At 38.2% G+C, this 121,896-nt stretch overlaps 2 protein-coding genes and 1 pseudogene across 9 annotated transcripts; 2 read left to right on the top strand and 1 right to left on the bottom strand.

The window, feature by feature from the left end:
* Positions 1 to 1,264: 1,264 nt before the first annotated feature.
* Positions 1,265 to 1,977, top strand: LOC119803266 (annotated as a pseudogene).
* Positions 1,978 to 21,938: 19,961 nt separating this feature from the next.
* Ccdc59 (coiled-coil domain containing 59) lies at positions 21,939 to 28,064 on the bottom strand. The gene is made up of 4 exons (XM_038314477.1): positions 27,518 to 28,064; positions 26,399 to 26,723; positions 23,718 to 23,817; positions 21,939 to 22,328 (listed from the first exon to the last, which is right to left on the bottom strand). The coding sequence occupies exons 1-4, from the start codon at positions 27,756 to 27,758 to the stop codon at positions 22,167 to 22,169; spliced, it is 828 nt and encodes a 275-aa protein (XP_038170405.1). The 5' UTR covers positions 27,759 to 28,064; the 3' UTR covers positions 21,939 to 22,166.
* Positions 27,808 to 100,075, top strand: Mettl25 (methyltransferase like 25). Of its 8 annotated transcripts, XM_038314475.1 has the most exons (14): positions 27,987 to 28,094; positions 33,170 to 33,263; positions 33,784 to 33,979; positions 36,368 to 36,532; positions 39,233 to 39,339; positions 45,394 to 45,984; positions 49,015 to 49,162; positions 63,271 to 63,365; positions 65,996 to 66,025; positions 69,350 to 69,423; positions 82,135 to 82,228; positions 97,566 to 97,640; positions 98,209 to 98,280; positions 99,843 to 100,075. In XM_038314475.1, the coding sequence occupies exons 5-14, from the start codon at positions 39,259 to 39,261 to the stop codon at positions 99,933 to 99,935; spliced, it is 1,353 nt and encodes a 450-aa protein (XP_038170403.1). In that variant the 5' UTR covers positions 27,987 to 28,094; positions 33,170 to 33,263; positions 33,784 to 33,979; positions 36,368 to 36,532; positions 39,233 to 39,258; the 3' UTR covers positions 99,936 to 100,075. The 8 variants fall into 8 exon arrangements, 7 of the variants coding, with proteins under 7 accessions (XP_038170398.1, XP_038170399.1, XP_038170401.1 ...); XM_038314476.1 differs by lacking the exon at positions 33,784 to 33,979; XM_038314470.2 differs by lacking the exons at positions 33,170 to 33,263; positions 33,784 to 33,979 and having other exon boundaries at positions 27,808 to 28,094.
* The last annotated feature ends 21,821 nt before the right edge of the window (positions 100,076 to 121,896 follow it).

The raw sequence follows: 121,896 nt of genomic DNA, 5'->3' as shown, positions 1-121,896 counted from the left end.
TGTAAAGGGTTGCTGAATTCCTAGAGGTATCGTCTTTTGAATGAACTTCAAAATGGAAGTGCTCACATTAGTGCTAAAATGCCTAATACTGGTTAATGTCCACAGCAGAACAGAACAATTAGGAAACTGTTTTCATGTAAGCTTCTAGGACTAAAGGGAATATTTGCATAGCAAGCTATTTATTGTTTAAGTATACAGATGACTATTAATAAATATAGTTTGTAAAGAATAATGTGTTGTATGTTATGCTGCAGGGAGATCTCTTAAATGTGTATCACTCATATTATAAATTGCTTACAACAATGTTCAGTCATCAAACATAAAATATTAAAAGGGAAACCATTAACTAATTTTTAAAGTCTACTTCTTAGCTCTACCACCTTGCCAGATTTTTCTAACAGATATAGCCAACAACCTTGAAGAATATACTGAATATTCTTCTATGCTTTTCTTTGCATATGGTCAATGAGGTTTAAGAAAAAAGGGTCAAAAGCACAGGAATTTCTGGGACACATATATTCACAATTGCCCCAAATGCTTCCATGAAGTTGGTTCTGATGCGGGCCCAGATCCCATCTGCAGCCCACTATGCTCAGAGTAAACAGCCAAAGTTCTCTGTCAAGTTAGTGCAGAGGGGAGATGGACTATCTTCAGGGTCACTATAAGCCCCTCCACAACCGTGTGCAAGCACCTGTCCCTGCACTTACAACTACAGGTCCAAGGCTTAAATACAAGCTCTCCAGTGGAAGGAAGGGGAGGGAAGGGGGAGGAGAAGGGGAGGAGATGGAAATTTTTAATAGAAAGTGAGGAAAAAATAAACTCACGCTGTAGCTTTAAAAAAAGACAAGAAAGGAAATCATAAAGAAGAGAAGGAAAGAGAAAGAGAACACTAAAGGGTGTGAACTGTTAAATTAATTAGGAGAAAAGAAAGTGGAGGAATGAGAAAATGGATTATAGTGGTGTCAAGGGAAAAGAGTCAAAGATGATCTCACAGCAGCAAATCCCAAAGAAGGGGAAAACACATACAATAACATCACCAAAAACAAAAACTAAAATAGCAGAAACTAGCAATCACTGGTCATTAATATCCCTTACTATAAATGGATACGACTCACCTATAAAAAGACACAGGCTAACAGATTGGACATGAAAACAGAATCCGGCCAGCGCAGCTGTGCCAGAGTTGCAAGGACACCGGCCTACCGACTTCCCCTCTTGGCTGGGCTGTCGGGTCCTGGGATTTGTTCCAACAATCTGTTAAAGCATGGTGGATTACTACGAAGTTCTGGGCATGCAGAGACATGCTCACCTGAGGACATTAAAAAGGCGTGTCAGAAACAGGCACTTAAATGACATCCAAACAAAAATTCTGAAAATAAAGAAGCAGCAGAGCAGAAATTCAGGCAAGTAGCTGAGGCATATAAAGTTTTATCGGATGCAAAAAAGCAGGACATCTATGACAAATACGGCAAAGGATTAAATGGTGGTGGAGGAGGAGGAGGTGGAAGTCATTTTGACAGTCGGTTGGAATTTGGCTTCACATTCCAGAATCCAGATGATGTCTTCAGGGAATTTTTTGGTGGAAGGGACATATTTTCATTTGACTTCTTTGAAGATCCATTTGATGACTTTTTGGGAGCCAAAGGGCCTCCCAAGGAAATAGAAGCCAAGGTGCAGGCTCTTTTTCTTTGCCTTCAGTAGATTTCCTTCTTTTGCTGGTGGATTTCCTGCTTTCAATACAGAATTCAGTTCGTTCGGGTCACTAGGACACGGAGGTCTCACCTCATTCTCTTCAGCACCATTTGGTGGCAGAAGGATGGGCAACTTCAAATAAATATCAGCTTCTACTAAGATAGTGAATGGCAAAAATAAATCACTAAAAAGAGAATTGTGGAGAATGGTCAAGAAAGAGTAGAAGTTGAAGAAGACAGACAGTTAAAGTCCTTGACGATAAATGGTAAGGAGCACCTTGGATAACAAGTAATTCAAAGCATGCATTTAACAGAAATGTTAAACAAGCACCATTTGAGGAATAACAGTTTTTTTGAAGATTTCAAACAAACTCAAGTTTCTGTTTAACTGTACCTAATCTACAGTATTTATAAAACAGCTCATTGGAGCCCCTAATTGTCAGACTTTTGAGTTTGTTGCTGGGACCACACAATAGAACCATTTTTTGTCTTTAAAATTGTTGTAATCTCTGTATGTACTTTGCTTTAAACAAAACAAAAGAAACCATAATCCGAGGTGAGCCCTGTGTCTCTTGAATAGTGCTAAGTCAAGATTGTTCTTGGACACCAGCATGGATCTTTTTCCCATTGTGTTGAACTGTGAGTGAGTGGTGGCAGTCTGCTGTGAAGTTAGCATTGCCAGATGAAGCTTCTACAGAAATATTTCAATTTTATTTTCAGTATTTAGTAATGACGGCTATTACTGCATCAATGGTAATATGTTTCTGGTTTAGTGCAAATTAAGGATGTTTTCTAGTTGTGCATGGATGTTGGCAAATTTGTCAGTTTTGAAAATTGTTTAAATATGTAATGTTAAGCTTAGGTTTTTTTAAAAAGATGGTAAGCTGAGTCTTTGTTATTTGCTTAAAAAGGGGAAAATAAATGTGAATGTGTTTGGTGCATTCTTTCATGAAGAAAGAAAGAAAGAGAGAGAGAGAGAGAGAGAGAGAGAGAGAGAGAATCCATTCTTCTGCTGCATACAAGAAACACACCTCAACCTCAAAGACAGACATCACCTCAGAGTAACAGGTTGAGAAAAAAATTCCAGTCAAATAGACCTATGAAAAAAGCTGTTGTAGCTATCCTAATATCAAACAAAATAGATTTCAAACTAAAATCAATCAAAATAAATAAAGGACATGTCATATTAGTCACAAGAAAAATCCATCAAGAGGAAATCTCAATAATGAACATCTATGCCCCAAATACAAGGACACCCTCATATGTAAAAGAAATACTTCTAAGGCTTAAATCTCACATTAAACCCCACACACTAATAGTGGGAGACTTTACCCCTCCACTCTCACCACTGGACAGGTCTGTCAGACAAAAAATTAACAGAGAAATAAGGGAACTAGCAGATGTTATGACTCAAATGGACTTAACAGACATATATAGAACACTCCATACAAACATAAAAGAATATACCTTCTTCTCAGCACCTCATGGAACCTTCTCAAAAACCTTCTCAAAAACTGACCACATACCTGGTCACAAAGCAAATCTCAACAAATACCAAAAATTGGAATAACCACGTGTATCTTATTGGATCATCATGGCTTAAAATTAGAATTCAACAGCAACACTAATTACAGAAAACCCACAAACACATGGAAATCAAACAATGCTCACCTGAATCATCAACGGGTCAAGGAAGAAATAAAGAAAATTAAAGACTTCCTAAAATTCAATTAAAATGACCACACAACATACCTAACTTTATGCGACACAATGAAAGCTGTGTTAAGAGGCAAGTTCATAGCACTAAATTCCTACATAAAGAAGCTGGAAAAATCCCACACTAATGAGTTAACAGAACACCTGAAAACTCTAGAACTAGAAGAAGCAAACTCACCCAGGAGGACTAGACAGCAGGAATAATCAAACTGAGAGCTGAGATCAACAAAATAGAGACAAAGAAAACAATACAAAGAATCAATGAGACAAAGAGTTGGTTCTTTGAGAAAACCAACAAAATAGACAAACCTTTATCCAAACTAACCAAAATGCAGAGAGAATATGCAAATTAACAAAATCAGAAATGAAAAGGGGGACATAACAATAGACATGGAAGAAATCCAAAGAATTATTAGGCCATATTTTAAAAATGTGTACTCCACAAAATTGGAAATTTTAAAGGAAATGAACAGTATTCTGGATAATTATCACTTACCAATATTAAATCGACACCAGATAAGCAAATTAAATAGAACTATAACTGCTAAAGAAATAGAAACAGTAATCAAAAGTCTCCCAACCAAAATAAAAGCCCAGGACCAGATGGTTTCAGTGCAGAATTCTAGAAGATTTTCAAAAAAGAACTAATACCAATACTCCTCAAATTGTTCCACATAATAGAAAAAGAAGGAACACTGTCCAACTGTTTTTATGTGGCTACAATTACGCTGATACCCAATAACATTACTACAAAGAAATAATTACAGACCAATCTCCCACATGAACATTGATGCAAAAATACTCAATAAAATACTGGCAAACCGAATCCAAGAACACATCAGAAAAATCATCCACCATGATCAAGTCAGCTTCATCCCAGAGATTCAGGCATGGTTCAACACACGAAAGTCTGTCAATGTTATTCACCATATAAACAAACTGGAAAAAAAAAAAAAGAAACCACATGATCATCTCATTAGATACTGAAAATGCCTTCAAGAAAATACAACATCCCTTCATGACAAAGGTCTTGGAGAGAGCAAAGATACAAGGAACATACATAAAAATAATAAAGGCTGCAAGCCAACAGCCAACGTAAAACTAAATGGAGAGAAATTTTAGATCCACAGTAAATTTCTAAATCACTTTGAATATATTATTGTCCCCTATTTAATTTTATTTATATTGTCATTTGTAAAGTATATTCACACATCACAATACTATATATTGAAATATGTGTACCTAATTATACAGCAGATCTATATCTTGACACCCAACAGAACCAAATATAGGACAAAAATGAGACAGATTCAGCAAATTCAGAGTAATGCAGTTGGCCTGGTAGAGCATTAACTTAACACTAGGCTTCCTGACTTAAAAACATTGACATAACAAAACCAGGTCTATCTGTGTTGTCACATAAACAAATGGCCCTCGGGGCTTTTGTCACCTTTGCTTGATTGAATTACTGTCCCTGAGCGGTTCAGTGGAGCATTTCCTATTGTGTAGCAGTCTCCACCATTCTAATATTTATAAACAGCAAAAGCAGCAGGCCACAAACAAAAAAACAACGTCGGAATAACAATGGTTTTCAAAATATCCAACAGCCCATTTATAAATTCTCATTCAATTAACCCCATTTTAGCTTGTTGTGTTCACAGTGTTGCCAAATTTCCTACAATGGACGTAAAAGAACAAGTACTTTAAGCTTATGTATAGCTGTTATCTACAAGAGACTGTTTAATATGCCTGTTCTCACATGAGAACACCATTCATCTTATGAAATGTATGGTAGAAATATGTAATTATAATTCTACAATCATTTGAATTTTTTTCCTAGCTTTGATCCTTAAAAAAAATAAGTAGGAGTCACATTTAATATACTCCATATTATTTCAATTCCATTTTACTTCTGTTGTATACATAAACTAAATTTATGCCCCAAATTCTTCTTCCCTTTCAAAAGATCTAGATTCATCCCTGAATTCAGCAATATATGGGAAAACATAAAATATTTAGGTTTTGGTTGTGTATGAGTAACTTTGATCAGTAAAAATACCTAAAGGAGTAAGTATTTTTAATTCTTTAAATGTGTTTCATAGATCAGTAAGATAATACATTTAAAAATTATTCTCAATTTCTCACCAGCAAAACAGTTTCTTGTCCACCCTCTGCTGGCTTGATGAGGGTAGTTCAGCTTGACAAAGAGTTATGTATTTGGACAGTAGTTTAGCATGGAAAATGAGAAACACTTGCAAACACTTTAAGTGTTACACAATTACTTAAACTACAATTAAAATCCAAGTTAAAATTCATACGTTTTTCATGCTTAAATCACATTTTAGAGTCATGGTATCTGGAAACTGAAAGGATATCAATATGAAATTAAACTATTTTGAAATGTTTAAGCAGGCAGAGGGGAAGAAGAAAAGATCCCAAAGAAGAGCGCATCCTTTAGTAATTGCAAATAATATGAACTAAACCAAAGAGTGAAACGCTTGTTAATAATTCATGATGATTTAATTGTTCATATCTGTAGAAGAAACCGGAGACCTCATCTCTACATCCACACAAAACTAAAATTTAGGTGGAAGTTTAAAACTTTCAATATAAAAAACTAAATCAATATAAAGACTAGGAACCGTTTGAAGAATTGCATATCTTTAAATAGGAACTGTCAAAAATAAGACACCTAGAAAGTCACAGAAGAAATGACAGTCACATTTAACTGCAAATGCAGTTTACACGAGGAACCTCAGTAAAGGCAGAGGCATAATTGGTGTCAAAAACTGCAAGAGATGTAATGCATAAAGGCACAACACCCTAGTGTGCACAGAGAGCAGCTATAAATTGGAGAGAGAATAAAAATAACTTAACGAAAAAGTAAAAATTTATCTTTACAAGAATCCTAAAAGAAATCTAAGCTCAGCGTGGGGATATTCATCAGTAACACCAATGCTCTAGAGGCTGGAGTGGGAGCATCACAACCTCAAGGCTAGCCTGAGCTAATCAGGCCCGCCTTTCTCTAGAGGAAGCAGAAATGCGGCAGGGGAAGAGAAGAGATAGAAAGAAAATTCTGAATGGTCAATAAGTGTGGAAAAGTTTTCTCAGCTTCATTAGTAATCAAGGAAAATGAAAATAAAATGTAATGAATAGTAAGGTTATAAATCACTGATAGTCCAGTTCACTCAAGCCTGTGCTGAGCAAAAATTAAATCAATAACAATATGCAAGTTGCCACAAATGTTATATTTTGGCACTAACTATAAATCAAACACACACACACAACCTTCGGTGAAGTAATTCTCCTTAGAATTTATCCAACAAAAATTTCAAACTGTCAATTCCAAAGAATATGCATATAGCAGCACATAACTTGATATGTTTTGGAGTAGCAAAAATTAGAGAAATTCAAATACCAAAGGAAAAAATAGGAATTGAATTTTGGTAGCGTCATTCTTTTACACATTTATTTAGAAGAAGGACCTAACTGGATACTTACACACTTATTATAAATAACTATATTTTTATCATGATGAGTCATTCAGATGACTCATAATAAATCACTAAGGAAAGCATAAATAATATGCCATTTATATTTGATTTCTGGTGTGTGTGTGTGTGTATGAGAAGTGACAGGAAATGACTAGGACTTCTATTTCGACTAACAAGGAGATACTCATGGGTAGCGTGGAAGTAAGTTTCAACTATATTATTTATAAATCATTAATGCTTTGTAACGTTTTAATCTTTCCAGTTAAAAATGTACTAATACATGAATAACATAATATCTTAATGAAGGAAACAGAGTCAATAGGAAGTACTCCCATATTACATCTTTCTTAGTTTGGATTTCTATTGCTGCAACAAAACACTGTGACCAAAAAGCAAGCTGGGAAGGAAAAGGTTTATTTGACTCACATTTTCACATTGCTGTCCATCACCAAAGGAAGTCAGAACAGGAACTCAAACAGGGCAGGAACCTAAACCTGGAGGCAAGAGCCAGGTGCAGAGGTCGTAGTGATATTTCATTTTAATAAATACAGCTTGCCTGAAGTCAAACAGTCACACTGGCCAGCCTTACAGACCAGGCAGTGGTTACACACAACTTTAATCCCAATAGCCACACTAGTTTGCCACAGAAACAGGGCAGTGCACGCCTTTAATCCCAGCACTAGAGAGGATTATAAAACGGGAGGAGACAGCGTTCATGCAGTCTCATTCTGAGATTCCTGAGGAAGGATCACCATTTTGGGCTGAGGAAGGAGGTAGGAGACAGTAGATGTTATGTTTTTCTGACATCCAGGTCGAACCCCAATTTCTGTCTGGGCTGGGCCCTCCCGCTTTGATCACTAATTTAGAAAATGCCTTACATTTGGATCTCATGGAGGCATTTCCTCAACGGAGACTCACTCCTTCCTCTCTGATGACTCTAGCTGACCCACAAAACCAGCCAGTACAACAACTTTCAAGATACATTTGCTTGGACGGTTTTCTTAATTCCTCTTTTTATCTCCAAAGGAAATAAAATTAATCACCCAGCAATGTGTATCCATCAACTCCAGGGAGGGAAGAATGACAACCGAGCCTCCGGGCACACCCTTATGTGGGAGAACTCCATTTTAAATTCTGCCTTTTAGCCTAGCCCCTACATTTTATATATATTTTTATCAATTCTGACCCTTTAGAGAACCAAGGTTTAGAATTATTCATATACTATATCACTTCCTAAATCTCGACACATGCATTTGTAATCCGTCCCAGTACCTAAGTGATGGGACTCTACCCAGCTCTAGCACAGAAAGCATGGCTCTCGCAGGCTTTGCCCTCCTCCTCCATCCCCTCTGCCTTGCTCAAAACCGTTAGATTACATCCCGAAAGCTAGCCAGACCTCTTCGTTTTCTCTTCTTAAAAATTACACCTGCAAGGTCATTCTGCCTGAGTCAGAAAGCAACCACTTGAACTTTTCTTCCCTGCTTAATAAAGGATCAGTCTGTGAGAACAGGTGTTTGTGTGTGGTAGGCAACTGATCCTTAGTACAGGAGGGTACCCCCTTCTGTGCTGGGTTCTCCTTCACCAAGCCAGTCTGAAACAGTCACACATTTTTTTTACTGTCTATGGTTTTCACTTTTCTAAACCATGATACATCTCTTGCTTCCTGCTCCCTCTAGTTAGCTCAATATATTTCAGAGCTATCAATTCTGTTGTATATAACTGTGGCTTTCTTATTGTTGCTAAGCAGTATGCCACCTTTTCCTTTCTCTCAGTCAACAATCGTTTGAACTTTTTGCAGTCAGGGAGATGGTATTGACACCAGTTCTGTAAGAATGCACATGCAAATCTATAGGCGAGTATTCCCTTCAATACTTCATAAATTAGAAGTAGATTTATATAACTGTATCAAAAGTATAAGCTAAACTTAATAAGATACTGTCAAAATTTCCCAAGCAGCTATTACATTTTCCAGTCTCTCCGGTGGTATGGATGGGTGCTAGGAGCCTGTTCTAACTTTATTATTTCTTTATTGTCTTTATTATTTTTGCAGATTTTACAAGCAGCAGATTCAACTGCTCTTTTGTTTCAAGCTATCGTTGTTCATGTTGCGCAATAAATGTTCTTGGAAAGCAGATTTGGTTACTGCATAGCTTAATGACTCTCTCTCTCTTCCCCTCCCTTCCTCTCTCCCTCCCTCCTTCTCTCCCTCCCTTCTTCTCTCCCTCCCTCCCTGAGGTAAGGGCAGGCATATTTTCTTCACGTCCATTTAAAAGGATTCAGATTCAGGCTGAAAGTGACACTCAGTGGTAGGGATCACGTGTGGCGTGTGGAAGGACCTGGGTTCAATGCTCCTGCACCCGAGCACAGACTCTAGGACTCTGCAGCCTGGAAGGTTGCTTCATATACTACACCCAGGGAGCTCTTGGTGCAGCTGTCACCCCTGGGAATCAGAGCTCAGAGAACTGGTGTAGAATGTTAATAGTCTGACCACTGTCAGTATCTGAAGAAATACCCTTTGTGTTACAGTAAAGAATCACCACATGGCTTCTGTCAATATCCATGAAAGTAAAAAAGTGAACTCACCCTCAATAAATAAACACTGATGCTTTACCATCCTTAACAGAGGATTCTGTCTTCACATCTTTAGCAACGTTGATAGAATACAGTTTGGATTTTCTTTGTTGGAAGAAGTGTGAGCTTTAATTCGCATTTTCAGAATGATGAGTGATAATGGACGAGTTCTTGTTACCAATCTGGGGGCCTTTGCATCTACCCCAGATAGCATTCCTGGGTAGGCAAGAAGATGCTCTCCAAATTCTGGCTAGCAGCTAGATTCACAGACCAGAGATTTGCCGTTCCAGACCTGGAGAGCCAGAATCTATCACTCCGGATTGTAGACGGCAGAGAGTTACAGCTGTAGGCACTCAAGTTGTAAGCTTACTGCTCTATATTTAATCAGGATCACATTTTGGTAGCCTTTTTAAGTAACCTTTTCCTAAATTCAAATAATGAAGAATCTCATATGTTTTCTTCCAGAAGTTTATGAATGCTTCATGTTTTATACAAAGCAAAATTATTATTTTATGTGCTGCTTAATTTTTGAATGCCCCACTAAATAAATAACCACGATGAAACAATAATGATTTTCACATTGAATATCTTTGTCAAAATAGGAAAATTGATCAATATTTATGAATGGATCTTATTTATGGACTTAATAATGTTCCATTTATCTTTAGATCTATTCTGTGCCTATAGCACAACTTGTTGGATTACCATCACTTAGTGGGAAGTTTCAAAATCAAACTGCTAAATTCTCTAAAATGTTTTGTTCTTTCTCAAAATTGTTTTGCCTTCTCCAAACATTTTGGTATTGAAACAGTTACACAATAAATTAATAAATGTATTTTTAAAAATTGAAACAAAGAAATGTCATTTCTTAGAAGGCAGCGTTCTGGATTCTTGTCATGATTTTGATGAGAGAACAATTTGTTCAGATTTAAAGAGACTACCAAGAAATCTTATAAAAAGAGATTTTTGTCTTTGCTTTTCTAAACTTGACACCGTCTATTGTGGCATGTCAGTATGTATCTGCAGTTTCAACAAAGGATCCCTTGCGCTCCGGACAAGACTGGCAACATAGCAAGATGAGATAGAAAGGGAGTGGGAAGTCCCTACCCAACACAGCATCAGAGTTTCATACTTAAAGTCAAATAAATTTTAGTATAATATATATTGTTAGTAAAAAGGCAAGACGAGATGACGTTGGAGTAACAGAAGGGACATCATGACAAAGCCCCTTCATGATAGGACTCCTATGTTGTAAAAACAAAGGTTAATTTCCCTTTATTTTACAGCAAAAGATAAAACAGTGGTATCACATAAATTTATGTCGTTTCTGTAGTCTTGTTTTGGCAATGAATGCTCATCTTCAGAAGATGTATTAATGCAATAAAAACCCAAAGTTGTGACGTTTAATATGTAGCAATCCAGTTAAAATACCACAAAGAAAATCAGGAGAAAGTAGTTATAAACATGGAACTGCAATTTAAGCAGCCTCATGGTGTGACTTGAGAGAATGCAAATTTTATGTTTTTCGCTCATTTTAGAAACCAAAAGTGTGCTGTGTTAAATCTCAATCTAGCTGGTGACCTAGGAATTATACACTTGAACACAATTTAGGGATTTTTTTGATTCCTTTTAAATATTATGTATCCATATTTAATTTGTCTATTTAGAAATTATTAGTTCTTTAAGATTTTTGTACATTTTAATCATTGTCATTTCTTCACCAACTCCTCCAGACCTACTGCCCATCCCTGCACCCTCAAATTTATGTCCTTGTTTTTGTTTTTTAACCCGTCAAAACTAATTTGTGCTGCCCAAATGTTCTTCAATAGATGGTCTTTTATTGGTGTGTGGTTGACTTGCCCAGTGTTACATTTCAAGAGAGAACTCTCCTTCCAGCAGCTAAAGACAGCCAATAGCTGTTCCATGGGATTCCATGCACATTTCCCATCTCCATGCTGGGATTTAATCTACATTTTCCTGGTCTTGTGCATGCTGTCACAGCTACTGTAAATTCCTATGTGCGGCTCCCTTGCTGTGTCTAGAAGACACTGACCCCTTCTGGTCATCCATCTCCTCTGGCTCATACACTGTTTCTGCCCCCTCCACAATGACCAACAATGATCACTTAGCCTTGAAAAGAAGGGGCACCTAATATGTATTCTATTAGGGCTTAGCATTATGTAACCTCTTAATCTCTGCACCTTGGCTAATTGTGGGTCCCTACTCATCACCATGTACTGCAGATAGAAGCTTCTTTGATGAGAGTTGAAAGATGCGTTGATATATGGGTATAATAAGTCACTGGAAGTCAGTTCAATACTATGTCCATTTAACAAAGAAGAGTAAAGTAGAGCTGGTAACCTGTCCAGACATTATCTGCCAGATAATGGTGCCGGGTATAGATTTTATCTTGTAGAGAAGGACTTACCCAGTCAGAAGATGAGTGATTACTCTCAGAAGGAATGTGAGGCCAACAAAGTACAGGCGAAACTGTATTTAAAATAAATAAATAAATAAATAAATAAATAAAAGGAAAGAAACAAAGGAAAAGAAGATATACCTGTTAGCTACCTTCCAGAATTTCCTCATAGCCTCCTTTTTCTTCTCCCTCCCTTTGTTATTTCTTTTTTCTATACTGGGAATGGGGCCCAGGGATACACGCTGATAACCAGTGATTTTTTGAAAAGTTATCAAATGCTACATTGGGAAGATTGCAGTGATGTATTCAAATTTCATTCTGACACCCAAATCATTTTTGTACTTCATGGAAAAGGACAGAACTTGAGATCTCCCCATTAAGCAAAATAATCTAGACACATAATTCAATTCACCACATCTGTGTTTTTTCCTTCCTTTTTTTCTTCCTTCCTTCCTTCCTTCCTTCCTTCCTTCCTTCCTTCCTTCCTCCCTCCATCCCTTTCTTCCTCTTTTATGCCTTTGCTATTTGTGATATTTAGGTTTTTCCCTCAGGACACAAGTTTTGTCTGTAATCCAGGCAAATTCATCCAAGACATATTTGTCATATAATAGCTAATGTTTGCTATGTCCTTTTAATCAAAATGTTTAAAACAAGAATAACATCCCAAAGACTAAAATGGGATTCACAATGTTATAATAATATTGGATAACATATAAGACATATAAGTTATAGAAATCTTATATAACCCATTTTCTCATTTAAGTTGTTCTGTGATGCTCATGTTATTCCAGATCTAGAGTCACCACCCAACAGTTTTGAAAGCCCCTCTTGGTATCCTTATTTTCCCACACGGACAGAAATCTAATCTGAATTGATTGACACCACCATCTCCAACTACTATAATAATGTATTCTTAAGCAAGAAGAGTTTGAAGTCACTTTCTAAATCACAAATGTTCTGAATTCTGAATGTCCCCCCACTTACCCAAAAGATTTAGAAGTAAGTTATGAACCATTTTCTTCTTCATGTCATCAGTAAATAAATGGGTAGAGATAAAGTGTGAAATTACACAAAATCACACAGCTTGTAAGCAGTTGAAACATGAATCGTTTCCATTACTCCAGTAAATATTTACTGTGAATCTAAACGTTCCTCCCATCCTCTCTCTTTCTCCATGACTCTAATATCTTGAGTGTGGGATGCTAGAATACGCTCATTGAACCATCGTTTAAAATGTAAGACTAGATAAAAATTACTGTTCCTCATGCTGCTAGGTAAGAAATAATCGCATCTTCCAGATAGGAGGTCACACTAGTTACCCCGACGACTCAATGCAGAACTATGGACTTATTTAAGTGCGTGTCTTGTTTGTTCTATTAGGGTGCAAATGCTGTGCCAGCATGGACAGTTGCAAAACCTGCTGTGAATTACTGTATAATAGTCAGCCTAAGATATGGAATTACAGAGCAAGCAAAGCTTTTCAAGGGCTTAAATATATCTGTCTTGATTGATTGTAATTTCACAGATGCAGTTTCTAGAGATATCACCCAGCAGCTTGGGATAGATGTTAGGAAACCGAGTTTCTGTTTCTAACTCAGAAACTAAAACATCGTGTGACCTTGAATGAGTAACTAGGGATTTTTCCATCCCATATTTTCACTCTTAAAAATCAAAATCTTATTTAAAAAAATCTGTTTTCACGAATCATAAATGGAATAAGTGGACATGCGTGCAGTTAATTGGGCCATTTTAAGGAAGGCCCACAAGTAGCATTGATTATTTCAGTGTCTAATCCTGAAAATGCTGTGCCCTACTTTCGCAGCAGTATTTGTCATCTGCAGGATGCCCCCAAGATAGAACACTTAAATTCCTTCTCAGAGACCTTAATAGCTCTTAAAGTGGTAAGTGGGTAATTTCATAATCACATTCTAAAATCAGATGCCATATGTAGTCAGATTGTGAATGTGCAAGGTAATACTCACCCGTGTGCTTACATCCCCATCACACTCCATAGAAACAATCAAGTAATTGTTGGGATAGCACAATGCTACAAACAGATAAATAATTTCAGTCAACAACAAAGATCAGTTGTCACCTTTTAAACTGGATTGACAGCTTCTGATTTCTAGAATGGACGATATTCTATGCCGCCAAAAGTTCTGTGTACTCAGAAGGATTTGCACACCACTCATGTGGAGGCTCCACTTATTTGACCACCAAAACAAAGCCAATCTTATAAAAACAAAGAATTTAGATAATTACTTTTAGTTATAGGAATAATATACATACACTCTATAGAGAGTACATTAATGTCAATCATAATTATTTGTATCACACAATATTTTTAAATGACAAGCCATCTATTGTTCTAAAAAGTCAAGATACTGATTTTCAAGTTTATTTTTATATTATGCTATTAATAAAACAAGCAAAAATATAAATTTTCCTGTAAACATAGTTAGGAGTGAAATGTAATAGATCAGCAGTAGTTTATATCTTTCTATTTCAAACAGCTTTTGTGAATGTTTATAACTTAAGATGCTCCATTAACACTAAATTGTAACCTGATCTGCACTGAAGAAATTCAAAACACAGTTCTCAACATGTAATCAAAAAATATAAGGTACAATAAATGCTAATGTTTCATATTTCAGTCTACAACTGAGAGCATGAAAAATCACCTCAAAACCTAACCACAGTAACTATACTTTACACAGAATTTCTGAGACCTGTTTCTAAGAACGGAAAGAGGGAATAGATGACATCAAAGACATATACTTGACTTTCCTCCACTGCTTTGAAGCCCTATTTAGATATAAATACCCCACAAACTCAAGCTGTTTAACCCAAGCACAGTCTCTATTAGTTTCTCTACATCTGATGTTGTAATAATCAACACACTGTGCTTACATAATAAAAACATCAATATTGGAGACTCACATAAAAAGTTAGGAGGAGAGATGTAGAGGATCCTGTTTATGAACCATCTGCTTCACATTAGAAAAGCAAGAGCTGGCTTGTTATCCACAGTACCCATCTAGATTTATGGGTTACCATACCATAAAGCCAGAAGGAATATTTACGTGGTTCCCATTTTAGGATCAGAACATCCATATTCCTTGGTTTGCAGATTCAAGTTCTGCAACTTTAATCATGACTTCAGGCTAACTGCTTTGAAGGTGATGCATCCAAGAGGTTAAATCTTAACCAGTTTCTCCCAGCAGCTTTTCTTTTAGTGGAAAAGAACACATTCACCCCTTGGGAATGTAGTCAACTCTAGCACAGACTCACTTCTTAAAGGGACAGCGTAAAACTAGATAGCAGTTTTCTAATTCTGAAATTGTACTATGTTATTGTAAACAAAATCATAACTCAAAGTTTTTCTTTAACAAAATAATCTTCTAGCCAAAGGTGACATCTTTTGATACGTGGGTTATTGAATACCTTTTATATTGGGTCCTAGCCAATCTTCAAGGTTGACATAAAGAATGCTTACAACAATAACAACAACCAAAAAAAAAAACCCACCTAGGTCAAATTATTCATTAGGTGACTTCCAGTACATACAAGATCCACAAACCTGAGACAGGAAGAAGGAACTATTACAAAAATCAATTCATAAGAAATTTGTACTAGAGACCCTTTGTGTGATTTATATCATTTTTATATTATTAACCATATTGGTGTCTGAAAGCCATGCTGCCAATAGGACCAGCCAGGCTAATCTGAGTGGCCTGTGCTGACACTTGGGCTCATGGTGACAACCAAGCGCTATGTTTGAGTCTGTGGCCATACCAAAGCCAGGGTCTGTGTTGATCTCCGTGACTTCAGTTTCCACTGAAGGCCATGCAGATGCCTGGGGTCTGAACTGCCACCTCAGGCCAGCTTGGTATCTGAGAGTCAGACTGTGCCATACAGATCTGAATGACCTACTCTGCCACCCAGAACCATGGTGATGTCTGGTCCCAAGTTGCAGTCAGTGGTTCTGGTCCTGTAATTGATTGAATTATAAAGATGTATCTCTGCCTAAGGTGCCTTCTGATTGATTTAATAAAGAGCTAAATGTCCAATATCTAGGCAGGAAGAATAAAGAGCTAAATGTTCAAGAGCTAGGCGGGAAGAGCTGCCGGGATTTCTGGGCAGAGAGAGGGAGAACTCTGGGAAGAAGAAAGGTGTATTTTGAGTACAGACTAGAAACAAATAAATTAAAAATATATGAGTTAATTAAGTTATCAGAGCTATTTGGGAAAAAGCCTAAGCTAAGGCCATGCTATCATAATTATTAAATAAGTCTTTTTTTTTTGTTTGTTTGTTTTTTTTTTTTGTTTTTCGAGACATTATTCCAGGCTGGTAGTCCAAAGATATTCTGACAAGAAAGCTAGGGTCTGTGCTGATGTCTGTCTGTGGCCCCTGTTACTATGGAGGGCCATACAGATGCCCAGGGTCTGATCAGTCTCCTGAGACCATGCTGGTATTTGAGGGCCATGCTGCTGCTGGGATCGCAGTGATGTCCAGGCCTGAGTTGCTGCTGAGGGCCATGTCTAGGTCTGCGGTCCTGCTGTAGCTAGGGTTTGTGTTGATTTCTGTGGCCCAAGTTACCACAGGGAGCCATAGGGACCACGTGTTGAAATCCAAGGACTGTGCTGAGCTGCCACCACCTATTGCTGGCCTTGCGAGAGCTGGTCCTGCCTCTCGCTGGCCACTGTAGCAGAGGTGCTGGCCTCACCCTTCACCACTGGTGTGGGAGAGTTGACATAAAAGCAGGCAGTATGGGCTCAAGAGAAGGGAAAGTTTCTTTGCAAGTAGTGGCTCTCAAATTTGATGAACTTAAGTTGTATACCACCATAGTACACCTGAGCTTAATCATACACATGCTCAACTATGCATAGGCTTAAAATGGTATTAGGGATTATCCCTAAAAATTCACATGAAGGACATGGTCCACCTTAGGGCATTTGTACCCAACACTAGTTCTGGCCAAATTGGCCTATTTGCCATGATTTTTTAATGTGTTCCCTAACATGTTTAGGGGTGATTTGAATGAGAATGTTCTGCGGAGGCTTATACATTGCATGCTTATCCCCCAGTTGATGAGTTGTCAAGGAACGATTAAAAGGTGTGGCCTTGTTGGTACGGGTGTGGCCCCATTGGAGGAGGTATGTTAGTAGACTAAAGGACTTGTTAGGTTTATAAGCTACCAATGTTTATGTAAGAAACACGCCACAGTTGTTGTTCTGGTCCTGTGAAGGACATGTGGGAATCAAGTAGAGATAGTTAAGGTAAAATAGACACCAAGTACATCCATGAAGAATGAGGAGGTCTGCTCTGAAAGCAGACATAATACCCAGAACACAGTGGGGCTACTACTGAACTCTTGGAAAGGCCTCATTGCTTCTAATTTGACTTTATAGTCTCCTTTGCCATCTCAGCAAGAAGACGTTCTTACAGCATCTGGTCATTTCACAGATGTCGAAGTTTCCAAAACATTAAACATTCTCCTACCCTATGACTCAACCCTTCAGCACCTTCAAATTTACCAATGGAAAATTAAAGCACTGACCCACACATACGACTTAGACACAAATGTTTAAAAAGTAGCTTTCTTGTCATGGTCTTAGACTGAGAGTAGCTCACATGATGGTCAACAGATGAATGTATAAAGTATCCATCCAGTAAAATGTTCCTGTTTGAGCAGAAACAAGCTATTTCCAAAACCACACTAGCATGTATGAATTGCCAAGTAATTGTGCTGACTAGAAAACTGCTAAATAGAGCATAGTACAGGACCCTCGTTTTTGTTTTTCGAGACAGGGTTTCTCTGTAGCTTTGGAAGCTGTCCTGGAACTAGCTCTTGTAGACCAGGCTGGCCTCGAACTCACAGAGATCCGCCTACCTCTGCCTCCTGAGTTCTGGGATTAAAGGCGTGTGCCACCACAGCCTGGCAGGACCCTCGTTATGTCTTTTTTAAATGCAGACTGTATTGTAACAAAAAGCTAACCAGGTATGTCTGTGGATCAGTGTGCAGGCTACTGGGAGGGCCAATTACATAGGGCCAAGGAGAGATTTTGGAAGGTGATGCTAATGCTGGGGGCCTGGAGAGAGGCTTCACGTACATGTATGTGTCAAATTCATCAAGTTTTACATTTACATATTTGATGCCATGCCTCAGTGACACTGGCAGCTCTAGGCATGATTTAATAGTGTTCTTAATAGAAGTTATTGAAATATAATTCCCAGGAAAAAAATGAAAGGAAAATATTCATGCTTTCTTTTCAGTTATGTTTTCCCTAATCAGGCTCCTGGAATAAAACAAAGTTTTCTTATGAAACCATCATATAGGTTAAAGTTCAAAACATGGGGAAAAAATATCAAACCCTAAATTCACACCTTCTTACTGTTAAAAGTTGAAAAAATAAAAAGTTTGAAGTGCTCCCCAGTTTCCCGTCTCATTCACATTACATACAGCCAACAGCGTGCCTGATCTTGGGCGGAGCTTTCAGCGAGTGGAGCCAGGTTGTCTGTTTTAAGAATGAACATGAGTCCCTGAGCTCTTCAAAAGTTAAATTAATTAGACATTAAGTATAGAGTGTCACTCGATTTTCAAAAGACCTGACAAATTAATAAAGCACCAAAGATAATCACACTTGTCCCGTACTCACATTTAGAAGGCAGTGATCCTGCATGTAATTTAACTCCCAGAACCCCGTAGTTGTCATTGCCAAATACAGGATGTACCAGAACCTCTGAGGTAGAAAGTCATGGATGTACAGAAAGCGGCAAGAGAGCCGATGAAGTCTTTATGCTCTTTGCCAGCGTGCTAGTCCCATGCTGCACACTTAGTAAACTGGAAGGCATCTGTCAACAAGGAGTTAAATTTATCGCTGTGCCTTCAGCGTGGCAAACCACTTCTCTTCCCTCATCCAGAACGTATTTGAGACGCTGGTACCACCTTGAAAAGAGAAGCGTTTGCATTGCTGGGTTCTTTTAATTGCTTTTGCTATCTCCTACTTACGATGGTCAGGTTCTTGCTATGTAAACACAATTCCGTGACTGGTACAAACAAGCTAGACCCGGAAATTTTATAGAGCTCTGTAACTGCAAGTAGGCATCTGTCCTGAAGTTATAAAAGCAGCAAACACTGATTAATCAATAATGTCTAGCAGATCCAATTATCATCTTTTTCTGTCATTAAATCCTTGTGTAAATAGGATTGTTGTCTAGTTTTGGAAACCGCTGATGAGCCCCTGCTGCTCCGATGTGCATATTTCATTTAAGTCAAGGTCAAACCACAGCAGTCTGCGTAGGCCAAGTACTCCACTGGCACCTTTCTTGATGTTAGCACACTTGCCAAGCCTTACTTTGGCTGCCATCTGCTGTAGCCATTCAGCACACCAGCTTTGAATGAGAAACACTCCCAAGCTTAATTCCATACAGGACAATTCGCCTTTTAAGTTTGGGGAGAACAAGGAGACCGAGACTCTGTGTTTTAAAGCGCTGTGTCCAGAACCTTCATGTCACATTTCACACCTTTTCTAAGGCCTCCCAATCCTGTTTTCAAGACCCAGTATTAATCCCTCTCTGCAGAATCACTACCGGTAGACAGCGCTGCTCTAAATTCAGGTCAAACCCCCATCATTGTATATTAAGAATGCACAAAGCCGTGGTTGGTGGCGCACACCTTTAATCCCAGCCCCTGGAAGGCGGAGGTAAGCAGATCTCTGTGAGTTCAAGGCTAGCCTGGTCTACACAGTGAGTTCCTGGTCAGCCAAAGGCTACGTAGAAACCTTGTCTCAAAGAAACAAGATTAATAAAATACAAAATGCAACAATTAAAAGCCTACTGCACTTCTACAAATTAAAACTATGACCCAACATAAACTTGAACAAACTGCCAAGATCAGATTTTCTGTGTATAAGCTTAAAGCCTGAGACCATCCCTGATCACCTAAAGCTTCTCTGTGTATGTGTACATGGTTATGCTTTCATGTGTACATGGTCATCACGTGTACATGGTGATCACGTATACATGGTGATCACGTATACATGGTTATCCTTTTGTGTGCACACGCCCAGTCTTTTTCATTTTTGTCTTAGCAAATTGGACATATGTGGCGTACTTTTTGTTTTGCTGCATTAGGACTTTAACCCAGGACCAAGCATTCTATCACTAAACTGTAACCTCAGCCTACAGAACAAATTCTCAGATAGTTCATTGCTCAGAACACAGGCCTTTCCTTTGCTGTGTTTATGGCCTTCTTATCCTTTCTCAATAGAACTTGTTTTTATAATTTATGAGAATGGCAATCAACAGTATGTGCATCCTGGTCTAGTATGCCAGCATGTACCTATAGCACTAGCTCCTTGGGATACTGAAGATCAAAAGTTCAGGAACTGAGGCTGGCTTAGGCAAAACAGCATGAGGACCCATCTCAAGAGAAGACGGTTCAGGCAGTAAAATAACTGCTGTACTGGCCAAGCATATGGACCTGAGTTGGATTCCCCAGACGCCAGAATGCTTGTTGTTCCTGTAAGCCCAGTGCTGGGGAGGCAGAGACAGAAGACCCTAGGGTAGTGAGAACCTCTAAGTCAATGAGATTGAGTTATTGGAAGACCTCAACTGCTGACCTCAGACATATGCCCACATGTGTACATGTACATATAAACATATATACAAGTAGAGTGGGGTGGGAGATTAGGGAAATTACATATACACTAAACTGGCCTATATGTTTTCAAACTTAAAACAGTTACCATACTGCCCCAAGGTAAAACAAGTCAGCCAACAAGGAGACATTTTCCCTGTATGGGAGGAACCATTAGAAATTGAGGGAAAACACTATCCCACTGCTAGTAACTATTTTTATATACTTTACTATATCTCAAACCTTTGTCCCTTGTAATTTTCCTCCTGCTCCACTTGCCTTTAGCTTTAGATCCCAGATCCCACCACCTTTTCACATTAAATCTCCCCGCTTGAGGCTTTGGTAAGTGTGGCAGAAGAACCAACAGCCACTACTGAGCCAATCTCTAATACTCAAGCCTGACTGAGGGCAGAGCTTGCAGATGAACTGTATGGTTTTTGCATCACACTTGTAGTCTGAACCTTTTGTTTTGAAGGAGATGCTAAGTGCCTTCTGCCCTAAAACGTCCTTGGATGCAAACAAACAGAAATGAGGCCCTCAACGCAGACCTCGTGAGGAATCTAAAATACAGATTGAGTAAAGGAAAGCAGTGAAACTGTTTACTGTGCACGCTTCCTTAATCAGATCATGGCTCTGCCCTCCAACAGCAATAGCATATATCACAAGCGTCTAAGCATCAGTCTACGTAGGCAAAGAGTAAGTGTAGTATCTCCTAAGTACCTGTCCCTGCACTTTTAAACCAGGATGGAGGCTGCAGCATGAAAAGCTTCTCTAAAACCTTAACACAACTTCAGAATGTATTTGCCACCGTGGAGTTTTACAACCATTATTGTGCAATCTCTTTTGCTTACAATGTCAAGGCCTTCTTGTTTTGCTGCAACTGAAGGCAGAAAGGTTCTCAGCTCACAGAGGTACCAACAATATTATATGATGACAATACTCTAATTCTAGAAGGCTTCTGTGAAACAATTCATAAATCATATTTAGTAGACATATCTTATTATGGTGTTGCAACCAATTTAATGCCTAGATATCCTACTTTCGGGGAGCCTAGAAAGTCTACTTTCCTGTACCATATGCTAAAAATTAATAAATAAAAACTCCAAGGAAAGCCATTCCTTCATCATTAAAATGAATTTAAACACTATACAGTCTATCAGGCATGGTGGTGCAGGCCTGAAATCCTAGCCCTCCTGGCAGCGTTTAGAGGATCACAGGTTTAAGACCAGAAATGTAAGCAGCTCAAAAACCCTATCTGAAAACTCCCAGGGGATACAATGTACTTTAGTGGTAGTAAAACTGCCAAACAAGTGCAAAGACCTAATTCCCAGTAACCAACACCCAAATACTATGGCTGATGGCTACACTAAAACATGTTCACATCACTGAAATGCTCACTGTCAGTCTCCTATTTCAAAACACTTTATTTCAAATTCCATTGAGGGTTTTTAAAGTTCTTCAGGATAAAGTCATTCTTTGTGGAAAAAATATATTTTTTCTATAAGAAAAACAAAAATGCAATTCACCAATCCATTGATGTCAACAAATTTAGTTCACTGTTAGGTGTTCCCAATACACATACAAAAGGCTGCAACCGTCAGTCAAAATGAATCCTTAAAGACAGTCTGTCTAATCTATCTGTTTTCTTGTATCTTCTGAAGAAGGTACTCCATTTGTAAATTCAGGTTTGGCTGGCCCTTTTTAGTCTTTTTGCTCAGTACTTTGAAAGCTTCCATTTTTTTCTTTTTGTAAAGTCGTTGAGCTTCTTCTCTTTCTTGCTTCCTCATTTCAAATTCCTGCAATTATAAACATACAAAATGTTCATTAGTCACAAACAGAAAATGCAGGTCAGAATTGTTCTGAAATTGCTATAATAATGCAAACCCTATGATATAAGGAACACCAAGAGAAACAGTCATGACAGCATCTCATGCATTGATATGTAAGTAAAAAAGTCAAATATTTATTTAGCAATTTCACTGTTTAAATCCATTAAAGAATTAGAGGGACCTTCACAAAAGGTAAGACGTCTAATATTCCATTTAACACTAAAAAGTTCATTTCCAGAAAACTGTATCTTGTATTTACTTATTTATTGTTTTTTTGTCATTTAGCTAATTTACAAAATGGAGGCTACCTATTTACTCTGAGTGCAAAACACTCCGTTGGACATCATGAGTTTCACCATGTAAGGACGATCATGGTTGTTTGGTCCTATGACAAAAACTCAAATCGAAATATAGAAGACTATAATTCCTAATAATAAATCATTATCAAACAAGCACTGTGACATTCTCCCTAATTTAAACATAACAGCTGAAGAGAAGTTGTAGGTGGTGTGCTCTTCATCTTCAGTGCAGGGAGCCTCAAAATGATATACAAGATTAAAGGCATGTACCACTGCCCGCTACTTAGCCAATTCAACAATTCTGATCTCATGGGTAGTGTCACTAGCTTTTGTATTAACATTAGAGATCATTTCTTCATGTCATCAGTTGAAGAATAGCCAGAAGCATTTTATATATTAAACTATGAATTTAAAATATGAACTACTCATATTCTAATGTATATAAATGTGATCAGTATCAGTACTGTCTATGGGAATATTTTGATGAAACACTGGTACATTACTTAAACTTTAGTAAAAAACCAACAAAAACCTAAAAGCCCAAACTTTCAGACTAACCATTACTACCTCACACAGATGTAGTTTTTAAGGTCATAGATCAAGGGCAAAGGGAGATCTTGAGGAAATGTTTAAGCATGGAAGACAACTTCACTTCTGTGAATTTTATTCCAATACTTCCTCTCCGGCTTTTACCGCAGTGTAAAGTTAAGAAAATCATCAATATTTCTTTTAGGTCTTGTGTCCTCAAACATCAGACTATTTCAAGGAACTTATTAAAGATCTAAGGTCCTAGACTGAGGAACATTATCACAGATGCCAGATGCTCATATTATTAACTGACAAGCAACTTTTTTTTTAATCAAATATTATCACTGACCTACTAGCATTGTCTGAGCCAATCAAAGACTTAGAACATTATACAATTCTACAAGTCTGCTGGATAATCTAAATGTAAGCATTGAAGTAGACAATATTATGTGCCCAATACAAGACACACAGCTTGTACATGTTAAAGATAAGGAAAAATAAACCTAAATAACTAAAAAGTAGAACTTACAAATTTCTTAGCAGCACGCTTTGCTTGTACCCGCTCATACTCTTCCTGTGCCTTTTGGTTTGAAGTCTTCTTTTTCTTTCTCTTTGGACTAGTAACAGAACTTACAAAAGAAATTAAGACATGCAAGTTAAATCATAAATGATTTAGAGAAAATTATGCAACAGTGTCAAATACAGTATTTATGTACAAAAACGTCACTAATACAAACTGAGGGAAGCATGAAGAGAAAGAACGACAAAAAATAGGAAAATGCCCATATAAGATATTAAAACCATAGTTATAACTACAGATTAAAATATGGTAAATGGATATTTTTGGAGAAATATATATTAACCAGGGAAAGCACAGTAGGTTTTGTTGGATATTAAAATGATAAAAAACAGATGGAAAAGGAATTGACCAATGTAACAAGTTGTGCTGTAAATAACTTTAATCTGAGTTCTTTGATCACCTTTTCTCTGTCAACCTCTTACCACTAACCATCAGTCCTCAGACAGGGTCTTCATTTACAGGTCTCCTACCCTGAAGCATTCTGAGATCTTTGAGAGGTAACACTTACGATGCTGCTTATTATCTGACTTAATAACCTTCCTGTCCTCTAGGCCTCAACTTTCATGTCATAGCTACAATGCATTTCAGCAGCACCCTAGTTAAAAACACATTTATTGTCCATTACCAAAATCTATGTGCTCTTCAGCTAGCCTTGTTTAACTTTCTCTATCAAATTTCTACACAAAGAATAAACTAGTCATCCACTTCCCATTCATTCCTTAACTCTCAGACATGATTTCTGCTCCACCACTCTAACCTGTTGCTACAAAGACAGTACTGATATCCTAGCCCAACTATTATAGGTTTTTCTCTTTCTTCTATTCTCTACTTCTGAAAATTTCAGTCAGAATTGGGAGTGTCTGCATGCATGTGAGTATTCTTGCGGGTTTGGACATGCGTGTACAGACATGTGTGGAGACTAGGGGATTGCTCACTACCTTACTTGAGACAAGATCTCTCAATGAACTACAGGGCTGGCCAACGAGTTCCAAGGATCAACTGTCTCATCTACTAAAAGCCCACTGAAACAAAACACAACAAACCCCCAAGACTCTTACTGTCTTTAACCCCAAATATATACTTTGTTGTTATTTACAACACAAATAATGCTCAATTTTATTACTTTTTTTAAAATTGAGAATTTTATATCCTCATATAATGTATTTTTGACCAAATCCACCCAATATTTTTTCTTCCCCAATTCCTTCCTTATCCTCTACACGTTTCCTTCCTAACTTTACATGCTTCTCTTGTATTTTTATTAAACTCACTGAGTCCACTTATTGCTGCCAGTAGGTGCACTCATTGGTATGGGGTCATCTACTGGAGTATGGGTACCTCTCAGACTTGCATCCCAAAGACTGACCCCCCTCAATCCCCCACCAGTCATCAGTTGCTGAAATCTCCTAAGCTAGGTATAGGACTTTGTGATGCCCTCCCCAGTCCATGCTGGAATTTTGTCTGGTTTGATCTTGCATATGTCTTATGCATGCAATCATTGTCCCAGCTTTGAAAGACAAAATTTTAATAAAAAAAAAAAAGGTACTATCCAAAGTGACGCCTGGCTTTTTTGCTAGTTAATGTATTTTTGACTAAATTATATGAAGACAAATTTTCCCAAGCTAGATAGCTCTTTTAAAATCAAAGCGATAGAGAGGGCTTTGTTCTAAGACAGGATCTTATACAGTAGTGTAAGCTGGCCTGAAACTATTCAGGCCAGCTTAGCATCAAACTGTAGCAAATTGTGGTTAGGCCTCCTTAGTACAGAGAATAACAGGGACGAGACCACACAGCCACAAAAACATCAATGTGTTCAGCACATCTCAACATTTTTGTGGTTTTATGAGACAGAATCTCACTATGTAGTCCAGGCTAGCGTTGAATTAATAACAATCTTCCTGCTTCAGCCTTCTGTGAGGATTACAGACATGTAGAACTACGCCTTGCTTGATTTTTGTTAACTACAACCTATTTCCTGTACCCTTTACAGAAAATACAGATAATAGCAGTAAGCACTCATAAACACCAAATATCCCACGTTTTAAAAGCCTGATATAAATTCAATCATCAAAATGTCATTAAACCAAGATGACGATCCACTTTGAGGCTGTGCAACATGGTACACATGGTGGCTCAAGTACTTTGACTCTATCCTTCCCCTTGCAGAGGACACTGGTGTATCAGCGTGCAAAGTCTGGCTCTGTAACATAAAGTGCCACCGACTACACTTGTATTCTCTCTCTAGTAACTCCTTACTGTCACCCATTCTGGCCTGGTACTCTGGTACTTGTAATCCTGCCTCAGCTTCACTAATGTTGGCCTTACAGATATATAACACCACGCCTGGCCTAAAAAAAAAAAAATTAAAACACAGACACAAATATATTGATTAAAAATTGGGCTTAATTATTGTCCATTAAGTTACTTGTTCTTGAGAGGCAGTAGTTCAAAACTCAGATCTCTTAATTCTCACTTCACATTCTTGCACCTACGTTCAACTAGCCTATTTCAGTCATTTTACACTAAAAAAAATGTGAAAATACTAAAACAGATTTTGGAAAATCTGTTACAAAAACTCCTAATTCTTACCCCAATTGCTCTATATCTTACATTATTTAAAGAGTACATACTTTGGTGCAGACAGCTCTTCCGGCTGAGGTGGGCAGTCACTAGACTGCTCTTCAGACACAGTCTCCTCGGGGTTGGTGTTGCTCTCGTCTTCAGGCAGGGGCTGCTCAGCCTGTTCGTCTGACCCGGGCAGGCCAGCCTTTCTCTGAGTTTTTTCTCTGAGTTTCCTGAGTCTTTCTTCTTCGGCTAAGTAGAGGTGTTTCAGATGCTCTGGGTAACGATCAATGAACTGTGAGTCCTGGGACGCCGGCGCCTTCTTTACCTTCCAGAGCAACTTCTTGTAACTCTGCTGGATCTTCAGTTTCCTCCGGAATGCGAAACCTTGTCCTAACATTGGAGGATTTCAGTTATCATTACTTTCACAGAAAGTGAAAAATAACATTACTATCCAACCGATAGAATTACTTAGTTTTGCTTTAAAGATTAGGTTACTCAACACATTTAATATTGCACTTAGGAGCAAGTTAGTCCTCTGCCTAAATATAAGGCTAAAAATTGTCAAATACCACACTCACACAAACTACAAAATAAAATTAGAGAGTAATCTAAACGCTACAGCTCAACTTGAATTTATATTCACAAATCAAAATTTCTTTAATTCATCTAAAACACCACCTTGGGGGGGGCCGTCAGGTGGGGGGGGGATCTTAAATTTTCCGTTGGGGAAACTAATCATCTATTTTCCAAAGTAAGACACGACACCACAACAGGGGATAAGGTGCAACTTTCTAAACACCTGCTAATTTTTATTAGCTCGAACAAAATACTTAACCATTTGAAGAGACGGTTACTGCGGTGTTTGTAATCACCAAGGCTTTGGGGGAGGGTATCTTTAACCCCATCATCTTCCCCTCCTTCCTTTGCTGTAACACAGTGGCAAAACTGTTTTTAGAGTAAATCCACAAGCGGACCCCTAGACACTCCGGATCGACGACACATGACTTAAGCTGACAGCGCCGTCCCGTCCTCCCATGCTAAGGACCGAGACGCTAAGGGGCTCGGCGGGCTTAGGAATGGCTTCCCGGGTCTCAGCACAGACCCGGTCTCCGTCCCAAAGCCTTTCTGCAGGCTGAGCCGCTCCATGCACCCTCGGGCTCCCCCACCGCTGTCTTCTCACATACCCTCGCGGACACTCCCGGGGAAGGCTTGCTGGTGGCTGGGCCGCCAGGTCCTGCGTTTCCCAGTCTGGCTCTTGAATCCTCCCGGACGCGTTTCTTCCCCGCGCGCCGCAGATGCTGCCGTCCGCCACCTCGAAGACGGCCTCCCCTGCGCCATCTTGCACCACCCGGACCGGCAGAACCACAACGGACGCCGACATAATACGTCACCAGGCCGAAGCAATCGACCGCGCGACGAGCGCATGCTCGGAGCGCGACCGCTTCGGCCTGGGCGGCTTCAGGAAGAGAAGCGCCGCGCGGCCCTGTTGGCGCCACCTGCAGCCCTGGAGGGCGCGCGTCATGGCGGCGCTCCGCTCGCTCCCCGGGACCCCGGACCTGCCCACGCTGCACGCCCGGTTACAGGACTTGCTGCGCTTCCTACGGGGCGCCTTGGCCATTTCCAGCGCGCACACGGTGGATTTCTACACCGAGTCGGTGTGGCGGGAGCTGGTGGACTTGCCCCCGGAGAGCGTGCTGGCGGCGCTGACGGGGCCGGCGGCCGAGGCCGAGCCGGAGCCGCGGGAGGAGGAGGCGGGACCAGGTGACTGGCGGGCGCACGGGGCGGGAGGGGACGGGGCTGGCAGGGGGCGGGCGGGGCGGACGGACTGCGCCCCCCCGTGCGCCCCCTGGTGGAACTCGGCGGAAGTGGCAGGGACTTGTGTGGCGTCCCTGAGAGCCGAATAGAGGGATCTGAATAGTGAGGGTTTGTGAGGTCCCCTGGTTTCATCTTTGGGTGTTGGTATATTTCCCCAATTTAAGGAAATCAAGGATCAGGGGAGAGGCATTCGTTCCCGTAATAATTCAACACTTTGGAAATATAAAAAAGTTATTTGAGGGCAAGTACAGTATTGACGAATAGGGTTGACAGCCTGTTTCTCAGTCTGCACCAGGAAGATTGTGGCTTGGATTTGGACAGTGATAGTGGAGTCTTGAATACTCTCTAGTCCGTTTTGAAAGCATGCATTTTCAGCATGCTATGTGCCTTGAGGTTTTCTAGGCTCTGGAGTTTCCAACCTTCAGGAATCTTAGATTCTATGAAGTGTCTCTTTTGAAATAACAGCAGCTACTGGAACTTCTGCTGCTTGCTTCCGAGTTTCCAGTCGTGGAGTGTCGTTAGTGAGCTTCGTCCCTGAAGCATCCTGAAAATGCAGTGTGCACGGGGGTGGGAGAATAAAATGGAACTTAGTAAATTTTGGTTCTTTCAAGTCGTCCGTGAACCGTTGTGGAGAGCAGGGACCATATTGTCTTAAGCATATTTGTCCCAACACGCGGAAAGTTTCTTGGTGTGCATCAAGGGCTCCGTAAATATTGTTGAACGAATGAATCATGTTGGTTTTCAGAAAGACGAAGAAAATGCAAAGAAAAATGATGATGACCAAGTGCAGAGCGAAGCTTTAATGTGTGGTTAACTGGGTCTTCCCTCGATGAGATTACATTATTTCGCATATACTAATAACTGGATTCATTGGTGTGTGTTGTATGGCCTGCAGTTTGCTTTTGCTAGGTGCAAAATATATATAATTTCTTTCTTCCTTCCTTCCTTCTTTCTCTTAGCTCTCTCTCTTTCTCTCTCTGTCTCTACCTGCATGTTCCCATGAGGGAGGCAAGAGAGGTCAACTTGTGTGTGTGTGTGTGTGTGTGTGTGTGTGTGTGTGTGTGTGTGTGTGTACACCTGCCTGTTCTCGTGTGGGAAGCCACAGGTCAGCTTCCAGTATTATTTCTCTGGAGCTCTGGTGTTTTGAGACAGGGACCCACCAATTAGGCTAGACTGGATGGCTAGTAAGCTTCAGGAATCTACCAGAAGGATTCTGCACCCCAACCCTGGAATTACAAGTGTGCACTCCTATACCTGGCTTTTCATGTGGATACTCAGGCCCTCATGCTTGCAAGGCCAGCGTTTTACCTTCCAGCCTCCGTTTTCTCTTCATCTTTACAAGGCACTGCAAATTGGATTCTTTAATTCCAATTTGTGATTTTGCAGCTTAGCCTCATTTCCCAGAGACCAGAGGTTTTAGTAGAACATTCACACTCTCGATTTTACATCATCTGATTCCACAGTATGAGAGAGAGAGAGAGAGAGAGAGAGAGAGAGAGAGAGAGAGAGAGAGAGAGAGAGAGAGAGACCTGACATCCAGTTAATTATATATCAATCTAACAACAACAGAGACTGACTGGGTGATTGACCTTTGAAATGTCTCTGGATCTGATAACGTTTTCAATATAAAATTCCTAGTTGTCCAGATGCTCAGCAGGTTTATAACCTGATTTATTGGAAGTGTTACTTAGGATTTTCTCATCTAGCTCTTACTAAACTTGCTGTAGGGAAATCCAGTAGTGGAACAAGTTAAACAAGTTTTTACATCCCAATAGGGGAGATCACAGGCATCAGTAATTGTATAAAAGAGCAAAAAAATAAAGTATTCATTCCAACCGGAACTTTAGTCTTCTCCTTTAAAACAGCTTCAGAGGTAAATTATCATAGTTTTTCTAGATGAATATAGGAAAGTTCAATGCATTAAACATTGCCCAAAGGATGCTTTTGATATGTTTGTATATGTATGAGAAATGACACGTATGTCAGACAGCTTTTTTTTTTTTACAAATCTAGTTGTTTTCATTTCTCAGATAAATTTTCAACATTATTAATCCTTTCTAACACATTAAGGAGCTTTTGTTATGATTTTGGCTGTTTTATGCCTGTAGGTAATATATTTTAATCCTATTCTCGCATCATTACCTTGTCTTATTCCTCCCTCCTGCTTTAACTCTTCACTTTTTTCTTCGTAATTAGCCTCCTCTCTCATGTCTGTACATGCATGTGAGTGTGTGTGTGCGCACGCGCGTGTGTGTGTCCCACTGAGTTCAGTTAGGGTTGCTTGTATGAGTATGGCTGTGGCCTTATTTACTAGAACGTGGACAACTTGCCAGTGGCTGTACCACTGAGGAAAATGTATCCTCCTCTCCCAGCACCGTCAACTAGCAGTAGCTCCACGGGGGATTTTTATTCTTACAACATAAAAGTTGTTATATTGTTCTCCAGTTAATTTCCGAATCCTATAATATACAATTCTTATTCTTTATCCTAACATTCAAGCTGTTCCTCACTGAAAAAAAATTCTAGTATGTGTTTTGTATGCTTATGTGATATATGTGCATGTGTGTATGTATGTTTTTGTGAGGGATGCACATGCATGTTTTTGTACATGCGTGTTATGACATAAGACTGAAGTCCAGTGTCTTCCCTGATTACTCTCCACGTTATACAGTGAGATAGGATCTCATGTTGAACTTGGAGCTCGTCATTTTGGCTATTCCAGCCAGCCAGCTTCTCCACGGAATCTCTGCCTCTCCCTTCCACCAGCTGGAATTAGAGGGAGGTGCTGATTAAGTTTTGTCAACTAGATACAAGCTAGAATGCCTTGCGAGGAGGAAACCTTAATTGAGAAGGTGCTCCCATCAGACTAGCCCATAGACAAGTCTGTGTGTGTGTCAGAGGGGGTTCTTTATTTAATAATTGATATGGGAGAGCCCAGCCCACTGTGGTAATGCCACCCATGGGCAGTATAAAAAGCAGACTGAGAGAGCCGTGCAGAAGAAGCCAGTAAGCTGTATTTCTCTATCTTTGGTCTCGGCTTTAGGTTTTGCCCCAGGGACCTGCCCTGCTAGAGTTCCTGTCTTGGTTTCCCTCAGGATTAGACTGTAATTGGGATATGTAAGCCAAATAAACTCTTTCTTCCCAAGATGCTCTTGGTCGTGGTCTTTATCCCAGCAGCAGAGCATAAGCTAGGACAGGAGGCTCCTGGACTTTTGCCTTCACATGAGTTTTGGGCAGTGGTTCTCAACCTGTGGGTTGCAACCCTTTCGGAAGTCAAACGACCATTTCACAGGGGTTGCTTAAGACCATCAGAAAATACAGATATTTACGTTACAATTTATAACAATAGCTAAATTAGCCGGGCGGTGGTGGCGCACGCCTGTAATCCCAGTACTCGGGAGGCGGAGGCAGGCGGATCTCTGAGTTCGAGGCCAGCCTGGTCTACAAGAGCTAGTTCCAGGACAGGCTCTAGAAACTACAGGGAAACCCTGTCTCGAAAAAAACAAAACAAAACAAAAAAAAAATAGCTAAATTACAGTTATGAGGTAGCAAAAAAAATAAGTTTTTGGTTGGGGGTCACTACAATGTGAAAAACTGCATTAAAGAGTCACAGCATTAAGAAGGTTGAGATCACTGGTTTGGGGGATCCTAACTTTAATCTTTATGGTTATGTGGCAAGCTTTTTACCTGCTGAACCTGCTCTCCAGCCCTGTTTTCTGTAGTACGCTGTGTTTCTTGGGATGTTTTATGCCATTTTAGAGGGAACTGGTGCAGTCTTCTGAGACTAGTATTTCCTATAGTATTAGGCATCCCTGAATTACTTGGCTTCTTATCTTTTTTATTTAGCAAATGTGTTTCTAAATATGTATCATTGTATAATTTTATTCGCCAACAAATACTATGTAAAGAATCTTAAAATATTATGGTAAATTTTTCTAGTTTTACATTTAATTTAATTTAATTTTCTCAAATACTGTAGTTCAATGTGAAAATGCTTTTGGAATGATTAGCTATATTTATGCATTCATTATGGTGTTAATATTGGTATGGTATGAACCCAAATGTCAGTTCTCGTTAATATGTATTATTTCATCCAAAAACATGGGTTGCCTGTTTAGGTAACATATTTTTTCATTTTATGTACAACTATAAATTAAGCTAGAATTGCTTAGGCAAGAAAAGAAATCCTACCACAAATTGGATCATATAATTGACTCATTTTAAAAGCAACAATATGTATTGTATGTATTCTCTTGGTACATTATGTATGCTCGTAGATGCAAAGTTCATAGAATTTAACACAACCCATCTTTAATTTTCAAAGTTTAGTAAGGCAGACTTAACTTTTGGCTATTAAACAATTAACAAAGATATAACCCAACAGTCAACTATTGCAAAAAGCAAAGCCTTAAAAACTTTTATTAAATTTACATTAAATAAAAGCTTATTAATTTCCTTTTTAGAAAAAAACGCCCTCAACTCATCCAGTACTTAGGAAATATTGTGTTTTTTATCCTACGGCAAATAACATGAGGCTTTGCTGTATGCTGGAATTAATGGAGTTGGAGCCACAGTAGTGATGGGGAGGGTTCCTAATGAAAGGAAATTGTATACCAGGATGGACGGGTAGTTGGGCATAGGAACTGAAGGCACACAGTATGTGAAAGATACTATAAAGATTTAATTTTAGCAGTGATTGGAAATGTTATTTATAAACACAGGAAATAAGAAAAGAGAAAGATGATGTGTCAGGAGTAAGAATATTTGTAGGAATGAATACAACAAAATATTTGTATATCCTTGTGAAGATAATTATCAGGAAGGTGCTGTCAATACCTTCCTGAAATCCTGGTCCTTTGGCTATGTGATGAACTATTTCTCACCCCTGTAACACAGCTGTATCTGTAACTTTAGTACATATTTGTATCTCGTATTGTATTCTGTATGATCTAAGTCACTCTTGTCTCACCCTAAGATTGTAAGTATTGGGGCTGAAATGAGGTTTTATGCTTCCCTAACAGGCTCAGTGGTGCTATTGAAGTCCTCCTAGTGGCCTCAGTGATTACAACCACTACGGAGTCTTAGGAGAATTCCGTAGTTGATGATGCTACAATAGTAAGTGCATTAAAATATGCTGTCGTTCATGCATGCATGCATCCATCCATCATCCATCATTCATGTTGTGTGCAAAGTTCTTTTGCTGTACAACTGAACATAGAGCAGTTTTTATGTTTACTATGATTCTAGAGGTAGATGCCACAGAAACTCTTACACAAATTTTTCGCTTTCTTTTCAGAGGCATTCATTATTTCAGATATCCCAATTACGTTTCCATTTCTGGAAGCAGGATCACTTTTAGTGAAGAGGGAAGGGTTAAGTGGAGTCATGAAACGGTTACAGAAAGAAGCAAGTGTGTATTATCCTAACTTACCGCTGTAGGCTGATCTCTGCCAGAGAGGTTGCCAGAAGTTGGCTGATTTTGATAGTCAGGTCCATCCATGCCCGCTGTTATTTTGCTCGGCGTGGCATGCTGCTGGAACCTGAGATCAGGAGCATAGTGTAAGGTCAGACTGCCACAGTGTGTTTGCCCTGACACTTAATGTGTGCCCGTTTGAATAGTTGCTGTCTTGTCAAGTCTTAGGTATTTCCTCTGCAAACGAGATAAGAGCCACAGTGAACTTGCTCACATAGCAGGTAAAGTGTCCAACACCATGCTTGGTGTGTGGTCTTAAACGTGCAGTACCTGTTAACAATGGGACAGTGAGTTATTATGAAACCTGATGGAGCTCATCTTCCTTAGAGTTCTGTTGGACATTCAAGTACAATAACAGGTAAGTAGTTTGAAAGTTTACTTGTTAATTATGAATATACATTCATTGGTTTCATTTCTGGTTTTAAAACTTCATGCATTTTTTTTTCTTGAAGATTCTTACAGTCTGTGTATTTGGCTCTTTTGTTTTCATGTATATATTGATATCTGGTAGAAAAAAATCAGAGCAGGTTAGAGGTGTCTTGGTATCCTGTTTATCAAAAATAACCTCTCCTGCTTCTTTTCTATCTTATTTCCTATTTTGTTATTGTTTCTGAATCCTATATTTATTTATTGCTGTGTGCTTGATGTATGATGTGTTAGTGTGGCTGCATGAGCAGTGTACTTTGGTGAGTCTGAAGGTCAGAGAGCAGCTGGCAGGAGTCAGTTCTGCCTTTCGCCAGGAGGATAGACTCTGGTGGTCAGAATGCGCAGCAAGCACCTTTACCCATTGAGCCAACCCACCGGCTCTCCAGCTAATCCGTTTCACATGCTCTTTCCTAGCCTTTCTTACAAGAAACTGACCTGGGATAACGATGTAGGTCGTACAGACAGGACAAGTGAAGCAGACACTGGAGGAAGGTCAGGAACTTCCAGTAGAGGGAAGTGTAGGCAGAACAACCAAGCCGCAGAATATGCAGGTGGAGCAGGCAGCAGATTTTAAAAATGCATTTTCCCTGTGGGGAAGAATATTTGCACACAACTAAGAAGTAACTAAAACTCAACAGCACTGTGGCTTCTGTGCTACCTATTACACAGACACGGGACTGTGAGGACCTAGACACTGGCATTGCCCCATGGCCTTCTCACATGCTGGACCACAGAAGAGAGTAAAGACAAGATCATTGGCCTTTCTCATTCTCTTTGAATCTCTAAAAGCAGCAAATTATGACTGATACAGACTGAATCACTCAGGAAAAAAAAAATAACCTCAGCTGTGTTTCTGGGATCAAAAAACAATTAGTTGTGGAACTCTAGACTGAATAAACTGAGATTGAATCAAAATATGTAATTCTTTAAAAAGTGACTATTGTTGAAAATGTGCTGCCATATTAATTTAGGCTCCAATACCATAAATTTCTGGGGTGCTTGTAATGAAATAAAAGACAAATTATTAGTTGAGGTCAAAGTGGAATATTTTCAAGAATTTTCAATAGGATAACTAACTTTTCCAGCAGAAACATCACATTTCTTTCTGTTGGCATCATTGCCCAATAACTGACCCATATAATGGCCCTCCTGCTCACTGTGAGTTAATACTTTTATTCTATCACACTCTAAAAAACTGCTCCCCTGGAACCTTCGGATGTTGAGACTGCTCTTAATCCTAAAAATCTCACTTAATAGTTGTCTGAGTTTTCCCTTCTGCATCATGTCTAAATATTTTGATGTAGATTTTATTACTTTTGGCTGTATCAGTAAATTCAGCTTGAAAATTTCCTAAAATCTTTATTAAATAAATTCAACATGGTAACCTTGTGGTTTTATTTTCTATTTAATTGATTCAAAAGTTGAAGTCACACATCTCTGCAATTTTCTATTTAATAAATTTATCACACATTATACCTCCAACTTAAGGGATGCTAGTTTTAAAAGGATACGAGCAGAAGCATATAATTTTATTTAGAATTTGAAGACATTCATTAGTTACATTGTTTTAGTTTTGTCAGAGAGCAACAGTTTTCATTGTGTTTAAGTGGACATTTTAGATGTGAGTGTCAACTATGCTAGACAGGATGTCATGGCATTTGTATTATGATGTTTGTTTGTCTTTGGTAAAATCAATGTTGTTCCCTAGATTGTATGCTGGCCCTAAGTAAATGCTTTACACACTTGGTTTAACAACTGGATTTATTGGTTTTTTGAGATTGCTTTTATTTTGTTACATGTTGATTTCATTTTTAAAAATACTTTTTAATGAATGGGCTCACTTGGACTGCTTTATCCATTGAGGTTTATTAACCGCTATGGACAAATTGGAATGAAAACCTTAGAAATAAATTGTTGTCCCTTAACAATGTCATTAAGAGTAAGACTGCAGTACAGTTCCACAGGAATAAGGGAATAAGGAATAACAGTGTTGCAAAGACTAGCACCTTGAAATGCACAATTGAAGGTCCCAAAAGACAGCTACATTGCTCTTCAGACTGGGAAGTGCTGCTGTTTTTGCTCCTGGAAAACATAAAGACCAAATTTTAATTTGATCATTAAAGACATGATGGGAGAAAATGCTAAAACCAGGTTTTGCGGAGGTCAGTGATTTACATAACAAACGCGAGGGAGCTATTAGAGACACTGACACAATCTAAAGTTAGAATCTTGTAAGTTGCTGTGAAAATCCCCATGGTTCATTTGCTGTTTTAAAATCTCAAACAGTTTAAATATCTTCCTTTTTTGTCTGCTTTTTCAGGTTTTGTTGATCTCCCCAGAGTATTTTGTGAAACGTCTCAGAAGCTGTTGAGCGTGGAAGCCTTTGCTCGGGCCGTCAAACACTACTCTGTGCAAAGCTTGGGGCTGTGCACTCCTTTCGAGCAGCTGCTTACAGCCCTTCGAGTAAATAAAGAACAGAGAACTGGTATGTGTGACTGTGATGTAGGCTTAAGTCTTAAAGGCACTTAAGAGTAGTACACGGCTCATGTGTACATCTATCCGTTACAGTCTTTGTTGCTGGATATCACAAGCACTGATAAGTCAGCTCGTATTGAGGACAGGTTCTCTTATCCTGTATTAAGAGCATATATGGGTCTCTATGCTTTTGGCCACATTAGTCTCTGGGTGTCTTTACCACAGTTAGTTTCAAATTCTCTAACATGCTTGTATTCTGCTACTATAGATGTCAAAATCCTTGCATTAGTTTTTATTGCACTTAGTTAATGGTCTCTCTGACTGGTTCTTTGGGAAGAATATGAGGAATGTGCATGGTGGTTGCTGGGAAAATCGGGGAGATGTTCACAAAGTGGGGACAGCCCAAACAAAAAAACTCAAGTGGCAAACAGATTAAAACTCATATCCGTAGTTATGTTAAATACCAATAGACACCCCAGTTAGACAGTAGCAAGGAGGACGCTGGGGTTGTGAAAACTGACCGTGTTCAATGCTGAGGAACCAACTTTAGTAGTAAAGCCAGTGGGTTAAATAATTACATTAATGATAAAATAGGGAATACGTGACTTAATTTATTGTTTACCAAGATCCTTACTGTCTGTTATCTCGTTTGATTCTCTTTGTTTCACCAACTCTCTCTTTTCTTTCTTTTTTTTTTTTTGTTTTTTTAGAAAGCTCTAAACTTACAGAAACATTGCTTGAATACTACAGTGACCCTGGATACTTTTGATTTAAATTTGCCATGTTAAAATCCTACCTTTTTGCTGTAAGCACCCCCACAAATACATTTTCAAAAATCTGGATCCTTTGACCATCAGTCACAGATAGAGTATTACTGGCAAGTGTTTTAACACATATCCCTAAGAACCAGGATAAACTCCTACTTATCCTGTAGTGTGTTGATTTATCCAGGACTTTACCTTGGCTTTAGGAGCATTATCTACTAGCACACTGTATTCAAATTTATTTTAGTGTTGCAGAAATTATTTATAGCTCCTTTTTTTCTTAAAAAGGTTTTTAGATTCATTTAATGTGTGTGCATGAGTGTTTTGCTTGCATGCTGGTGAACAGGTGTGTGCCTGTTGCACACAGAGGTCAGAAGAAGGCCTAGTTTTGAGCAGTTGTGAGCTGCCATGTGGGAGTTGGACAATCGCCGCAGATTTGGTTTCTCTTTCTTCTTCCGTCGTATTGTTTCTGCGGACGCTGATGAGTTGATGCATGTAGGAGGGTTTGCTTGATTATCTCCCCGTGATTACATTCAGCTTTTAACTTTTAACCAATACGCTAATTAAAGGATTTTGTTTTTATGCACCTCGCTAAGAAGCACGTGCTTAGTGTTTGCGGCAGAAGTGGATCCTCAGAAACTTTCATTTTAGAGGGAGCTTATCCCCATTCTGGTCCAATTTTTTCATTGTTGTTGTTTCCTTTATAAGTATTTTAATGAAAATTATTATATTATATTCCTCCTGGAGTAAAACAAAGGATTTTGGGAAATCGTGGCTCTGGGAAGGGCATTCTGGCGGTAATTGAGTTCATCATTGCTACTGGCATTGTATCCTGTGCCAGCTGTTTCTAACTGGCCTCAGCTGAGTGAAGCCTGGCCCTCCGTCCGCCTTCTAAAACTCAAGGACTGTACGTTGGGTATCAAAGAGAAAGATATGCATATGCAAACATGAAGCCATCACCATGTCTAGATGGATGTTGTCTTTGCCAGTCCAAGGCAGAGTCGGGATACAAGCTAGTGCCAGCTGTGCATGGAGGGAAGCTCCTCCCCATCCTGGAGTCTCTCACTTTTCTTTTCTGGGCTGGTGTCTGTCAACAGAATGCCATTGTATAATAACCATGTACTCCTGGGAAGACTTTATTAGTAATGTTTTCACATTTTCCCGTTGAAGAGGAAAGAAGCTTGGCCTACAAGCAGGCATGTCACAAGCGAATACTGTCATGCCATAGTAGATTTATTTATTTCTAACCCAGCCCTAAATTTCAGCTTGCCACTATCCAATTCCCACATGTCTGATTATGTTGAATACCTTGTTAGATGTGCTTTTTATTCCATAAAATATAGTGTATACTCTAAAGTGGTGTGTTGTAGAATGTTCTCTGTTGTTATACACTATATAGTAGAAAATAGTCGCATGTGGCTGTTAACCTCTTGAAATGTGCCTATTATAACTTGGAAGTTTAATTTGTATTTTGACTTTGGTAATTTTAAGTGTAAGTAATCATGTGGTTGGTAGCCACTGCTTTGGACAGTGCAGGTAGTAAAGGGGCTCATTTGTCTGCTCTTGGATTGGGCAGTGTTTTTCTTATTGGTGTATAGGAGTTGGTTTTATCTTCATGTGTGTATATCAGGGATGTCTATTTCCACATTGTTACTTCTCACTCTGTTAAAGCTGTTTTTTTTTTTTTTGATGAAACAGATTTTTGTATTACAGTTTCCTCACTTATAATTAACTACTTGTTATATCAAGGAATGATTTTAATTATCTGTGTGTTTTTTATTTTATTCTATCTGGATCATAACTGTTAAACTAATAGAAATCACATAGATATCAAAATAGAATTTATGCCATTTTAATATTGATTTTTAAAACCTGTGAATATCAGGTGACAACTCATTAAAATTCTCTTTAGTAACAGTATTTTAATTTTCTCTATTTTCATGCAGGTGAAAATGTGAAGGCAATTCAGTTTATGAACACAAAAAAATCTCATGAGGTTCAGGCAATGGCAGAGCTAATCTGCAATATTGCTGATTACTGTGGTTTAAAGCAGGTGAGATTTCCTTGCGAGTATTGTCGACTTTTGGTATCTCTCTGATTTCATTTTCTACTTTTATTTTTATTGGACTGCTGTTCTCCACCTCATGCCCTTCTTTCAACTTTCCTTGTAGTGTTTATTTCACTTGCCAAAGAGATCACATTCAGTACTCAAATCTTCATTGAGAGATCTGCCACTAAACTATACCAAACTAGAATAAGATGAAGCTGTTTACTCTATTATTGTCCTTCATAAGTTTATGTATTTGTATTTATATGAAACACTATGTAAACCAGCATGGTTTGAGTGTGAGATGCTACTCATAGGCTCCTGTCTCTGAACACTTGGTCCTCAGTTGGCAGTGCTGAAAGTGGAGGTTAGAGCAACTTTGGGAGGTGGAGCCTAGTTGGAGCCTTGCTGGAGGAAATATGTAGTGGGGATGAGTTTGAGATTTGTAGTCTGGCCCCACTTTCTTTTCTCTCTCATATTCTGCTTCATGTGTAAGGATGAAATGTGAGCCCTCAACTTCCTGATCACCAGGGAACATGCCCTCATTCTCCGACTGTCGTGCCTTTCTGCTCTGATGGAGTTTATTCCCTCTGGAAGTATAGTAATTCCCCCAAAGTTGCTTCTTACCAAAATGTTTGATAACAGCAAGAGAAAAGGAACTAATATAGAAATTGTATCAGGAGTGGGGTCTTTGCTGTGATAATCCTGATCCTGTATCTTTTATGCCTTTGGACTATTTTGTGGAAGACTTTGGGATGGAAAAGTCACTGAGTACTGTAACAGAGCTTAATAAACTATTGTAATGGGAGCTTGGAAAACAGTAATGCTAAGAGAAGGGCAGAAAGTTGTCTTGTAGTTCATGGGGCTTTGTACAGAATCATGGACTCTATCATGCATTAGGCTAGGAGCCATTCACGTGATATTTTGCAGAGAATGTGGCTGCATTCTGCCCACTCATGAGAATTTGCTTAAGACTGAATTGAAGAGTTATGGACTAATTATTTTTGCCCCCCCAAAAATTCAAAGTAGCATAGCATTGAGTTTATGACACTGTTTACTACTGATTACTCTTATGCCAGCCTACATAAAGAGAGGCTATCATTTTTAAAGGAAACGGAAAGATTAAAAAAAATGCTTCTGCCATGTGGTGGTGAACACCTTTAATGCCAGCACTCAGGAAGTAGAAAGGCAGGTGAATCTCTGTGAGTTTGACGCCAACTTGGTCTAAAAGGTGAGTTCCAGGACAGTCAGGGCTCCACAGAGAAACCCTGTCTCAAAAAACAAACAGACAAAAAACAAAAAGAGGCTTCATGCTCTATACTAGACTAATAGGAAAGGGAGTATATTTGTCAGTGTTCTCTAGAGTAGTAGACCTTATAGAGTGTATCTATCTGACTAGCTAGGAAGGGAATTTATTAGAGTGACTTACAGACGCTTGTCTAACTAATCTAACAGTGGCTGCGTATGAACAGAAGATCGCAGAATCCAGTAGTTCTGCACTCCACAAGGCTGGATGTCTCAGCTGGTTACCAGGATAGCTGAAATCCCAAACAAGTAGACTCTAATGCCAGTGAAGGAATGGACTTGCTAGTGAGGTGACAGCAGATAGGCAAAGATCCAAGTCTTCTTTCCTCCATGTCCTTGTATGAACTTTGAGCAGAAGACGTGGCTCAGATTAGAGGTGGGTCTTTACATCAAATGACCTGGATTGTGTCTTTCCATCTCAAAGATCCGATTAGAAGTGTATCTTCCCATTTCAAATTAAGCAAAAATCCCTCACCGGTGTGCCCGTTTATTTTGGTGTTTTTGTTAATTATGTATGTAGTCAAGTTGACAGATGAGTAGTAATCATGGGTGCCTAGAAGGCAAGATTCCATGCACTCTAGGCTCAAACATATAAAAAGATTCAGAGGGGCTTCCTGTTCCTGGAAGGGAAATACCTAGGAAAGGCACCGTCTTTGGCACATAGAAGCTATTGAAACTGATTCAAATGGGGGCAGCTTCCATCCTGAGCCTGAACACTTAAATTGACAGTGTTGTCCATGTGGTACTGGTTTTGGAGACATAAGGTTCTCAAGATTTCATGTTTTCCTCCTTGATTTCAGAGAGCACTGAGATCTGGCAGCGTGTGACAGAGTCAAAGTCCCCATGAGCTAATGTGAAAAAGCCATTATAAAGATGAAGTCTGGGTTACTGTGGACAACCCGAAATGTGGGGGTGTCAGAACTGTGGCACTGCCAAGGAAGGACTGCACACAGCAAGTGGAGTCAGTCTAAGAGAGAGATGTATATTGAGGCAGTAAAGCTGGAGGGGTGGAGCTACCTAGCCCTTTAAAAAACTGAATGGCTCCTCAGCTCTGGTGGAGGCTTGTTAGCCTGCTCTCTACTCCTTTCAGCTCTGTATTTTAAATCCGTAGAGGCTGGCAAGACGATTCAGCAGATAAGGCTGTTTACCTCCAAGCCTGACGATCTGAGTTCAATGTCTGGGTGGAAGGAGGTACAAGAAATCCCATGTCCTACATTGTTCTGTGGCTTGCATGTGTATGTACACAAACATATATACTTGGACATATACACACTTACACATGAATAATTAAATAAAAACAACAAAAATTTAAAAATATATCTTCTAAGTTTAAACTGTGTATTTTGAATAGCAACAGCTTTATTTTGAATGAAATACATTTTGTTTTGTTGTTCATACTTTTATGCGTTCTATATACAAAATCTTGCCTATCCCTATATCACAAAGATTTTTTCATGTTTTCTTTCAAAGTATATTATTTTTACTATAACATTTAGGTCTGTGATCCACTTTTAATTAATATTTGTTTCCTTTGTGACACACAGAGTGGAGTTCATTTTAGCCTCCCAGTTACCACAGTTTTATTTATTGAAGCTATTGAAGCTATTGAATATCCTTGGGCATATCTTTAGATATGACTTTAGATACATCTTTAGACAGACTTGTCTAAAATCTGTTGACGATTTAAGAATAGGTCTACTTGTAGAATCTTTCCCCATGATTTATGTCTATTCCTACATTATTACTAAACTGGTTTGATTACTGTTTTATGTTAACTCATTTTTGCATGTGTATTGTTTGCCATGTGCCTCTGTGTGTGTATGCATATACACACACGCATATGTGATGTGTACATATGGGTGTGTGCTTGTGGCAGCCCAAAACTGACATCAGGTAGCTCTTCCTTGATTACACTCCACCTTATATATTGAAGCATTGCCTCTTGTTGAACTCAGAGTTTGTTAATTTAGATTGGCAAGTCAAATTACTGGGGGAGCCGGTGTCTGCTTCCTTGTGCTTTGATTACTGGTGACTTTCATGCCTGCCCCACTTCTGTGTCTGTTCTGGGAATCTCCTTTTTCTATACCTATTATTCATAAGTTTGAACTTTTCATGGTGTCCCAGATTTCCTGTATATTTTGTGTTGAGAATTTGTTGAATTTAACATTTTCTTTGTCTGATGAATCTATTTCCTCTGCTTTATCTTCAACACCTGAGATTCTATCATATGTTCTGTTAGTTATGCTTGCATCTGTAGTTCCTGATAATTTACTCAGATTTTCCATTTCCAGAATTCTGTTGGTTTGTATTTTCTTTGTTGCCGCTATTTTAGTTTTCTTTTTTTTTTAGGTCTTGAACTGTTTCCTTCACCTGTTTGATTATTTTTTTTTCCTGGCTTTTTCTTTCTTTAAGGGATTTATTGATTTTTCCACTTCATTTTTTTCTCTACTTCTTTAGGAGAATTTCCATTTCCTCTTTATGGTTCTCTATCATCTTGATAAAGTTATATTTAAGGTTATTTTCTTCTACTTCATCTGCATTGGGACACTCTAGTCTACCCATCTCTTCCTCCAATCAGTACAGGTGGAGCTTGTGCTTCAGGGGGTCCCTCTTCCTCCAGTTGGTACAGGTGGGGTGTGTGGCTTATGTGGTCACTCTTCCTACGGGTGCAGTTGGGGCTCATGGCTGTGGTGATCACTTGTACTGTAATAGGTTGGGCTGTGCCTCCAGCGCCCTCCAGTGGTCGCTCCTCCTGGTGCAGGCAGGCAGGGCCATTGCTCTGGTAGTCGCTCATGTGGCAGGGATATTTAGGGATGTGAGGAGGCTGCTGCCAGATCCCTGGGGCTTTGGTTGGGTATGGGTGGGGCTCAGGATGTGCCTCTGGGAGTTAGCACCTAGAGAGCAGGGTCCTCCAACCGGGAATCCAGAAACTCACCTCCTGCAGGGTGCTGTATGTGTTTATACTCTTGTTTTAAGGTATTTTTGTATAGTAATCCAAATTTAAGGGTTTTTTGTTATACTGTATAGTATTATACCTATGCGGCTCATTTAACAATGTAATATAAGTTTCTAGTTCTTGAAAGTTATTATTGTAAACTATTTGGGATTATTAAGAAATACTGGCTAGTAGTTAGTCATCTACAATCAAATTTGTGGCCATGTTAGGCACGTTTTTAAGGTCAAGCAGTGATATGCTTTAGATAGATAGATGGCCTTCAAACACTTCAGAGATTTACAGAAAAATGGAATTTTAATGTTTTAATAGAATACGGTTTTTGTGACAGTGAGACATATCTTCTTCTGTCAGTCCTATAACATAAGGCTTTTCTTGACAATGAAGACACATTTGCTCCAGGCAGCACCAATCTACTTCAGAAAAGGATGATCAGCATTGAAGAACTCCATGTGAAGTTTGCTTTCATTGTGGCAAAGTTAGCCACTGGGCCAAAAGCTGCCCTTGCCTGGACTTCTGATATTATACTGTCCAAATTAGACAAACAGAATAGAAAAGAAGGAAGCTGCTGAACTTTCCAAGCAAAGTAGGACAGTCCTTCAAATTTTCCTGCTTCACAGAAAAGTCTGTCTGATATTTTAGGCCTCAAAGTCAAAGATGGATGCTCCAGTGTTACAGAGGAATTTTAGGTGACTGTCCAGGCAGCCAACTGTTTGTCATTACTAATTTTGGAAGTTGTCTGCTCTGTACTTCCTGTTTGCTTGGGTAATATTATTTTCTTCTCTGATCTCTGATGGATTTGAAGATGTGATAGTTATAGTTAATGTTTCCTTATTACCAAATTCAGAAAAGAAACTCAGATATGAAATGTAAAATATGTAAGATTAAGAGACAGAAAACCTTATGTTTTTTATCTAAGAAAATGGTTTTAGGTTTAAAAAGATTTTTTTAGGATGATAATTCAAGTTATGATATAAAACGGGTTAGCTGTAAAACTTTAGACTCATTAACATAGGATAGATAATAAAGTAATTTGCCAAATACAAATGGGCTGGACACCATAAATGTACTTCTTATTTGATATTTTTTCTTATTGTATATAGTTTTTCTGTATTAGAGTTAAAACTGTTTCTTTTTATTTAGACAAAAGGGAGAAGTGTTGTGGGATATTTGTACACTGTGTGAAGATGTATTGCTATGATTGGTGTAATCAAAAGCTGAACAGCCAATATAGCTAGGTAGGAGATATGCTTAGGACTTCCTGGCAGAGAGAGAGAACTGTGGGGAGAGAAAGACAGAGGTGCCAGCCTGATGCGGAGGAATCAGACTGGGCAGTACAGAGATGAGTACAGCTGCAGTCTCGTTTTAAGACTTTTCTTTCAGGATGTCCATGGCTGCGGTGTGGTCTGTGCGCTAATGAATCACTGTTAGTTTCTCTTTACTTTTTGTCTTGCTACATTGCTTAGTTCGTCTGTTATTTTTGGTGACTTTTAAGTATATTCTTTAGGATTTACTTTGCACACAGTCATGTCATATATGATAAAAGCATGTTTTCTTCCTCACTTTCAAATACTATGTTTGTTACTTGTTGCGTTGGTTTACTGTGCTATCTGGAACTGGAAAATGTTTAATAAAAATGATCAGTGAATGCTTTTTAATAGAAATCAAACATTAAAATAACAAATGTAGGAGATTATATAATTGATATATTACATTTGTTTATTCGTCTTAATAAAATATCTGGAATGTTTCTACTACCAACTGACTGAAATCCTAAATTCATTCTTTCTTGTTTTCCTCAGATAATTGATGTGGGCTCTGGTAAAGGCTACCTGAGCTCCTTTTTGTCCTTAAAGTATGGTTTAAATGTCTATGGCATTGATTCCTCAAATACTAATACTCACGGCGCTAAGGAGAGAAACAGGAAGTTGAAGAAACATTGGAGCCTGTATCATCGTCAGGCGAGAGAGGGTGCCAATGGACTGGCACTGAAAACGGAGAAAGGAATGGAAGCGGAAAAGGAAGCAAAGCGTAAGGAAAGCTGTGAGAGGGCACTGAAGAACAGCCTTGGGAATCAAGACACGTCTGCTGCTGCTGAGCTAGAGTGCTCAGAGCCGGCAGTTTCAGTTCTCAGAAAACAGCAAGGAAATCTTCATGCGCAGCCACTTGAAGAAGGGAATTTGTGTTTTGAAAATGCCTTTTCTCTCATGGACTTTCTGCCTATTGACGCCGTTGAACCTACTTCATCACAGGTGCACAATGCAGAAATGTCTGAAGTGAGGAAACAGCAAAGAAATACGACATCTAAACCAAGCGACCCAAGTATTTATTCACCACTGACCTCTTTTATCACTGCTGATTCAGAGTTACATGACATTATTAAAGATCTGGAGGTGAGTCTACTTCTGAATCCTCTAGTTTGCAAGAATGCTGTCAACATAGAATACAGTGTGAACAGCTTGTTATTCTACTAATGTAATATTATCTGCCATAGCAGTCCTAAAGATCAAGAGTAAAATGCTCAGCTGACTTTCTTTGTACATACAACTCCCCAGATTTAATAAGGGCATACTATGGAATGCAAAACCCTTCCCTCATTTTGCTTCGAAATAAAAGAGCTATTACAAATACTTGTCTGTAAGCCAAATTATCCACAATTCAGAAATTGTTAAAATTCTAGTCCAAGAAAAGTCTAAATGTTTCTATAATTTTTATTGTTTTGAGTTGACACTTATAGTAATTGTAGGTGTTCCTGGATTGCAGCATGTTTTCATGCATCCACACTTGATCCAATCCGGGCAGTGAAAACAGATAAAGAGGTAATTAGCATACATTTATTGACAGGCATGCACTATCCTAGAGCAAGAATAGCCTATGAGAATTCTTTAAGGCTTTAATGTTGTCTAAGTTGTGGAGTTACGTAGTTGAAAGACAGTACGTCTGAAATATGCTATTATATGTTAAATCAGTATTTACCAAAGCTCCTACAGATTATCTAGCCTAACTCTTTTATAAAACACAGTATCTTTTGAAGTTAATAGTATTCTTTTTTAATTTTTAAAAGAAATGGCTAAACAAAATACTAGAATTCTTTTTACATTAAATCTTTGTTTCATATGGCTTTTACAAAGAGAGGCTCCCCCCCCAGAGATTTTTTTATGATTTTATTTTTATTTCTAAATTATATAAATATATGTATGTGTCTCTGTGTGGCATTGTGCATTTTAGTGTAGCAGCTACATAGGCCAGAATAGAGGGTAGATGCCATGGATCTAGAGGTATAATCGGGTCAGGCACCCAACCTGCATCAAGAGTAGTATATGCTCTTTAACCAATGAGCCATCTCTCCAATGCCTCCCTCCTGCCACATAGATATAGAAGGTTGGTACATTAAGTAAAGTTAAAGGAAACATTAGTTGTCATTAACATAGGCGTAATTAGGTTATCCAGTGAAAATTTAAAATTTTAGTTTATTTTATCACTTCAGTTTTCAAAATAGTCTTGGATTTATATTACTAGAAGTGTGTGACCTGAGCTTGGTGGCATACACCATAAATAACATAAAGACAGAAGCTGGAGGATTCTGAATTAAGGGACAGCCTGGACTATGTAAGAAGACATTCTTATAAGGAGACTATAACCAACTGAAAAGTTAAATAAATTTTCAAAGTCACATTTGTATCAAACTAGACTCTAAAGCCAGCTATCTGTTTCTCAAGTTTATGCTCTTAGTGATAGTCATATTTCATTTGTATAATTAGACTTATTGGTAATTACCCAGATTTTTTGATAACTCTAATTTAAACAGTATCATCAATATTTGTTTGTCTTGCTATGTAAGCCCAGCCAGCCTGTGTAGTGAGAGCTGCGGGCAGGCCTGCTTTGGTAGTGATGAGAGCGGCCGGCTGTGTTCCCGCCCTGCTCCCTGCCGCCTGGCTAGCTTATGCCCCGAAATAACAACACACAAACTGTATTCTTTTAAACACTGCCTGGCCCATTAGCTCTAGCCTCTTACTGGCTCTCACATCTTGCTTAACCCATTTCTAATAATCTGTGTAGCACCACGAGTGGTGTCTTACCGGGAAAGATTCAGCATGTCCGACCTGACGGCTGGCTCCATCGCGTCTAGCTCAGAGAGGAGGGGCATGGCGATTGCCCGAGGCATCTGCCTCACTTCCCTCTTCCCAACATTCTGTTCTGTCTACTCCACCCACCTATGTTCCAACCTATTAGGCCAAGCAGTTTCTTTATTAATTAGCCAATGAAATCATCAGATAGATAGAAGACACACCTACATCAAGCCTATAACTCATTATGTAGTCCAGACTAGCCTCAAGCTCATGACAATGCTCTTGCCTCAGCCTCCTGAGTGCTGGTGCTTAGTCTCATCACTACCGTGCCTTTCAAGCTAATTCTAACTGGTGCTAAAAAATTAAGCTGTTGGCTGAATAGTTCTTTACATAGCATTTGGGGAATATGATGGCTTTTTTATGTTGTTGTGAAAATGAACCTGAGAAATTGGTATGACTTTACTTATATGATAAATCTAATAATAATGTGATCCATAGAATGTCTGAATTTAAGGGTTTCTCCTTAAAACCTAAATAGATAATGCAGCTTCTCTAATACCAAATGACAAAAGTATGTGGACACAAATTGTCTGCATGAAAAGTCTGATTTGTTTCCCCTTAATTCAATTTTATGATTCATGTTAAACAAAGCCATAATAGATTCAGCTGTGGATGATTGGTAGTTGACAAAATTCTCTGCATGTATACATTTGTACTCAGTTTCATGTGAGTACATTTATTATGATTTGAGTAATTGGCAAAAGCATTTCATAAAACAATTTTTACATAAAATTCATGGTGAAAAATTGAAAGCAAAAATACATACCTTGATTTTTATTTTATTAAGTTTGATTAATGAGTAAGCTAAACATATTGGCATTATGTTAGAAATGACAATTTTGTACCTTTTCTGTTTCTTATACCCATGTTTTACAAGATGGGCAGCCTGAATAAGTTCAATCAATAAAAGAAATTTGACTAGTATATTCATAGTATCTCATAAACATCTCAAACCTTAAGTTTATTGAGTAGCTGCATTTTTTTATCCAACCTGAGCCTTTAATTTGAAGTATCTAGCTGTTAAGCAAGTATTAGTTATAAAAGAGATGAAAAATACAAATGAAGAAATTAACAAAACAAAAAACCAGAAGCTGTAGGAAAATATGGCTACTTTAGCTAAAAGGAACAATTGCTTAGTTTGCATACAAAGCGATACATAATACCTTTTGTATTTGTAGAATCGACCACTTAAAAGTTCTCATATTTGAAAAGACTTGTGAAACCTTCCCTTGTATAGTTACAAACTCTCCTTTTAATCAGTTGCCCCCCCCCCCTTTTGCCTTGTCTCTAAAGGACTGTCTAATGGTGGGTCTGCATACTTGTGGTGACCTTGCACCAAACACTCTGCGGATATTTGCATCCAAGTCTGAAGTCAAAGGAGTTTGCAGTGTGGGCTGTTGCTACCATCTTTTATCTGAAGAATTTGAAAACCAGGATAAAGGTAGTAAATATTCTCTGTGTCATAATTCTTATTTATTTCAACTATTATTATAGCTACTTTTTATTTCTTTTTTGGCCATTATTGTGTCTTAATTGACGTGTCTTGTTTTGTTTTTGGGAAAAGATTTCACTGTGTAGTCTTGAATGTCCTATAACTCCTTATAAAGGCCAGGCCTCTAGCCTTCTAGCAGACACACGTTCAAGAACAGGAAATTGGGTTGTAAATCTGCAGTGATAGGTTCGAAACTAGACACATTGATGGAGGAAAGCCTGAAACCAGCAAGGAGTATCTGTGGCAGTTAAGTTTTATTGTCAGTCCCATGAGATCTAGACTCACCCTAGGGACAAATCCCTGGGTGCAGCTGTAAGAGTTTATCTAGATTAGGTGATGGGAATAATTAAATGGGAAGACTCCCCCTAAATGTGGATGGTACCATTTCATGCTATGGGACTCTTGACTGGATAGAAAGGAGAAAGCAAGAGAAACACAAGCATTTGTTGCTTTCTGCTTCTTGGCTGTGGATACAAAGTGACGGGTGCCTTAACACCCTGCTGCCAAGATTCCCATGTACTGTACCATTGAATGGGAGATAAAATAAGCAGCTTTGTCACAAGGAAACAAGCAACCAAGAGAGTGTCCAAGGTACTTATGGGTGTGTGTGTGTGTCTGTGTGTCTGTGTGTCTGTGTGTCTGTGTGTAATGTACACCATATGGTCCTGGTATTCTTTTTAAATTGTTTTAGTATTTTGTTTTTAATGTATGTGTTTTACTTCCTTGCATGTGTGCCTGCAGTGGTCAGAAGAGGGCATCAGATCCCCTGAGACTTGAGTTAGAGATGATTCTGAACAACCATGAGGGTGCTGTGAATCAAACCTGGGTCCTCTGTAAGAGCTACAAGTTCTTAACAACTCAGCTAGCTCTCCAGCCCTGGCACTAGAGTTATTTACAAAACTAGAAATATATCACTTATATTGTTTAGTAATTATATTAAAACTGTTGACTTTGCAGGGCAAAGGATTTGTGTGGAATGGTTATCATAATTCCTGTCTGATGTCAAGCTCTAGATTCCATAGATCCCTGTCCCAGAATGGACAAATATGTTATGTGTCCCTTGCCTCATATCTTAGCCATCTGACCCTTTGTCCTCACTTTATTTGAACAGCTGTTTTTAAGTTGACTTGGGGTAGAAATATGAGTTGTTAATGGTCTTACCCAGTTTAGTAGAAGATTCTGGTATGTACACTGCAACTTTTTAAGATTTTATTGACTATGTAAACAATATGTGTCTTGCATGAATATATTTACCCAATAACACTGTGGTAGACCGTAGAGGTGGTCTGTCATGAATATGAGTTTTCAGGAAAAAAAAGAAACCAATGTTCTGTAAATCATTATAATACTAAATTTATACCATATGTTTTTAAAAGTGCTTTTAGATATTTTACGTTATGAGCCAGTAGCCCCCAAGTGAATGCTAAGTACCAGAAACAGTTTTATTGCAGTGCATTATGGAATATTTTTTTCCAAAGCTTAACTGTTAACTAATGTTTTAATATTTTGTCTTGATATAGATTATTACCATAATTAATTGAAGCAGTCATATTATTTCTTCTCCTAAAAGGAGTGAGTTGTTTTACTTTTGTTTTCTTTTTTTGAACATTTCAATACAGCCTGTTTTTTTTCCTGTATAAGTGGAAATAGAATGCAATGAAAGAGACCTGAACTGACCCAGATCCATGTAACTCTTCCTGATAAGGGAACCTTAATCTTGTCCAGGTATCGTTGATCAGGGAGATAAAATAACATTAGAACTAAGTAAATCTCATTTATTCTAAGTTATGCTGATTCAGTTGAGTTGGGAGTAGACATATGACATAATTGATTGTGTCTAAGCATAAGAACACAGCTCCAAGGGAGAGTTTCTGGCTCTTTTTTTTTTTTGAGTGTGTTTTTGTTGCGCCTAATGTTTTTAAACTTATTATTAGTGTAGGGGGCAGCGAGAGGATAGCGTAGCTTGTGTGCAGATGTCAAAATGACCTTGTGGATTCCATTCTGGTTTTCCACCTCCCATGGGTTCTCGCATGAGCTCCAGCTGTCAGGTTCAGCCGCATTCACGTTTACCTGCTAAGCCATCTCACTGGCCCTCCTTTTGCTCCAAAGCACAGGACATCTGCCATGCTTGGCTTTTGTCTTGTATGTGTGTTTGCTCAGCCCAACAGAATGACCTGCATCTGCCTGCTGTCGCATTAAAATGACTCACTAGACATTTTCAGTGCTCTGAATGAGCATTGCAATCAGGCTGAGGGAGAGATGGACGGTGAGTTCCTTACTCTAAGTTTATGTGGCGATTTCAGTAATTAGAGAGTACTGTAGGAGTAGGGGAAGGGCAGTATACTGGAGTACTGTAGGAGTAGAGAAAGGGCTGGTATGCTGGAGAGTCAGATAGTTTCAGAGCCCTTCCCTGACTTTCCTAGGAGTAGCCCTGGCCATAGATGACAGAACTGATCTCTGCATGGTCCAGTCCTTCCCATCTACTCCAGCCGGCCTGCCACTTGAAGTCTGCTGCAGTCATCCTCAGTCAGACAGCCTGATGTGGGTACTTGCCCTTGGTCTTTATGTGTTACATGGTTCCTCACTATCACAGTCTTCACTTTGTTAATCTGTCTGGTTATTTGATTGTTCATTGATTAGGCTGGGGAGTGTGGCAGACACCTTTTGAGAGCATCTTTCACACTGATACATTTCATTTCAAACAAAAAAATCACCAAAGGTTAATCAAAACTAGAATTTAGTCTGATTCCATCATACAGCAGGCAGCGGAGGCTTGTCAGCAAGAACAGGAAGCTGACTGGCTGGTCCCATTGCACTCACGTTTGCAAAGTAGGGAGTGAACAGCAGGTGAGGCCAAGTTTTAAAGCCTCAAGTTCCATTCAAGTGGCCCACTTCTTCCATCAGTGCTCTCCTTCCAGAAGGCTCCAGTGTTCTGAGACAATGCTACTAGCTGGGGAGCAGGTGTTCAGAGGGGTGAGCCTTCATGGACCATTACCCATCCCACCCTCCACACAGTGTGCTCTTAGAGCTAGGAGACAATCTGCATTAGAAGTATAGAGGTGATAGCTTCTCAATTTCCAAAGGAGTGCAGAAACACTGTTCCAGAGAGACAAGTTGACTTCTCATTTTCTGTGCTGTCCTTGAATAAATCAGCTTGCCTTTGTAGTGCTTCTGTAAATTAGTGTAGGAAGACGAAATTACCTGGGATGAGCTCTTGTGGCTGAAATGATATTGGTATTTGATTGAATACAGCTTTCCAAAGCAACTTTGTTATTTAAACTTAGCTTATTTTTATCTAACATTTTGACTTAGTTTTGTCTCATTTTTTCTAATTATACTGGCTTTCCATAACCAGATATTCTGATTTCCTGCTGGGACTTTTCATTGGTTCATTCTGTGAAGTTTAAAAATACCAATTTTATAGTGCCCATAAATTTCCTGTTCATCAAAGTTTTTATGTCTGATTTCTGACCACAGCAGATACATACTTAAGCTATCATCTTCTTAATCATCAATATTAAGTTTAATAGTTAGCTGACCAAGTCAAAAGTGTCAGGACCTGTCTTAGGTTGAGAAAATATCAAGACCGATTAATCTTGGTATTGTTCTTTGAGAGCTAAAGCAGGTAGATAAATTGTATCCAACTTGAGCAACACTTAATTATATAGCTTTTCTTTCATAGCATATTACTTTTCTTTTTAAAGCTGGACCTATGTCACAGAAGTCCTTTTGGCAGTTGGCATGGGCGCATGCCGATATTTGTAGGTGTGTTTGGCGTTCTCTGGTCAGTTCCTTCACACCAACAGCTGCTGCTGATCTCAGTCGGCTGTGTGTTTCCTAGATTGTTGGCACAGATTTATTTTTTGCTCTGGGGCATCTTTTAAAAATGGATTTTAATACAGTGTCCTCCTTTTTTACTTTAGCTTGCACCTCATTATTTTCTCTAATTACTGTAAAATGTTTTTGAAGCTTATGTAGGTTGGCTATATTGAGCACAAAAATGTCTGGCTTATGCTCATTTGTGGTAAATAAAGGAAACCAAGAGTATAAATGAATAAATATAAAACAAAAAAAATGTCAGCTCCGAATTAGTAAAGAACGGCTTGAGGAGATGGCTTAGTTGGTAAAGCGCTGTGCATTGAGGATGTGAGTTTGGTCCCAGTGTGTGCACACTTGGGTGGGCGGTGGCAGCACTTGTAATCTTACATAGGAGGCCGGGCACCAGGATTCCTCTGGCTCCCTGGGCAGCTCCTAGCCTGGTCAGTGAGCCCTAGGTCTCAGTGATGGATCCTGTCTCAAAAAGAATGCAAAGTAACGGGCTCCCAAGGGATACCACACTTGGTCTCTGCCCTTCATATGTGTGTACCTGGACAGACATATGCACCTGTACACATACAGGCACCCACCTCACACAAAAGTAGTAGTAAAGAGAAATGGTTTCAACTGTATAAATAAACAAATATTAAAGTTAATAGAGTTGGCAAATAACCCTTAACAAAAACTAGTTTACAGTAAATTGCATTTATACGCAGATCTGGAATTGGTTACCTTAGAGAAAATGCTCTTGAAATATATTTGCTAAAAATACTTTGCATTTGTTTTTTTCTGAGGAAATCATACACTAATTGTCTAAATTTTATCCTTTTTTCTAAAGCAACAAAAATTAAAAATATAGCCTAATCTTTAATATTAGTATAAAGGTTATTAAAAAGTTTCACTTATATCTTAATATTGTTTGTTTGTTTGTTTAGTCAAAATCAGATTCTCGCAACAGAGGGAACTCCTGTCATACAAAGCGATATACCCCATTAGGGAGCTGTTGTTACAGTGTAAGCTAGAATAATGCTGTTCTCCCTTCGTGCCTGAGTTGTGCCAATGAGTAGTCATGACTGAAAATATAAACCAGTAGTACCTGGACTGGAATCCACCTAGACATTTTAATCTAGATAGAGCTCTAAGTATGTGTGCTTTTTCCCTGGTTCCTCCTCACACAAGGGTGGGAAGTTTGAGTCACTCTTTCTACCAGTTTAAATTTCAGTCTCTCACCAGAGCTCCACCATAGACATATCCAAAAATATGCACATCTTGTAGCACAGTCAACAGTTTCTAAAGAGAGAAAAATCAGAAACAGTAGATATTTTTACTGTTATCCTGATTGCCATTATCAAAATGACCATTTTGCCATTGCAGTTATGGCCTTTAAAATATTCTTTGAAGCAAAAGCATATTTTTGAAATCTGTGTCTTAGGGAATCAAAGTCAGGAAGTACAAAAGGTGCCTAATTCATATTTACAGAATGAGCCCATAATGTTGAGCATGTGCCCATCGCGTTGAGTTCTAGGACCATTGTCTAGTAAACCCTTTACAATGTGAATCATTGTTAGCATTTTCATGTAAAGTATCTTTTAAAGATACCACCTTTTTACACTCATTTTCACGAACTAGAAGGACTTTTTTAAAACTTACTTTTTAATTATGTATTTTTCATCTCACTATAAGTTATGTATTGTTATACTTTATTATATTCTTTATTATGCTATAGAGTGTAGGTATGATATAGTCTGGTTTAATTACGACTTTCCTTTTAGCTTTAATCTATTTGAGAAAGCAGTAACTTATTATTATTTTAGAAATCTTAGCAATCTCATTAAATTTATTTTTAGGTACTGTTTCCAGTGCCATTTGAAACAGCCTTAAGCTAAAATGATTTAATGCAGGTGGAAAAAATTAAAGAACCTTAAAAAAACTTACCATATACTTATATGGATGCTGATGCTAATTTAAAAACTGAAAATCCCAAGGTAGATTTGTAAATGAGCAGTTCAGAGATGCCCTCTTTACGTGTTAGTCCATGTGCGATTCATGATCAAATGTATTGTTTACATCTATGAAATTGACAAACAACAAATAAAAATATTTTTAAAAAATTAAAAAACAAAAAATAAATTTACTTAAGAATGATTAAATAGACAAACCTCCAAACTCTGAGTAGAAGAATTTTAGAGTAGGCTTATGGCATTGCTAACAGTAGTGGTTTGGTGGTCTCTTGAGTATGTGTACTAATAGCCATGTGCCAAATAGTATACATTAAATATATACCAATTTTATATGCATGCATGCCTCAGTAAAATATTATAAAGAAAAAATGTATTGTAAAAATACATATCAGATAAAATTCAGGAAAATGAAAAAATATTCATTCGCTAGTTCAGGTTTGGGTATGTAGAGAACAGTAGTAAATAAATTTCTTTGATTATATTTGTTACACATAGATGTTTATATATGCATAAATATATGAAAATAGAACTTGTTGAATCCATTATTTTATGTTTGTGTGTATATGGTTATAGAAAAGAATAAGTTTACATACATTATTTAGGAATTGTATATTTAGTAATAGCGCCAAAGTTACATTCATTCAAAATCATAGAGTGTAAACCTGTCAGAAATTGGGTCTTTGTAAATGTCCGCAGAGTGCCCCAGATCTAATGACTAAGGTCCCTGAGGCAGTATCCACACCGTGGAAAAATACACAGGACAAAGCCTGTTCACAAGCTGAAGCCAGAATGTTGCAGCCACAAACTAAGGAATGGCAACGATTTCCAGCAGTCAGAAGAAACTTGACTAACTAAAGACAATGCTTTGCACTGTGTGGCTTGTGAGAACCACTGATGCCAGCAGACTAATGGGGGTAATGTTATCGCAGACTGAAGTACATGTAAGACCTTAGGAAAGATCATAAACAGATTGTGTGCTTCATGCCCACTTCATACAGAGTACTTACAGAGTAAGTTTGGATTATTTGCCTGACGTTATGCTTGTGAAGGAATGTGTGCAAATAAGGTACTCAGTTACCCAACAAAAGGTTTACTACCAATTACACACTGCCTACATACTTCACGTTTGCATAAAACCACAAGCATTTGAGTTCATATGTCTTTGTTCAAATAAAATATAAAATAGATGTAGAAAGTATTAGGATTAAGCTATGAGAACATTTAGCACAGATAGACAGCAATAAGCCAGCAAGGTGATATGAAGGGAATTAAACCAGCAAATAAGACAGTGGTGTCATGGAAACCAGACAAGACTTGTTTAAGGAGAGAGTATCAAAAACTCCTAAAAATTTATAATGAGAAATCAGTCATCGAATTTAGGGCACATCCCCAGTATAATTTTCTATTAGCTAACTAATTTGTGAAGACTCAGTCTTGGGTCTGGGAAAATGTTTAGTGATTAAGAGCATTTGCTTCTCTTATCAAGGAATCAAGTTGGGTTTCCATTAACCATCTCAGGGAACTTACAGTTGCCTATACTACCAGGTTCAGGGACTCCAGGACTCCAGCTCCTCTTCTGACTTCCTTGGGCACCTACAGGTGTCTGTATGTATTTCTCATGCACATGGGTGAGCACACACACATAAATAAAAATTAAAACAATTCTTGGGAAAGAAAGCCTCAATTTCTATAAGAGTTGAGAAAAACAAAATGTATTGAAGTAGCCTAACTGGGTGTGTGTTCCCTTGAGATAATATTACCCCTAAGATAAAGAATAAGCAATACTAGAAGAAAAAAAAAAACTCTGGTATTAGTAAGTAAGTGTTATGTGAGTCATTCAAGAGCTAATGCAGATGGGTTAGTAAAAATCTATGTATTTGTATTTGGAGATTAAAGAGGGAAATACTAGAAAATGCTTCTAAATTTCAAGTTTGTTTAATTACGCGGGCAGGGGAAAAAGACTAGTCGAAGCCCTGGAAAGATCCCTAAATAACAAAAGCCTTGAAATAATTATAAGAACTAGTAATAGTGTACTAAAGGAAGGACTTTGCTCAGAATTATTAAAGATAGCATGGAAGTGACGTAGACAACATGGGTCCCTGACAAGGATGGCGTGCGCGTCTGGTCTAGAGTAGAATGACATGCAAGAACATGGTTCACAGAAACAGTGAACTCTGACTTTCATTCAAGATATGAAGCCTCATTCTTAGCACGAATTAGAGTGAATCTGATAAATGTTTTCCAAAGTAATTTAACTTTTACATGAAAGACCTTGTCTGAGATTTTCAATTATTTCAGTGTCCTGTGTTCAAAGAACTGAGCTGTGAGCAACTACAAAGGCAACTGAGGCAGCTTCCGACAGCACACAATGATTCCCTGTCTATTAGAGGGATACGGATGGATTCATAGAGCCCCAGTCAGTAGTGACAGTCCTGTAAGTTGCCTTACAAACTTAAAAGTTTGTAGGTGCTTTAGGTGGGGTTAAGGGAACCAGGCCATACATTAAGACTGCACTTCCCTCCTTCACGCTATGGTTTAGGGTGTGTGTGTGTGTCTGTGTCTGTGTGTCTGTGTGTGTGTCTGTGTTGGTTTTTAATTGTTCACACATTTATATGAGAAGGATGTATTAGTTTGGGGATTGACTATATCACATCGACCTGTAGGCATGTATTAGGGGAAGAGGTTGGCTTGATTATCAATACCACCCATTGTGGGTGGTACTGTTCTCTGGTTTATGGTCTTGGACTTTATAAGAGAATAGAGTTGAGAGGTAGTTGAGAACCTTTAATCCCAGCATTTAGGAGGCTGAGGCAGGTGAACCTCTGTGAGTTCTATGCCAGATGCAGCCTGGACTATATAGTGAATTTTAGAACAGCAAGAGCCACATAGTGAGACACTGTATCAAACACACACACACACACACACACACACACACACACACACGATCACCAATTCACGGTTTATTTTCAAAACTCTACTGAATAAATATATGTACTTTATTTTAACCATGTGTTCTACTTCTCCCCAATTGCAAAGTCTTACTACTACAGTCTTACATTCTCTCAATTCCCTACAGTACCAGAATTGTTAGTATATGTTACATCTGCTCTAATGGTCTTTTATTTTTTTATATAATGAAAATCTGTCCTTTTCCATAAAAAAACACACTTCCTCTAGCAGTGAGTTTCTCTATCTCGAATTCCTTGAATGGGATAATCACCTCCTTCCAATTCATTGATAATTCCAAGGTTATATTTGTGCCCTCAAGCTGTGTAAAACTCAACCCTGAGACTTCATGTTTTTAGAAACAATAATTTGTCATTTCTCACGGTTCCTGTAGTTCAGAGATTAAGGAATAACGTGGCCATGAGTTTCTTACGATTATTTTTTTCCTGGTAATGATAGACCCTGCCAATATAATAATTTATTTTTCCAGAACTTCTGTGTTCCTTTCAATCTAGTGTTAAGTAATGTTTTTCTTTCTTTTTTTTCTGTCTAAATTTTCTTTTTCAATATAGGAAAGTCTATTTAACTATTTCCAGAAAGGTAAACAGATTTTTTTTCTTAAAGTGTGAGATAGATTGCAATGAATTATGCCTTTCTTTATAAGTCCATTGCTTGGAGGTTGGAGTATGTTTTTTAATATGTGCTTATTTTTTCATTTTATTGAAAATACCTTTGCACGTAATATATCCTGATTACAGTTCTCCTCCCACTTTGACTCCCAGTTCCTACCTCCTCCCCTTCCATCCAGGTCCTTTCTGTCTCCCATTAGAAAATAAACAGGCTTCTGAGGGAAAATAATAAAATTTAATAAGATTAAACACAAACTAACACATAGGAATAGGACAAAACAAACAGAAGGAAAGAGTTCAAGAAAAGGCACAACAGATACAGATGCAGAGATTCACTTGTTCACATCCTCAGGAATCCCATAAAAACACTAAATTATAAGCCATAGTATATCCACAAAGGACTTTATATGTATAGGGAGTCTCCCATTCTTGGTAACCTAAGCAGTGTCAGGTATGGGTTCCATCTCATGTAGTGGGCCTTAAGACAAATCAGATACTGCTTAGTTACTCCCACAGGCCTTGTGCCACCACTGCACTAGCGTATTTTGTAGGCAGGGTATCATTGTAGATCAAAGGGATTGTGACTAGGTTGAGTTTATATTTCTCCTTTGGTAGCATGCAGAGTGGCTTCCCCTGGGAATGGGGGCAGAGAGTGAGGAGAGGCCACAACAGGTAGTCTGCTGGAGTGCTAGGGATGAGGCTGGGGGATTGTATGTGGAGAAGATGGAGAATGAAGCTCGCCTACCGCTTTCATTGGCAGCCTTGGCTGGCAGTTTACCAGGGAAGGCCTGCTGAAGCCGGAAGCTGGAATAAAGTCATGAGTGAAGGGAAGGGAGTTTGGAGGGGAGGGAAGTGGAGGTGAGACCCCCAGAGATGGGGGCTGCAACAGGTGGTCTGCTACAGAGCTGGGGATGATACTGGGGCATGGATTCGGAGGAGAAAGGGGAGGGGTGACGATCTGCAGTTAGCCTACCTGCTTCCCTGGGGGATTGTTGCTTGTTTGTTTTGGGTGCTTCTGTTGTTTCACATAACTGGAATTTATGTTATGTTCTTGAGTAAATAATTTCACTTTTATTCTGTTTTTCAATGGGGCAAGCTTGTTTGCTTATAGGCATTTGGTTGGGATATTCAAGAGATCGGGAAATGCCTATCCAGTTATGATTTTTTGACTTGTTAAGATGGTATTCAACTGTTTGGGGAAAATATCTTTTAGGAAACATAGGGGTGTTTTGTTTATTTGTGTTTTTTTTTCCCATGGAATTGTCCCTGATACTGTTGTCCCTCAATAGCAGGTTGGTAACAGACTCACCCAGTGCTACCGAAAGCTGCAGGTGTCCTAGTTCTTCATACAAAGTAGTATGATATCTTCACACAACCTACATAGAAGATTCCCTTTACTCTTAAACATCATTCTTAGGTTGAATAGGTACCTCCTAAATATAGATGTTACATAAAGAACTGTATGCCTTTTTCCCTAGAGAGTAATGACATGAAAAGGTGTATCTGCCCATATTCATTCAGTACAGACTGAATTTTTAGAAATATGCTGCTCTCAGAGGCTGAAGAGGTGGTTCGTTGGTTAAGAGCACTGGCTGCTCTTCCAGAGGTCCCGGGTACAATTCCCAGCACCCACATGACAGCTCACAACTGTCTGAAATTACAGTTCCAGTGGACCTGTCACCCTCACACAGACAAAGATGCAGGCAAAATGCCAATGTACATAAAATAAATAAATCTTTTTGGAAAATGCTGCTTTTTTAGTTGATGTACCTACAGACGTGGAATATAGTTAACAGAGGCCTGACCATATTCTCATGGTTTACTTTCTCATTTGATTTAGTTCTCTGTTCAAATATAGCATCCTTTAAAAGATTTCTGTAATAATTAAGAGAGAATTATTTGATTACTCTCCATTTGATGCTTTATAGGTATTATTTAAGGTATTATTTCCTTTATTTCATGGGGTTTGCTTCTGAATAAGATCAGGTTGATTAAAAACAAATTAAACTGTTCCAAGAATGCTGAGAAAAAGTTGAGGAAGAATAATAGGTTCTGAATCAGAGTGGCAGTGGCTTAAACAAGATATAGAAATGTATGTTTTAGTCCAAAGGTGACAGATTTGGTATGGGAGTTGTCCATTACAAACTATTGCTGGAAACTAACATCTTCCTCAGGCAGGGGGTGAGAAGGTGCAGTGTCAGTGAACACACCCTGGGAGTCAGGTAGAAGAAGGCTTACAGCAGACTCATTTCTTTAACAAAAGGGAAAAACTCTTAAACCCTCCAGCACCCAGGTGTTCTGATATGTTGACAGTTGATGTCTCATGCTTGTCCTTCATTAGCTAGACCTCTGACAGCACCTGCTGCTAGGCACTTAGGAAGCATTGCTTAGTCACTCCTTATTGGCTAGGCATGGTCAGGATCTCTGACAGTGCCAGGCAGACTCCATATTGGCTCCTTTTGGCCTGGTAGGCCTTAACTTCCTACATATCCACCCTTTTTTATTTAGTACATAGGACACTCAGCGGGAGCCAGAGTTCTTTGCTCAGGCCTTGTTGACCCCTGGACTGTGTCTGTCTTAGGTTGGCTTGTTGAACAAGCTCTCACCCAGTCATTCATTCCTTAGCATTCATTCCTGAAGAGCTGCTAGGATTGGGGGACTAAGCAGTAACCTTTTGAATTACAAATAACCATGTATACATAACCTCCTGTGGCCGCAAGAAGAATGCCTAAGGGCTATTAACACTTGAAGAGTCACCTTAGTTGCTCTCCGCTGATGTTGGATCTGCTGCAGGAGACATTTAAGGAGAATAAGGGTTAATAATATCACCCTGTCAATTAATGTATATGTGAGCATCCAGGAGGGATCCAATAGTCTTTTTTATAACAAACAGCTTCAGAGACTCCTACCTAACTCCTCTATTCCATTGTACATGCTCTGTCCCTCCTGTTTCCATTGTTGTAGTTGGTCTACCACAATAATCACAATAGCTAGAAAAGAATGGAGGGAGGAAGAGAGGATGTCCACCACATTTAGCATAAGAGTTTGCATCCATTGCTTCTGTACACATCCAGCCTAGTCCTGTAGCTCTTCTAGTAACTCTGTGGGAAACTGGAAATTTCAGTTCAGTTTCAACAGCTAGACCCTGTCTGAGTACAAAGAACAAGGAGAGGATGGGATTAGCTTTTACTGGAGAGTTCTAACCATGCTATGTAATATTTTTTATTTATTTTATACCTGCTCTCCAGTACTTCATTCTTTGCAGTAATATCTGGCTCTTTGTAGTAATTCTTCCATTAAGCAAGAATTATGTCTCAGTACATCCAATCAAACCTTCAACAAGACTCAAACTACTTTTTTAGGTAATCTTATAAATAGCAATGGTCTAGGAACCCTGTAGTCTGGGTATACTTCAGTGACTATATGAATCCTGTGTTATTGCAAGTGAGATGGATTGTGAATGTAGATTGATATAGCTTGATAACTGAAAACGTGAATTCTGTAGTCAGATTGCCTATGCAAGATTGTGTAAATCAGTATGTTTTCTTAACTTGGTTATGCCCAGTTTTCCTATCTGAAACATAGGCATAATAGTATACTTAGTTCATAGAACTGCTACAGAGACTAAACCAAGTAGTACATTTAAATCACTTGGTGTAGTATTTCACAATATTGAATACCATAGCAATACTAGAATTATGAGTACCCAGTTCTGAAGGTAGGGGAAGAGTCAGGCTTTAGTCTGGCTTTTAATGGGGTATATTATAAATTTTAATGTAATACTTCAATGGTTTATGGCCTGCATAAAATTTAAAATTTATCTCTTAATCAAAAGTCACCCAGTCTGTCAAAGTACAAATGTTTCCTAGTACCTTGGTTGCATTTTCTTTTATGAATTTTTCAAGTTTGTATATTTTTCTTACTCTAACAACAATGTATATTTGTCACAATTTTCAACTATTTCTCACAGTTTTAATAGCATTGATAATCTGTTTATGAGACTTCAGTTTAAAATATAAATGGTTTCTTTGCTTTCCCAAGAGCATAGTGGACATAATATTTCCATGTAATTTGTTTGAGCCTTAGCAAGTTCTATTAAGTCTGAATTAGTTGACAGTAGAAATGTTGATTCCTTGTTCTCATTATTTGAGTCATAAGTGCAGTTGAGCAAAATGGAAAAACATTACAACTTCTTAAAACAATGAAAAACTCAAGAGTCCGTACAGCTGTTCGCTTTTAGATAAATGATCCTAGTGAGAAGAAAGATGGTCTTCCAGATTGTTAGGAATGAATTCGTACTTTCTTTAATAAATTGCTAGCTGTTGTATATTCTTTTTCATTTTAGAAAGTTAGGTCAGCAATAAATGCCAAGAATGTTATTAGTTGTCTCCTATGGTTACACTAAACAGTAAGTCTGTTGGATTTTAAATTTCTTTTGCTTAATCTTACAAAAATAGGTTTTGGCAAATTAGCTAATATCAGATCTGGAGATTAAACACAGGGTAGCTGTTGTAGAGGAAATATATTTGATAACATTAACAAACCATCAGTTAGCAAACTGGAATGCACTATTACACATCTGTCACCGCTTCATTTTTATCACTGTTTGACTTCCTCGCTGACTGATTTGTTTTCTCAATAGATTATTTATTGTAACTGGAAAAGGAAGAATTTTGTTTAACTAATCCTTTTTTGCCATCTGCAGAATATGCTCAAGAAAACTGGGGATTTCCAATGTGCCGCTATCTGAAAGAGGAGAGATGGTGTTGTGGCCGTAATTCAAGAATGTCAGCATGCTTGGTATGGCTATGTTTCCTAGAAAGCATGAGAGTTTTACCCAGATGTTATGCAATTCAGTATTTTTAGCTAAATTGTGTTAAATGGCAGATTTTAACAAAGCTAAATGTTTTTAAGATTGTGATTTGTGAAAAAAAGTGATAAAGGTATTCAACCATCCATTTTACATGCTGCATCATAGAAAAGTTTAGGTGTGGTTGCTTATTTATAATATGAAATATATCAACTACCAGGTCTTAAACACAGAATCAGTTCAGTACTTTATACATAGTTTAGTAGTGTTTTTGTATATTTGTAAAAGTCATTTTGCCTTCTGATTTTCTTATAGAATAGGAAACTATTAAACTATGTGAGATATGAAATAACTAGTCAAAAGCATTATTTTGTTTGACTTGACTGGTGTTCCTAAGTGTAAAACACTTTAGCCCTTGGCATTCTTTGTTCATGATACCATGTTAGTTTGCGAAAGAGCAGGCTAAATATTACAGGTGAATAATTATCATCAGAAAGCTTAAATCTTATAATTAGTTTGGAAGAATGAATCTAGAAAACTAAATTGTAGAACAAAGACCATAATTAATATTTTACTATGTATTAAATCTTTGGAGGATAGTGCTCCTACCCCACACACTTGAAAAGAAAACGATAATGGAGACGTGAAATTGCCACCTGTATCCATCAGTTCACTATGTCTGTGCAGACATCACACATGTTGGTTTATTTAAACATACAGTAACTTTTTAAAAATAAAATTATAGTTCATTGAACAATTTGTTTAATGTCCAATCATTAGATAAATGAATTCTTTCAATGCCCATTGTTCCTAATGTACTGGTCTAGTATTATGTGCTTATATGTCTCTGCAGAGATTTAGGATCCTAGGAAGAGCTTAGAAATCTATTTATTCTCAAATAGCCATTTTCTTATGTAGCACACTTGATGTACTTCTCTGGACATTTCTTTCTTCCTTCATTTTATGTGTGACTGAAGCATGCTCAGAATATTGTGAGAATGAGAGTCATTCTTAGAATGCCGTGATCATGGAATGCTGCTAGCCAACCAGGCTTATACCCGGAAGGCAAGAAATAGACTTTTTTAGGGGAGTTAACTTGATGTGCATTTGTTCTGTAATAGTCACTGGGGCACATTTTCATACAATGAGCACCCCCCAAGCCCTACCCCAACTGTGTGACATGAGGAAAACATGTGTAAATAAAGTTTCAATGAACAAGATTTAGCTGATCAGTTACTGACTAGCCACACAATTTCAGATAAGCTACCGATCATGAGATCTTTTAGGCATGTAGAAATTGTGCTTAAACAAGATAGTCTGTAGATTACATTTTAATTTAAAAAGTGTTTCACCTATAGCTAAAGGACCTATTTCTAGAAACCTAGAAGCCTGAAGCAAAACACAGATATTTAAAATCTCAGTAACAAGCTTATGCAGATCAATTATGCTTCATCTGGCATGTGTTTGAAAGGTTCCTAAATACTTAGCATCCAGTATATGGAAATGTATGTCTAAGTAAAGAGTTTTGTAAATGTCTATTCCATATATAAGTTATATGATAAATATCATGTATGTTCAATATGATTGTTAGAAATGTTAGGAAATACTATATAAAAATGTTTCTGTTCTTAAGTATAAATGTAAATTAATACCAAGTTGTCACAGTGTGTTACAGTGGTTCTGTTAGTTACATTTGTGTAACTGTGGCTGTAGTACCTAACAGGAACAACGTAAGAAAGCTTTACAGTGGCTCACAGTCCCCAGGATCCAAATTCATTGTGGCAAGGAAGGCAGGATGAGGCAGCCCAGTTCATGGCAGTGAGAGCATAGAGTTCACACCACTGCACATCAGGAAGCAAAAATGATTATGACACCACCAGTAACCAGTTCCCTCCATCTAGAATGTCTCTTAAATATCCTATAGCCTCCCCAAATAGCGCCAGCACCAAACAAGCATTCAAAACATGTGGGGACACTGTGCGCTTCAACAGGTTCCATTTCTTCTGATGCTACATCAGATGAGAATACACTCTGAATTCATACATCACACAGATTACTCTTCTACCTACAGTTTCTTCATGTTTGCTTGCTAAAAGACGAAACTAGAGATCGGGAGGTTGCTTACTGATAAGAGCGCCTGCATAGTTAAGTACAGGAACCTGGGTTCAATTCCCAACTCTGGAGTAAAATTGAAAGAAAGGATGGAACTCCACGTCCCATAAATCATAAGATGTTAAAAGAACTTTATAAACACATCTATGTCTGTATCGTACATGAGAGCAGCTTTGGATGTGGTTGTCTAACCACACTGAACGTGAGTCACACTTGGCCGTTTTATTTCTTGCTGCTTTCTGATTTCTTCTACAATTCATAGAGTATATAATCAGAATATGATTGTGTTTTGTATATAACATTTCCATTATAAATTAGTCCTAATTTATACAAGCATATGAGCTAACATTCTGTAATAATATTGATACTTTTAACTATGTAAACTTACATGTTATCACTTAATTAATCTTTTTGATTGTCACTATTGCAAATTCTTATAGAGTAGATTTATAAATCTCATAAGACTAAATATGTCAGCAGTCTTTGTCTTTTTTCTTTCTCCTCTAAGGCACTGGAACGGGTTGCAGTTGGCCAAGGGGTAAGTGAGAGTGTTTAATGAAGCTAATGAACAGGGTAGTTTTCTCTCAAGCCCTCTTCAGACTTGACCTGCTGTTGAACTTGAAACCCGATGGATTTTAGTAAATATCACCTCTGCTTGTCACCGCTGCTCATTCAAATTTATACATGCTCTGTGTGTTTAAAGTGAACTTTCTGAGCGATACATGGAGGTTTGAAGAAAGTATCTACATCATGCTGTTCAACCTCTTTCTTCATCCTGTATTAACAATTTGTAAATATGTCTAGGAAATGTTGTAGCTGACCATCAGGCTTTTATGGGGTTCAGTCAAGGAAAGAAAATGGTATAACATGCAATGTATTATTTAAGAGTAATCTAAAACATGTTTCATTTGGTTATTTGATACCTTTTTCAATTTAATTAGTCTTTAGCTGAAATAGCCAAACAGGCTTGCAAGGATAAATAAAAGTTTCAGATATTCTAAGTATTCATACAGTATACTATCATCTTCTGTGTATTCATGAATTTTAAATTTGGAATTTTAAAAAGCAGTTTTAACATTTTCATAAAATTATTCTATTGAACCTAAATTTGAAAAGATCTATTGTTTCTTTTTCAATGAACATTAATATTAATTGTATTTTAAAAATAACAATTGCAATGACAAGTATTACTTATCTAGACCAGTAATGTTGATAAGTCATTTGATAAGTCCTTTAATAAGTACTTTGATGGTGGTGGCAATTGCTTTTTTTCCCACTGTATTAATTTGCCTGTCTACGGTCTCATGGTGACTAAAGTGAGGGAAACAGGTAAAATGTTTAAAATGAATACTAAGTGCTCAGTAAATGCCAAATGTCATCACCAATAATAATTCTATCTTGAAAAGAATAGTTAAATCTAATACAGACCTTTCCAAAGAAGTGTACAAACTTCTTGTCAATTGTTGTAATGAATACATAGGACTGAGAGTTATGTATCATTATTATTCCCTGATATGTAGGAGGCAACTGTAAGGTAACAAATTCTAGGATTTCAATCTCTGTCTCTCACCAGACATCCTTAGCTTCTATAATGCCTACCACCTTAGTGGCTCCCTAGGGCCCTGGGGAAGAAAGGAGCCTTTTGTGTTGTTGTCCACTGGTGTGATTGTTTTTTAAGTTTTCTAAGATTTTGGTCATTCAGTCTGAGGAGTTGGATATTATTTTAACCTTATATAAGAACATTATCTGCAACAGGAGGTTAATAATATAGACTAGCCCCCTAAATTAATTGCAGAACTGTGACTTGTAGCTTATACCCTTTGCCGAAGTCCTGTGCATCACATGTATCATGCACACCTCAGGGAACACACTCTGTTTTTTCCTGTTTTTAAAATGCACTAAAAGTGTTAAGTGACTTTATTCCTTGTGAAGGAAGAAAACTCAATTCTAAGCCACACCCAGTTTATCTCTTGAACAGTCAGGCACAGGCTGCTTGGGAAGTGATGGTTCTCTTCTCCTTTCCCTCTGTATTCACCAGGATGATCAGCCTAGTTATTCTACCAGCGAACATTTGGAGGCACTGCATAAGTCCCTTCCCTTTCTCTTAGGAGACAGCTGTAAAGCTTTTATTTGCTCAGGGTAACTGGGGAAAGATAATTGATTTTGTTCCATTTTTGTAGGTAGTAGGTTTTCTGCCTTAAAACATATGCAAAATTTTATTTAGTGTTTGACTTCTGCTGAATTAAATATTAAACATATTTATTCTGGTTAAACATAGATTAAAAAACAGCTGAGAAGAGAACTCAGTTTATAAAGAAAGTGCTTGTCTTACAAGCCAGATAACGTGAATTCAAACCCCATGTTACAAAGCAGTATGGCAGCCAGCACTTGTAATCCCAACCCTGGTGAGGCAGAGACAGCCAGCCCAGTCTACTTGGTGAGCTCTTTACCAGCAAGGGATCCCATTCTGACAAGAAAGGTAGACATGGGCCATTCCTGTGGCACCTGAACTTGCCCTCTGCACATGAGCACAGGCATGCACATAAGAACAAACGTGCATCTGTAGAAAGTAAGTTAAAATTCCAACTTGTCATGGCAAAGGAGAACAGAGTCTGAAACGATTGGGTCAGTGAAATATTCACCCCACTGAAATCTATCCTTAAAACTTGACCAGGTATTCGGCAGTTAATTTCATCTTATTTGACATCTCCAAAACATTTATTGTTGGTTTTCCTTAATCATTGCTCATATTTCATATTTTTTTCTCTCTCTCCCTCCCTCCCTCTCTGCTCTCTCTCTCTCTCTCTCTCTTGGTTTTTCAAGACAGGGTTTCTCTGTGTAGCTTTAGAGCCTGTCCTGGAACTCACTCTCGTAGACCAGGCTGACCTCGAACTAACAGAGATCCGCCTGCCTCTGCCTCCTGAGTGCTGGAACTAAAGGCATGTGCCACCACTGCCTGTTTTTTTCTCTTTCTAAAGTTGTAATTTTGCATGAATGCTAGCTTGATGCTATTATTAATTTTTTTTATCCCTATACTGTCAGTATCAAGAAGTCTCTTGAGGTAAAGTGACATTTTGGTGACTTTTGTAATTTTTTAAGTTCAGTTCCCAAAACCCATATTAGACTGCTCACAACCTCCTGTAACTCTAGCTTCATGGTGTTCAGCATCTCTGGGCCTCTGTGGGCCTCTGTGGGTACGTGTATACATGCCTGAATTCAGACACACACGTGCATGGAATTGAAGAAGTAAAATAAAACTTGAAAAAGAAAGTTGCACCATTCATGAGACACCTCTCCCTTGTTTTCCTAAAAAGCAGGGTCTTCAGTTTCCTTTGTCCTTTTTAACTCTCCTCTTCAAGTCTGCGGTGCCATGAGCTTTCATGCTTCAGATGTAGTTTAGAACATTTCATATAGGCGCTGTCTTTCCCAGTGTGAAGCCGAGGTCTTGTCCACATCAATTAGGAGAGGCTCATGATGATCTCCTTCACACACGTCCTTCCCAGCTCTGCTGGGCTTCTGAGATGACAGGGATGAACTTTAAAGTTGACTTCTTCCCATTAGCTGATCCCTAAGCTATTTGGAGGCAATAGCTTATTGTTTTAATCAATTATGACTTTTCTTCCCCATTTATTGCCATTTCTTTTATGGTTTCTTGTTTTGTTTCAGAATTACTTCCTCAGTGAGAGTTAGTCTCAGGGTAATCCTTTAATTTACAGCGGAAAACTATAAAAAATCCTACTCTTTGCTTAACAATAAAGTCATGTTTGTAACATTTACAAGTTACCAAGTCTCTAGTACTAATTTTGTTTCTGGGTTTTATTTATTTCTTATTGTTATACATATATCTGCATTTTTTTTCCAGCTGCCTACTGAATCACTCTTCTATCGTGCTGTTCTTCAGAATATTATTAAAGACTATTATGGCATCACCAAATGGTATGAGAATTTTGCTTTGTAATTCTGCTGGGGTCCAGAGTTTTTTTAGGAGATGAAATACCTTTTAGTTCAATAACCAGCAACCAAACAAACAAACAATGAGTTTGTTAAGTTGTTAAGTTGTTAAGTTGTTAGTTAAGTGAATTTTTAATATTTGAGTAAATTTATGAAGGATAAATTATAATTAGTTTTTGCTCATGTGATTTTAGAAAAAAAATTTGTGTGAGAGAGTACATTGAGTTTATTAATAATTACTCAAGGACTATCAGTATGGCCCAGAATTGACCAAAGCAAAGAGGAACAGGGATATCCCTAACTTCAGTACATTTCCCTGTGTGTAGCAGTGGATTAATAGTGCAGCCTCAGTGGGTTTCTGGAAGCAGAAAATGTGACCGTGAGACTAAAGCGAGTAGTACGTTGTTTGGCGGTCAGTTGGAAGTGAATAGATGGTGGCTCCTCCACTAATTAAAGCACCTTACTAATAAAACATTTGTTCTATTCATATTGAAGAGATTGGATAAAATAGAATGAAATATTGGCTGAATCTCTGGAGACTTACATTGGATGAATGTAGTTATAAATTATAAAAGGATATAGATTGTGTGATTCTGTTATTATATGTCCTGGGGGATGGAAATATAGCTCAGGGGAAGAACATTTTTCTAGTATATACAAGTCTTAGCACCAAAGGGGTCAGGGTGCTGGGGACAACAAGGTAGACAGGCCAGTGTGTTCATGACAGATTGGTAGAGTAGCAAGATACTGCTGATTTCTGGAGAAAGGGAGAAAATAGGATGAGAAAGGCATGTGGTGTAAGACAGCAAAACAAGTGATCCTCGGGAAATACTCTCTTACTGATAGAATCTGTATCTGCTTTGCCAGCTTGAGGCCTGGTGGAAAGAGTCACAAAGGGTATACTACGCTACTCCTTCTTACAGCTTTGTGTGATCTTCCACCTTAAAGTAAAGCATTGAATAAAAGCAATGGAAAACAGAGTATACATAATAGAACACATAAAACATAAAATTTTAGAGTCGAATTATAAAATTACAATAAGTGACCACCATTTTTAAAGAAGTGGATGGTTTTAAGTATCATAGAAAGAACTGACGAAGTTAGAAGTATAGGTCAGCAGTGCAGCCCTTGTCTAGCATGTGTTGGGCTCTGATTTTGATCTCCACTACAAAATGAAAAAAAAAGGAAAAAAGAGGGTAGGAGACAAAGAGGGAGAAGAAGGCACAGCACGTCAGGAAGCAGCAGTCTGTTGGGGAAGATGGTGTCTGAAGGAATGTCAGTAAACAGAAAGATGAAGAGTGCCAGGGGAAGGCTAGAGGTGCACGGAAATAGGGAGGAGGATTCATAGCTGCCAAGGAAGATAGTGAACAAGGTGATAAAGATACTGAACAAAAGACAGGAGTCAGTAGATGCAGAAAGTGCACAAATCTCAACAATATTTGCAAACAACCTATAGACACATGATGAGAAGAACTGTGAGAATAAACACAGGCTTGGGAGGGAAGGACGAAGCCTTCAAAGGAACTATGGTCTAGACTAGAGCCTACTGAGGGGAGAAAGATGTTGCTGCTAAACCTGAGGACTTGAGCTCCATCCCTTTGATCACCTGGTCACTCAAGCTATACACACACACACACACACACACACACACACACACACACAATTACAACATGTATAAATAAATGCAATGAAAATTAAAAGAACTTCAAGTAGGAAAACTTAGAAGTCAAATCATGTTCAAAGTGCTGGATGAAAAATTGTCTACAGCTTAAGATATTTAAAAACCTGGATGAAATAAAGATATTTTCATATAGAAATAGCAAGTATGCATCCTACTAAAAGGAATGCTAAAATGATTTAAATGACTGTGATTTTCTGTAGTGGTCTCCATCTGTTTGAAAAGAAGCAATTGTAAACAAAGAACTATAGGCAACTGAGGGAAGCTGGGAGCAGGAAAGGTGGTATTCCCTAGGGAAGAGCACCCTAATTGGTTGTCCAGTACCAAACTGTCAGCCCCGAAAACATTCATACAAGTAATATTGCCCAGACTGGACAGGTTACATTTAGAAATGTATATGTACATACATATGCAAACGTGTCTGTGTAACAGTGAAAAGAAGCGGCCATGGCCTTGAAGGAAAGAGGGATAGAGTATATATTGGGAGGGTTTGGAGAAAAGAAAGGGAAGGGAGAAAGGATGTAACTAAATTATAATCTCAAAACAACATAATGTAGGGTAAATTATTGTAAAGGCCAGGAAGTCCTCAGAAAAACTTCCAAGCAAATTTTGCTATTACATAAGCTAAAATAGCATGGTACCTGATATATTTTTCTTCCTTTTCTTTTTAAATAAAGTATATGCAGCAGAAAGAAATCTAAAAATCTATAAATTAATAAACATAAGATCTTAGGATGATAGTCAGATATTTAAAAATAGGATTCTTACCCAGACATCATTAAAAAACTTATTTGTTGTATGCCTCTGGAATCTTCACTAAAAATCAGCCATAGCTAGATCTATGCATGATCCAGCACACCCTACAGCTAATCAGGAGGCTGAGGCAAGAAGACCAAAAAGCTTAAGGCCATTCTAGACCATATGGAGAAATTCTGTCCAAATAACCCAAAGAGAGGATGAAAAACAAATAGTATGACTAGCAATATGCCTAACAAAAGTAATTTAAGGCACTCATGAGGAATATAGTAAAATATAAACATGCCGAAGAACTCTTAAAATTTTGAAAAAAACTGAAATTAAACCCTCCAAATGATTACAAAATTACTGTGACTCAGTGCCTTTGATGGATAGCCCATAATAATATTGTGTTAGTACAGAATTTACCTGTAGCATGAATAATAAAAACCTAGAGACGGAAATTGGGATTCAACCCAAAAACCAGAGAAGCAAAGCAGACAAGCCAGTAGAGAAGTCTTACCTCTACCAAGGCTGGGTGTCCATAAACTAAGCAGACTAAGTCTCCCTCTCATCCCATTTTATATTCTCTCTAGTGCTGGTATTAAAGACCTGTGATTCCCTTGGACTATGATTAAAGGTGCAAGCCTCCACCACGTGGATTTCTTTCTGCATTGATCTTGTGTGGCCCAGGCTGGCCTTGAACTCACAGAGATCCATCTGCCTCTGTCTCCCAAAACCTAGGATTAAATGGATGTCTCACCATTGCATGACTCTTGTGGCTTTAACTTTGCCTCTGGTTTTCAGGCAAGATTTATTTATCAAAATACAAATAATATATCACTACATTTACCAGTTCTGGAGTGTATATGACAGAAATGAATACCAAATAAAGCTAAGACAGTCATGAAGGGGAAGGAAGCAGACTCAGTCCTAGTGGTGGAAACTTTGCACAAGGGAGAAAATCAGGTGGTACAAGAGTATAGGAAGGAGTCTTATTTTTCTAATTCTTTGACACTTTTATGCATTCATGTAATCATGTATTTCAGCAGTTATGCATAGTCACTCACTCCTCAGTGGCCTCACAAATCCCTACCCTGTGCCCTTTCCACCTGTCCTTGCCAACGAGTCCCCTCCTACTCAGTGGGCCTTTTGTATATGTCTGACTCCTAAGTTTAGTTGGGGTTGCTTGCATGAGCATGGGTGAGGGCTCTCATCCTGGAGCATGGCTAACTTTCCAGTGGCTGTACCCCTAAAGATAATGGCTCTCACTGCCCCACAGCCCAGACTGCCAGTGTCTCCTGCTCTAGGAGTAGGGTCTCATGAGCTCTTCCTGGAAAGGAGTCTTGAAACAATTCATTTTTGTGAAAACTGAAGGTCTCATACTACCTATCTTAATCCTTTGTGAAGACAACTGCCCAAGTGTCTAAAATCCCCCTGGATGCTCCATCTCTTAAGGTCCCACTGCCTCTCACACTATCATGAAGACACCGAACTTCTAATACCTATACTTTAGTGTCTGAGCCATACAGACTGTAGCATGGGCTTTACTTGTTTGAAATGTTTTATATGTTTTTGGAGTGTAAAAGACAGAAAAATACTGTCATTTAATTTTTTTATATTTTGTTTAGTTTTCTGTGTTGATTCAGTTAAATTGTCCTCAGGTGAAAACCTGTTATACAATACCTGCAACATTATTCTATAAATCTCGCTGTGTAATTGCTTATACCATCTAAGTATAACATTTTTATTATAGTTTTGATTTAGCATTCAATACACTTAAAAGTCCATGTTTTATATAATTGTTTAATTTCATATTTAGTCCTTATATGGAAATTTCCTAAGGGAATAAAGCACAAAAGAAGGAATCTCACAAGGTAAAAATCTCTTAGAACACTTGTAAAGGAGGCAAGAGAACACAATTCACACAGTTTATTTGTGTATTTCCTTATTTTTGCTCTATTGGGGATGAACCCAAGCATACTAGGCAAACATTTTACTACTGAACTGTATCATTACTGCTTTATTCATTTTATTCTATTCTGTAATGAGAACTATAACCAAGTATATAAGAAAACAGGTACTTTTTTCTGTTGTAATTATGAATTGCTGAGTTTAATCTTAATTTTTTTTAGTCTGATAAAATAGTAAATGATAATCCTGATCTTTAAATTTTTCTAACAATTATAGCAGATCTTTTAGTCTGTAATGTGTGATCAAGCTAAAATTAAAAGCACTGTTTTTTAATCTAAAATGAACTAAGATTTTACAAAGTAGGCCTCTTAAATAATGTTCAAAGTCTTCAATGTGTATTAGCATGTAAAAAGATCATGGCTTTTTTATGATGTTGGAGAAACTGAGATTCTGCACGTGTCTGTTCTTTTCGTGCTTGTTTTTATCTATTTAGTGTACATCTGCTTCATTGTGTCCTAGAAATCCATACAACTGTTGGTTGGAGAGCTCTGTGCTGCCATGCTCTCGTGGTTGTAGTTTGGAAACGCATGTGGGTGGTGTTGGATTGTGTTGAGCAGAATTTTAATTAGATCTACTGTGTTCTCTTTTATTAAAAGACAGAATACAATTCCTCTTTAGCATGCTGACCATGCTTATTTTCACAGAGGGCCCTCTTTTAATCTGCCCTTAATTTCCTTTCATCTTTCCTTCAGACAGTCATTGTATTTTTCTGACTTGTTGAAAATGTTTAATAATTCTTCACCTTTATATACCCAAACAAAAAGTATTCTTTGTCACCTTCAAGGCCACTTTTAATCTGTTACAATTATTCTTTCCACTAAGATCATTCTTGCTCATGCTCCCTGGCTGCACTAGATTATTGCATTCCCACGTAACTATTTTTGTGCCTCCTATGCTTTTTGGAACTCTTTTCTCTACCTGGTATATTCTCTTACCCATTACTGCACCACTTCCCGTAGAGCATGTAGTAGGTGAAATCCTTAGTGTCCTTTAAACTCCTCACCTCTTCGTTCCTTCCGTAGTACCTAAACTGTGGTCAGTAGTAGCTTTTAATGGTATTCATAGTAAAATGATGTTTCCTTCTACTCAACCACTTCATGAATTCCTTAATGGCCACACCCTGTTAAATGAAAAGTCCTCTCTGGACCACATTTTTCCTTTGTTGAATATCTCCCAGCTTGATTGTGGTCTTATCTGTTCCACTTCCTTTAAAATAGTAATAATAATAATAATAATAATAATAATAATAATAATAATAATAATAATAATAAAACATACTGCTATCACTTTTCTATTTCCCTTGACTGCTCTCTTTGTTCTGCTCTCTTTGGCTTACCCCACTTGAACAGACCATCCTTTTCAGAAGCAAGAGTGTCCCCGTGTTGCTAAATACCAGTCATTCAAGCCGTGTTTTTCTTCGCCTGTCATCTGTGTTGCCCGTGCTTTATTGTTGTGTGTTGACGCATACTTATGCCCTATTCTAGTGAAACACTGATTCCCTTAGTGTTCCTTGAAAATGCCAGGTACATGTAGGGCTTTGTGTTTGCTATTCCAGGTACATGTAGGGCTTTGTGTTTGCTATTCCTTGGCTCGAATTCTCTCCATGAACACTTTCCTAGCTCTCAGCCCTTCCTTCAGTTCTTCACTTGGGGTCATCATTTGCAGAATGTCTTCCAGTCACCCTCATTTGTTTCTCACTACCTCTCAGTTCTGCATCCTCTCCCCAGTTTCTCCTTGGTATTTCCTGTTACATTAATGCTGTTGATCATCTCCTAATTCCTATGATGCTTTTTCTTGGTTTTCTTCTGTACAAGTGATGAAACTGATAACCCTCCCCAACAGTATTTTTTTTAACTTTGTATTTGTTCCTCATGTCTTTCACATCATGCATCTCAATCCCGTTCATTTCCCCATCTTTCATATCCACTCTCTCTCTGCCCTGGCAACCTCCCTCCAAAAATAAAATTTAAAAGGAAAAAGAAAAAGGAAAAAATCTTACCTTGGAAGCTGTAGTGTGACACAGTGAGTCACAGTAAACCCTTTTATCAATATATCTTTACCTGTAAATGTTCATTTTAAAGAGTCATTGTTCTGGTTCGAGGCCTTTGGTTTCTGCTATACTTTCGGTACTGAGCCTTCACTGGGACTCTTAGGTATCCTATTGTTGCTCTGTGCCATGGAGATCCTGCAACTTTAGGTCTGCAGGACCAACCCCTTCACATGCCCCAGGAGGTCATGGATGGGGTGGATGTTGGTGTAAGCCAACTTATAACCCTGGTTCTTGCAGCCCCAGGTTGTTGCAGGGTTGGTCAGCCCATCAGCTCGTCCTCATCCTCACCAACGTGGTGAACTCTTAAGCACTGCCCAGCTAGCTCAGTCTTTGTAGTGATGACCAACAGGTGGGGCCAGTTCTCCTGCTTTCATGCCCACAGGGTCGGTACTTCCATATAGGTGGGCCATCAGGGCTACCTCTGTTGTGTTGCCAGGCCTGCAGGACCCACTTCCCTAAGTGTGGCAGCTGCTAAAGGAGGGTCAGCTTCCTCACCGTCACGACCACACGGCATATGAGAATGGTGTCACCTCCTCTCCCATGATCATGCCCTCAGGACTGGCTCACCCATGCCCCAACGCACAGGGTCAGCTCTGATTTGCTTCCCAGGTGAGGTGTGGCACCATCTCTCATGCCTGCGTGCTTCCACGGGTGAGGAGCAGGACCAGTTCTCCCTAGTGTTACAGCCAGTGAGGGGCAGGGCCAATTCTTTATAGCCTATTCTCTCTGCCTTTGGTGCCAGCAGGAGCCATAGACATCAGTAGAAACCATGGCTGCATCAGGGCCATGAACCCAGAAATGGGCCCCAACAGGAACCCAGGCCAAGACATCATGACCCGGTGGCTATTAAGCCACCCACCTCATCCTGTTCCTCATATCTCTTGCCTCTTCAGATATGCCTCTGTTCACAGGACATGCACAATTCTCTCTCTTCCATAGCGCACCATACATTTGCTCACCCTGGTAATGTCCATCTGCCTGGTGCTGCAAGGTGCCAGGTGGCCAGTGATTTCTCCTCGGAGCCCGGGCCCGTATGGGTCTCCTTGCTCCGCTTAGATTATCATGGCTCTGGGAAGGACCATGCTTCCTCATCACAAAGAGATCAAATAGAGCCCAACCGCTGCGCCGGATGCCAGGCGGGCTCCTGGTTGGTGCGGAGATGTTCATGGAGACCTTTCGAGGTCATGGGCTAAAAAAGTTTTGGCTGCAATCAGTTGAGTTCCACCTGCCCCAGCCGTGTGGCTCGGGGCATCGCTGGCCTGGGCTAGAAACCCATGAGTGTTTTTAAAAGCTTTTGGAAAAAGACAAATGAGACTTTGATCAATGCGTATTGATGTTCTCCAGATAGTTGTTCCAAAGTGGTGCTGTAAAAGCACTTTGATAAAGAAGGCTTCCCTGGATAAGTGAGTGCTACTTCTGCTGTTGCCCTGCCCCGATTCCCACTGCACACTCATATTTCAAAGACTGGGTAAATTGGCTGAGAGACAGCAGAGTCACCATTACAAGTAAAAGCATTGTAAGGTGACGGATGCAAGACGATTGCCGTTTCTTAACTAGTTTGGGCAACTCTGTGGGACCCTGTCTCAAAAATATGATGATGAAGAAAAACGTTCATAAGCCCTTGAGCCGTCTGCCTCAGGCCCCACCCCTGTTCTCAGTGTTGACGGTAAGGGCTCGAGTGCTTCTGAGCCGCTCCCCGCCAACTCCATTCTACTGTTTGTAAATTGAGATGGATGATAATTACCTTAAATGGATACTTTGAAAGGTTCAGTCACTGCTTAAAACAATGAGTGAAGCAGAGTGTTTATTAGTTTTCTAATACGTTCCTTGATTGAAACCATGTCTCAAAATATATACACCCTCATATTCTTTTGGTGTTTTATGAAACAAACTCTGAAAAACACATACAAAAACATTCAAGAAAGGAATTATTCTGACCCTCTGAGAGCATTCATTGGTTTTTAAGTCAGTATTTGCCTATCAAAAATCCAAAGGAATTAACAACAGAAATATAAAGTTCTTATAATTTTTTAATGTTATATACACTTGTGAGCAACTGTAAGGTACTAAAATTCTTATTAAATGGAACTGTTCACATTAATACTTTCTGTTAGCTATAGTAAATACAGGCATGTTTTCGATCTTGGAAGTTTTGTTCAGCACCTTTTCATTGGTTTGACTGGTTCTTGCTGTCCTTTATAGTTTTACCATATTTCTAGAAGCCTGTATTTTTGACAGCTTCTTTTGGATATTATTTGCATGTATATTACATAATACTTGTGTAAAATATTTTGTATTACTTTAAATGCTATACCCCGGTATAAGTGATATACCATACAAGTATTACTTTGATTCATATAATTTAAACACACATTAGAAACCAACTCTTCTCTATTTTTATGTTCTTGTGCCATATACCATATTGAAAGTAATTTTGGAATTGTGGGTCAGAGGAGAGGGTTGCATTTTTGTTATTGCTGTTTGCTTGCTTGTGTTTTTCTTTCTCAGCGGTAAAAATTGAATGTGGCTGTGTGTGTTTGACGTATATGCCTGCCTTGTGAGCACAAGTGCACACAGGTGCACACAAAGGCCAGGGGTTAATAGCTGATCTTCCCTTGATCACTTTTGAGACAGGTTCTTTCACTTAACCTGAAGTTCATGATTTGTCTAGGCTGGTTGGCCGAGCTCCAGAGATCTGCCTGTCTCCACCTCTCCAGAGTTGGGGGGAGGCAGAGGCAGACGGATCTCTGTGAGTTAGAGGCCAGCCTGGTCTACAAGAGCTAGTTCCAGGACAGGCTCCAAAGCCACAGAGAAACCCTGTCTCGAAAAACCAAAAAAAAAAAAAAAAAAAAAAAAAAAAAGGTAAAATAGGTACCAGCTGCTATGCCTAGGTAGTTACCTCAGGTCTAGGGATCCGAAAGCAGGTCCTCTTCCTTGAACACCAGGCACTTTACCAACTGAGGTATCGACACAGCCCCTTGAACATTTTGGGTTTTACAGCATGAATTTTAAAAAGGGAAACGGTTACATTTATGGTTTTACTTATTTGACTCAAAGTTTGAAGGACTCCATGTGGGTGCCGTGGCACCTGTGTGGGAGTCAGAGGAAACCGTGTCTGAGGTAGGATCTGAAAGGGGTTTGGGCTTCCAAGGACAAGGCTTGAAATGGAATAAATGTTCCAAGACTAGTGTTTATAGTTAAAAGAAAGTGTGCTCAAAAAGGTCCCGATGAGGAGCAGAAGGAGCGAGAACATGAGGGAGAAAGTCAGGAACGAGAGGGGTGCGTTCACTCATGGAGACGGTGGGACAGAACTAATGGGAGATCACCAACTCCAGTTGGAATGGGACTGATGGATCATGCGACCAAACCCGTCTCTCTGAGTGTGGCCAACAGCGGGGGCTGACTGAGAAGCAAAGGACAATGGCTCTGGGCTCTGATTGTTCTTCATGGACGGGCTCTGTGGGAGCCTTCTCAGCTTGGTCGATCACCTTCCTGGACCTGGGGGGAGTTGGGAGGACCTTGGTCTTAGCATAGAGTGGGGAACCCTGATGGCTCCTTGGCCTTGAGAGGGAGGGAGGGGAGGTATGGGTGGAGGGGAGGGGAGGGAAGGGGGAGAAGGAGGGGAGAGAAAGGGGAGAAGGAGGGGAGGGAGGGGGGAGGAGGAGGGAAGGAGATGGAAATTTTTAAATATAAAAAAAAATAAACCATGAGAAAAAAAAAAAGTAAAAAAAAAAAATAAATAAAAAAAAAAAAAGCTGTTAAAGTGTAACAGTTTTCAGTGTTTTGATCTTAGCCATTCTGACAGGTGTAAGAGGATATCTCAGAGTTGTTTTGATTTGCATTTCCCTGATGCCTAAGAGCTAACTCGAGGCAGAGAAGTGGGGAAGGAGGGATGGAGACTTGAGGTAGCAAGCAGAGGAAGCCAAAGGTGGGTTGGGGGCTGACCATGGAGGGGAGAGTAATAAAAGAGATAGATGTCTTGATGGGAGGGAGGCATTTCAGAGTTAGGGAGAAGCCTGGCTCCATGGACACCTCCAGGAATCCACAAGGATAAGCTCAGCTAAGACTCCCCTAATTGTCATCAGAGGTTCTCTATCCAGTAACTGATGAAAACAGAGGCAGAGATCCACAGACATGCACTGTGCTGAGTGTCTTACTGAATATAGGGAGGAGCGATTCTAAGAGCCAGGGAGTTCATGATGGGGAAACTCACACAGACATCTGACGTGAGCTCATGGGAGCTCATGGACTCTGGACCAACAGTTAGGGAGCCTTCATGGAACCGACTTAGGCCCTCTGCGTTTGATAGTCGTATAGCTTGGTCTCTTTGTAAGGCTCCTAGCAGTGAGATCAGGACCTATAACTGACTTTGGGGAACCTGTTCCACATGCTGGGTTACCTTGCCCAGCCTTGCGGCAAGAAGAGGAGTTAGGTTCTGTCTCAACTTGATGCACCATGCTTTGTTCAAGCCCAAGGAGGGAGGCCTGCCTCTTCTGAATGGAGACAGAGGAGGAATGGAAGGGGATTAGGAATGGAGAAAGGGGGCCTGGGAGGAGAGGAGGGAGGGAGAGGAGACTGTGGTCAGTATGTAAAATAAATGAAAAAAATGTTATTTAAATAATTTTTAAAAACCAATGCCACAAGGTAGAATACATTGCTTAGTATTGTTAGCTGAGCAAACATTCCATAACTGGCTAGGTCATGGCCCTAGGGTATGACCTAATACTATTATTCTGCTAACTGGACATAGCAATACACTGCGTCCTATGTTCTTATCTTTATACCCATAGATTAGAACATCCCTCAAGCCTTATCAGAGAAGCCACTTTTTGCAGTAGATGTTGAGAATAAGAGACTGTGGGGTGGTTAGCTCTAAATGAGACTTCTGTATCATTCCTCCTCACCCTAAGGCTCAGAAATCATTTCAGAAGAGAGGGTGAAAAAATTGTAAAAGCCAGGGGTAGTAGACTTCTGTAGTAAAGTCATATTTGCCAGACATTAGAGGATCATTGGACACATAAGGCTGTGACTGTATGCATAATACATTAAGGTAGCCAAATTATTAGTATGAATGAGGTGAGGGGGAACGTCATGGAATCTCACTCCTGCCTGGCTCAAGAATTATTATCAATGGATGGAGACTGGGGAGGAGAGCCAGTTTTTATAAGACCCCTGAGAGGCTAACTCATGATCCAATAGATGCTGCTATACCGACACACATGCACACAGCACCAAGTGAACTTTACAGGTTTACTAAGAACAGCACATGGAATAGGGAGAGAAAGGTGATGAGGGTGGTTAGAGGGAGTAAGGTGAGGAATTAGGAAGAAATAGGGGTGGATTTAGCCAAAGCATCATATGCATGGATACATCTATAAAATTCTCAAACAGTAATAAAAAAGACTTCAGAAAATATTTGGGATTACAGTAATATGACATGGTAAATAGAATTGAAGTTGCTGTCTTAAAGTGTAACTGAAGGATCCTTGCACAGGTAGAAGGGTAGAGTATAGTGTCTAATCATAGGCGTGATGTTCTTGGACAGCCACTTTGAAAATCGGTATAGTAGTTTCTGAGAAAATTGGGAATCAACCTACTCAATTTTCTGAAGACCTAGCTATACCAATCGTGGGCCTAATTTATCACTTTTGATAACATGTAGGTACTGATTTTCTTATGCCTCTGATTTTTACATTATGCTTAAGTTGTGGCCCAAATCAAGAGATGTGATAATCTAGCATAGTATTATCTAAATTGAAAACTATTTCATGATACTTTGTTTAAGTTATAGTGAAAATCTGCAAGGCATAAATGATTGTCAGACTCCAGGTGGCTGTTAGTGCTTGGTAGTTCTCTTTGGATGGCCGCTGAAATATTGCCCCTGTTAGAACATGTTGCAATAAACTCTGCAATATAATATATCGGCAATAAAAGGAATATGTGTTTTGAGCACAGTGGAAACTTTTGAGGACCTATTCCTTGTTAAACTTGAGATTTTTAATAGTATAAATTGAAATGTCTCTTCCATGGTATTGTGTTCAGAATATTATCTTCTACTCCTGTGTATTCCAAGAATTCTCAGGAGCAGATCCTAAATATAATGTCACTTACAAACATCACGAAAGTATTACTTCAATTTTATCACATCTGGATTTTGTGCCATATTTATAAAAGATATTTTAAAATACCGCATGTTGAAATTTAAAACCATCTACTTTAAATTGGAAAAACTCAAAAGAGATTCGCTTTTGTTTTGCAGTGATCGGCACGTTGGCAAGATTTATTCCAAATGCTCTTCCTTTCTGGATTATGTCAGAATGTCTCTAAAGAAGCTTGGGTTGGACGAATCCAAGGTCAGTATGTGATTACCTTTCAGTCTCACAGAACACAAGAATTCCGGGTAGGGTAGTGAATTGAAGCCATACAAAATCATTTGCTTTCTACTATTCTCTCTCCTATAAAAAATCTAAAGTATATTGAAATTATGCCTCTGTTTCCTTTATTTGCAATTCACCTTTCCTGTCAAATGTATAGAAAGTTTATTATTGTGTATTACCAAAGCAACTCCTTTTTAAGGATTTTTTTAGTTAAAAGAATGTTTAATTTCACTAAATAGAATAGGGTTAAAATCAGAACATTGTAAATGGAAATCAGAATTAAACAAAGAAGAAATGATTAATTTTAAAATATTGATTTGCAATTTTATGGCTACTTATAACTTAGAATATTAGATTTAGAAAGACTAAGTGTAAGCATTCTGCTGTGCTGGAGCATCACAGTAGCTGTAAGCTAACACTGTTGATAACATTATTGAAAGTAAATAGTAAGCTAATTGACTCAGGAAAAATTCAATATACATTAACTAAAATATTAAAAAGAACTACTGTTACTCTGTCAAATTATAAATTGGAAAATAATAATATATCTCTTAGTCTCTTTTCTGGTTGTTGTGGTAAAATGCCCTCACAAAAGTTTTACGAAAAAAAGGTTTTATTTTAGCTCACAACACCAGGTTACATCCTTCCATAATAGTGAAATCATAATGGTAGGAGCTTGAGGAAGTTGGTCACTACCATATCTATAATCAAGGACAGGAGGCAGCAAATACATGAGCTCACTTTCTCTACTGTTACATAGATCAGCATCCCCTACCTAGGGAAGGGTGCTACCTGCAGTAAATGCATCTTTCCACCTCAGCTTTTTAAAATAATCATGATAATCCCCATAGACATGCCCACGGACCATTGTGATGTAGATAGTCCTATACCAAGATTCTTCCCACATGATTCTGGATTATGCTCATTGATAATTAATAACTAACCATCACAGTATGACATTATTCTTTTTAAAAGAGAATACATACACAGACATAATTATATTGCAACTAAGTTAAAGTGTATGGTTGTCTACTGTTACCATTTTGGTATTGTTTATTATTTATTTCTTAGAGAAACTAGGCTAGTAGTTTTGTTGCTGTATCCCCTATAAAATGGTTATGAAAGTTGTATGATTTAGGAATAAATAAATGAGAAGATACATGTAAAATTCACTCACTATTTATATGAATTGCTGACTGCATTACACTACTTACTGCTTATCTCTATTGGTGTATTATTAGTAATGTCATATTTGATAGAATGCTCATAAGTGTTTTTACTTAATAAAATGAAAGTACTTTTGCATAAATGGTTGAACATGTTCACTATGGCTTACTTAAACTGAAAACATACTATTGTTTTCCAAAAATGAAACAGAAAAACATCCAGAAAAATTAATATTTATCCTTCTTTCTGACTTTGTTTTTTCAAGTTTATTATTATTAATATTAGCCACAGTAAAAGTTCTTTTATGCATATGTTAATATTTAGTTATTAGAATATTAATCATGGTTAACATTTACTAAACATTTCCTGTGTGATAGATGCTATGCTAAGGATATCACATTGCCTTATTTACTCTTCACAGAACAGTTACAGCAGACAGCTGAAATAATAATGGCAAACCACTGATTCCCTCAATCTGGAGGGGAACAGGAGACTACATATAGGAGCATACACCAAAGTCTAAGTTTGGTAGGGACCAAGAACCACAGTAAGAAAGCCTGGCAACTTATATCAGAGGCTTGTAGGCGGAGGCTGCTCATTTGTTCCTGGCCATCCAGACCTGAAATAGTTACACAGAAACTATATTAATTACAACACTGTTTGGCCTATTAGCTTGGGCTTCTTTATTAAGTAACTCGTAAATCTTAAGTTAACCCACTTCTATTATTTTGTATTTTACCATGAGATTCACGGTTTGTTACCACTTGCTTTTTGAGCAGCTTGATGTCATCTGTCTCCTTTGGCAGCTACATGGCATCTCCTTGACTCTGCCTACTCTCTCTCTATATCTCTTTTAGCCTGGGTATATTCTGCCCTGGCATAGGCTGAAGCATCTTTTTTTATTAACCAATGGTAATAAAACTTATTCATAGCATTCAGAAGGGAATCCCACATCAGAGACTCAGTGTGGGCAGTTGTGAGAATGAAAACTAGGGGATTTAGACGATCTTAACGGGTTGGCACACCTTTGTGAGATTTACCTCTGAATTTAACCTAGTTCCTGTGAACAATGGAGAAAAATCCCTTTGTTCTTGTGGCAAAGGAAGTGAAAGAATAACCATTTTTTAAGTAAGTCACTAATTCTATTCATACCAAAACTTACTTCTAATGAGGCCATATTTAATCAGAACCTGGCTGCTAGAGTTTTATCCACATCTAACTGAAGAGAGGAAGGCAGTACCCAACATTAGTCAATTCTATAAATCCTGTCTCACCCAAGAGGGCATGAAAATACTAAGAAGGACTGGAGAAGTTCATAGTCAAGAGACAGGTTCAGTGACAGACAGAGATCCAAGCACTAGAATACAAAATACTTCTTACCATGACACTGCTGATAACATATTCATAAGAGTACTTTTAATACAGTATATCACTTTTGAATACCAAAACTTTATGAGGCATACTAAAGACAATAAACACAGCTTGAAGAGATGGAACTCATCACAACTACATGGAGATATGACAAGGACATTGGAAATGTTAATCTGCAATTGTAAATAGAATAATATGCCAAAAGTTTGAATTAATAAACTGGACAGCAGACACAGATGGGTAGTGTAAGCAGAGAGATTATGGACAATATAAGACAAAGTTTTAAAAAGATTTTAGAAGTAGTTCAAAATATTGTATCCAGTTAGGAAGATGATAAGAGCCAGGGGTGGTGGATAACTCCAAGGAAGCAGTGTTTTGCAGACACAGTAGGACTGATACACATATGAACTCACGCGGACTGTCACAGCACCTACAAGACCTGCACAGGTTCAATCTAGAAAAAGCCCAGCACTGAGAAGACGTGGGCACAAAGTCCTACCTCTGACCAAGAAGCTATTTGTAGTAAGTGATACCTGTTGGGAAAGGGAAAATCTTCTCTATAGTGGGGTGTCAGCCACCCTCCTCAGCAGGCGGCATGCTTAGGAGTAATTGGCCAACACCAAACAGACTCCATGTTGTATGTGTGCCTGTGTGTGGTCATGGGGTTGGTGGATATTTTGTTTCATTTTGGTATTTTTTGTCTTACTAGTTTTATATTTGTTTTGATTTTCATTTTTTGTTTTGTTTCTATATCTGGAGGGGAGAGAGAGAGAACACAAAGTGTTTAGTGGTAGCAAAGTGAGGAAGATCTAGAAGGAGTTGAAGGGAGAAAAAACACAATCAAAATGGACAGAGAGAAGTATTTCTCAGTAAATGAGTGAATGAATAAAATATATTTTAATGAAAACGAGTAAATTTTTGTTTTACTTGCTTTATACTTGCTAGTATACTGAACACAGCAGAGGAAAGAACCTCTGAGGCTGAGGATCTGTGAGAAGCAAACTCATAAAACTGCAAACAAAAAAAAAAAAAACAGAAAACAAAGGCCAAAGAAAAAAGGAATCCAAGTGTAACATCCGATTCTGTGTTACCCCCTCGCGCGCCACTGTACCTTACGCGAGTCGGACAAGGGCCTGGAGATTGAAAGAACACACAAAGAGACCTGGGTCATTCGAAAGGAGATCAGCCGAATGCCGTTTATTTAGCCTTGGGGAAAATCTTAAATACCCCACTCCTGCCCAAGGACTCCCACCTAGGCAGGTGGGAAATTACCATACCAACAATAGAGTCAACAATGCCCTACAACAAATCACCAGGCGGGGCAGAGGGAGCACAGGAACAAACAGGATGCTTAGTCATCTGACCAGAAACTGTCCTCAAGGTGAGCCCCAGGAACAAGGGCAGACCCGGGCCCTACATCCAAGGACTTGAAAAGCTAGGTGAAATATAAATATATATTGTAGCTTTATCAGAATGAAGACAATAAAGGAATGGGGAAAAACTGAACTGCTAATGATGAAAATGTCGCCTGTTGGCTAGTTACCAAACCACAGATCCAGAAAACAGAGGCCCCCAGGCATGGCAAGTAACAAAACCTGCATTAAGACAGATCAACAGAAAAGTCACAGCTAAAGAAAAAGAAATGGAAAGAAGATAAAGCTGTTCTTATATTTTACCTGTGGATAAACACAGGTGATATTACATCTAAATTCGTCTCAGAAACCACACAAACCATAAAAGAGTAAATGAAATATTTTACCTGTTGAGAGAAGGGCAGATTGACATATTTTAGGCTTGTGAAATTAGTATTCAAAAAATAAAATTTTTTCAAAATTACAGACTCCGAGTGGACTCTACTGAAGGACATGAGCTGAGTTCAGCCTTCAAATGCCATTTAATGTGGCTCAGAATAGTAACAGTATAAAAGTACAATCACATGATCATATGTGTAGATTTTCTTTTAATAGTTCCAAAAAGCAATCTACAACACTGCATTTAATGTGAGAAACACGAAGTTTTCTCAGTAAGATGAGACACAAGGCGAGATTTTTTTCTTTCCTCTGTGCTTTTTATCATCATTCCATAATACTGACTAGTGCATTAAGAGAAGTGAATGGTGTCCTGCCTGGGAAGAAAGAAAACCATCCTTGCTCAAGATGCCATGACCATCTTCATTAAAAAAAAAATCCAAAGAAATAATGAGCAATTAAAATAATAAAGTTAAGTAAGGTAGGATATAAAAACAATGCACAGAAAATCACTTTTCTCAATACCAACAACGGACAAGTTGAACTTGAAATTAAGATACATCAGCATTTACATGAGCACCCTCCCTCAAAGTGAAATATATAGATTTTCTAATAGAGTACCAACAAAATGTCTTTAAGATAAGGAACGAAACTGAGAAATGAGTAACTGGAGAGATAGTCTATGTTCACTGATAGGAAGAGTCACTATTCTCAAGTCACTACTTCCCACCTTGGATCTGTGTTTCAGTACAATCTGAGTCAACATTTCAGGAAGTTATTTTGTGGATGTTGGCAAACTGTTCTTAAGTCTTATATAGAAAAACAAAAGAAGCCGGGTGGTGGTGGTGGTGGCGCAGGCCTTTAATCCCAGCACTTGGCAGAGGCAGGTGGGTCTCTGTGAGTTCAAAGTCAACTTGGTATACAAGAGCTGGTTCCAGGACAAGCTCCAAAGCTACAGAGAAACCCTGTCTTGAAACCCCGCCCCAGAAAAATAAGTGCAAAAGAACCAAGGGAACTAACAATATTAAATGAAATCAAAGCTTAAGGATTGTTACTAGATAATTTTAAGAGTTACTATAAAGACAAGTTAATATTTGCAGACTCATAGACAAATTGTTAAAAGAGCAGAATTGAGAGCCCAGAAATAGACCCACACACATGCAACCAGGTAGTCCTTGGCAAACTGACAGAAGCGGTACAGTAGAGCAAAGAGCCTCTTCACCATGAGGTGTTCAAACAATAGGACAGACACAAACAGAAAAATGAATCTAGAAACAAACTTTATATCTTTCCCAAACTCAAAGTGAGTCACATATGTTAAAGTAAAATAAAGGTCTATGATAGTTGTAGAAGATAGTGGGGAAGAATCTGTATTTTGATTGATGATGATTTTTTGCTTATAGCAGCAAAACGCAAAATTCATAAAAGTTGCCCCATAAAAAGTGTACTAATTAGAATGGATCCTAAGGTAAAGTGCAGCCCCAGACAACAATGCTATAAACGTAGGTTCATCACTTAAGGCAAGTACATTATCCTTGTGGTGTCACTGCTAGTGAGGGAGTCTGCTTATGTGCAGCCTTGGTACAGTACAGGTGTCTCAACTTTCCTGTAAGAAACAGAAAAAATATGCATGTTAGATGGTTCCCTTATTCACAACTAATGTAGAAAGAGTCTCAGGAAAAGACAAGTATCTCTAAATAAAAACTATCCTAAATGATTTCTTGCTTTATTAGCTAATAAGGATGCTAAAAATGGCGCATTGATTTTCTGTTACAGTCACTTGATCCATTTTGTTTTGTTTTTTAACTGTAAAGTGATTTGAGAGAAAGCAAAACTATAAGCTAGACTACATTGGGGGAAAAGAGGACCAACAAACATCTTAGGATATAAAATAATGGTGTGTTAAAATAAAGAAGCAAATTGACAAGAACGGTTTGGGGGTGGGGTGTTGTCGTGATTTTAAGTAAGAAATTTAAAATAGTGTCTTTTAGGCCAAAATATTTGGAAGCAGGGAAAGTGATAAAACCAGTTATATTTCTGATATTATACAAATGTCTTATTTTACCTACACACCATGAAATAGGAATATTAAAATTAAAGTTTTCACCACAACACAATAGATATTTGTGTATAATTATTTCAAAAAGAAATGCTCACATGAAGTTCTAGATGCTATGTAAAATTTTGATTTTTAAGTATATGCCAAAAGACTTAAAAGAGGTTTGGTTAAATTCTCAATTGCTTATTAAGATATTTCTGTGGAATTGAATGGGTGGCAAATTGTATTGATGTGCACTTCAGAGTTTAGGCACGTGAACTACAGAAAATCTAAACTCTGCTTAAGTTCTAGTCACAGGAAATTACAGTAAACATGAAAGAAGACCAAAAATCTCCAGACACCTCCTTCAGAAGAAACCAAGGCCGCAGATGCCTGATTCACAGTGGGCTCACACAACGTGAAGGTTTCTCCATAAGCCTGTGGTCAGTTGTGAAAATCAGCGTGGACTTTGCTTAGTGAGCCGTTTTCAAACTCAGCATCATTGCCATTCCTACCATAATTTGTAGTTGTCTATGCATTTTCAGCAGCATTGCTGGACTCTGTCCACTAGATGTCAGCAGCAGCACAATGATTAAAACTGGCAATTGCCAAAATTGACCCCTATTAAGAACCACTGATTTTGAGCGTCTTTTTTCCTTTATGTTTTCATCAGTGGTCACCTAACAGTCCCATTATGTATCTATGTTTTAAGCTGCCATTTCTATCAATGAATATGGGAAAGGAAAGGACACTATGCAATGGTTGTTTTTATGTTTGAAGACTTTCTTGTTCACAGTGATCCATCCCTTCTTTGATCTTTCATTTTAATTAGTAGTTATTACCTTGAAGTAATGTTCATTGGCCCCATTCATAGAGTATAGATTATTTTAAAAACATATTTACCTCTCTCCAGGAGAGTTAAGCCTGCATATGTACCTCTGAAAACAATGAATTGTGGTGCACAGTCAAGTACCTTGTGGCAAATAACAGGATTTTCTTCTTTTTGGAGGCTGAATAGTATCCCCCCTCTTTTTGTGTGTGTGTGTATACATATATATTCATACATATACATATATATTTATATACTTGTCACACATCCACAGACACCACGGGTTTTTTAACCATTCGTCTGTCAGTGGAACAATAGGTGGTTAACTTATCTTGACTCTTCAGTATATAATACTGCAGTGAACATGGAAGTGTAGTGATTTCATTTTATTTGGTTATTTGCCCAGACGGAATGTGGAATCTCAAATATTAATAATTTAATTCCAAATGGGGATAGGGAGGATGAACAGCCACTCATAATTTACCTTTTTTTTTCTCCAGTTTTTTACAGACAGGGTTTCCTGTAGTTTTGGATCCTATCCTGGAACTAGCTCTTGTAGACCAGGCTGGCCTCAAACTCACAGAGATCCACCTACCTCACCTCCTGAGGGCTGGGATTAAAGGCGTGCACCATCACCACCCAGCTAATATACCTTATTTTTTAAAAAAAAATCAAAATATCTATTTTACTTCCTTTAAAATTCAAGTTCCCAAAGATTAGTTGATTACATAACTTCATGATTTCTAAAAGTAATATGTATCTAAGTTCCATTCTCTCTGTTTCTTCATGGAAGCATAGTGCTAATAATCTTTTGAGGAATACTGTGGTGAGTTTCTCAATCACCTGAAGAATACTATGGCCATTGAGCCTCTTTGCCAGTACTTTATCTCACCATGGTTGGTTGGCAGGATTTTAGAAATCAGCCTTAACCTCCAGAACGACCTTGTTTAATGCTTTTAGATTTTTTCTTTCTTCTGATAATTTATACAAAGAATGCTTTTTAAAATATTATTAGAATATATTTGTTGAACAAGCTGGTTTTACTAACAGCATTTTTTATTCATTATGGTTTTCACTCCTTGTCACTACCTTCTCTGTATGTCCTACTGTTTAGACTCCTTTCTCTTCTCAGATAGCTCCCGTTAATTTTCATGTCTCATCTGTGTTGTGTGTGTACATGTGTGGTACCCGTTCTTCTGTGTCTATATGTATGTCTCTTAACTAAGTTTAGCATCTGAGAAAATTATGTGCTATTTGTCTTTATGAATAGTCTGTCTTATTTCATTTATGGTGACCAGTTCTGTTCATTTTCCCAAGAATGGCATAATTCATTCTACTTTATATCTGAATAAAACTCCATTGTATATGTATGCTGCATTTTTTATGTATTTATGTATTGATGAACACTTAAGTTTGTTCTATAACTTGGTTATTGTGAATTGTGCTCCAGTCGTCCCAGTAGAACATGTTTCTCTTTAGTATAATTGCTTCCCAGGGGTGGTATAGCTGGATCATATGGTAGTTCTGTTTTTAGTTTCTGACACTGTTTTTAGAACTGTACCATTTTCAGACACTGTTTGCCATCTATACCCTTTATTACTTGAAGTATATTCCTCCTGCTGCTAACTTCTTTAGTCTGTGTGATATGTTACACCTATTGATTGGTATATGTTGAATCATGCTTGCTTCCTGCAAATGAGACAAACTTGATTATAGTCTATAAGTTTTATAATGTATTGTTGAATTAAGTTTACAAGTATTTTATTAAGAGTTTTTATGTCTATGTGGGTTTTTTCATTTTCATTAAATTCTAAGATTTCAATTTCCTCCCTGATTTCTTCAGTGAACCCCACCCTTGTCATTTAGGAGTATATTGTATTTCCATGTGTTTGTAAAATTTCTAGAGTTTGTCTTATTATGTACTTCCATTTTTTACTCAATATTATCTGATAACATATGCAAATTAATTTGATTCTTTTGTATTTTCCTGACTTGACATAAGGCCATGATTGTAGTTTGTTTTAGAGAAAGTTCCATGGACTTCTAAGTGGATGGTATATTCTGTAGTTCTTGGTAACAAGATCTCTTAGATGCCTGCAGTGTTCATTTGATCTATGACATTTTAAGTCTGAATTTTCTCTGTTGAACTCCCATGTAAATGATTTTCTGTTGCTGAGACTGAGGTATTGAGGCCACCTATTAATGTTGTATATAAGCCTTGCTGTTGTTTATGCCCCATAATTGTTTTCATCAAAGTAAGTTCTCCAACAACTGGTAAACATGTATTTAATTTTTATTTCTTGATGAACTGCACTCTTTAGAAAAATTTAGTGACCTTCTTATTGTCTTTAGACTGTGTTTGGCTTTTGTTTTCTTTGTGAGATATCATACCTCTTTCCTACTATCTTTCTCTAGGTACACACTACTGTATCTTTTGGTTTCCTGTGTGAATTGTGAATGTGTCTTTACCATAAGTTGTGTCATTTAAAACAAATAACTGGATCTTCTGGTTTGATCCAGTCAGCTAGTCTACATTCTTTAATTGGAGTATTGAGACCATTAACATCTATCAACGTTAATATTAAGATATTTGCTGACTCCTGTTATTACATTTCTAGTTGGTTCTGATACTGCTTTGGTGTTTTCTTTTGCTTTCTTTCTCCCTTCTTTATCTTAGAGGTGTATTGATTACTAAATTGGAAATGTTTAATTCTATTCTAGCTCTCATTAAATAAAATGATTTGTGTTTGTGTGTGTGCGTGTGTGCGTGCGTGTGTGTGTGTGTGTGTGTGTGTGTGTGTGTGTGTGTGTGTGTGTGTGCATTTGCACACAGTTGCCTATGGAAACCAGAAAAAAATGTTGACTGCCCTGGATCTAAGTTACAGTCAGTTGAGATGCCCAGCATAGGTGCTGGGAGCTGAAATCCAGTTCTTTGCAAAAACAGAAAGTGTTCTTAACCACTGAGCCATCTCCAGCCCCATAATTCTCATTTCTTAATATGTTCCTCATGAGATGTATTCTTCCATGTGTTCTTGTGTTGTGACTTTCTTCCTCCTGTGTGTGTAGAATTTATTTAAGTATCTTCTGTAATGCTTGTTTAGTGCTGGTGGATTGCTTTCATTTGTGCTTATCTTGGAAAATATTTTCCATCAATTTTAAGCAATATTTGTTAGATAAAATATAATCTATTTTGACAGTTATTTGCTTTCATGACCTGAAATAAATCATTGCATGTGTTTCTGCTTGTTAAGCTTGTTTAAGTTTTATTTATTATTATTGTGTGTGTGTACATAGGGGGAGGGTGCATTTCTTGGTGTACATGTGGAGATCAGAGACTGCTCTGTAGAGTTGGGTCTTTCCTTTCACATTTATGTGAGTTCCAGGGATTAAACTCAGGTCACCCGCCAGGACCTTTACCCACTGAGTTGCTTCACTTAGTTTTTAATCTTTCCGTTAAGAGGAATAATGTTCTTCTGATGTGTTTAGCGTAGTAAGTAATGAGATTTTCTCTGGCTGCTTGTTTCCTTTTTTCTAGCTCCAAATGGTATGTCTCAGACAGGTTCTTTTCTGGCCATATCTATTAGGGGTTCTAAATTGCTGTTGTAGTTATTCACCCTATCTTTCCCTACGTTTGGAAATTCCCCTGTTATAATTGCATTAACTGAGTAGTTTTCCTATTACCTTAGTTCTTCTGTGTTGTCCAGTAGTATCTCAGCAGCTTTTAGTCTCACTATCTAGTGATGAGAAAAGTCAGTTCTCAAGTCATCTGATCAGGTGTGAAGTAGAAAGAACCTGTAACCAAACTGCATTATGGCCTACTTATGGTACTCTGTAGGGTTTTTTTTATAGATCTTAATTTTTAAAAAAGTGAATAGATTAATAGAGATGTAAATCTCCCTTGAAAACTAATTTATGTAGATTTTTGTATTAGTTACTTTGCTACTACTGTGATAAAACGCCATGGCAAAGTATAAAAGGAAATTTTCATTTGGCTTGTGATTCCAGATTCTTAATGGCAGGAAACTGTGGTTGCAGCAGTCATGGTGACAGAAACAGTTGAGAGCTCATTTCTTGAACCTCAGGCAGGAAATACAGAGAGCAAACAGAGAGTAGTGTGAGACTTTGAAATCTCAAAGCCTGCCCCAATGATATAGTTCCTCCAGAAAGACTGCATCTACTAAACCTTCCAAATAGTTCCATCGATTAAGTACCAAGTAGTCAAACATCGGAGTCTATGGGGGGGAGGCATTCTCACTAAAGCCACCACAATATTCTATACTCAATGACTGGCAATGTAACTGTCAACTAATTCAGTGTGGACAGTACATGGATTTAGAAACAAAACAGGACAAAAGAAGAACTCTCCAGTGAGGAAACCTGGTAGACGCTGTCTCCCCCAGACAGTCAAGATCAACATCAACAAGGACGAGGGACGTGAGCACTGCAGACCCTGAGGTGGGAGCACGTAAGCAGTGCTGTGCTCCTGTATTCCTCCTCTCACAAGCCATAACCCTTTGTTTGTTTTTGAGAAAAAAATCTAAAACATACTATAAAAGAACATTCTGAAAAATAGATGATCACTATTTCTCAAAACTGTTAAGGTCATCAAAAACAAGTCTGAGAAAGTGTCAAAACTAATACAGCCAAATGTTATGTGACATCCCGTGTTTGCTTCTGAAACTGAAAGAGCACATTATGTAAAAGTGAAGGAAATCTGAGTGTAGTGTGGCCTTTAATTAATAATGGCTCAAACTTAGTTCATTAACTAAAACAATATATCATTGTGTTAGATGGAGGGAATGGGCAGAACCTGGGAGAAGTTGAGGAGAAGGGAAAAGCATGATCAGAGTAAATTGTCTGATTCTTTTTCCAAAGAGAAAATGCTCTGTAGAAATTATCTGTACTGTTATCAAAACCCTATGGAAACATAATTATTTTAAAATTCAAAATAAGGACTGGAGAGGTGACTCAGTGCTTAGGAGCACTTGCTGATCTGTAGAGGGCCAGCATTTGTTTCTCACTATGTACATGGGGGTGGGGGGCTTGAGTTCCATGGGATCTGTCACCCACTTGTGGCCTCCGAACATCTGCACACACACAGTGTACATACATATTCTCAGGCCAACACGCATGTATATAGAATGAAAATCAATCAAAAATACTTTAAAAAATAGCACAAGAAAGCATTCGTGAACTTCTGCTTGTGCAAATATTGAAGTATTTTATCATGTCAAATATTGATGATTATAAAATAATTGATCTGGTTTTCATTGTATAGGTGAAGGTTGAGATGTAAGTGAGGTAAACTTTATTTTGTAAGCTTTGATCTATTTTATTTTAAATACCTAATAAAGGCAGTGAAGGTCTGGGCACATGAGTTATATTGTTCTAGATTCAGGAACAAGTGGCTAGAATAACCCAAAACTTTCAAGGCCACAGACTTGGTCACCAATTTCTATGCAAGACTCTTAAAGCCCTTCTAAATTTACTTTTCCTAAATTCTCACTCAGCTACCTCTCTTCGGTCTTCATTTTTTCACTTTCATTTGATACGTTTCTAAATTTGTAGGTCCCTTTCTCATACAATATATCCTGGTTATAGTTTCTCCTCCCTCTACTCCTTCCAGTTCCTTCCCACCTTGACTCTCCTCCAGATCCACTCCCTTTTTGTCTTTCATTGAAGAACAGACTTCTAAAAGATAACAACCAAAGATGACAAAATAAAATAAAAGATGAAACAGAAACAATTGTATCTAAGTTGGAGTTAAGTTGATTTCTAAATCAAAACCGAGGTCATTGGGGAAGAAGTATTCTAATTTAAAACAGCTAACTCCATAGCCCATATTTTTCATACTTATAAAGCATATTAACAGGTTTTGTTCACATGAAGAATGTTTGGTGGGCATGTTTCCAAAGCTGGCAGCTAGTGAGCAAACAGGCTGCAAAGGAATAAAGAGGAAATTCATGCTTGCCAACAGATAAATATATTTCTAAAGCAGACTAAATATTAAGGTTTGAAATAAAGGCTGAAGAAATTCAACAAGTTATGTTAGTGAACCATTAACAGATGCTACTCTCCCAATCTTTACTCTTGAAATTCTTCCAGACAAGGTGAATATGGTCAGCTGCTCAAAATCCACTGGGCAGTAACACATATGCTATTTAATATAGAAACCCTGTTAAGAGGCAGAATAATTCAGTAAATTACAAGGAGGATAGGAGATTGAACAAAGTGCCTGAGATGATCATTTTGTTCCACTCTACTCTCTCTTTTGCATTGACCATTTCTTTGACCAAAACCTGTAATTCTCACAGGCATCACAACTCATAGTAGGGGACTGTTCCTAGAATGTGGGGATTGGGAACCAGGAAACAATAGAATTATTTTCAGTGCTTCAATCTGCCATTCAGTGTACATTCAATGTTCCATGGCCACGAGGACAAGAACACCACAGTTTACTTTAAAATAATTTTCTAATACAATAGCCATTGGTTCCCTTTTTTTCTCCTCTAAATAATGTCCTCATACTGTGTTTAGTTCTCATACTTAGGAGTCACTTTTTAGGCCATGTACAAGTCTGTATTCAGCATTTGAGTAGTGTGCCAGTGTTTGTATTTTTCAGCTTTTTAATGTCAGTTATATTATCAGAATAACAATATAAATCATACATATGATGAAATAATCATAATCAAGAAATGAATGCAAAGAAAATTGTTTCTTATAAGGTGGATAACTTTGTGAAGGCCTATTTAAAGCAGAGTCACCAGATGAAACTACTGTCAAAATACATGTTAGAACCAGGCAAGACAGTGTACCCTGGTCCTCCTTTAAGGGCCTCCTGAGTGCTAGGATTCTAGGAGGTGTGACCCTGTTGGAGGAGGTGTGTCATGGGGTGTGGGTTTTGACATTTCAAAAACCCATGCCATTCCCAGTTAGCTCTCTGGCTCTTCCATGTTTTCATGGACGCTCTTCCATGTTGCACAATGTGAGTCTCAGCTACCACTCCAGAGCATGTCTGCATGCCTGCCTGCCTGTTGCCATGTTCCCACTGGGCTCAACCATTGAAACTGTAAGCCTCCAATAAACCCATTCTTCTGTGAGTTGCCTTGGTTCTGGTATCTCCTGATAGCGGTGGAAAAATAACTAAGACATGTCAAAGCAACTGAAAGGGAATAAAGAGTTAGCAGTATGAAAAAAAATTTCTCATGTCTAAATGTATTTTTTTCAAATTCTTCTATTGCATCAAACTTCTAAATTTGAAAATATGGAAGGGCATAATGGCAGTCAGAGGCAACAGAGGGCCTTGTCTCACAAACGTGTGTCAGGATCAGGGCCGTAGCCTGTTTCAGCAGTTGAAGGACATTGTGAGTTCATGATCTCTACCATGTTGCTTTTGACAAGTATGGGTTTTCTGTGTGACTCTGTATTTATTCTCCATGTTGCTTTCTCTTTTTGCCAATGAGAACTAGTGGTGTGGGGTTGATGTTCTTGTTCTTGTTGTTGATATTGCTTCTCAGCAGACAAAATGTTGGACACCTCTGTTCTGCTACTTGGTTGGGGACCTGTGACCCGGGGCATGTCTTTGGCCCCTTTCTATGGCACTCCTCACAGTTACTGTGCTTTACGATACACCTAATTTAAGATTGAAAATGCCACTTAACATTGGCCAAAGAAGTATGTGGTTTTTGTTTCTTTCTATATTTGCTTACTTGAAATGTTCTGGAGAGAAGAGGTGAGAAAACCATGTTTATTCTCTTATTTAAAAAATAAAATTATTGTTTTATCTCAACCAAGGCTAGTCACTTAATATTATGCATTACAAGTATGTTTGCTATAGAAAGACAATATAAAAAAGACAAGTTACGCCCTCGGATGGTGAAATTGTTTTGGCAACATAGCAATAAGTGAAATATTTTACCACTATAGTTTGAATTTGGAAAACTCAAGACAGTGTTATTTATGAAATGGTGAGTAGCATCCACTCAGTAGCTTTGAATGCCAGATTTTGTTATAGTCACTTGCTTAAAGACAGTTCTTCAGACGTTGGATATACCATAAATCGATAGAGTACTTGTTTTACTTTAGGTTATGTTATAGGAACTTGTTACATCATTTAACTGTAACCATTGGTAAATCTGTTGTTACTGTTTTTATTCAAAGATCTCAGAAGAAATTATAATGAACTACTATGAGAAATATAGGCCTAGAATGAATGAGCTAGAGGCATTTAATATGGTAAGTCATGTACAAATATACAGTAGTATCTTATTAATGAATATTATGGGCCAATCAATCTGTTATTGTTGCTCTTGTGTGTATAAGAAAGAAAGAGAGTATGTATATGCGTGTGTGTGTGCGTGCGTGTTTGTAGGAAAACTATTTGGGATGATTTCCTATTTCTGAACTATATTAGGTGCTAGTAATGTCATAAAAAGAGCACATGGTAGATTTCCCTTAAAGTGCATCATAAATGCGCAGAGCAGGACTTCAGAGCCTTTGAACACATGTTGATCTCCAGAGCGCTTATTTCATAAGCTTTCCGTGTAATGAATTGCATTCTTAGAACTCTTTTAAAAGCTTTCCATCACATGATTGCTTCCTGGATTCCACCTCGTGTCTCTTAGAGGGCTTTCTTTCCCTGTTACTAGTAAAGAAAAGCTTTTGATCTGTAGTATTCATTTTCTGAAGATGTACTGTAGGTATTGGGTATCTGACATGTGAAGTTTTGTAGATACCGTTTCTCAAACATAAACGTTAAAGCAAATAAACTATTAAATTGGCACTGTCTCTTGTTTTCTTACAGTTGAAAGTTGTTCTGGCTCCTTGCATAGAAACACTGATTCTTCTTGATCGACTTTGTTACCTGAAGGAACAGGTATTATGTTATTTGTCAGTGCATAACAAATATCTTTATTAGGTGAAATAAAATAAAGAAAATCATATAGCTGGGATAAAGTTATTTCACACAAATTAGTAAGATAATGTCTCTCATACTCCATTACTTTTAACATCCATTCTATTTCCTGATTAATATTTAAACATATATACAGCAGATATCTTCAAAAAGTTTCTGTAATAAGTGTGATATTTTTTAATTGTGTGATAGTATTTATAGACCATGAATAAGGGTAATCATACATGATTTTTAGAGCCAAAATTAATTATGGCATAAAAGAAACTCAGTACACATTTCACTTTGTAAGACCTTATCTTTTAATGTGCTTTCAATATGCATATTCTATAATATAGAAATGTCTTTCTACTCAGTGAAGAGTATTTCATCTCTCCCACAACCTTAATCATTTTGTCTGTATTACATGGTCTGCTGAGCTGTGGTCAATAAATTGTTTTGAACTGTTTAATTCCCTTCATAGAATCAACTCTTCGTCCACTATAGATCCCTTATTGTAACAAATTTATTTAGTCATCTAGTGCTTTTTCTTTTCAGAAGACTTATTTAAACAAATGAGTTTTAATAAATGTCTTTATTTTAATGATTTTACAGATTAAGGCAATTTTTAAGTATTTAAATAATATACTTTCTTTAGCCACCATTTAATTCCAAATCTCTACAAAGCCTTGATCCTCAAATTGGGCGGTGATACACTACCTATTTGAATAGGTACTCACTCATTTCCCCTCCCACAAAAAAAAAATTTCATTGGCCTAAACAGTTCATAAAATAGCATGCAGCAAAATGAATAGATCCAAAAGAAATGATCTAAGCATGTAATTATTCATTTTAAGTATTGGAATGTCTTAGGAAAGTAGTCATATTTGTTAAAAATACAAGACATATACCAGGTGGTGATGGCGTGCACATTTAATCCCAGCACTCAGGATGTGAGTTCAAGGCTAGTCGGGACTACAGAGCAAGTTCTAGGACTGTTACACAAAGAAAGCCTCTCTCAAGAAAAACAAACAAACAAACAAACAAAAGATATATAATATAAAAGAGACAATTAAAAGAAGTAATAACCCCACCTTTCAGACTGGGTACATCTCATACTAATGTCACACATGATTATAGATTGTGCATGTGTGTGCATATTATTTTTACTTTAAAAGTATAATAAAATTTACAGTGTAATTTTATTTATATATCATTTTCGCCCTCTTTGTACAAAGTGAATAATGTTTTGTCATAAAATTGTTTGTTTAAAATACAATATTTGTCATTGGCCTTGTCCAGCTTTTCTATATTGGAACCAGGACTCCTTTGGCAGTCAGTCACTAAAGGTGTATATTTTTTCAACATAGCTTCTTGAAAATAAAATTGTAAATGTTAATTTTCATTCAATAAAAAATGATAGCCTTTGGTTTCTACTAATATTTTCTACTGCAATTTGTGGTCCAATTCATCTATGTAGTCAGACTCATCTTTCTTTTATTTGCTAAAAAAATGATTGTATATGTAAATTGTTTATCAATTTTTAGGAAGATGTAGCGTGGTCTGCTCTTGTGAAGTTGTTCGACCCTGTGCAGTCCCCCAGATGCTACGCTGTCATTGCTCTGAAGAAGCAGCGGTAATTGTAGCTGAAGCAGGTTGCTAGTCAGCTCTTTGGGGACTTACCTTGAAGACTGCTTTTGTAAACATTTATAGCTCATTATATAAACATTTTTAAATAATTGCTATATTTTAAGTAATAAAATAATGACTAAAAACATAAGATCATAGTCAGTTTTTCCATTCTCAAAGCATACGTTAATAAAATAAGAACTTATGAAAATACTCTGATCAACATTCCCAGGTGTGTCAATAGCAGATGGTAATCTGACTTTAATTCCCATGCAGTATTTGGGACCCTTGGCATTTACCACACCTCACATTTTGACCTTTCTTTGCTTAAGAGGAAATGATAAGTCCACATGCAGGTGTTGTCAAATGCTGAGTGTTATATGTATTTTTCAGAGCATTTTGGGATAGTTTCCACTTTGCCATAATGGGGAGATGTACATTTAAAAAGACTCACAAGCAGGTTGGTTATATGCCTAATATAGAGCATATTTTACACTGTTTTAACATAAAGTACATTTGGTGATATTCTATTTCCATATGAAAATATGCAGCTTATGAGTAAGTATTCACTTTAAGGATTCTTGAGGCTATTTATCCTACTAAAATGAAGTGATAGGGTGACGCTTAGGGGAATTACGTTGTGCTCTATAAAAAGCCACCTTGAGTGAAGCCAGACTGAATGGGAGATGCCTCCCTGCCAAGCAGAATTTATTTCTGTGAGTTCAAATATAAGTGAGTGCCTCGTTTTCTGAACACTTGGGGCCTGACATGTTCCATGTTCTCTTCTCTCATATTTTTGGATTGTTGGTATATGCATCTGCAATATCTTTTGGATAGGACCCAAGTATAAACTTGAAACTCATTTGTGATTCATATACTTTTTTACACAGCCTGAGAATAAGTTTCCCTTTCTTTAGCAAAACGCAAAGTTTCTCATGCACACTAAAGGCTGGAAGCTGGGGGAAGGCTTCCTCGATGCTCAGCTGGAGAGATCTTGCAGACTCTAGAGAAGAAAAGTAACTGCTTTTGTAAATGCTTGAGCTTTTCCCCAGATGAGAAGGCTTCTGTTTCTTTGGGGTTTCATGTGGCATTTGCAGCTGATACAAATGATCAGGAACTGCACACAGCTAGTACCTTCTTGGCTGCTTTACACTACTTTTTGATAAGAATTCAGATGTGTGGAAGTGTCAGGTTAACTGAGGAATCCCTGTGCTAGTCTCATACTTTAACGATTATCAGTAGTTTATTCACTTCACCTTTATGAATGTACAAATAAACGCACCTCCACTAAAACGTCCCCTGCTACAGAATTGTAAAGAAAATCCCAGAGAGCTTATGGTTTTTCATATTTAATTTATTTAATTAATTATATTTCTATTTATTTAGTATATCTCTAGAGCCTAGGAATCTTTGTATGTGTTCTCATTCACATATCTTTGATTTGTTGAGGAAGCCTTTATATCAGTTCAATTTAACCTTGATTAAGTTCAGGTTATTGTTTGCAGGTTTGAGATTTTTGTATTTATTACATCTTTCGTATGTACTTGTGTTCAGGGGATGGGAGTTGGTAAGGCATGTCTGCCACAGCAACGTGTGGCGGTCACAGGACAACTTGTGAGAGTCAGTTCTGTCCTCCCTGATGTTGATTTCCAAGAATCAAACTCAAGCCATTAGTCAATAGTGAGTGCCTGTACCCTCGGATGCATCCCACTTGCTTTTGTTTATTTGCTTGCTTGTTTTGTTTTCTTAATAGTGGTTAGGGACATGATTTTGAGTGCAACGCACCTTCTTTGGCTGTCTCCGTGTTAGTGCTAATAGGATCGATGAGCTCCTCACAGCTGTGAGCCTAATTAACTAGTACAGACTTCCTCCTTCAACCTTCCTCTTAGAGTGGTGGCTGTACCATATGGTCATCCCTGAAAACATGCATGCAAGTAACATATAGGCTGAATAGGTTATATTTAGGAGTGTGTGTGTGTGTGTGTGTGTGTGTGTATGTGTGTATGCCTGCAATAACAATTAACAATGACAAAAAGAAGCCATGAATTTGAAAGAGAGTAGAGCAAGTATATGAGAAGGTTTGGAGAAAAGAAAGGAAATAGAGAAATACTTTAATTATATTCTCAAAAATAAAAATAACTAATAAAGAGAAATGCATATGTGCATACAGTGAATTCATTTGCCATATTTAAATTGACTGGGTGAGAATCCTCCTGGTTTTAATTTAACGGCTTATTTCATTGTGCTAAAGTACCTTTTTGTACAACTACTGTCTTTTTATTTCCTCATATTGTTTGCAATATGTAACTATCTCAGAAGGAATAGAAAATCCAGCTAGCCTTTCTCTTTCCTTTTGTAATTTTACTTCTATAAAAATTTAACAACCTTCTTTGGCAACCGAATATTCATTTAACGTTCATTTCTCATTATAATACAAAGACCTCCTGTGGGAAAAGCACTGTTTAAAAAAAAACTATTTCCTTAGCATTTGAAGTGTGCAGGAACTCACCTACATGGGAAGATGTTAGCAGAACTTGGATCTGTCAGCTTGGACATGGAGTAACATGAGGCAGTATACACGATCATATCATATTGAGATAACATCCCCAATACTGCAGCTTCACATACACAAGTCCACGTTACAGTGATGGAGATGCCCACCGCATAGAAACTGTCCCTTCAGAGTGAGTTTACAGTTCACTGAAGAACACAGTGCATTGCTCTGAGCACCATTTTCATGATCACCTCCTGGATGATCTAAAACAAAAGCCCAGAGAGCTCCAGGCTCATTTATATTAAATGTGGTCTCATTTCATGCTCACTTTGCAAATACTTAGTGACTGTCTATCATATATCAGTGAGAGACTGAGTTATTTTCAAGTGACTAGACAAGACTTTGAAAGGGACTCAAAAATATTACCAATTGAGACCTGACATGTTCCATGTTCTCTTCTCTCAGATTTTTGGATTATTGGTGTATACATCCGCAGTATCTTGGATAGGATCCAAGTACAAACTTAAAACTCATTAGTGATTCATAGGCCTTTTTACACAGCTTGAGAATAAATTTTTCTCAATTTTTAATAACTTTATGCATAATATACTTATTTGGGATGGAATTTTCTATGTATGACCAGTATGACATTTCTCTGTATGACTGAAAATACTTTGAATTTTAGGTTATTTCAATTTTAGACTTTTCCAGTTAGGAGTGCTTAGCCAGAAGCACCATAATTTAGAATGACATGCGTTCAATCATGTAAGTCAAAATGATTTAAACTGGGTAAGTAGCTCAATGCTTCAGTGTACCTTAGTGTTCTCATCTCTTAATTCTTTCCTCAATGTGGTTGATAGGATTTTTATTATTTGTCCTGTCAAAAAGCCATGTTAGAAACTTCAACCCCATGAAGGCAATTGGAGCCTTCGGAAAGCATTTGGTCCTGAAAGCTCCACTGTTAGAAATGAGCTTATGGAGTGTGCTCAGTCTTTGTCACACCAGAAGACACACTGAAGGGACCCATACATACCAGCATCCAGCATCGTAATGGACTGTCCAGCTTCCACAACTGCAGAAGAATGAATTTGTATTGTCTATGAGTGACCCAGTCTCAGATATATCTATAATAATATCAGACAAGTGAAAACAGATGCTATGAGAATTGTACTAATGCGTGCTCCTCAACTCCAAGACAGCATTGCAGCAACAGAAGGGACAGGCTTGACAGTCTTGTTAGTGTTGTTGAAGGGGAATATCAGGAGGATATTTATGCTATCTGAGTGTCTGTGCTCCATTGTGAAGAAGACACCAGGCTTTGTAAAGGTCTGGATGTCACTGTCCAAGATAAATAGATATTGCACTGCAAGGGTCTTGAAGAACGTCTTGATAGTCAGCTTGCGTGATAAGTGAGCGCTTTACCAAGGTAAGACGATTGCTTCTCTGAGATAAGTTAATAGATTGGAATTTCCTGAAACAAACAATGAGGTTATTTATTGCTTTCCAGCCTTATCTTTCGCAGGCAAAGTTTTCCTCTAACAAACAAATAAATCATGAGGACGCAGGTGGTTTCAGTTCTTAGACCCAAGAGTTCCATCACACTGATGCAGGTGGTGCAATTCCAAGTGTAAAGCACTTATTTCCTGGCCCTGGCTGCATGGTATTTAATACTTGAGTTAGTTAAGTGTCCTAGAGGGACAGAAATGGGAACTTACTCATGTTTATAGCATTGATTTAATGGGGGAAAGTGTGTTCTAAATTCTAGTCAAACAACTTGCAAATAAAATTATCTGCATTAAAAGGTGGAATATTATCAAATGAAAGACAAAGTTTTACAGCATTTTTGCTGGCTGAGATAATTGTCTTTTAATTAACAATCATTTGGAGGAAGTCTGGGGAATTAAGCTCAGGGCCTTAAATGTACTGCGCCAGGTGCTGCATCATTGAGCTGTATCCCCCAGGTTAATATTCGTTTTATGTTAATTTCTGGCCTTTGTGTTCTGCATTTTCTGTCTTAGTATTTATATATAGGCCTAAATAGAGGCTTAGCACAAAAAAGTTAGTTCCGTATTGTATGTGTGGATAGACTGTTCTTTGGTTTGTAGTTCTCGCCTGAGCACAGATGGTGGTGGTGGTGATGTACCAGTATCCTTTTAAGCCTGCGTACTAACCCATCATCTCTTTCATGAGGCGTGAAGTTTCATATTTTCCTAAATGGCTGGGAGTTTAAATTGATTATTCTTGGGGATTTCTTTTTCTCAAATTTTTGTTAATCTCCCTTTTTTTGAGTTTTTTTTTTTTCAGGGTGTAAGAAAATAAATTGTATAAATTCTTCCCAACTTCAGCTCATTGCTATAAAATCACCTGAGAATATTGGAGACAGAGGAGTGGGAGGGGCGGGAGTAGATGGGAAGTGAAGGGGGTGCCCCGGAGGAAAGGAGGGAGAGGAAACTGCGGTCATTATGTAAAATAAATAAAAGTATTTTATTTAAATAAGATTAAAAATGGAAAAAAACTAAAAAAGAAATTGTTGCCATAAATTATTTTACAAATGTCTATGGCCAAGAGATGTGCCCTTCCAAAAACCCAAGCCAGTAGTTCACTACAGCGAATTCTGTCTTTAGTATTGGCGAAGATTGGAATAGATAAGAACACATGTGAGATGCCTAGACTATGTCTAAGTATAACATCTAAAAATAAACTCTGGCACCAGTCTGTCATGCTGTCACATTGGATTACATTACCCAAAAGTCACTAGTTTTTATTACCCAGAAACAAGTACAAGGCCTAAAGCACAACCTGTTCACCATGACAGTTTGCCAAATGAATGTATCGTCTGCTTCAATCACTTCCTACATATGCTATAGGAAGTAGTGTTTGGTGGTGTCACAATACCAGCAAATGGGCTTTGTTTAGACATTGCCAGAATATTATACATATATTAGCTCTGATTCCCTGGAAATTTCATAAGATAGGTATGTCATTATGACTGTATATAGATGAGAATGGATAGAATTAGATCTCATCAAATACACCATTCTGGTTTACATTCAACCTATAAACAATTTTGCAAATAACCATCTGCCAGCCAGCGAAAGAAACAACATATAGACAGACTAAACAATTAAAATGTGGAACACAGACAGACCATGTGGCTTCCATTAAAAATCATTAGTAATCAATAAACAACATCAATTCTTAAGTGCAGTCTGATGCTCTTTTTGTTGATTTTCTGTATATTTAGTGTTTCAACTATGGTATGCCGTTGGGGAGTTTTTTTCCTGGTCTTGTTTATTTGATGTTCTCTATGTTTCTATCTATTTGTAGTTGGAGGAAGTTTTCATATATGATCTTGGTGAAGATCTGCTCTGTACCATTGATCTGGGATTCCTCTCCCTTATCTATGCCTATAATTCAAAGATGTGCTCTGCTCACTGTGCTCCAAAGTTCTGCATAGGAAACTATGGATTTTTTCCTATTCTTTGCTTGTGTTGTTTAATTCCTCTATTTTGCCTTTGAGACCTGGTATTAGAAAAGAAATACTCTGCAAATGAAAAGATTAGCAATTAATAAAAACATCCTCATAAATTATTAACATATCCCAATGTTAGTTATTAAACAATAAGAAAATTGATACAACTTTGATGAAACTAATAGTAAAATGATGCTCAAATAGAGTAGCACGAATGAAGAGAAAAAGGTGTTGTAGATCCTACATGAATCAGAAAAACATATTAGGAATAACTTTTCCCTGTGAAATTTAAACGTTATATAATTTTTTTGGAAATGTTTCTTAAGAACAGACTGCTTCAGGAAGAGCAAGTCGTTAATTAGCACACAGCCATTGATTTGTAGCCACAATCCTTTACTGACTCTCCACTCATCAGTAAAACTACTGTGCAACAGTTGCATGATTTTTAACCACTGTTTGTTTATTGCCGAGGGAGGGGTCTAATATTGCTGTTTAGCTAAATTGGCAAGGCAACAAATTGCGTTCTAAATTCCTGTGCTTTTTCACACAGACAAAAGATATTCTCAGCCTTAATCAGAGAAGCTTCTTGTAGTGAATAAAGGTGAGTGCAGAAACTCATAGCCATAAAAGACGTTGAGAATAATGGATGATTAAGTGCCCGGCCCTCAACAAGACATTTATAACACCCCTGAAGGATCAATAAATATGGTAGAAAAGGGAGAAGAAAGAATGTAAGGCCCAGAAGATAGGAGAAGGACTGGCCATCATGAAGTCATCCAGCTGTTCCTAGATCCTGGTACAAATTGGGCCTCCTAACAGGAGCTGTGGACGGAGAAGGGACTCGCCAGGCCCTGGCACTTACAGCTGTTGATCGGTTGTCAACAAACGCTTCTCTGTGACACTTCCTAGTCTTCAAGAATTAGTAACCCAATCATTGGAACACATACAGAAAGTACACGGGAAAGTTAAGATAATGGCCCAGTCATTAGATAATGACCTTGGGGAGTCAAGTGGGAAGCATGCTCTATAAGCACGTAATGTTTTACCTTGAACAATACTCTAGAATATTTCACTTTACCCTGTGCTGGCTGTTATTTACTCTCCCTGAGTTGTTTTTAAAATGTGCTCCATAGAGTAACTTGTTTTTGTGAGGACTTTTAATAAATAATCTGCTGTGTGAACTGCTTATTACTCCAGCTAACCAATGACTAAGTCCTTAAGCCTCCACAGATGGGTGGTACTTGGCCAGTGGAGCTGCTGTCTGCGTGTAGGAATTTATTAATTGATGCATTTATCTCAGCGGTTCTCTCATTAAACTTGCAGCTGTTCTGTCAATGGAAGAACATTGTCAAATTTTTAGTATTTTTACTAGAATTTTCCAAAGTACAATCCAGCCTAAGAGTATTAACAGATTTCAGCATAGAACAAAGCACCATGGATTCAAATCTTGTGGGAGGAAACGCCTTTAACTCCTACTAAGGCAGTTAGGATTGAACATGCTGACTTGTAGAAGAGCAGAGAATGCCGCGGGTTCCCCCTTACTTTTACCACATCACTTTCCATTTGGCTAGCGTGGGATTCTGTATACCCCAGTTCATCTGACCGAACTAAAAGTGCTCATGTACTCAGAGTTGGCTGCCCTTTCCAGGAAAAAAAAACCCTTTAGACTTCTAATATTGCTGCTACACTTAGAAAGAGTTGACTATTTCTTGCTCTCCATCGCTTTTCCATGTGATTTTGTTCTAGAGCTTTCTAATGTGCTGCTAAGTTGCTACTCTGAGCTCTCTCTCTCTCTCTCTCTCTCTCTCTCTCTCTCTCGGCACTTAGTGCTATGAACTTGCCTCCTAAAACAGTAAAACAGCCTTCATTGTGTTCCATAAATTTGAGTATTGTGTACATTCATTTTCATTCAATTCTTGCAAGTCTTTAATATATTTCTTAATTTCTAACTTGACCTATTTCTCATTCAGTAGAGAGTTGGTCAGTTTCCATGAGTTTTTAAGGCTTGTATTGTTTCTGTTGTTGATATCTAGCTTTTAACCCATGGTTGTCTAATAGAATGCCGAGTTATTTCAATTTTCTTATGTCTGTTTATATTTGTTTTGTACCCAACTTTGTGGTCAGTTTTGGATGGTTCCATAAGGTGCAGAAAAGAAGTTATATTCTTTTGCATTTGGGTGGAATGTTCTGTAAATATCTGTTAGGTCCATTTGGTTTGTAACATCTGTTAACACCAGCTTTTCTCTGTTTAGATTTCATTTGGATGGTCTGCCCATTGCTGAGAATGGAGTATTAAAGTCTCCCACTATCAGTGTGTAAGGGTCAATATGTGATTTAAACTGTAGTAGTATTTCTTTTGCACATTTCAGTACCCTGTGTTTGGGGCAGTGATGTTAAGAATTGAAATGTCATCTTTATAGGTTTTCCTTTTGATGAGTATGTAGTTTCCTTCCCTGTCTCTTATTAGTTTTAATTTGAAATCCATTTAGTTAGATATTTAGATGGCTATACCAGTTTGCTTCTTTGGTCCATTTGCCTAGAATATCTTTTTCCAACCCTTTACCCTGAGGTAATGTCTATCCTTGATGTTGAAGTGTGTATATTGAATGCAACAGATGGATAAATTCTCTTTTCACATCTATTCTGTTCGTCTGTGTCTTTTTATTGGTAAAATGAGATCATTAATGTTAAGAGATATCAATGAACAATGATGTTGATTCCTTTTGTGGTGGTAGTGGTGGTGGGGCTGCTGCTGCATTCCTGTTATGGTAGTGGTGCTGGTAGTGGTAGTGTTTGCATGTATGCACACATGTGCAAATGTATCTCCCTTCTTTGCTGTTCTGAGACTATTTATTCTATGTATTTTCATAGTTGTACTTAACATCCTTGGTTGTCGTTTTCCTTCTATCACCTTTTTTGGGGCTAGATTTGTAGATGAATATTGCTTAAATTTGACTTTATCATGGAATGCCCTCTTTGGTTCTACGGTTCTGCATAAAGAACCAAAGTTTCTTTTTATTGTAGGACCATTTCAGTTAATAAATCCTTTCATTGACAACTCTGGGCCTATTTTTCTGGTATATCAATGGGCACTATAAGTAGTCATTTTGTCCCCTGTGCCAGGGAGTTTTCCCTTGTCTCAGCATTTCAACCTATTCTGGGCATGGAGCATGGCACGGCATGTTCCTTTCTATGACTGCTTCAAACTGACATTTGGGGCCTTGTCATCAAGGCCCAAGAAGGCTGAAAGGCTAGCCAAAGATGAGGGAATTTAGACAATGGGGCACTCATCAGAAGCATCTGGTTTGCAGACTCTGTTGAAAAGAAGGGAACATTCATATCAGCTGGACTGGTCCACATTGGCTTTTAGCAAGTCCAGGGCTTGCAGTCATTCAGAACAGGTTGTAGTCAGCACTGATGCTTAGATGTATCTGGCAGTCAAGTGGAAACCTATTGAGATAAGTTTAAACTAAGAACAAAAGTTAAAATTTATGTACTTAAAGGAAAATAATACATTTGAAACTTTCAGTTCCATATTGAAATCCATATTATAGATAAAATCAGATAATGGATCTCTGTAAACAGCAGGCATGGACTCATACCTTTGAGTCCTAGCAAAAACTACAGATTTTGGTTAAAAGCATGTATATTTTTCTTCTGTCCAGAGAGCCAGGTATGGATTGGACAGAGATGTCTTTGGCCTGATGAGAAGCACCTTTAGTTCATATTTACATGGCAACCAGAATAAATCTAAAATCTTGAGCTTGTGAACCACCAAACAGTATGTAATCATTACTCTATCAGCTTATCAGAACTATACCATAGAAGGGGGAAGAAATCAGAAACATTCTCCATATTTAACCTATATTTACATCTTAAATAATTTTTAGACTCTCAAAGCTTATGAGCTTTTATATCTTCAGTCCTTTATATATCTTAAAACATTTTTTAATCAAGAGACTAGTAGCTTTAGAAAAAGCAAATATCGCCGGGCGGTGGTGGCACACGCCTTTAATCCCAGCACTCGGGAGGCAGAGGCAGGCAGATCTCTGAGTTCAAGGCCAGCCTGGTCTACAAGAGCTAGTTCCTGGACAGGCTCTAGAAACTACAGGGAAACCCTGTCTCGAAAAACCAAAAAAAAAAAAAAAAAAAGAAAGAAAAAGAAAAAGCAAATATCTATAAAATGAGCTAACAAGCAGGCTATAGCTTTGTGGAAGGATCTGGATACCTGTTGCTGCTAAACTGACAACATTATAGCTGGCCTAGCCACTAATATTATCAGAGATCCCAGGAGGATAAATAAATTATACCTGAGTACAGACCAAGAAGCTTCCGAATCTATTAAAAGTGACAGGGACCAGAGTCCAGTTAGCTATACCCAGGTCTCCATAGTATTGGAGGCAGAAGTATCCAGAACAGCAGTCTTACAGTCTTAGCCAGGCCCATAAGGTGATTTGTTTTTCTTGTGGACACGGAAAAGACTAACCTTACTTTGTCTAGGCAAAAGTGGTGCAATCAATTGTCCAATGTTCTGCTGTCCGTCCACAGTCTGGACCGGTCCTGGCAGCAGGTGATGCACTGGGGCATCTCGCCCAGTGGTCAGCATCATCATACTCCAAGTGGAGACATCATGGTGTCCCATAATTTTCATAACTACTAGGATCTCAGAGTCTCTGTGTAATATAAGCTATTTAATCATTATTTTAAATGCCATATTCTGCAGATCTCTGAAGTATGAGGGCTACCTAGGTATATCTGATTGGACAAACTGTTTCTAGTTACTTGTTTTTAGTTTGACTTTGAAAACATACACAACTAGTTTATCCAACTAGCTTAAGCTTAACAGATAACGAAGGAAGCTGGACACATATCCTTATGTCTGAATAGACCTTGAGTAAAGAGAGACATTTTTAAGCCACTGATTCTCAACTTTTCAATGCTTTGACCTTTTAATATAGTTTCCCATGTTGTGGTAACCCCCATTACAAAATTTTTCCCATTGTTATTTTACAACTGCAGTTTTGTCGTTGTTATGAATCTTAATGCAAACATATGACATGCAGGTGGTCCTAGGATACCCCTGTAGAAAGTTTTTTTTTTAACCAGCAAAGGATCAAGACTTAATGGGCTGAGAAACTGTTTCAGTCTTTTGACAGATTGCTTAGGTCATTGTCTTGCATCGATTCCCCATTCACTCTAAGGATTTCATTTATCTGGAAAGTATGGTTTGAATGTCCAGTAGCTATCTGTATGTGGTAGACTTCTCTTTCCCCCGCCTTTAAAAAAATGTCCCTAATGTCTAAAACTTCCTAGGCCAAGTAAGTAAAGAATACAGTTTTCCAAAACAGGGACACAAAAATCATAGAAATGTGTTTTCCATAGAAATTGGTTAATATAAGAAATTCACTTTAAATCTTTTAGGTTAGTGTTTATGATCTTAAAAATATGATTCAGAGATATAAATCCCATTGATTCCAAATACAGCATTTTAATTTTACTACAGTGAGTAACACATTCCATGTTTGGCTTTTATTAACTCAAAGTATATAAGTTATTATTAGAACTTTACAATTTAAAGATAAAAGTTTTAGCCTGAGGCTACTTTTGAATGAGTTGACTACTAACAACTGTGTTAATTATAACTTACTGTGGAAGATTATGGAAACAAAGAAACTTCCTGTCCAAATTAATATTAATTTAAAAGAATTCTTAAAATAATTACTAAAATTAAACCTAACAGTATTGGTAATTATTAAAAACTAAATGCTTTTATGCTATATATATATATATATATATATATATACTCAAGGGTCATCAAAAGACTGAGAGATTTTGTGAAGAGATCTATTTGTAAATGAAATTTGAAAAGCCCACGGCAGTTTTCAAAACAGAACTCAGTATGACCTCAACTTCAGTGTTGCATGCAACTTTAGTGTTACATACTATGACCTCAAATTCAGTGTTACATACTATGACCTCAAATTCAGTGTTACATACTATGACCTCAGATTCAGTGTTACATACTATGACCTCAAATTCAGTGTTACATACTATGACCTCAAATTCAGTGTTACATACTATGACCTCAAATTCAGTGTTACATACTATGACCTCAAATTCAGTGTTACATGCTATGACCTCAAACTCAGTGTTACATACTGTGACCTCACCTTTAGTCCTACATGCTATGACCTCAACTTCAGTGTTGCATGGTATAACCTCAACTTTAATGTTACATACTCTGACCTCGACTTGGGAGTTAAATGCTGTGTTCCCTGGATATCATTACTAATCTGTATTGCCTTATTGAAAATGTGGAGTCAGAAGCCTTACCGCAGAGTCTACTCAATAAGAATCATCATTTAAAGGAGACCCCCATGTGTCCAATCTCTGAGAAACACAGACTTAAAGTACTTCTCTGAGAAAGCTTTATGTTCAACACAGAGAGTTCTACCTGACTTCTTAGTATCTGTGTGTTCCAACTCTAGATAGCTTGCAGCCCTCATGGACTCAACACTCATCCTTCCCTCTTGTTAAGCACTATCAGAGAACAATACAAAAATGGCCAGAATTAGCTAGATACTATCTACCTTCAACTGATACGCTTAGCAAATATTGCTCAACATAGTTAATGAATTTTGGATTTAGAACTGTATTTTATAACCACTGCCAGTCATTGACTGTGGCTATATCTTTTTACTATGAAGGAACTAAGATTTGGGAATAAATCATGATAATGGTGTGTAGTTACTGTCTAATTTCTAAAAGTAAGTATTGCAACTTGGAAAACATAATTTATTATTAGGTGTTTATATCTTTTTTGAACTCTACACATCACCTGTTGGGCTTTCCCTGCTTGTCTTTTCATACTCATAACTGTAGCCAACAGTTGGCATTGAAATTGTTACAGAATTTATCAAGAAATTTGAGAGACAAAAATCAAATTACCTTGACATATTAGGTGGCATTTTTACAAGTCTATGAAAAATTAACAAGGAAATTAGCTCTTGACTAAGATGGTTATGGCATTTAAATCTGCATATTTCTCTCTTCATTTAAAAAAAAGGCAAAAATTACATTTAAATTATTTACTATTCTTACTATGGAGCAAATACTTGTATTTGTTCTTAGGTATGCAATATTTATATTTGCCTTAGCACTGAACATACTGTTTTGTTTATATTCTTAATCTTTAAATTTCTCTATTATCTGGGGGTGTCCAGGCAGTGTTCTGCTATTCACATGAGGTGAAGGGACAACATTTTTGAGTTGGTGTTCTGGGAATGAAACTCAAGTCGACGGACTTGCATCTTCTGGGTGAGTGGCAAGTACCTTTACCCACTGAGCCATTCCATTGCCCATTTTCTGAGTCTTTCATTTAACATTGTGTAGCAAGCATTTTATTTGGCTTTATACTGCTGCTGTGATTACAGTTTTAATGACTTCATAAGGTTCATCCTAATGAAATATATTCTCCTTAGTCAATGTTTTATTTTTAGACTTGAAGTAGGTTGCTTTAAACTTCTTGTCACTATCTAAGACTGTTGTGAGTTCCTTTTAACCTAAAGAATTATTATTATTATATTATTATTATTATTATTATTATTATTATTATTATTATTTGCCATTTGGGCTCCCAGCAGATCTATTCCCATGAGTTACATGTTGTATATTATTAAGTAGGAGCTCCTCTCTCCCCCTCCAGAAATCACCTTTGAAATTGAAACTTATTTATTGTTTCTGCACATTTTGTGAAGGCATTGGTGGTTGAAAACAAGATCCACAAGCATCTTATGACAATGAACTTCAAAGCTTTCATAGCATCCTATCTAGATATTTGTGCATAAAATATCAGGACATATAAAGAACTGATCTGTTAATGGTTTGAAAAGCAATCAATTTATATACTAAAGTCTTCTACATAAATGTGCCCAGAAAATTATTTCAAATACCTTCCCTAAGGTACACAAATGGCCACTCGCCAGGCATATGTATGTTGCTTTCTATATGCTCAATATAGGTAAAAGACAGCCCATAACTTAAAATACTCTAAACTGTTTACTCCATCCCAAAGTAAATACTTCTAAACTAGAATATGAAAAGGGTATAGAGTTCAAGTGAAATTATGAAAGATTCAGAAGCCTAATTTAAACAGCATAATAAAAAAAATTGCTTTCCTCACTTGTATAAACTAATAGATGTCAAAAATGGCCACCGGGACAGCAATAAAAAAATGTGGTCACTTTGGTTATAGGTTTTACAGAGCCTCTCTGACTTTTCATTCTACTGACCTCATATGCAGCCCTACGGTGTTCTATAGGCTCTTCCCAGCAAGGAGGCACATGTCATTTTTATTGACAGTTTTGAAGGTCTTAGTCTAACTGACGCTAACCATTCCAGTCACCACAGAAGCGTATTATATGTTAGCATGATTCCATAAGCCACTCTCTCTGAAGAATCTTCTCAAATGACCCAAGCTGTTTAAACAATTTCAGAGGTGACTCCAATTGTAGATTTCTGATGCATACATGCACCCCGTTCCTGCAATGTCCTTGGCAACAACTCAATATATAAAAGCTTTTAAATGTTCCAATGGCATGGTGAATTATGAGAATAATGCCAGCTAGATATTTATTGGGTGCCTCCTCTGTGATAGGCACTACTCTAAACACTCTATATTTTTTAACTTTTATGATCCTTCAAGCAATCCTAAAAGGAAGGGACTATATTATTTCTATTGCTTTGCTCAGGAGGAGGTTGAAGCACACAGATGTCAAGCAACTTGTTCCAAATAAATATAGGTAGAGAAAGATAGAAAATTAAGAAATAAGTGTCAAAGTCAAGCCTTCGGACCTAAAAAATCTAACCATTTAACTATTAAAGATGCTGTCTTATTCCTTAGTTATTTGAATGCTTTCTGTGGTGTTCTTCTGACCTTTTCAGTTTTACTGTGAGAAACACAAGGATTCCCTGGACACATGATGTTAGAGAACATAAACAGTTGATGATGCTCTGTGTCCTGCCTCTAAATAAATACAGCTCATGAGTTTCCAACGAGATAGAGCTGCTTTTGTACATGAGTAGGATATTGCACTTTATTTTTAATGCAAACCATTAAAATATCTTATTAAAGTGAAGGAAAAGGTATGTACAACTGAAATCACTTATAAATCAATTTTAAATTTCCGTGTGACATAATAGATATTTGCTTTAAATCTTGTGTTAGAAAACTGAGAGTTAAAATCATTTTATTCCAAGTTACTTAGATTAAACTTCAAGATTCTACAGCTGGGAGGTGGTGGTGCGTGCCTTTGATCCTAGCACTTGGGAGGCAGGGACAATCAGATTTTTGAGTTCAAAGCCAGCCTGGTCTACAGAGCATATTCCAGGACAGCCAAGATTACACAAATCTCAATCCCGTGTGTGTGTGTGTGTGTGTGTGTGTGTGTGTGTGTGTGAGAGAGAGAGAGAAAGAGAGAGAGAGAGAGAGAGAGAGAGAGAGAGAGAGAGAATTAATTACATTAATTACATAATAAACTGTTCAGAAAGTCCACTCAGTGATCTAATTGGCGCACTGGAAATCTGTTCTCGTTCCCTCTTTTTATCAACAGGAGTGTCTGCTCCTTCTGCTCTGTACTCCCTCTCACTTCACTGCACATCCTCTTGGTGATCAGACTTAAAGATTACGATTAGGTTTTGAACCTTCTCAGATTCCTGATAGCATCCTCTCCAGCAGAAGACTCCATGACTTTGAATCTTCCTACCACCATGTACAAGCCCAAATCCTGTGAGAAGTTCCCAGGAATTCCCCTTTTGTAGGATCAACTTTTAGTTTCTCTGGAGTGTATTTTTTTCAGCCTCCGGAAGGTAAGTAAATCTAATATAAACTACTACTGTGCTTCTGTTGCTCTTCGTTTGGTGAACTGTGTATGTGTCTAGCTTATTTCATGTGAGTAGTCCTAAAGCTCTCCTTCACATACTAATTTGGATATTCTGAATTGAGCAAACTGTTTAGGTATTCAGATTTACTAGTCAGTAAGGATCATAGCACACGAATGATGATTGCTTACAAATTTAAAAATATTAATATGGAAATCAAAATTGAAGCTAGTGGAAGATGAGCATGCATCATAAATAGTATGAAAATGGAGAATGAGAGAATGAGTTCTGATGACTGAAGAACCCCAACAGGAAGAACTGATGAAGAAGGGCAAATAACAAGAAGGCTGAGAAACACAGAAGTTGAGCGAAGTAATTTTTTGAGGGTATTCGTAGCAACCTTTCAGGAGGGCGTGGTCTATCATACCATATTGGGATAGAAGCAATCCACAGTGTCTCATTTTCTGTAAAAACAAAAGAATCTTTTTTCCAAAGTATCATATCCTTAGATCCAAATTCTGAAGTCAAGGTATTTTCAAAATATCTATCTTGGATTAGTTCAGCAGCATTTATAAACAAATATCTTTTAGCAGCTGTTGCTTCTTCCTCAGCATTCAAACAATTCAAAGAGAGCATAATAGCATACAGTATCAAGATGCTCTGTGTATTTTCCATCTTTGTGCAGCTTTGTTTTAACCTCTATTTCTTTTATTTTTACTTTTATTTTTTGAGACAGGTTCTCTCTATATCTTTCTCCTGGAATAACTCTGTAGACCAGGCTGTTCTTGAACTCTCAGAGATCTGTCTGTCTCTGCCTCCCAGCCATTGGGATTAAAGGCGTGTGCTACCACACCTTGAAGTCTCAGAGGCCAATCTACCTCTGCCTCTAGAAGTCTCAGAGGTCAATTTACCTTGCCTCCCAAGTGTTGGTTTAAAGGTGTGTACCACCACACCCAACTACTTCCTTTTTTTTTTACTTTTAAGAACTTTAACCTTTAGCCTGCATATATTTTTAACACATAGTAAACCATTTAGATGTTTTCTTTGACTTTGAATCTTTCTTTTACTGTATATCTCTCTTTTTTTGACCACATGAGTCTTTAATTTACTGAGCAGTATCGGTAGGACTAAAGCTGACTTTGGTGGCTGGATCCAGCCCATTCCTTAGCTTTCTGCGATTACAGCCTTGTGGCTGAGGTACCAGCCAGAGCCATGTTCATTGCCACAACTCCACAGTGTTTCAAGGTCCCTGCCAGCAAGCAAGCTACAACAGTGTTAAACAACAATCAAAAGCTCCATAGTCAGGACCGCCTGCTTGAAAGAGTCAGAGTTTGCCCTGACAGGACGGCCCAGAAAGCCGGCATTTTACAACAGCACAACTTTTTTCCTGCTACGGCTGAAAACTGAAAAACACGCGTTCAGTTTTTCATCAACACTATGTAAATGTTTCATGGCAGGACCTCTTAAAAGAGCTGCAGGGTTTTGTAGCTGAAGCTGAGTGAGGAAGACTCTCTTAGATGAGAGTGCTTGCTCAGACCCGAGAAATTGCTGCTATCAAGAAAACATGCTTTACTCTATTCTTTCCCAAGCTTTCTCAAGCTTTCTGTGGATCCAGTTATCCACGTGGGTGGCATTCTGTAGTGTGGAACTGAGGGCCGGCTTCCCGCCGCCTGGCTCCCAACCACCGGCTAGCTTTACCCGAAATAATTACACAGAAACTGTATTCTTTTCAGCACTGCCTGGCTCATTAGTTTCAGCCTCTTACTCACATCTTGACTAACCCATATCTAACAATCTATGTAACACCACGAGCGGTGTCTTACTGGGAAATATTCAGCATGTCTGACCTGGTGGCTGGCTTCATCGCATCTGGCTCCCTGAGGAGAGGCATGGCCGGTCTGCCTAACTTAGGAGAGGTGTGGCATCTAACTGAGCCATCTACCTCACTTCCTTCTTCCTGTTCTGTCTACTCCACCCACCTAAGGGCTGGCCAAGGCAGTTTCTTTATTAAAACAGAATACCCTCCCGCATCACAGCTGGGCAGTGGTGGCACACGCCTTTAATCCCAGTACTCAGGAGGCAGAGGCAGCTGGATCTCTGTGGGTTCTAAGTCAGCCTGGTCTACAAGAGCTAGTTCCAGGACAGGCTCTAAGGCTACAGAGAAACCCTGTCTTGAAAAACCAAAGGGAGAAAAAGAGAGAATTCTTGCATAAGAAATCTCAAAATATTAAATAGGTAAATGCTGTGCACAATCACCACATAACCATGAAACAGTACGGCAGCAGCACAGGTCTGGAGTCCACTAATCCAGCTAGTGTGGAGACAACCAGAGGCGCTAATGAGTTCTGAGAGTAAGGATCCTTAGTGGCCTTACTAAAGAGGTAGATTTCTTTCCAAGCCATGAGGATTCATTCAGGAAATACTAATAGTCCTACAATCGACATGTTTAAAAATGGAATGTTCCTGTCAATGCTACCTTCTCTCTCTTCCTTTCAATGAAAGGACATTTCCACCTAAACCCAAAAATCATTCTAGAATTCTTCCATTAAACATTAAATCTGGTTCATTCTGCTTGCTCCATGTCTTTTGACTGCCACTCCTTTCTAAGCCCATGCTAAGTGTCTATATCCAGGGCATCCCAACGACTCTTTTGTGTTCTTTGGCATCTGGCTCCTAATCTTACATATTGACTGACATCCCTTGTCTTAGAAGGGGGCCCAATAGTGCTTTTAATATTTTAGTTTACATAACATTAGTTTAATTATGACATTTTCATTGTGCTGATTATCTAAGATTACACTGATTCCATTCCTCCCATGTAATAGGAAAGTTACCCCCAATGTGCCTTTGCATCATGCATTGTGGGTGTTTGCATGTGTATATGTGTCTGTCTAGATTACACAAGAGAAAACATGATATGTTGTATTTTTTCTAACCTCTCCTGTTAACATGTCTTTTTCCTCCCTCTTCCATCCCTTCAGAGTCTTCAGATCCCTTCATTCCTCAACAAAGTTCTTCTTCTGTGTTCATATCATACAGACAGATAGATGGATGGATGAATAGATAGATGATAGACACACGACAGATGTTTTAAATCAAGATTCCTCATATGACAAAAATGTGCGAAAGTCTTAAGGGTGACATTCAAATCCCCAACAAGGCTTCCCCTGGCTACTTCATCAGCATAATCTTTTGCTGCACCCTATCTGACGAGATTTTTTCAAATTACCCAGAAAATTTTAATCATTGTTACCACCATCTGGATTCTGTTCTGTGAATCCTGCTCCAAAAAAAGGCTAACGTCCCTTTCTCTTGCTGTCAACACTTTCCTATGCTGTCCTCAATATTTATTATCCTTCCTCCACATTTGGATGACTTTGTTTTTATTATGTCTCCACAATACTCTGCGCAGTGCACTTTAGTGTGTTTAATTTGAAAACCTGTGTGTTGGACCTGGAAAGGCATAAAATACGTGATGTTATTTGTTTCGTCCTCTGGTAGTGAAGGCATTCAGAAGATCCTCATGAGAAAGGAAAGACATGAGGATACTTGACCCTTTGTGGAAATGAAAATGTAGCCCATTCCCAAAAGAGCAGAATGTCAGGTAAATCACATCATGACATTGTGTAAGTTTCCATTTTATTCACAGTTGAATGCCCCCCCCAAGCCTTCTCACTGTCTATAAGAGAGGTAGCACGCTCCTCCTCAGAAACTGTCATGTTCTGTCAGCAATTAGAAGCAGAAACACAAATGCAAGCCCCTGGTTTCCCTCATGATCCCGAAACAATGGCTACAATTCCTGGACTAAATAGAGACATCCCTCAGCCCCAAAGACTTCCTGGCACTCTCACATAGTTCACAAGACAATGAGAAATGGGCTGCTAGGCTTTGTTCCATGGAGATAAAGAAAAGTGACCCTGTCACAGAGGTCTGGTCCAGGGTACTCCAGCAGACAGGAGGCAGAGAAGGCTGTCATAGCTTTTAGCAGAGGTGAGGAGTCAGTCACGAATTAGCAGAGAGGACACTGATACTGCTGGGCTTGCGAAAGCACTATAATGACGCCGTTAGCTGAAATGTATCTCACTGATCATCTCTGCTTGCATATAACTCAGGACTTATTTAATCAGGAACGGGAAAGGACACCTCTGCTCTAGCTGGACTCTTCTTGAGTGGGTGACTGATGGAGAAATTGGGCCTGCGTGTAATCACCCAGGTTTTCCAACCACTTGTACCTGTAAGTGTACGATCGTACACCACTCTTAGTATGGCAGTGAGGGCAATGAATTCAAGCCACAGGCTGAGGAAGTAAGGACTTTGCCAAAAGGGCTTCTCTGGCATAGGGCTCTTCAACTCTGTATTTGGGAGGAGGGGAAAGCTGAGAACAAATTTCTGCATTCATGACTAGACTGGTAAATGGAAGAGGGGGCAGTATTCCAGTCATGCAGGACTATGCTTTGGCATCTGCATCTTAAGGTTTTTGTATGGTTTTTCTCCAGAGAACTCGAGAAGAGGTAGGGAAAGCAGTGTAAAATTCCTCCATTGGTCTTTCTACGCCCAGTGCTTCAGGCAAGAGTTAATCAATGCTTGCACGTTTGCTCTGTGTGAATCAGTCTCTCCCAATCCTGCTTAATACCTTCCCAGTCTCCAGGCTAATGAACTTCGAGTTCTGTGCAAAGCATTTCTTGGGGTTCTGCTGTCACATCATCCATCGTGGATGATGAGGAGTAAGGACATCATCGGACACGATCCATGGTATCTTGCAGGCTGACTGTTCCTCGCAGGCCTATGTTGTTAGCAGGGACCCACTATGATTCTGTCAGCACATGGTTGAACTTGTAAGAGGTATAGCTAAGCATAAACTCTCTGGATGCCTGGTAGTGTGCCCTTGGAGAATCATGGACCCCTGGCCCATTGTTCATGCTTCTTGCTTTGCGGCCATGAACTGAATGCTTTTGTTTACCAAAAGCTCAAAGCAGTGGGGCCATTAAAATCATGCCCACGGACTCCAAAACCATGAGCCAAAATAAACCTTTTATCTGTATAAGGAACTTTCTTCAGGTAGTTCATCATAGCAATGAGAGCTAGTACCGCTATACCTCGAGGAGAATTCATTGGCTAGCATAAACAGTGACCTGTCAAGGTTCACTTGTGCATCATGCTTACATCTGCAGATTCTGACAGGGACTCTTGTTCAGTCTCACATAGTCGTTTACTAAGCATATTAAAATAAAGCAAAACCACCTTGATTATGTACTTCTCAGAGTGTATGTCAAACAAAGCAGTTAACCTGGAAGATGAGTGTGCTGATGCTCAAACTTCTTCTGTGCCATCCACCGATACCTCTATTTCTTCTCAGGCAATGTTTTACACAATTAAGCTATAGCCAATGGAAACGAAACTGGGTCTAGAAGAAAGTGCAAGAGAAAAATCTTTTGTGCCTTTTGATTTTAAAAATATTCATTAGATGACAAAAATCATAATAAAAAACTGAAAACTGCTGGAAAGGTTGGTACATACCTTTTATCTCAGCACTGGAGAGGCAGAGGCAGGTAGATCTCTGTGAGGTCAGGCCAAACTGGTCTACAGAGTGAGTTCCAGGCCAACCAGGGCAATATGGTGAGAACATGTTTAAAAAAAAAAAATGAAGATGGCTGCTCTTTAACAGGCCTGAAGACAAGGAAAAAAACTAGGCCACAGATTATTTTTTAAAAATATTGCCAAGTGGGTCTGGCGAGATGGCTCAGTAGTTAAGAGCATCTGTTGCTCTTAGAGAAGACTCAGTTTAGTTCCTATCACCCACATGCTGGTTTACAACCATCCTCTCCTCCAGTTTCGGGGGATCTAACACCCCCTTCTGTCTTCTGTCAGCACGTGGCATGCATATGGTGAACATACATATGTACAGGCCAAGCGTCCATGCACAAAATAAATAAATTCAAACCAATTTAAGTATTGCAAAGTACACATGAAGAATTATAACTAATATTTTGTCACTAGGGCTAAATTACCGTACTCAAGAATTCAACCTCAGGACTGGCTTCCCCAACCCCAAATAAAAAATGTTCATATACAGCCTAAATACAGAAGGAGCAGATGCATTGGCTCACTGTCTTACAGGATTTGTGTG

Source organism: Arvicola amphibius, chromosome 17 (assembly GCF_903992535.2).
Source record: "Arvicola amphibius chromosome 17, mArvAmp1.2, whole genome shotgun sequence".
NCBI classification, from domain to species: Eukaryota; Metazoa; Chordata; class Mammalia; order Rodentia; family Cricetidae; genus Arvicola; species Arvicola amphibius.
Note: the sequence above shows the minus strand (reverse complement) of the source record. Positions and strands in the feature narration are given on the sequence as shown.

What these genes read in the sequence shown, in the direction of transcription:
- Ccdc59 (XM_038314477.1), bottom strand. Translation starts at nt 27,758, where the DNA reads ATGCGCTCGTCGCGCGGTCGATTGCTTCGGCCTGGTGACGTATTATGT. An exon ending in GAAGAGCTGTCTGCACCAAA is followed by an intron (nt 23,818 to 26,398) that starts GTATGTACTCTT and finishes TTCTTTTGTAAG; the next exon opens with TTCTGTTACTAGTCCAAAGA. An exon ending in AGCGTGCTGCTAAGAAATTT is followed by an intron (nt 22,329 to 23,717) that starts GTAAGTTCTACT and finishes TTATAATTGCAG; the next exon opens with GAATTTGAAATGAGGAAGCA.
- Mettl25 (XM_038314470.2), top strand. Translation starts at nt 27,854, where the DNA reads ATGGCGGCGCTCCGCTCGCTCCCCGGGACCCCGGACCTGCCCACGCTG. An exon ending in GGGTTGCAGTTGGCCAAGGG is followed by an intron (nt 66,026 to 69,349) that starts GTAAGTGAGAGT and finishes TTTTTTTTCCAG; the next exon opens with CTGCCTACTGAATCACTCTT. An exon ending in TTTGTTACCTGAAGGAACAG is followed by an intron (nt 98,281 to 99,842) that starts GTATTATGTTAT and finishes ATCAATTTTTAG; the next exon opens with GAAGATGTAGCGTGGTCTGC.